Source organism: Rhinatrema bivittatum, chromosome 1 (genome assembly GCF_901001135.1).
Source record: "Rhinatrema bivittatum chromosome 1, aRhiBiv1.1, whole genome shotgun sequence".
Taxonomy (NCBI): domain Eukaryota; kingdom Metazoa; phylum Chordata; class Amphibia; order Gymnophiona; family Rhinatrematidae; genus Rhinatrema; species Rhinatrema bivittatum.
Window position 1 is genome coordinate 181,810,186 of NC_042615.1, and position 116,588 is coordinate 181,926,773.

The 116,588-nt window shown below is 44.7% G+C and overlaps 1 protein-coding gene across 1 annotated transcript; it reads right to left on the bottom strand.

Moving 5' to 3' along the window:
* Positions 1 to 309: 309 nt before the first annotated feature.
* On the bottom strand, positions 310 to 93,226 carry LOC115084673 (sodium-dependent phosphate transport protein 2B-like). Its single transcript, XM_029589856.1, is given in 13 exon segments — positions 310 to 1,169; positions 1,171 to 1,641; positions 11,304 to 11,428; positions 11,847 to 11,963; positions 15,490 to 15,657; positions 25,357 to 25,438; positions 48,294 to 48,386; positions 55,410 to 55,544; positions 62,535 to 62,730; positions 63,716 to 63,827; positions 70,678 to 70,821; positions 83,621 to 83,749; positions 92,674 to 93,226. Coding segments are annotated over 13 exon segments (1,902 nt in total). The 5' UTR covers positions 92,684 to 93,226; the 3' UTR covers positions 310 to 1,049.
* Positions 93,227 to 116,588: the final 23,362 nt, after the last annotated feature.

Here is a 116,588-nt window from a genome sequence, read left to right on the forward strand (position 1 = left end):
ACCCTACTACACAAATCAATACACAATAAAAACACAGAATGGCTGAAAGATGCCCTCCACCACCATCACACCCAAAGAAACCTCAGATCAAAGAACACCGGCCTGCTAAACATCCCCTCCGCAAAACAAGCACACCTCACCGCAACCAGAGAACGCGCCATATCAATAGCGGGCCCCTCCCTGTGGAACACAATCCCTGAACAACTCAGATTGGAGACTTCCACCCAGTCTTTCAAAAAAACCCCTAAAAACCTGGCTATTCCAAAAAGTCTTTCCCCCCTCAAGCCTAACCCACCCCCCCCATCCTCACCTCAACCTCACAATAAAAATGGTAACTTCACAATTCTACCTTACCTTAGATATGTCCGCACACTCCAATAAGCCCCAGTAAGTCCCCCATGTACAAACTTCCCCATGTAAACAACTATAGATATTGCCATGTTGAGATGATCGAATCAAATCATCCCGTTGAACTGACTGAATAAATTCTCCTTGATGCTCAACACTGCGAAAATGTATCTGTATTAACTATTGATATGCCTCCATTCCATGTAAAAATAGTAGGACATGTTTGTCCTACTATTTCTCCACGCCAACATGTAAACCGATGTGATGTACCCCAATGAATGTCGGTATACAAAAGCAAATAAATAAATCTGAAATATTTCTGATATAATAAATGATGTTTCAGCTTGTAAGTTCTTGCACTGAATAGAATGCCGGTGCATTATGAGTCACACTGGTTTCTGCTGGGCATCAAGGAACATTCATGAGTTTCTTTATGTCATGTCCTTTGCAGTAGCAATAAACTTTTAATCTCCTGCATCATGGATCATTCAGAGCGTCACTAAGTCCTCTGACAAAGTCAATTTTCAAGACAATAGTATATTATAGTATACTAATCCATCTCTTAAGTAGTTTTCTTATTACTTTGGAATTTCTGGATAGCATGGGACGTAATAAATAAGCTACATGGGAACACCCACAACAAAATTAACAGTCAGTATATTTTTTATGAGGCTAAGAGATTTTTCTTGGTTACAGAGTCCTTATAAAGCGGTCAGATTTTGTGCATTCCCAGCTGTGGACTGACTTTCCTTTCCATGTTGTGTTTCGTCATCAATAAAAACAGTATTCTTATAAGGCTCCAGAGTCCTGGGCTTCTTCTTGCCGGAGATCGGAGAATGCTTCATCTTGACTCTCTCTACAACATTTAAAGCACTTGCGCCACTTACAGCAGCAGCAGAAGAACCTCCCGCAGAACGTAGTCATGGATGATACAGCTTTGTCCCAGGGCTGCAGAGAATGCATCCATTTGGGGAGGAAGTTCCAGGTTTTCAGAAATCCTGGTAGCACTCTAGGATACTTGGACTGCAGCACATTGATAACAACGATGGCAATTATAAGGCATACAATGGGAACACCAACACCCACAAGAACTTGCCAGCCTGCCAGTGACAGAGCAAAGATGATTACGGGAAGCAGGAGGAAGCAGGTGATCAGATAAAAAACAGCAAACCACCTGTACTTGGCTGTTGTGTTTCCCAGGCCCTTTGCTAGGAAGATTGGTACACGAGTGAGAGGAATGGGGTACAAAAGAAGAATCCCAGATACGTTGAAAAAAAAATGGCAGAGTGCAATCTGAAATGAAAACAAACAAAAAAAGTTACAAAACATTTCTAAAGTGGTTTGCAAAATGTCTAAAATGAAATGTCACAAGAGGTGAGACTAATTAATGAAACAGAGAACAATTGAGTGCTTTTACAGGGAAGCATCTACTGTAGGAAATAATTATATTTATGCAATCCAAGGAGCATTCACAATTAACATGGTTACAATGAAATGGAAGTTTGAGCAGTAGGGGGTTAAGGTGACACAGTGACACTAAGGTCTCCAGCTTTATTTATTTATTTTATTTAAGGCTTTTTTATACCAAATTTCTTGATACAGATCAAATCAACTCGGTTTACATAGAACAAAGCTTTAACAATAACATCGCCAACAAACAAAATTAAAATGAGACAGATATTGGCGGAAGCATAACGTTACATTGTAACAAGGGCAAACAACTGGGAAGAGGGGGGAAATACAATTGGATACTATATACAGAGAGAGTGAGGGTGGCTTGGGTAGCCTATCTCTAAGATTACTTCTTTATGCTAGAATCCATTAAACTACCACTTGCATGCACTTTGCAGTACTTATTTAGTAGGGATGTGAATCGTCGATATTTTTTAAATCATCAAAAATAGTTAGAGTGCGCGATACAATACAAATTCCCCCGATTTATCGTCAAAAATCGTTAAATCGGGCACGGGAATTATTTGGGGGAGGGCGGGGAAAACTGGCACACCAAAACAACCCCTAAACCCACCCCGACCCTTTAAAACCAATCCCTTACCCTCCCCCACCCTCCTGAACCCCCCCAAAATGTTAAATTACCTGGTGGCCCAGTGGGGGGGGGGGGGGGGGGTCCCGGCATGATCTCCCGCTCTCGGGCCATCGGCGCCATTTTAGCTGCCACTAATATAAATGGTGCCGATGGCCCGATAAAAAAAAAAACCCACCCGACCCTTTAAACCAACCCCCTTAGCCTCCCCCACCCTCCCGATCCCCCCCCAAAAACCTTTTAAAATTATCTGGTGGTCCGGGGGGGGGGGGGCACGGGGAGTGATCTCCCGCTCTCGGGCCATCGGCTGCCACTCATAAAGATGGCGCCGATGGCCCTTTGCCCTTACCATGTGACAGGGTATCCGTGCCATTGGCCGGCCCCTGTCACATGGTAGGAGCACTGGAAGGCCGGCGCCATCTTTAAAGATGTCACATTTTTCTTTAGCGCAGCTGATGGCCTGGGAACGAGAGATCACTCCCCGCGGCCCCCCTGTTTTGTTTTATTATGGATCGATCCAAATACTTTTTGAACTCAAATATGTTACTTGTTATCAGTTTTTTGTGTTATGTGTGTGTCAAGACACCTGAAGACTGCAATGAATGAATTTGTTTGTCAGTTTAGTGAACATAAGAACATAAGAAAATGCCATACTGGGTCAGACCAAGGGTCCATCAAGCCCAGCATCCTGTTTCCAACAGTGGCCAATCCAGGCCACAAGAACCTGGCAAGTACCCAAAAACCAAGTCCATTCCATGCTACCATTGCTAATGGCAGTGGCTATTCTCTAAGTGAACTTAATAGCAGGTAATGGACTTCACCTCCAAGAACTTATCCAATCCTTTTTTAAACACAGCTATACTAACTGCACTAACCACATCCTCTGGCAACAAATTTCAGAGTTTAATTGTGCATTAAGTAAAAAAGAACTTTCTCCGATTAGTTTTAAATGTGCCCCATGCTAACTTCATGGAGTGCCCCCTAGTCTTTCTAATATCCGAAAGAGTAAATAACCGATTCACATCTACCCGTTCTAGACCTCTCATGATTTTAAACACTTCTATCATATCCCCCCTCAGTCGTCTCTTCTCCAAGCTGAAAAGTCCTAACCTCTTTAGTCTTTTCCTCATAGGGGAGCTGTTCCATTCCCCTTATCATTTTGGTAGCCCTTCTCTGTACCTTCTCCATCGCAATTATATCTTTTTTGAGATGCGGCGACCAGAATTGTACACAGTATTCAAGGTGCAGTCTCACCATGGAGTGATACAGAGGCATTATGACATTTTCCGTTTTATTCACCATTCCCTTTTTAATAATTCCCAACATTCTGTTTGCTTTTTTGACTGCCGCAGCACACTGTACCAACGATTTCAATGTGTTATCCACTATGACACCTAGATCTCTTTCTTGGGTTGTAGCACCTAATATGGAACCCAACATTGTGTAATTATAGCATGGGTTATTTTTCTCTATATGCATCACCTTGCACTTATCCACATTAAATTTCATCTGCCATTTGTATTCCCAATTTTCCAGTCTCACAAGGTCTTCCTGCAATTTATCACAATCTGCTTGTGATTTAACTACTCTGAACAATTTTGTGTCATCTGCAAATTTGATTATCTCACTCGTCGTATTTATTTCCAGATAATTTATAAATATATTGAAAAGTAAGGGTCCCAATACAGATCCCTGAGGCACTCCACTGTCCACTCCCTTCCACTGAGAAAATTGCCCATTTAATCCTACTCTCTGTTTCCTGTCTTTTAGCCAGTTTGCAATCCACAAAAGGACATCACCACCTATCCCATGACGTTTTACTTTTCCTAGAAGCCTCTCATGAGGAACTTTGTCAAACGCCTTCTGAAAATCCAATTATACTGTATCTACCGGTTCACCTTTATCCACATGTTTATTAACTCCTTCAAAAACGTGAAGCAGATTTGTGAGGCAAGACTTGCCCTGGGTAAAGCCATGCTGACTTTGTTCCATTAAACCACGTCTTCCTATATGTTCTGTGATTTTGATGTTTAGAACACTTTCCACTATTTTTCCTGGAACTGAAGTCAGGCTAACCCATCTGTAGTTTCCCGGATCACCCCTGGAGCCCTTTTTAAATATTGGGGTTACATTTGCTATCCTCCAGTCTTCAGGTACAATGGATGATTTTAATGATAAGTTACAAATTTTTACTAATAGGTCTGAAATTTCATTTTTTATTTCCTTCAGAACTCTGGGGTGTATACCATCCAGTCCAGGTGATTTACTACTCTTCAGTTTGTCAATCAGGCCTACCACATCTTTTAGGTTCACCATGATTTGATTCAGTCCATCTGAATCATTACCCATGAAAACCTTCTCCATTACGGGTACCTCCCCAACATCCTCTTCAGTAAACACCGAAGCAAAGAAATCATTTAATCTTTCCGCGATGGCCTTATCTTCTCTAAGTGCCCCTTTAACCCATCGATCATCTAACAGTCCAACTGACTCCCTCACAGGCTTTCTGCTTCGGATATATGTGTCTGTGTAATGTCTGAGCACTTAAGTTGTTTGTGGTCCTGACTATTACATATTACCTAATTATAAAAAAAGGATTATTATGCAGATATAGGGATTACCAGATGTAGGGAGCTAAGGCCATGACGGATTTTGTCTCATTGATTAATTTGAATTTGTTTTGCTCTTGTACTAGGCTTTAATAACATATACATCTAATACTGATTTAAGAGGCTATGCTCTGATGTCTGAAATTCACCCAGCTGAGGGAACTGCATACATCAAATGTCATTGATTTCAGAAATTATCCCATCCTATGCACAGAAGTCATCGTGCACTTTTCATCATATTGACCTTTATTTCATATGTGATAACTGATTGTCAGTAACAAAATATGAAATGATACACCTAGTCAATATTTTAGTTATGTAGCCATTTAAAAATGCCACTATTTAGATTTCAAGTTAATGATAAAGTCTGAATTGAGGCAGTCTTTAGTAGCCTTACAGTTCCAGCATTTTGTAGCATTATCCAGTCCTATACCTTATAATGAGTATATTCATTTACTTGATGAGTCAGTGAGATGATTATTTGATATGTTCTCTTTTACTATTATTTATGAAAGCTAATCTGATCACACTAACCAATCACCCTGTGCCATTGCTGGCCACTTGACAGTGTGATATGTCTTGGAATAAATTAAATATTCCTTTGAGGTAAATTCTGCTCTATTGCTGCTTCTGCACAAGTATTTTTCTGTACCCAATATACTGAATTTAGTGAGCCTCTTCTATTTTTTCCCTATGTACCTTTTTGAGCATTTCTTCCTGTAACACTACCTATTGGTTTCTTTACCTAGCGTTTAGTCACAAGCGCTCACAGATGTGCGCTGGAAGTGTGACACTTCTGTTCACCTAGGCCCATTTCTGTCTATGACCAGAACATGTCTTATTTTTTTTGCAACACTTTTATAACTTGTCCCACAGGATGTATGCACAACACAGTATGAGTCCTTATGCTGTCCTTCACTATTCTGGTAACGTGCATTGATTATATCCCTGCTTGCCATTGTAATGAATATTATCCTGGGTAGTTGTTTACAATAACAGTATTCCTTACATAGACTTGCCCAGTATACCTAGTATTATATGAGAAACATAACATTTTCATATTAGTCTCTCTTTGTTCTCCTTGTCTTTATCTGTTACACCACTATTGTGTAATTACTTGACTCTAAAAAATAACTTATGTAGTCTTCTTATCATAAGGTTTCTTTTCTTTATAATGAAGTCATTCTTGCAGCTCCACTATAGAGCTAATGGCTACCTAGTGAAACTTAGTTATGCTGTTATTATTTGTCAATTAGAGAGTACGTGTCTGCCTATGAGTCTCATTTACTTTAGGGGGGATCTAGAGGGATAACATTACACACACAAGGTTAGTTGTTAGCTTACACATTTAGCCCATTTGCCATAGTCACTTTTCACCGTTCTGTCTTCACCTCTGGTACTTGGGTGTGCCACTTTGCCATTTGTAAGTGGCACAAGAGGGAAATGAGAAGTATGCCTGAACAGAAAACCAACATGGAGAAGGAAATCCCCAGAAGCCTCTGCTTTTCTTTAGCCTGCCTGGGCTGAATAGACTCTAAGTGACTTTCTGAGCATGACTTACAGAATGTCCCTGGATATCTGTAGAGGCAGGCAAGCTGGCACCAGACAGGTGATGTCTATTCATAGAGTCACAAAGAGGAAACCACAGGGGAGCTTCAGGCAATATTCTCAGGAGTTTGTAATCAACACAGCTACAGACATGTTGATTATCTTGACCAGTAAAGACTTTAACAGAATAAAGAACTATCTCCAAAGCCATGGGAAATGGGCTACACTTTCCTAGTAAACCAATCAAGAATAGTTAGGGATGATTTAATCATGCATTTGACATCACAACTTATGTGAATGATTCTTTGACAGTCACGCAAGTCTAGAAGCTTCCACAATATTGTATGTTATCTATAAAAGAAGGGTAATTTCCTGTATATGATGAGATGCTGGTCAGTTTGTAAGACTAAGGGCACCCAGTACCCAGCATCTCCCGAGAACACTTATATTGACTAATAAAAATACATTATACTTTTTACTGAGTCTAAGTGTTTATGTGTCCCTGGCCATAAGCATAGAGTGAGCTTTACATAACATAGCCTCTCTTCTCCATTTCCTTCAAAAGTGGGTCCCACTTGGGGATAAATGTGATCCAGATGGTCTGCTGAAAATCAGTTTTTCCCCGTACAACCCTATTAACTTGTTTCACTTGCCTAAAGGATTTGCAGGGAAAGTACACTATAGGGTTTTCAGGCAAATAGCTTTGAAAAAAAAACTTGGCTGTGGTGGCAAAGGATATTGGGAAGGGACCCATTTATTTCTCCTTTTTTGACTCTAATAATCAGGAGTTTCCAGTGGGTCTTAGCTCTTCTATCTTCAAGGACTGGAAAATTCAGGGCTTATACAGTATAGGACAATTATGTGACTCTGACAATAAGACTTTATTGTCCTTTCTTGAGCTTCAGGAGAATTGATCTATCCATACTAATTATTTCTTGGCATATATTTAGGCAAGGTATTATTGCCTAAGCAAAGGCAGAAACCAGACTGAACATATTACATTTTCCTAAGACAAGGATATGTTTTTTTGACACCATTCCTAAATTTATTAAATTTACTGTGTGGGTGATGACCTTACAAAGACAGTTGAAGATGCCCAACTTGAACTCTTTGGCTATTATATGGAGTAATGATTTAGGGATTCTGATGGAGGAGACGGACATTTCTGAAGTATTTGTGCTAATGTATAAACATTTGTTAATGGCTAATATGAAAGAAATTAAATTCAAAATAATTCATAGACGAATTCATAGAGAAGTGGGAGTAAAAATGAAGCTTTGGGTTAATGATGTATGATTGAAGTGCAAAGTGGAACATTTTATCTCATGTTTACCGGGTGTCCTTATTTCAACCTTTTTGTAGACAAATGCAGATTCTGTTGGAAACAATCTTGAAATGTGTAATTTAATGGTTAGGTAAACTTTTATATTGAAATCTATATGATAGGCCCAGGACAATGCAAAGTGGGGAGGCAAAATGTTTATCTGTAGCCCTGTTATTAGCAAAAAAGACTGTCCTGCTGTCCTGGAAGGGGGAGGAGGTGCCTATATATAAAACATGGACTGGGTTAATGCGACAAAATGCGCTCTTCGAAATTCAGAGAGGAAAAATATATTTCCAATCCATCAGAAGGGGAAATTGAAAGGATATTTTCAATTAAGGGATAAAACTTGTATACTGGTGTAATGAAGTTTATTTTGTGGGACACAGTTTCTTACTGTTATTGTATTTCTAATGGAATTGTTTACCACTGGTTGTTAAACTATACAGATGAGAGTTGTGAATGAATGGATGAATGAAAGGGAATGCTTGTATGTGAGATTGAGGTAGGAATAATACATAAAAAATTCCATGTTTGAGCACATACAATATGCATGGTTTGTTCATGTATATCTTCTTTTAAGAATTGTTGTCTGACAGTTGGTGAATTGTATATGTCTCAAATAAATTTATAAAAAAAAAATTCTGCTCTAAAATATTAATGGCTATACAAAAAAATAAACAATTAGCAACTGACAGAAATTCAATAACATCTAACTAGGTACAGAAAAACAAACACCCTGGGAGCTGTCCAAAATTTAATTATATTTTTTAAAATGTTGATGTTCCTTCATGCTGGCTAATGTCATTGTTTTACTGTTGGCCACCTTCTGAAGTCACTGTATAGACTTAACAATATGGATTCCACTTGGAAATAAGAAATATTTCTACAGCTTAGTAGCTATGATCCTTGTATGACATTCAACATTGTTTTGAAATACTTCAGTGAGGTATAATTTTTTTTAACAGCAGAATTTTGCATTGTATTTCTACCAACCTCATTTGCTTGTATAGAAAAATTGCATGTGACATTCCTGATAGCGCATGCAAAAATGTACAGATTAGTAATTAAGTCTACAGGTATGCAAAATGTGTCTTTTATAATGTGCCTTTTAACAACTCTGAACATTGTAATAGATATAACAGAGAATATAATTCATATTCCTACAGATATATATAGTCAGGGCATCTTTAAATACATTATCCACTATTAAAGCTAGAATGGTATTATTTATTTCTTTATTTAATTCTGTAGAGAAATACAAATAAAACTGAGCTGATTATTTTATCCAGGTCTATGAAAGATGATTTCCCTCCTGTTTTACATCTAGAAGATTGGTCCATTCCTGTGTCTAGGCAAGCTCATAATTTAGGCATGCTATTTCATAGCTCACTTTCATTTCAACCACAGATAAAAACCATTGTAAAAAGTTCACTTTTTAAATGAGTTTAGACTACTGCATTACTATTTATAATGGGTTGCTGACTGTTATCTTGACCACTGTACAGACTATTTAAAATACTACTGCATGAGTTTTCCCTCGTGCTTGAAGCAATGACCATATAACATTTGTTTTGACTTCGCCTGTTGCTTGACGCATCAAATTCAAAGTTCTTTCTTTAGTCCACAAAGCATTACATGACAATGGCCCTTCTAGTATTGCTTCCACTCTGAAATTTAATACTACAAATACCTGTTGCGTTCTGCTAGTCAGAATCTTTAAGTTGTTCCTTCACTCTAGTCAATACATCTGACTGAGACGTGTGACCACATTTTTATGGTTGCAGGCCCTACCCTATGGAATTCTTTATCATCTAACCTCCAGGCTGAACTGGCTGTAAAGTACTTTTGGAAAAACTTCAAGTTCTTCTTTTTTACTCAGGCTTTTGCAAGTGTTCTCTTACCATCTAGCTAAGTTGCTTTTGCCCTATAATTAGATTTTGTTTATTGCAGGTATTGTTATTCAGTTTTATTTTTGTTTTCATGTATATGTTTTATGGTAATTTAGATTTGTGCTTTGTTTAAGATAATTATGTATGTGCTTTTGTAACTCAGCAGAATGGTAGAGAGGCATACAACAAATACTTTTAAATAAATAAATAGACAAATAATTATGGCCAGGAAAGATTAAAACTGGATCCTCTGCTGCACAAAGCTCCCCATCTATGAGATGTATCAAATTATTGTTATTATTATTTTAAGAATCTGTTTATTGTATTTCCAAGTAAACAACAATAGAAACAAGATAACATTATAAACAATAAGCAGAAGTATGCAAAGTCAAGAGAATACATATCCACATCTCAAACCTGATACCATCAATAGACCCAAACCTATCAAATTATTTAACATCACACATCATAAATATTCTAGACAATAAAATATGAGTGTAACATATATCTAGGACATTGATTTGTGCAAGCAATACTAACAAAATATAATATTAGAGCTATAAGGCATAATGCAGGGAAATAAGGGAAAAAGAAAAATTGGATTCAGACGACAGCCAACATTGTGCCCCAACGTTTATGGTCCGAGGTACTGCTGCATAGCCATTAGGAAAAAAGCACAGGAAGGCTTCTAGGCGCAACCAGCCCAGGGTGGCAGTTACTATCCTTAACAGAATCATGAGGGTAACCTGCATGGAGCTGCAGTTACTACCATAAGAAACTTGTTGGGCAGGCTGGATGGACCATTTGGTCTTTTTCTGCCATCATTACTATGTGACCATATAATTGCATGTACATAGCAAAATTAGTTACAGCATATATTATATTTTGGTACTGCACAATATATGAAATCAATATTGTGTATCAATAAAATCCAGACATACACAATAGTTACTTAGCCATCCTACTCTAATATTATCTAATTGTATAATAATATTATTCTAATAATATAATTCTAAGATCAAAGAATACTGAGTTGGGAATCCAGCATAGTAAATAATTAAGTGCTTTAAAAAAGATTAATTTAAATAACAAAAAAGTGTCCTTTGCTCTGGTAATTTTGCCGAAAAAATAAAAATGACTAGCAACTCCCTTTGCTATTTTTAACAGAATCAAAGACCTCTGGATCAGGCATTTCCTTTTCTTAAGTGCCTTGTCAGCTGCACCTCAAACCCTAAGCAGTTCTCACAGGATTTAAAGTACCAACAAATACCTTGTCCCATCTGTTATTACATTGTAAAAAATGGCAGATAAAGACCCAAATAGTCCATCCAGTCTTCCAAGCAAAATGTTTAGGGTTGTAACTGCCTCTTCGTACAGGTTACCCCCCTAATTAGAAATGTTACAGCTAAAGTTACCAAAGTTTACCCTGTTATTATTTACAGTATATTGTGCTGCAACATGCAAAATGCTAGATGGAGATACATCAAGTTTACAGGAGTCAGATTTTTGTAATGATAATAATGAAAGTGGTAGACCACACTCACCTGCAGTGAGTTCGCTAATGTGTCACTGTCACTAGCTAGAGCAGCAAGTAAAGCTGTAGTAGTTGTACCAATGTTAGAACCCAGTGTAAGAGGATAACATAGCTCAATGCTTATAACACCAATACCTAGGAGAAAGAGATCAGAAAGGAATTTTTTAAAATAGATATTTCCTAGTAAATTTAATGCTTTTGAAGTTGCAAGAATGATAGCATTAGAAACCATTTATCTACAAAACTAGTACAGCATGGGCAGTGGCAGCACAAGCTTCCCCTCACTGCTCTGCTATTGTGCCTGAGCCCTGATCTGGAGGGATCACCTCTCAAAGAGGGAGAGTAACTCATGCCTCTACAATCTGGTCTTTCTAATGAAACAGTCAATTAAAGTAACATTAGTGGCAAATTGTAATGGTGGAATTTTTTTGTGAGGTGAACACCCATTCACTGGGCATGGGGACACATCCACCAATTGCAGTAAAATCTAGTACCCTTTTGGTTCTAAAAAATGTAAACGATCATCAGGGAATTGTAAAGGAACGTAACGTACCGACAAGGGGTGTAATGGTAGATGTGAAAACAGAACTGCTTTGGACAATAAAGGTCATCCCAGCGCCAACTAAAATGGCCAGGTATCCTGTTACCCAAGTGAAAGGAAATGGGAAATCTAAAAGAAAAACAAACAAACAAACAATTTCTTAGGCAGGCAAAATAAACTATGGCATTAGAAAGAAATAGGCAAAACTATATTAAATGTATTTATTTAAAATTATTTCTAGACTGCGCACTCCATCAATCATCAACTTAACATGACAACAAAAATATACAAACTTTCACCACAGATGTTATCAAGGGGAGTTTGTCATCATAAATTCCTTTACTATTTAGCCACTTCTATAACTTAACAGCAGTAAAAGAAAATGAATGAGGGTAGCTTGAGATGAAATGGTAGCAGTTCATATCTTGTGGTAAACCACTCATCAATTTTCTTACTTTATCTTATAGCAATGCAAATCAGAACATTACATTGCAGATGTATTTATTTATTTACAATTATTAATATACCTCCCCTCCAAACAAAGGAGATCGGGGTGGTTTACAATTAAAACATCCATAATACATTACTGACGAAAAAAAAACAACCATAAAACAGTACACCATGAATGCTCTAGATCATAAAAATGAAAACAAGATCTTGTGATATCAAAGACTGCCCTGAAGAGCCAACTCTTCAGGATTTTTGTGAACATCTTGTAATGGAGTGACCACATTTCCCCCCTTGCAGTATGTGCAGGACCAGGCTAGAGACCTGGTCCACTTTAAATCCCACAGAAGGAGAGAGCACTTTGGGTGGGACCCTGCAGGGCAGGACCAGTTGGGGAGCATGAGAGTCTAAGCCCAGCTGGGTTCAGGAGGCCCTCCCGTGTCTCAAGGAGGGACAGCTCCTGTAAATCTATGCTGACCCAAAGCCCAGGGAGTGGGAAGTGTCCTGCAAAGGTAGGGAGTCATTCTATTATGTTGAAGTGATGTTATTTGAATAAAGTTTTATCTGCATTAGAAAAGGCTGGAATCCATGTGGCTTTGCGCCTCTAGCCTGGGAAACACCACTCGGTTTCCCACATATGTTGTCAGATTGAGGATTTGTTTCTCTCTACGCTGGACACAGAGATCCCCCCACCAAGTCTCCAAGTGAAGTTTGTTGTGTGGCCTGCCAAGGAAGTAGGAGGCAAAGCAGTGCTGCAGAGATTCGGGGATGGCTCTGGGAGCACACTGAAGTAACGCAAGCTGCATGAAAAAAGTTTATCCAGCCTTGTCTAAGGAAGGGGCTGGGTCAGAAGAAAAGCAGTGCTGCTTGGGTTTCAGAGCATAGAGGAGCACAGAAGAAAAAAAAAAAAAACAACCTAAAAACTGCCTTTAAACCAGAGAGGGGTCTGTGTTGCCTGCAGGCAGGGTAGATTTTTCTTTGCAAACTATGGGGGACAAGCCCCATCTAAAGATGTTTAATAATCAGTACAGTCAGTGCTGGTGAGGCAGGGTTTTTCATACATTGTGCATTTTGGCTGGAGCAGGGCGTGGCCCAAACTGAAAGTGAAGTGGCTAGCAAGTGCAGAAACCAGAGACCTTAAAGGCCTTGGCAGTACCACTCAAAAACCTGGTCTGGATCCAGTGGGTGTACTTCAGTACAGATAAAAGAAGAAAGAGATGCCAGGGTGCTTAAAAGAAGAGTTGCCATGTACTTCTGTATAGCTGAAGTTCCCCAGTCCCAAGTGCCGGCTGAGAGGGAGAACCTGAGACTGGAGCTCTGGCAGGTAGAAGGGCCAGCCAGGCTAATGAGGCCAGTATAGCCACTCCCACATTCCACAGATGCCCAGAGAGAGGAAGGCAGAATTAAATGGATACAGCTGATTGCTGAACTACAGGTGGTTGTAACTGAAGTGACCCAAAAGGACAGGGAGCTATGGCAACTCATCAGAGAGATGTCCGGCAAGCTGGCTGAGTTCTAGCAATGGCCGGAGGAGACTCCGGAGAGAGGCCTCACAGAGAGCTAGGAATGCAGCAGGCAGAAGCCTAAGAGGGGCGCTACAGGAGGTCCTGAGAGAGGCTCGGTAGGGTGCCTAAACACTGAAGAGGACTGGAGAGGGCAGTACCGAGTACCAATTAAAGAGGCCGCAGAAGTCATGGAGTCCCCAACGAGAGGGAATACAGAGAAGCCAGACAGAACCACTGCCGTGAAAAGCCCAATGGAAGAGCCACAGACAATCATGTGAAAGGAAGCATGGAAACCCCAGCAAGAAGGGCTGCAAAGGAGTCAATGTATGGCTGGTCGTGATGGTTCAGAGGAGGCACAAGCCACCATAGAGATGAGTGAAGAGTACTCATCACATGTCTCACAGCCAATCCAAGGACTCCCGCTAGGGTGGAATAGGAATCCAAAGCTACAAATGGACTCAGATAATGGACTGTGGGTGTACACTGGGCGATGGCTGCAGTGGGTGGTACTATCAATTTTGTCTGGGGTAACCCTAATGTGTGTGGATGACTATGACCCTAGAGCCTCAACCCCAAGCCTAGCTGGTGGGAGGCCAGATGAAAGGGAGATGGGTGTGTGATACTTCCCTGGATGGAATCCAGTGGGAAGTAGTGATGCTTAGACAAATGTGTCCAAGCTGAGGGGGGTATGTAATGGAGTGACCCCATTTTCCCCCTTGCTGTATGTGAAGGTCCAGCTTAAATCCCACAGAGGGAAAGAGCTCTGTGGGCAGGACCCTGGGGGGCAGAAGAAATTCCTGAGGGTGGGACCAGCTGGGAAGCATAAGAGTGTAAGCTCAGGTGAGTTCAGGAGGCCCCTGTGTCTCCAGAGAGGCAGCTCCTGTAAATCTATGCTGACCCAAACCCTAGGGAGTAGGAAGTGCACTGCAAAGGTAGATAGCCATTCTATTATGTTGAAGTGCTGTAACTTGAATAAAGTTGTTTCTGCATTAGAAAAGGCTGGAGTCCATGTGGCTTTGTGCCTCCAGCCTGGGAAACACTGCTCAGTTTCACACATCTTAAAGTATGTCGATAATCTTAAAGACTCTGGCATAGAATTCCAGCATCTTGGGCTGACGATGAATATAGCTCTGTCTCTTACCTCTCCTAGATGGGCACAGTGTATAGAGGGAACTTCTAGTAGCCTTTTGTCTGCAGATTTCAAGTTCCTTTGAGGAACATACATATGAAGGGCAGTACCTATCCAGATTTATCAGGATTTTGTGAATTAAAGTCAAAATTTTAATTGAATTTGATATTGAATAGGGAGCCAATGTAAATGGGAAAGAATGGGTGTGATTGTATTTTCTTTGGCTGGTTAATACCTGTGCTGAGGTGTACTGTAACAACTGTAGTGATTTTAGGGTACTGGCCGGCAGGCCCAGGAAAAGTGAATTACAATAGTCTATATTAGAGATTATCAATGTATATGTTGCCCTTCTCTATAACAGCACCTAGGGTAGCGCACACAGAACATATTATTCCTCCTTGGGCTGATTGGCTCTCATCGTGCTCTCCCCCAGCAGTGGGCTTTAAATTATAGGTCTTGCATGATGACATCACAAGAGGTGGGGCTCCCAACAGGAGCTAGACTCAATTGGTATACCTGTCTTTACAATTACCTTATAAACTTAATATTAAAAAGAAGCATATAACTAATGTACCAGTGTTGATGACCTTCTTAACAGCAGAAGCAACTTGTCCCTTCATCACTGAGTTCAGGACTTTGACAATCAGTATGAGACATGTGCACAGAACAAGCAAAGACAGTGTCAGAAGGATGAGACCAACGGCCAGGTCCGGAAGGCTAGTATTGGCAAATATGTGTTGACCTAAGGAAAAACAAAAGATTTGATTGATTTATTTATTTATTTATTTATAGATTCTTTTATACCGTGGTACGTATAGACATACATCACCTCGGTTTACAGTGAAACAATAAATTAGCAACAGGCTTTACATGTAACAGTTTAAAAAACAGTAAAACATTTAACAGCAACAGGCTTTACAGAAACAAGGGTTTTAAAGATAATATGCATACATCATTAAATATTAAACAATAAAATATAAATAACCATGTATTCGCAGGAGCAAATTAACTGTCAGCAGCGAGACCAATGTCACATTGAATACAATAGCCTAAATTGAGTAACAGTGGGGGGGTATGGAATAGCAGAATGTAAATACAAAATGCGAGGAAAAGAACTTGGAGCCAGTGAGGAATAATAAGGGATAGCTGAATTTTTAGGTTAGATGAGATTCATAGAGTGAATGCTTGTTCAAACAACCATGTTTTAAGGTTTTGTTTGAAGGTTTTGTGACAGGATTCAAGACGCAGGTCCAACGGCATGTTGTTCCAGATTTTGATACCCGCTATGGAGAATGATCGGTCTATGGTGGAAACGTGTTTGATGTGTTTTAGTGGATGGACAGCTAATTTCGCTTGGTGAATATTTCTAATTGGTCTGTTGGAGGTGCGAAAAATGAGCTGATCAGAGAACCATTGCATCTCTTGGTTGTGAATTGATTTGTGGATGAGTGAGAGAACTTTAAAAGTAATTCTGAAGGATACGGGTAGCCAATGTAGGAACATGAGTGCTGGAGTAATATGTTCATGCCGTCGAGTATTAGTAATTAAACGAGCAGCGGCATTCTGCAACATCTGAAGAGGTTGAATTGTGCTTTTAGGGAGACCCAGTAGTAGTGCATTACAATAGTCAATCTTTGGTAGAATTGTGGCTTGTAACACAGTCCGGAAGTCCTGAGGATGTAATAACGGTTTAATTCTTTTCAATGTATGTAACTTGAAGAAGCCACTCTTGATTGTGGTTGAGATGAAATTGTTCAAAGTAAGGTGATTATCAATAATGACCCCAAGGCTGCGGACCTGCTTTAGCTTGGTATGGTCTGTTGTTGAGGAAGGATCATGTTGCATGTTGGTTGAGGTGTTCTTGTGTGGTGTTATAATGAGTAGTTCAGTCTTGTTGGTGTTGATTGCAAGAAAGTTTTCCATGAGTAGATTTTTTATTTCAGTAAGTGCTGATTCCCAGGTTTCCATGGCCTTAGCAAGTGAATCCTTGATTGGAATAATGATCTGGACGTCGTCGGCGTATATGAAATGCCGGAGATCCAATTTCTTCAGTAGTTTACAGAGTGGAGATAGATATACATTGAAAAGAGTTGAGGAAAGTGAGGATCCTTGAGGGACACCTTGTGACAGATTTCTAGGTTTTGACGTATGGTGTCCCACTTTGACACTGTAAGTCCTATCTTTCAGGAATGATTGTATCCAGGATAAGGCAGTGCTGGTGATGCCAATTTGTGAAAGGAGAGAGAGGAGTGTATTGTGGTTCACCGTGTCAAATGCTGAGGAGATATCCAGAAGGGCCAGAAAATAAGAGTTACCAGTATCAAGGGATTTTAGTATGGAGTCTGAAAGGGACACTAGTAGTGTTTCGGTGCTATGGTTCTTCCTAAATCCATATTGCGACGGGAAGAGTAAATGATTTTCCTCTAGATAGTCAGTTAGTTGTTTGTTTATGACCTTTTCTAGTATTTTTGATAATAACGGGAGGTTCGATACTGGTCGATAATTAGCCGGTTCAGATGGATCCAGGTCTGCTTTTTTATGGGTAGGCTTTATTATAGCATGTTTGAGTTGTGTGGGAAAGACTCCCTCTGTTACAGAGGTGTTAATGATGTTGGAGATTGCCGGGGCTATTCTAGTAGGAATGGCTAGGAGTGTTTTTGTTGGCATAATGTCAACGGGGTGTAATGCTGGCTTGATTCTTTTTAGAATTGCTTCAGTCTCCAATACAGTAGATAATTCAAAATTTGAGAGTGTGGGTGAATCATTTTGGGAGCTTGTTAGTGCTGGAATTGTTGGCCGATATGGAGATGTAAAACGAGCCATGATATTTGATATCTTGTCCTGGAAATAGGCGGCTAATTTCTCACATTTATTTTTGGTCTCATCTTCGGGGTAGATGTTAGTTGTGGGGGAGATTATATTAGAAACGTATCGGAAAAGGGCACGTGGATTAAACTGGTATTGATGAATTTTTGTTGAGTAATAGTTTTTTTTAGCTTCATCGGTTGATTTACGGTACTTGTGGAGTAGTGATTTGAATTTTTGTTGCTGAATCGAGTCATGGTTTTTGATCCATTTTTTTTCCAATTTAGAGCCTTATTTGAAACAGAATTTTTGAAAGTGCAGTTATAGAAACTACATATACATGCTTGTTCAGGATGAATGTAGGGCATATTGTAGGGGTGTGCATCCATTTTCGACGTATTGGCGATCCGCAACGTATTTTGTCCTATCCGTTAAATACGTGGGGAGGCGAAACACATCGCGACTCCCCACGTATTTAACGTATTTTCTGTTTAATTCGGTGCGCCCAGCGGCGCGCGCTTTTCTTCGCCCCCATTAGCTACTTACTATCTACGATTTGCACAAAATGGCAGCGCCCCTGTGGTAACCATGCCGACCTGTCTGACCCTTTCCTGTGAGTCACAGTGACTCACAGGAAAGGGTCGGACAGGTCGGCATGGATACCGGAATGCAGCGTATCCACGCTGACATTTTCTGAACTGCACTGAATGCAGCCAATAGCGCTGTCATTCAGTGCTCTCTGTCGATTTTACTGATGAGCCAGCACTATATAAACATCAGCACGAGGAGCCACGTGCTGTGGGGAGGTGGGCTGGGTGGAAGAGAGAGGAGGCTGAACTAAGAGAGATAGGCTACTAGTAAAGGATAGAAAATTATTCTTTGTTTTGCTGCAGTGCCAGGATCAGCTACAGCTAGTCCTGTTTCTTTCAAGCTGTTTATTTTGGTCATCTCTGACTGAGAAGAGAAGCTGTGCTAGGTCAGCTAGCACTGACCACCATTTAGGGTGTTGGGCTGGCTTGGAGAGATATATTATTTTCAATTTCATCCATTTTTCTGGAGTGACAAAAATTCCTGCTTTTTTAAACAGATTTTTTTTTAATTCCAATTACTTAGTCTCTCGGTGCACTGGGCTTCACTGGACAGTTTAACAGGCTGGGTCTGTGCAGTCAAGTGCCCAGGGAGTCTGCCTCTTTTGTGCTTACAAGCAAGCAGCTTCTGTGGGCACGCCACACACATTAGTGCACAGCCAGGCACCGTGACAGTGGGCAGTGGGTAGTTTAAACAGACTGATCCAAAGTATTTGGTTGGGTCTGTGCAGTCAAGTGCCCAGGAAGTCTGCCTCTTTTGTGCTTACAAGCAAGCAGCTTCTGTGGGCACACCACACACATTAGTGCACAGCCAGGCACTGTGACAGTGGGCAGTGGGTAGCTTTAACAGACTGATCCTGACTATTGGGTGGGTCTGTTCAGTCAAGTGCCCAGGCAGTCTGCCTCTTTTGTGCTTACAAGCAAGCAGCTTCTGTGTGCACGCCACACACATTAGTGCACAGCCAGGCACCGTGACAGTGAGCAGTGGGTAGTTTAAACAGACTGATCCAAAGTATTTGGTTGGGTCTGTGCAGTCAAGTGCCCAGGGAATCTGCCTCTTTTGTGCTTACAAGCAAGCAGCTTCTGTGTGCACGCCACACACATTAGTGCACAGCCAGGCACCGTGACAGTGGGCAGTTTAAACAGACTGATCCTAAGTATTTGGTTGGGTCTGTGCAGTCAAGTGCCCAGGGAGTCTGCCTCTTTTGTGCTTACAAGCAAGCAACTTCTGTGTGCACGCCACACACACACATTAGTGCACAGCCAGGCACCGTGACAGTGGGCAGTGTTACTACTCAGTCACATTAAATCCATAATGTCAGGGAAAGAGAGATGTAATCGAGTGATTGGGACTGGCAGAGGAGGCACCTCAAAAGACACTAGTGCAACACCACCAGTACAGCTAAAAAGGCAACTGTCGCAATCTAAACTCTTTGTAGGAGATGGCAGTTCCATGCCAAAAAAAAAGAAATCTGACCATGATACATCGCCATCGCCACCACTTGTTTCTGGCCCTGTAGTTTTGGAGGTGAGGGAAGGGGAGGCAGAGTCATGCCAGACAAAATGTAGACACCCAAAAGCAGCAGAGGGACAGAAGTCTCGACTAACACTTAGCATTGATAAGGTAGCGCAGTCACTGTTTGCTTCTGATTCAGATGAAGAATCTTCTTGTGTGGGATTCTCATCAGAAACGGAAGAAGTAATAGCTGACGAATCTTCGGTAGAATCACTTAGTCCTGTCTTAGCCTCCACAAATGTGCAGCAGGGGAGAGATGACAGTGATAACGAGGAGGAGGAAGAGCAGTCAGTACAGGCACAGAGGGTGACTGATGCCCCCTCTGGCATTGCTTCTCAGGGTGCACCCACTACCTCAACTCCAGTGCCAGCATCCACCCCCAAGGTGTTAGAGAGGGGAGGATCACAAAAGACTTCTCCGATCTGGAAACACTTTAAAGTGACGGAAGACCCGCGTTATGCTCGGTGTAATTACTGTGCCAGGGATATTAGCAGAGGCAAGCAAATGGGACATCTATCTATCTTTGGCATGAACCATCATATGAAGAGGCAACACCCAACAAGATTACTGCCATCTGGGGATGGTGGCAGTTCCAGTCAGGGGACCCCTTCCAACCAGTGTGCAGTGGTAGGAAAGCAGCAGAGTCAGCCCACGCCCTCATCCCCTTCTAGCAGTCAGGCGGCAGGCCAGCAACCCCCTGACATGTGGCGGAAGCGACAATCCACCATGGAGGAAATGGGGTGGAGTGCGGTAACGCTATCCCGGGGTAGGAGGCAGGCAGCCTCAAAAGTTGTAACCAGGACCATTGGGGAAATGATTGCCCTTGATGACCAGCCCTTGCAGCTAGTGCAGAATGTGGGTTTCAAGCGTTTTTTGAAGGTCGTACTTCCAAATTACAAAATCCTGTGCAGAACCACATTTAGTAGAAAGGTCATCCCCAGCCTGTACAAGCTGTGTCGCAGTCGCATGCAAGCACTGCTAGCTAAGGCAGACGGAAGAGTGCATTTCACCTGCGATATCTGGACCGCCATGAATGCTGCACACTCTTACCTCTCTCTGACAGCACACTGGTGGGACATGGCTGAGGCAGGGGCAGCCAGCAGCTCTATTACTGAAGAAGTATCAGGGTAGAGGTGGACTTTACTGCACATCCACCTGATGGACCAGGCCCATACCGCAGCCAATATTTTAGCATGCATCAGACAGATGCTGGAGGGCTGGCAACTACACCAGCAAGACAGGAAAACGTAGGCAGGGTTCTTTGTCACAGACAATGGTGCAAACATGGTTAAGGCAATAACCGATGGGCGGTTTAGGAACATCCGATGTTTTGCACACACTCTGCACCTGGTAGTGAAGTCAGCTCTGGGCTTGGAGTCCAATGACAAAGAGAATGAATTCCTGCATAGGTTAATACAGAAGTGCAGGAACATAGAAGCACTCTTCCACAGAAGTGTCAAGGCGGGGCAGGTTCTCCGACAAAAGCAGACTGATTTGGATATGCCTCACAAGCGTCTCATTCAAGACATTGCCACCCGGTGGAATTCCACCTTTATGATGCTGGAGAGGTTACTGGAGATGCAGACACCCCTTCATGAACTTTCTGGTACAATGGACATAGGTGTGCAGAATCCCCTAGGGCATCATGATTGGTTAGTCATGAGTCAGCTGGTAAAAATCCTGCAGCCCTTCAAGGATGTCACGGACGAGCTGAGTTCCAGAAGTGCCACCTTGGCTGACATCATCCCTATAGTTAATTTCCTGCATGAACATTTGGAGGCCTTTAAACAGGAAGAGGGAATTACTGCTGAGGTGCTGCAGTGTCTGGACGTTTTGCAGCAGCAGGTGAAAGACAGATTAAGGCCTTTAACAGACGACTGCACATACATGCTCGCCTCTGTCTGTGATCCCCGTGTGAAAGGTAAACTCACCCTACAGTCCAATTGTCTGTCATTTGTGAAGGAGCTGCTGTTAGCAAAGGTCCGTGAACAGGAGCGCCATAGGCGGAGACAGATTAGGCTTGAAGCAGAGGTGGAAACAGCAGGCACGTCACAGAGTTGTGCTGCTAGCCCAAGCAGGAGCAGCACTGTGTCAGCGACAAATAGTACCTCCTCCTCCACATCAGAACGCCCAAGGCATGTTGCCCATAAAGATTCATCAGTAGTGCAACGGGCGAGAGAGAAAGCAGCTGGATTGAGTGACTCTGAGCCCGCCCAAGCACAGGAGACAGCAGCACAGCTGTCAGTGACACGGTATCTCTCAGAGCCGATAGAGAAAATGCAGACAGATCCGCTGGCATATTGGGCACACAAGTCCACTGTCTGGCCACACCTAGCCAAAGTGGCTCAGCGATATCTGTCATGTCCACCAACCAGTGTGCCCAGTGAACGTGTCTTTTCAATGACAGGGGATATCATGAGCCCTCACCGCTCAAGGCTGGCACCAGAGTTGATGGAAATGCTAGTGTTTTTGAAAGAAACCTGCCTTTGCTTGGGTTTCCAAATTTTCCCTGTGAATGGCAAGATGAATAAAAGCAATTCAAAGCCTTGCAGCAGCTCCAATTGCCTCCTATGCTCCAGATAACATAAGCACTGCAGCACATGTACCTGACATGAAACACTGTGCCTCACCGTCAACTGTCCAGGCCTTGTGTTCCTTCAAGTGTTTGACCTCGATTGCTGTGCCTGTTCATCCAGGCCTTGTGTCCCTAGGTGGGATTGACCTCTGTCCTCAACTGCTTTGCCTGTCAGTCCGGGCCTTGTGTTCCTACAAGTGTTTGACCTCGATTGCTGTGCCTGTTCATCCAGGCCCTGTGTTCCTTCAAGTGTTTGACCTCAATTGCTGTGCCTGTTCATCCAGGCCTTGTGTCCCTAGGTGGGATTGACCTCTGTCCTCAACTGCTTTGCCTGTCTGTCCGGGTCTTGTTTTCCTTCAAGTGTTTGACCTCGATTGCTGTGCCTGTTCATCCAGGTCTTGTGTCCCTAGGTGAGATTGACCTCTGTCCTCAACTGCATTGCCTGTCAGTTCGGGTCTTGTGTTCCTACAAGTGTTTGACCTCCATTGCTGTGCCTGTTCATCCAGACCTTGTGTTCCTTCAAGTGTTTGACTACGATTGCTGTGTCTGTTCATCCAGGCCTTATGTCCCTAGGTGGGATTGACCTCTGTCCTCGACTGCTTTGCCTGTCAGTCCGGGCCTTGTGTTCCTTCAAGTGTTTGACCTCGATTGCTGTGCCTGTTCATCCAGGCCTTGTGTTCCTTCAAGTGTTTGACCTCGATTGCTGTGCCTGTTCATCCAGGCCTTATGTCCCTAGGTGGGATTGACCTCTCTCCTCGACTGCTTTGCCTGTCAGTCCGGGCCTTGTGTTCTTTCAAGTGTTTGACCTCCATTGCTGTGCCTGTTCATCCAGGCCTTATGTCCCTACCAGGGCTCGACCTCTAACGCTGTGCCTGTCTGTCCAGCTTGGAGCTAGGATATAGTTTTCATGACCTTCATAATACGGGCCATTTTCCCAAGCTGTTTCTTTGTTGCTACATTAATGTTTCTAGTGCTATAGAAAACTGGTGGTAGTTGTACTCTAGTTCATCCTCTGTGTTCCCATTGTTTACAGAGGCATTGTATGGTACAAAGTCAATATAGGTTGATATTGCAGATTTGGACTTGAGTAGCAGTATTCTTATTTCTGAGAGCACTTCAAGTTCCTTTGTCATCAGCTGAAGTGCGTAAGTACAGTTGGTAGCTTCTGGGTATTCACTAGACGCCAACGGAAACATCCCACTCTAGGGGTGAACCCGTTCTAGGGAGTCCTTTCCTGCACAAAGGAAAGGGAACTCTCTCCTGGGCCGGCCTGTCTTTCCCCTATCAAAACCACAGGGACCAGACTACCTCCACTCTGCCAGCCTGTCTTGCCCCTATCAGCTTTCTGCCACTCTGCTTTGCTGCCATACATCAGATGACTCACTTAACTCCTTGTGGTGTTCTTGCCACTCTCATAGTTCCTCAGTGTGTTGGTGCTAGTCTATCTGCTTGCTATGTTCCCCCTTCATTGTGCTGTTGGATGTCAATGCCACTTGTATTGCCGCTTTGCCTGTCGTGCTGCCTTCGATGGTTCATGCATCTGCTATCGGTGCTCTCTTTTGAAGCTGTGGTGTGTTTTTGACATTCTCACTGCTGCTTTGTGCCTCTGTTAAAGCACTCTTGTCACTTCTGGTACCCCTTTTCACCTTTACAGTGCCTTAGGCTATTCATGCCACTTTTGTGCCACTTTCCCACACTCTAAGTACCTTGGAGCTCTTTTGTTGTTGTGATGTTTGCTCCCCAGAAGTTTCATGAAAATTGATAATAAAACCCCAATTCTGCAGCCAAAAATAGGCTGGAAATCCTTCCCCCATTGACTTTAATGGGAACCGGAAAACGAATTCACAAATCGACGTATCGGATTCTCCATACGTCCGAATGCAATGGAAATGACTCCCGAAGAATACGTATCACGAATGCAACGAAATTTTTTTGGCTGCACATCCCTAGCATATTGGTTCTCTTCAGGAAAATTCAAATCACTTTCTTAACTAGTTGGCCAATTAGCCTTAAGCCTTAAAGGTGTAATTCATGCCCAAAATCCCAAAAGAGTTTTACTTGCAAGTAAATTGTAAATCATGTTTATATTGAAGAGGATTCTTTCCTGCTGCCAGAAGTAGCACAGTGGCCAATAATATTAGAAAGCCCACCTTGTGAAATAATAAGCAGTGCTTTCTGACATCACTGTTCTGCTGCAACTCATACATACAGATACTTCCAAATGGAACAGAGACTGCTGTTTGAGGAGAACTAGCCCACAGTCAACAAGGACCATACAACTGGCTGAGTGGACAATCACTTGCCCTGAATTTTTAACATTATGCTCCCTTGAATACCTTACTATATAAATCATATACGGAAATCACAAAATTACATTTTAGTGACCCTAATCAATCTATTCAGGGTAAATACAATGCATACGTATGTTATTCTATAGAAAATATAGACAGTTTTCAGCAATAAAACAGCAGCTGTCTTAAAGTGACTTTTTTTCTTTTGGCCAGACAGCTGTCTTCTACTCTTTGGGCTTGGAAGCTCATTCAGTACTTGTATCAACCATACTCATGGTCATTTATGGGGGGTGGGATCTATGGCAGAGGCATCCAATAATATTGGCTATTTAGATTTTTTTAATCCCAATTTTAATCCTATTCCTCCATTCCTTCCTTCACTGTAAAAATTCTTCTACTGATGGGTGTGGAATGAATGTTCCCCAGAAATCCTGGTCCAAGCGTCTCCCTTACGCCAACAGCTAGGTTTCACTTGCAAGTCATGTTTGAGGCTCTTCGCCATGAGGGCTATAAATGCTGCTTTTACAGTATCTCCAGGAGTGGGGTCTGGAACCCAAACCTGGCTCTCCTACACGGCAGTGCTCTGCTCTCAAACACATATTACAGAAATAATTCAGACTGGATTGTCAGAGGTAAAACAGCTGATTTTATTGGCTGGGCCACTTACACCTCACTTTATCTGTCACATTTACTTCGGTCCAGCATATATCAGGAGGAGCACAGCTTGCATTGGTAACATTTGTCAGTGTCTGTAAGACAGGAACAAATCATAGAGTTCATTGGACAACGTTCTCAATCCAACTAAAAGGTCCAAAAGATTTTTCTAGAGATGGGGAAACAGAGTACCTGCCCCTGTTCACAGATTTTTCTTAAACTGGTTTTCTGTGGGTCATAACCCAATAAACCTTGCCAAGCAGTAAGTCCCTGGGTGAAAGGTAAGGTATGCGCTCATGATCTAATACCGCAATCTTTTTGCCCATCTCTAGTTTTTACCCAGTCATTTAGCAGAAACCTGGACAACTTTAAAATATGATGTTTGTGCTTTTGGAGAAAACTATTTCTCTAAATACAATTCTTGAAGCTGTAGAAATCCCCTTTTTATTTTACTTTTTCTGTAAATAAGTCATTTTTTGGCAACTATTCTGCCAAATATGTCAGTGTGTGAAAAGTTATTGAATAAGATTAAATCTCTATATAGACAGAGCCAAACATTCCCCCAGTATACTGAGCCGATGATTTCAATGTATTATCTATCCACTATGATGCCTAGATCTTTTTCCTGGGTGGTAGCTCCTAATATGGAACCTAACATTGTGTAACTACAGCAAGGGTTATTTTTCCCTATATGCATTCACCTTGCATTTGTCCTTACTAAATTTCATCTGCCATTTGGATGCCCAATCTTTCAGTCTTGTAAGGTCTTCCTGCAATGTATCACAATCCACTTGTGATTTAACTACTCTGAATAATTTTGTATCATCTGCAAATTTGATTACTCCACTCATCATATTCCTTTCCAGATCATTTATAAATATATTGAAAAGCACCGGTCCAAGTACAGATCCCTGAGGCACTCCACTGTTTACCCTTTTCCACTGAGAAATGTGACCATTTAATCCTATTCTCTGTTTCCTGTCTTTTATTTTATTTTTATTTTTTTTCAATTATCTCTTTATTATATTTTTAATGCAAATTCACAAACATAAATCTCATTCTCCAATTCAGAGGCAATCTTAAAGAGAAATTATACATAACTTTCACTTATAATTACTATACATAAGGAATTTCTTCTCAAATTTTCTATTTAAGAACAAAATAATGTCGAGGGCTTAATTTAATCCAATACAAATAATAATAATATCATCTTAAGAAGGGATATTAGTCTCATCTTCCTGTGGCGCTATATCTGATGATCCCTCCTGGTCTTCTATTGGGCTCAATTTATCTTTTAGAAAACAATCCAAATGATGTGGCTCAGTAAATACAAATTTTTTACTCTGGTAATTTATAAAACACTTCGAAGGGTATTTTAAATAAAAAGTAGCACCAATTTCCAGAGTTTTACTTTTAAGCTCCAGAAACTTTCTCCTTCGAACCTGAGTGGTTCTAGAGACGTCTGGAAAAATAAACACTTTTTGGCCACAAAAGTTTAGATCTTTATTTCTAAAATTTTTTTCCAATAACACATCTTTCTCTCTCTCTAAAGCAAATGACACAAAAAGTGTTGATCTTTTGTTTATAATGTCTGTACTTTCTTCTAAAAAAGTAGAAATTCCTACAGAATTTTCTTCAACTATATTTACCTCCTTATTAGATCTTGAAATAAAATAATATATCTTGGATATAGATGGTATATCCTTTTCATCGTATGACAAAATCTCTTTCAAATATTTCACTAACATTTCTTTAGGTGACAACAACCTAGTAATCGGAAAATTAACCAGTCTCAAATTTTTTATTCTAATTAAATTTTCCACATTTTCTAGTTCAGAGTGTAGCAATTTAGTATCTCCAATGATCATATTTTCTAAATTCTGAGTCTTATTAACTTTTACAGACAGATCTTTCAATACTGACTCTACTTCATTCACTCTTTTACCTTGATTTACAATAGATAATCTATTCACATTTACTAAAGCTGAGAGGGAAGAGTTAACCTGTATTAAATTAGAGTCCAATTTTACCAGCACTTTCCACAAATCCCCAAGATTCACATTGGCTGGATCTACAGAACTTATCTGAGAGTCACCAATGTTCACAATGATATTCTCCTCCCCTACTTCAGCGTAGGTGGCTGATTCGGGCTCGACCAAAACATGTTGCGATTCCAAATCACTTACGTTTGACGATTCCGTCCCAGCATGGGGTTCCTCTTTCATTGCTCCTGGTGGTTGTGGAGGTGTTAGCGCTGTGCCTGGACTTAACGTAGCATCCGAAGTGCTACATATACTGTCCATTCTTGGCATTTCTAGCCGATTTACATGAGCGTCCATGGGTCCGATTTTGGAGACAGTTGGCGATGAGGTGGTATATCTCGCTTTCCTTTTCCTTCCCATTCCAAGTTGTTTCCCACACTTTTCTGGAAGGGATTCTCTCTCGCAAACACAGCCAAACACGGTCAAAGCCGGTCTAAGCCCCGCGCGCCGGCGTGCCTCGGGATTTAAAGATCCCGGGCCCTGGTGATGACGTCGATGACTCTGGTCAGCTGGTCTCTCGCTCTCTCGCTTCTCACCTCCTCCTCTAGCGATTATGATGGTAATCAGCTGCGTTTCTTTCCTCAGAATCTCTAACCAGGACGGCTCAATATCCCTTCCAGCCAAAGCCAGCCCCCTGTTTCCTGTCTTTTAACCAGTTTCTAATCCATGAAAGGACATTGCCTCCTATCCCATGACTTTTTAGTTTTATTAGAAGCCTCTCATGAGGGACTTTGTCAAACGCCTTCTGAAAATCCAAATACAGTGTGGGGCAGATTTTAAAAGCCCTGCTTGCGTAAATCCGCCCGGATTTACGTGAGCAGGGCCTTGCGTGCCGGCGCGCCTATTTTCCATAGGCCTGCCGGCACGCGCAGAGCCCCGGGACTCGCATAAGTCTCGAGGTTTTTTGAGGGGGGCGTGTCGGGGGCGGGGCCAATCAGCGCGGCGTTTTGGGGGTGGGCCCGGGGGCGTGGTTTCGGCCCGGGACGGTCCGGGGGTGTGGCCGCGCCCTCCGGAACCGCCCCCGGGTTGCGTCTCGTCGCGCTAGCGGCCCGCTGGCACATGGGGATTTACTTCTCCCTCCGGGAGGCATAAATCCCCCGACAAAGGTAGGGGGGGTTTTAGATAGGGCCGGGGGGGTGGGTTAGATAGAGGAAGGGAGGGGAAGGTGCGGGGAGGGCGAAAGCGAGTTCCCTCCGAGGCCGCTCCGATTTCGGAGCGGCCTCGGAGGGAACGGAGGCAGGCTGCGCGGCTTGGCGCGCGCCGGCTGCACAAAATCGGCAGCCTTGCGCGCGCCGATCCTGGATTTTAGCAGATACGCGCGGCTACGCGCGTATCTACTAAAATCCAGCGTACTTTTGTTTGCGACTGGTGCGCCAACAAAAGTACGCGAACGCGCATTTTTTGTAAATCTACCCCTATATCTACTGGTTCACCTTTATCTACATGTTTATTAACTCCTTCAAAAAAAATGAAGCAGATGTGTAAGGCAAGACTTCCCTTAGGTAAATCCATGCTGACTGTGTTCCATTAAACCATGTCTTTCTATATGCTCTGTGATTCTTATCTTTAGAATATTTTCCACTATTTTTCCCAGTACTGAAGTCAGGCTCACTGGTCTATAGTTTGCTGGATCGCCCTGGAGCCCTTTTTAAATATTGGGGTTACATTGGCCACCCTCCAGTTTTCAGGTACAATGAATGATTTTAATGACAAGTTAAACATTTTAATTAATAGATCTGAAATTTCATTTTTTAGTTCCTTCAGAACCCTGGAATGCATACCATCAGGTCCAGGTGATTTGCTACTCTTTAGTTTGTCAATATGGCCTACTACGTTTTCCAGGTTCACAGCATTTTGCTTCAGTTCATCTGACTCATCACCCTTGAAAACCATCTCCAGAAATGGTATCTCCCCAACATCCTCATTAGTAAACACAGAAGCAAAGAATTCATTTAGTCTTTTTGCAATGGCCTTATCTTCCTAAAAGCCCCTTTAACCCTTCCATCATCTAATGGTCCAACCAACTGCCTCACAGGTTTCTTGCTTCGGATATATTTTTAAAAGTTTTTATTATGAGCTTTTGCCTCTAGGGTCAACTTCATTTCAAATTCTCTCTTTGCCTGTCTTATCAATGTTTTACACTTAACTTGACAATGCTTATGTTTTTTTATCCTATTTTCTTCAGATGGATCCTTCTTCCAATTTTTGAAGGATTTTTTTTGGCTAAAAAAGCCTCTTTCACCTCACCTTTTAACCATACCGTTAATTGTTTTGCCTTCCTTCCACCTTCCTTAATGCGTGGAATACATCTAGACTGCGCATTTAGGATTGTATTTTTAAACAATGTCCATGTCTGTTGAATACCTTTAACCTTTGCAGCTGTACCTTTCAGTTTTTTTCTAACTATTTTCTTCATTTTATCAAAGTTTCCCTTTTGAAAATTTAGTGTTAGAGCTGTACATCTACTTATTGTCCCCCTTCCAGTTGTTAGTTTAAATTTGATCATGTTATGATCACTATTGCCAAGTGGCCCCACCACCATTACCTCTCTCACCAAATCCTGCATTCCATTAAAAATTAAATCTAAAATATCTTCCCCTCTTGTTGGTTCCTAAACCAATTACTCCATGAAACAGTTGTTTATTCCATCCAGGAACTTTATGTCTCTAGCATGTCTTGATGTTACATTTTCCCAGTCAGTATTTGGGTAGCTGAAATCTACAATGAAAAGAAAGTGCAAAAACAATCCCAAATGCGGAGCTAACCAAGAAAAGGGGGATCAAAGAAACAAAAAAGCTTTTTTCATAAACTCTGAGATAAAAAATGGTTCTAAAATCTTAACAAAGGTGTCAGCATGCCTGACAGCATATCAGTCCCAAGTGTTAATAAATCCTGAATCCAACACGACCTGTTGAGACGTGATGTCCTTCTGCAGATGTTGACAGTCAAAGTGGATTCGTTAATTTAATTTACCCCTGTGGAAGCCTTCGGCAAAACACCGGCCATGTCGGGTTCAGGATATATTAAAAAAGATTAAAAATTTAATTCACTTACAATAAAAAAGGTGGATGATTGATAGGTCCAGGCGGTTTTAGCACTGTCTGCATGATATGCTGTCAGGCTCGCTGACACCTTTGTTTGATTTCTTTATAACCATTTTTGGTCTCGGAGTTTGTGAATAAGATTTTTTTGTTTATTTGATCTCCCTTTTTTTGGTAATTGAAATCTCCCATTATTACTGCACTGCCAAATTGGTTAGCTTCCCTGATTTCTCTTAGCATTTCATCATCTGTCTGACCATTTTGGCCAGGTAGACAGTAGAATACTTCTATCACTATACTCTTACCCAACACATGGGATTTCTACCCATATAGATTCTACTGAGCGTTTAGTCTCTTGTATGATCTTTATCCTGTTGGACTCTATACCCTCCTGGACAAAAAGTGCCATACTCCCACCAAGTTGATCCTCCCTATCATTGAGATATAATTTGTACCCTTATATAGTACTGAGCCATTGGTTATCTTCCTTCCACCAGGTCTCCGAGATGCCAATTATGTCTATCTCATCATTCACTGCTATACACTCTAACTCTCCCAAATTACTTCTTAGAATTCTGGCATTAGCATTCAGACATTTCAAAGTGCCACACCTATACTGAAGAATTTTTATTGATTAATGAATTTGAATAACAACCTGCTTTTCAATTGATAGGGATCATTTGGAATTCTTTAGCTCAGCTTCAACTATCCAAGAAAACTATCACCAAAATTATTCAAATTCATTAATCAATAAAAATTCTTCAATATAGGAGTGGGACAGAATCCCAATATAAAACCTGCACTTCAAGTTCTACAATACCTGGAATTCATAGAAACTCCCCCAACAAAGGGTGCAGAGAAGAACAAGGGCCTTACCATTCACCATAAAAAAAATAATAAAATTCTGGTGTCACGTTATTAACAGCAACCTAAACTCCCTCCACTACCAGGATCAATATATAATACAAAATCCTGCAAAAAATGTACTTGGGACTTATAGGAAGCTTGCCATACCATAACCCCCTAATTGCCAGACATAAGACCATAAGAACATAAGAAAATGCCACACTGGGTCAGACCAAGGGTCCACCAAGCCCAGCATCCTGTTTCCAACAGTGGCCAATCCAGGTCATAAGAACCTGGCAAGACCTCAAAAAAGAAACAATCCTACCTATGAAAAGGCAATTCAACAAATATTACAACAAGCCCTAAAAAACCAATACACCTCCTGATAGGAAACAGAACAAATCTAGCTGTTGTTAAGTCTCTATTATAGAAACTTCATGCTAGCAGAATACCTCATCTAAGTCACACATGTGAAACACAGACAGACCCTTGCCAAATACAAAATAAAGAGACCATAAAGTATACATACAAATGCACAGTCAAAAACTGAACTAGAAACTGCAGTGCAACAATGGAAAACCAAAAATATTGCATTCCTCATAAAACATCAAGCAAAATACAATCAAGAAATATAAAATATCAATAATAGTAAAACCATACTAATAAACATATTTCAAAAACGGTATATAAAACAACCAATAATTTAAAACTCATAAATTATTTTTAAATTTCCCAAATGAGAATTAAATATTTCAAAACATTAAATAATAGCTAACAATTAAAACTAATAAGAATTAAAAAATTCCTCACGCTCCATACGTGGGAACTTTTGATTTCCAATCATCCTGAGATTGCTGTGGATTAGGAGGAGAACACACAATCTTTCTCCTTTCTCACATACACACGCATGCTCCCTCTCATACATACATGCTATTGTAGACACACATGCTCTATCTCATACACACAAACTCTCACATACACGTGCTATCTATCACACACAGATATACATGCTTTCCTTCTGATGCACACATGCTCTCACAGACACACGTGCTTTCACAGACACACATGCTCTCACAGACACACACTATTTCTCTCTCATTCACACAGACTCTCACACCCTTACTCTTACCCGGGCCTTGTCCTCTTTCTTTCCTGTTGTCTGTGGAGGGGAGGTACCCCTTGGCCTTCTACTCTCTCATGCTGCCAGCTAATTGGGATGCGGTGGTGGTGGTCTGGCAACATTTATCAATCTTTAGTCACCAGCAGGATGGGTGCGCCAGCAGCCTATTGAGCCTCCTATCATCTTCAGCCACAGGTGGAATGGGTGCACCAGTGGCCTGTCGGGTCTCTTCTTTCACGGCGCAGTCTTTCTTCTATCTCTGTTCACTTCCTGGCAGAACCCATGTTATGGTCTGGCAACCCTTAGGTGTCCATGGACCATTGGAGATCATAACTCATAGGCAGCCTCTGGAGGAGGGCCTTCGCAGAAATGCTGTCTTCACCTAAGTTGATGGTAATCCTAAGGGCTAGGGCCATATTGTGACTAACTAGGGGGTCTGCAACATAGATACAAATTCCCATGTGCAACCTGAGACCAGTTCCCCCTTTCCCCATTGCTTTTTGCCTGACTTCTCAATCCATTTTCTACCACTGTGCTCTATATTTGTCCCAAGCATGCTTAAAATCTGTTACGGTAATAGCCTCCACTACCTTCAGTAGTAGACCATTCCTTATCTTCCTGCTAGACCAGTCATTACATTTGGGATTTCCCTCCTCCACAGCTGACAGAGACATAGAACACACTTCTTAATGACCTGGTGGGTGGAAGAATATCACCTTCCAGCAGCCCATATTGGAGGGAAGAAGAACCTGCAAGCTGATTTGTCTCAGCAGGAGCAGGCTGTACTCAGGTGAATATGCAGCAAGTCCAAGAGAATTTCAGATGATAACAAGTTATTTATTTATTTATTTATTTAAATTTCTTATATACCGGCATTCGCGATGGGAGTCGCATCATGCCGGTTTACAAATAACAAGGTGTGACAACAGAATAAATACTTAATAACTTAAAAACATTAACATGTGATAGAAGAATAAGGTAGCAGTTACAATAAAACAGGGATAAAATGCAACTTGGAATGAAGAGAAGGCAAAAGAGAGATTAACACTGAGATAACAAAAGAATGACCAAGGTAAATAAAACCAAGGTAAATAAACCTGCCTCATTAAAAAAGTTGATGGGGTCCCTCATATATAGAAAGAATGGTGGCATGCACAAGCACCAAAGCAGATAGGTTCTGCAGTCACAGGGCAGAGCCAAGGACCAGAGGCATAGAGGAGTTCATGTGTTTGTTGTCAAGGCTCAACGCTGTATATTCCTACCATAGCCACCAATAGGCTGGACAATAAAGAAGGTGGAGAATAGTCCATGCCTAGTAATCCTAGTAGCCACAATTAGCTGAGAAGGCAGGTATATGGATCTAGTCAGACTCCTGGATGGAGTCTCACTATAGTGACATAGTAGCATGGCAGTGATGGCAGATAATGATCAAATTGTCCATCCAGTCTGCTCAGGAAGCTCCTTATGGTGGTAATTGCTGCTCCATGCAGGTTTCTCAAAAGGGTGCACCTGTGAAAGAAGGCTTATTCTATCTCAGTAATCTCAACCAGGTTAGAGGCACAGAAGTCATTTCCACTTCCCTAGCCCCGCACAGGAGGCTTGTGAATAAAATGAGAAGCTTAGTAGTGAGTGCCAAGGTGGTGGCCTGGATTGCAAACTGGTTGACGGACAGAAGACAATGTGTGATGGTAAATGGAACTTACTCTGAAGAGAGAGCGGTGTTAAGCGGAGTGCCTCAAGGATCGTGTTGGGACCGGTCCTGTACAATATCTTTGTGAGCGACATTGCGGATGGGCTAGAAGGTAAGGTCTGTCTTTATGCGGATGATACTAAGATCTGCAACAGAGTGGAGACGCCGGAAGGAGTGGAGAGAATGAGATGGGATTTAAGGAAGCTGGAAGAGTGGTCGAAGATATGGCAGCTGAGATTCAATGCCAAGAAGTGCAGAGTCATGTATATGGGATATGGAAATCCGAAAGAACTGTATTTGATGGGGAGGTGAAGGCTGATGTGCACGGAGCAGGAGAGATAGTGTCTAATGATCTGAAGTCGGCAAAACAATGTGACAAGGCGATAGCTACAACTAGAAGAATGCTGGGCTGCATAGAGAGAGGAATATCTGATAAGAGAAAGGAAGTGATGATCCCCTTGTACAGGGCCTTGGTGAGGCCTCACTTTGCGTACTGTGTTCAGTTCTGGAGACCGTATCTCCAAAGGGACAGAGACAGGATGGAGGCAGTCCAGAGAAGGGCGACCAAAAAGGTGGATGGTCTTCATAAAATGACTTATGAGGAGAGATTGAAGAACCTAAATATGTACACTCTGGAGGAGAGAAGGAGCAGGGGTGATATGATACAGACTTTCAGATACTTGAAAGGTTTTAATGATCCATGGTCAACAACAAACCTTTTCCATTGGAAAAAGTCAGTAGAACAAGGGGAGATAATTTGAAGCTCCAAGGAGGAAGACTCAGAACCAATATCAGGAAGTATTTTTTCATGCAGAGGGTGGTGGATGCCTGGAATGCCCTTCCGGAGGAAGTGGTGAAGACTAAAACTGTGAAGGATTTCAAAGGGGCATGGGATAAACACTGTGGATCCATAAAGGCTAGAGGATGGGAATGAAGAGAAGAGCCATGGGGGTGGAGTACTGGAATGGAGGCTACTACCTGATGATTATTACCCTTACTCAATAAGCCTTCGCAACTCCAATATTGTTCTCTGCTTCAATGGCAAGGGGAAATGTGGAAAAGGGGATTTGCATTCAGATAACAACCAACAAGGACTGAATTTCACAATCTGGATAAACAAAGAAGCATGGGGGTAGCTTGCTTATTATGGCGGTTACTATCCTAAACCAATTAAGCCTGATATCACTTTGAATGCATATACAGAGTCGCTCTCTGCTTCTACGGCAGGGGGAAATGTGGAAACAGGATTTGCATTCAGACAACCACCAACAAGGACTGAATTTCACAATCTGGGTAAACAAATAAGAGTGGGGGGTAGCTTGCTTATTACGGCAGTTACTACCCTAAACCAATTAAGCCTGATACATCACTTTGAATACATATACAGCACTGCTCTTTGCTTCAACGGTAGGGGGAAATGTGGAAAACAGGTTTTACATTCAGACAACATCCAACAAGGCATTGATCTGTGCAGTCTGGGTAACCAAGCATCGGGGTAACTTGCTTGATGTAGCGGTTACTACCCTTAACCATTAAGCCTTATGCTCACCTTTAATGCAACTCTAACATTACTGTCTGCATCAATGACAGGGGATGGCAGGAAATTTGAATCAAACAGTTACCAACAAGGGCCCTGAACTTGCTGGTAGATGAAACAGATAAGTATGGGAAAATAATGAAACAGATAAGTATGGGAAAATAAGTGTGGGAGCTTGCTGGGCAGACTGGATGGGCTGATTGGTCTTTTTCTGCCGTCATTTCTAATTTTCTATGTTTCTAAGCAGGATACCTCTCTGGAAAACAGTCATTCCATGAATTAGACTCCCTGGAAGCTAACCTGGACAAACAGCTGGAATTTGGCTTTTTGAAGATCCAGGTAGCAGACATAGCGGGCTATAGGGGTTGAGTTGGAGGTCTCCAGTAGCTGTGCAACCAGACATACAGGCCGATACAGTAAGGACACGGTAGAAAAAGTGCGGCAGTGCTGGGCGCCCGCTCATTTGCCGCATGCACAGTTCGGATCACATACCGCTCGATACAGTATTTAAATGGAATGCAAATGCAAGCCGCGTCCAAGAAGCGTCCATGAAGCGCAATCCATTTTACTGTATAGAGCGCTATACAGCGCCTATACAGTATTCTGGGTGCGCTGGTACCTGTCATTTCAAATGTCATTTCAAATGACATTTGAAATGACAGGTACCAGGAAGTGGATCCCAACTTTAAGCAAAAGAAAAGGATCAGAGAAGAATCAGCCGGCCATTAACAGCAAGGGTCATGATTTAGCAAGACAATTTCCCTAGGGGAAAAAAAAAATACAATCAAATCAGACCAAAAGAAAAATGTATTATTTATTATATTTATTTATTTATTAACTTTTATTTACCAACATTCGTGAAACACATCATGCCGGTTTACAAAAAAAAACTCAAAGGAGGGGAGGAGAGGAGAGAGGGTCTTTTCGCTGGGGACCTTGACCGCGCTACCTGCTGTAGTACTGAGACGAAACACCTGAGTCCCGGTCGAGAGAGGGGGAGGCCCGGTTTCGAGGGGCGGATCCCCTGCTGGTGACGTCATCAGTGAGTGCCCCGGGACAGCATAAAAGTAAGGGCACGCCGGCGAACAGACTGAGGAGAGGAGAGAGGGTCTTTTCGCTGGGGACCTTGACCGCGCTACCTGCTGTAGTACTAAGACGAAACACCTGAGTCCCGGTCGAGAGAGGGGAGGCCCGGTTTCGAGGGGCAGATCCCCTGCTGGTGACGTCATCAGTGAGTGCCCCGGGACAGCATAAAAGTAAGGGCACGCCGGCGAACAGACTGAGGAGAGGAGAAAGGGTCTTTTCGCTGGGGACCTTGACCGCGCTACCTGCTGTAGTACTGAGACGAAACACCTGAGTCCCGGTCGAGAGAGGGGAGGCCCGGTTTCGAGGGGCGGATCCCCTGCTGGTGACGTCATCAGTGAGTGCCCCGGGACAGCATAAAAGTAAGGGCATGCCGGCGAACAGACTGAGGAGAGGAGAGAGGGTCTTTTCGCTGGGGACCTTGACCGCGCTACCTGCTGTAGTACTGAGACGAAACACCTGAGTCCCGGTCGAGAGAGGAGAGGCCCGGTTTCGAGGGGCGGATCCCTTGCTGGTGACGTCATCAGTGAGTGCCCCGGGACAGCATAAAAGTAAGGGCACGCCGGTGCGCAGCCGCCGGCGCGCAGCCGAAGCCGCGCGCCAAAGGGGCGCGCCCCTGGGAAAAAATTTATGGGTAGAAAAAGAAAAAGTAAGACCTATGCCTCCTCTCCTTCTACCCCCGTGACAAAAAGAAGTGGCCCGATGGACTCCCACATTGTTTATATGCGGGAGTCTGCTGTTGGTGGAATCATGGAGGGTCATACCTCTGTATGCCCCTCTCAGAACCCCTTGGCCACAAAATCTCCCTTACACCTGGAAGTGGAAACTAGATTGGCAGCAAGTGAAGAGAGAAGCTTGGCAGTTGGTGAGATGCAGACCGGGAGCGGACTTGTATCCCCAACAGTACGGCTACCTCAAGTGGATGTTCTGGATCTGGGTAGCGAGGCAACTGAAAAGGAAAGTAAAAAGGTTAAATGTCCATCAGTAATTTCTGATATAAGAGATGAAGAGTGTGAAATTGCTGAACCAGAAAATGTGACTTTGCTGGATGTGTGGAAACTTTCAGTAAAAATTGATAAGAAAATGTCTGGGTTCATATCCAAAGTGCACACGTTTTCTGTGGAAACCAAAGATAAATTTGAAAATCTAGAAATAAGAACAGAGAAATTCGAAACGAAAGTTGCAAATTTGAACCCAGTAGTAGATAAATTGCAAGCTGTCAACATATCCTCTATTAAAGATAATATGATGATATATAATAGGATTGAAATACTGGAGAATGAGATAAGATCAAGTAATCTTAGATTACTTAATTTCCCGATTTCAAGACTATTATCTCCAGATGAATTATATAGAAAATATGCAATGGAGGCATTGTCGTATGATGAAGGGAAAATACCAACAGTTTCAAAAATATATTATTTGTCAAAAAAGAAAATTTTGCAAAAAGAGGAGGGTGAAATAGATGTTTTGGATAGTCCAGGAGTCTCCACTTTTTTGGAAGACTCCTTAGACTTGATAAACTCAAGGTCTACTTTATTAATTTCTTTTGGATTGAAACGGGAGAAAGATTTGTTTTTCCTTAAATATTTACAGAATAAAGACCACATTTTCTGTGGTCAAAAAATACAAATCTTTCCAGATGTTTCCCGTGCGACACAAGCACGGAGGAAACAATTCTTGTTATTGAAACAATCTGTGCTAGATATGGGAGCAAGTTTTTTCTTAAAATTCCCTTGTAAATGTCAAGTACTGTTTCAGAATAACAAGTTTATTTATCTTGACCCGTCCCATTTGCAACGTTTCATTTCTGATAAATCCCAAGGAAAATAGAGTCAGGGTAAAAGGGAATTGTGATTGTAAGAGATTGTCGTAGCGAAATAGATTAAATCTCTCCCCTTTCCTCCTAGATGTGGGCTAGAATTGTATTTGATTTCCTTAAAATTTGTGAAAATGTAATTATTATGATAATGCTTGATTATATCATTTCTATGTAAATGTTATAATTTCAAAAAATATAAATTAAAAAAAAAAACAAAAAAAAACTCAAAGGAGGAAAATAACAATAAAACAGTAAAACAAATAAGGAAGGACCTGTTGTTTCCAAGCATAATCAAAACTCTTGCCTGCCCAATCTAAAATCCAACGCACCGGGAAAGCCACTCTTCAGATCGCGACTAATCCCATCACTGGAAGGACGAAAGATTTTTTTGAGCGTTCCAGTTCCTCTCTCCGCTATATCAATGCATTTTCCTTTCCACTGCAATGTGAACAGTATTCTGAAAAATAACTTTCAAACCCAGGGTGGTGGAGCATTGTTGTGCTTGATAAAACCTGCACTCAACAGGATCGGGCAAACTTTCCCCCAGCCCCCGCTCACCTGCCCTGGCCGTGTCCATAGGTGCCGGTCTCCGGAGCAGCCCCAGTCCTCTCTCCCCTCCTCCCGGGAGCAGCCGGCAGCGAGAGCGAGAGTGGCTTCAGCAGCTCGGGGCGGATCGGGCGCTCCCCATGCGAGGCGGCTTCCAGCAGCCCTTGCCGGCGATGGTGAATGAGCGCACGCCGTGACCTCGGACGTCCAGCTGGGCGCTCAGGTCACGGCGTGCGTTCATGCACCTTCGCTGCCATGAGCGCATGCCGTGACTTCGGACGTCAAGCCGGGTGCTCAGGTCACGGCGTGCGCTCATGCACCCTCGCCGGCCGGGGCTGCTGGAAGCCGCCTTGCATGGGGAGCGCCCGATCCGCCCTGGGCTGCTGAAGCCGTTCTCGCTCTCGCTGCCGGCTGCCCCCAGGAGGAGGGGAGAGAGGACTGGGGCTGCTCCGGAGACCGGCACCTATGGACACGGCCAGGGCAGGTGAGCGGGGGCTGGGGGAAAGTTTGCCCGATCCTGTTGAGTGCAGGATTTATCAAGCACAACAATGCTCCACCACCCTGGGTTTGAAAGTTATTTTTCAGAATACTGTTCGCATTGTAGTGGAAAGGAGAATGCATTGATATAGCGGAGAGAGGAACTGGGACGCTTAAAAAAATCTTTCATCCTTCCAGTGATGGGATTAGTCGCGATCTGAAGAGTGGCTTTCCTGGTGCGCTGGATTTTAGGTTGGGCAGGCAAGAGTTTAGGTTATGCTTGGAAACAACAGGTCCTTCGTTCCTGCTCCGGAGCTGTCAGCGCGCCCGCACGGGAGACCGGCACCCATGGACGCGACCAGGGCAGGTGAGCGGGGGCTGGGGGAAAGTTTGCCCAATCCCGGCTCCTCTAAAGGTCTTGTCCCGGGGGGGTGAGGGGGTCGTTTGCCCGTGAAATTTCGTCTCTCTGACCTGACGCACATACTATCGCAGGGGTAAGGGTAGGCGGTAAATTAGAAGGTTAAACACGCGGCAAAACTGCAGGTTAAAAAGGCGATAATCGGGGCGCACGTTACTGTATGGGCGGGAATAGCTAATCCGACCGTTTACATATACATGCCGCGGGCGGAAAGGGTTACCCGTTGATTTAAAGAAGCGGTAAGGATGGGTTAAAAGGGATAGTGAATCGTGGGTTGGACTTACGCGGCCAAATTGTGGGTACAAAGCGGGTTAGAAGCAGGGTAACCGCGGCCGCGCTTTACTGTATCAGCCTGATAGTTTGTTTACTGGTAAGATGCATTAGGCCATCGTTCTGCCCAGTGGGGACCCCAGGGGGATTTCATTTAGATACTAAAGACCTTGGGCAGACAGCCCCTCGAGCCATTCAATCAGGGACTCATGATCCACTTGGCTAACATGGATTTACAAGTGGTATATAAAGCCTTAATAAATAATAATGCCTTATCTCATAAATCTTGCTTCCTAGAAGGAATTTGCTTGATTAAGTTGCATCTCGGAGATCCCTATCTAAGAATTTCAAAAGGTTCAGTTCCATCATTTCTACCCAAGTTAGTACCGGCATTCCTTGGGAATTTATCAGAGTCCTTTCCAGCACTCAGCAGCAGTGACTGCCAGGAAAAAATAAAAATCTGCAACTATTAGATATGCATTGGATTCTCTTGACATACCAGAAGGTAATTAATTTTGTAGGAAGACAGACAAGCTATTCATGGCATTTGGTAATGCCCGAAAAAGGTAGGTAGCCTCTTAATGCCACCATAGCCAGATAGATCAAAGAAGTGCTATCAGGTCAGCAGCCCTGATAGCACTTAGAGCTCACTATATAAGAGCGCAAGCCTCATTCTGGGCAGCAGCAGCTCAGCCTCACTGGTCACACAGATCAAGGCAGTAGCCTGTTGCCAAAGTGCTGTGACCACTAAAAATTCCCCTAATACCACTATTGCCTTGAAGGCGGCGGTCGGTGGCCATCTTTAAAGATGGCGCCGGCCAGCCAGTGCTCCTACCATGTGACAGGGGCCAGCCAATGGCACGGATACCCTGTCACATGGTAAGGGCAAAGGGCCATCGGCGCCATCTTTATGATTGGCAGTCGACGGCCCGAGAATGGGAGATCGCTCCCGGGACCACCACTAGAGCACCAGGTAATTTAAAAATGTTTTGGGGGGATCGGGAGGGTGGGAGAAGCTAAGGGGTCATCTTTAAAGGGTCGGGTGGGTTTTTTTTAATCGGGCCATTGGCGCCATTTTTGAGTGGCAGCCAAAATGGCGCTGATGGCCCGAGAGCGGGAGATCGGTCCCCGCGCCCCCACTGGACCACCAGGTACTCGTAAAAAGTTTTGGAGGGGGTCGGGGGTGGGGGGGGTGGGGAAAGGTAAGGGATTAGTTTTATAGGGTCGTGGTGGGTTTAGGGGTTGTTTTGGTGTGCCGGTTTTCCCGCCCTCCCCCCAAATAACTCCCGTTAGTGGACACTAATGGGAGTAACGATTTTTCACAATAAATCGTAAAAATTTCTATTGTATCACGCACTGTACCGATTTTTGACGATTTAAAAAATATCGGACGATTTTTTTAAATCGTCAAAAAATGATTCACATCCCTAGCAATAACCGAGGGGCGCTTTAAGAACATCCGATGTTTTGCACACACTCTGCACCTGGTAGTGAAGTCAGCTCTGGGCTTGGAGTCCAATGACAAAGAGAATGAATACCTGCATAGGTTAATACAGAAGTGCAGGAACATAGCAGCACACTTCCACAGAAGTGTCAAGGCGGGGCAGGTTCTCCAACAAAAGCAGACTGATTTGGATATGCCTCACAAGCGTCTCATTCAAGACATTGCCACCCGGTGGAATTCCACCTTTATGATGCTGGAGAGGTTACTGGAGCTGCAGACACCCCTTCATGAACTTTCTAGTACAATGGACATAGGTGTGCAGAATCCCCTAGGGCATCATGATTGGTTAGTCATGAGTCAGCTGGTAAAACTCCTGCAGCCCTTCAAGGATGTCACGGAGGAGCTGAGTTCCAGCCACCTTGGCTGACATCATCCCTATAGTTAATTTCCTGGATGAACATTTGGAGGCCTTTAAACAGGAAGAGGGAATGATTGCTGAGGTGCTGCAGTGTCTGGACGTTTTGCAGCAGCAGGTGAAAGACAGATTAAGGCCTTTAACAGACGACCGCACATACATGCTCCCCTCAGTCTGTGATCCCGTGTGAAAGGTAAACTCGCCCTACAGTCCAATTGTCTGTCATTTGTGAAGGAGCTGCTGTTAGCAAAAGTCCGTGAACAGGAGCGCCATAGGCGGAGACAGATTAGGCTTGAAGCAGAGGTGGAAACAGCAGGCACGTCAAAGAGTTGTGCTGCTAGCCCAAGCAGGAGCTGCACTGTGTCAGCGACAGATAGTACCTCCTCCTCCACGTCAGAACGCCCAAGGCATGTTGCCCATAAAGATTCATCAGTTGTGCAATGGGCGAGAGAGAAAGCAGCTGGCATAAGTGACTCTGAGCCCGCCCAAGCAAAGGAGACACCAGCACAGCTGTCAGTGACACGGTATCTCTCAGAGCCGATAGAGAAAATGCAGACAGATCTGCTGGCATATTGGGCACACAAGTCCACTGTCTGGCCACACCTAGCCAAAGTGGCTCAGCGATATCTGTCATGTCCACCAACCAGTGTGCCCAGTGAACGTGTCTTTTCAATGACAGGGGATATCATGAGCCCTCACCGATCAAGGCTGGCACCAGAGTTGATGGAAATGCTAGTGTTTTGAAAGAAACCTGCCTTTGCTTGGGTTTCCAAATTTTCCCTGTGAATGGCAAGATGAATAGAAGCAATTCAAAGCCTTGCAGCAGCTCCAATTACCTCCTATGCTCCAGATAATATAAGCACTGCAGCACATGTACCTGACATGAAACGCTGTGCCTGACAATCAACTGTCCAGGCCTTATGTTCCTACAAGTGTTTGACCTCGATTGCTGTGCCTGTTAGTCCAGGCCTTATGTCCCTAGGTGGGATTGACCTCTGTCCTCGACTGCTTTGCCTGTCAGTCCAGGCCTTGTGTTCCTACAAGTGTTTGACCTCGATTGCTTTGCCTGTCAGTCCAGGCCTTGTGTTCCTACAAGTGTTTGACCTCAATTGCTATGCCTGTCAGTCCGGGCCTTATGTCCCTAGGTGCGATTGACCTCTGTCCTCGACTGCTTTGCCTGTCAGTCCAGGCCTTGTGTCCCTAGGTGGGATTGACCTCTGTCTTGACTGCTTTGCCTGTCAGTCCAGGCCTTGTGTTCCTACAAGTGTTTGACCTCGATTGCTTTGCCTGTCAGTCCAGGCCTTGTGTCCCTAGGTGGGATTGACCTCTGTCCTCGACTGCTTTGCCTGTCAGTCCAGGCCTTGTGTCCCTAGGTGGGATTGAATTCTGTCCTCGACTGCTTTGCCTGTCAGTCCAGGCCTTGTGTCCCTAGGTGGGATTGACCTCTGTCCTCGACTGCTTTGCCTGTCAGTCCAGGCCTTGTGTTCCTACAAGTGTTTGACCTCGATTGCTGTGCCTGTTCATCCAGGCCTTATGTCCCTGGGTGGGATTGACCTCTGTCCTTGACTGCTTTGCCTGTCAGTCCAGGCCTTGTGTTCCTACAAGTGTTTGACCTCGATTGCTTTGCCTGTTCATCCAGGCCTTATGTCCCTAGGTGGGATTGACCTCTGTCCTCGACTGCTTTGCCTGTCAGTCCAGGCCTTGTGTCCCTAGGTGGGATTGACCTCTGTCCTTGACTGCTTTGCCTGTCAGTCCAGGCCTTTTGTCCCTAGGTGGGATTGACCTCTGTCCTCGACTGCTTTGCCTGTCAGTCCAGGCCTTGTGTTCCTACAAGTGTTTGACCTCGATTGCTGTGCCTGTTCATCCAGGCCTTGTGTCCCTAGTTGGGATTGATCTCTGTCCTCAACTGCTTTGCCTGTCAGTCCAGGCTTTGTGTCCCTAGGTGGGATTGACCTCTGTCCTCGACTGCTTTGCCTGTCTGTCCAGGCCTTGTGTCCCTAGGTGGGATTGACCTCTGTCCTCGACTGCTTTGCCTGTCAGTCCAGGCCTTGTGTCCCTAGGTGGGATTGACCTCTGTCCTCGACTGCTTTGCCTGTCAGTCCAGGCCTTGTGTCCCTAGGTGGGATTGACCTCTGTCCTCGACTGCTTTGCCTGTCTGTCCAGGCCTTACATCCCTATAAGCGCTTTACCTCTAACGCTGTGCCTATCCGTCCACTGTCAAGGCCTTTCGTCCCTACAAGGGCCTGAATTCTAATGCTGTGCCTGTCCATGCAGGCCTTACTTCCCTACAAGGGCTTGACCTCTAACACTGTGCCTGTCCATCCAGGCCTTACATCCCTGCCAGGGCTTGACCTCTAACGCTGTGCCTGTCTGTCCAGCTTGGAGCTAGGATATAGTTTTCATGACCTTCATAATATGGGCCATTTTCCCAAGATGTTTCTTAGTTGCTACATTAATGTTTCTAGTGCTATAGAAAACTGGTGGTAGTTGTACTCTAGTTCATCCTCTGTGTTCCCATTGTTTACAGAGGCACTGTACGGTACAAAGTCAACATAGGTTGATATTGTAGATTTGGACTTGAGTAGCAGTTTTCTTATTTCTGAGAGCTCTTCACGTTCCTTTGTCATCAGCTGAAGTGCGTAAGTACAGTCAGTAACTTCTGGGTATTCACTAGACGCCAACGGAAACATCCCACTCTAGGGGTGAACCCGTTCTAGGGAGTCCTTTCCTGCACAAAGGAAAGGGAACTCTTTCCTGGGCCAGCCTGCCTTTCCCCTATCAATACCACAGGGACCAGACTACCTCCACTCTGCTAACCAGTCTTGCCCCTATCAGCTTTCTGCCACTCTGCTTTGCTGCCATACACCAGATGACTCACTTAACTCCTTGTGGTGTTCTTGCCACTCTCATGGTTCCTCAGTGTGTTGGTGCTAGTCTTTCTACTTGCTATGTTCCCCCTTCATTGTGCTGTAGGATGTCAATGCCACTTGTTTTGCCGCTTTGCCTGTCATGCTGCCTTAGATGGTTCATGCACCTGTTATCGGTGCTCTCTTTTGAAGCTGTGGTGTGTTTTTGACACTCTCACTGCTGTTTGTGCCTCTGTTAAAGCACTTCTGGTACCCCTTTGCACCTTTACAGTGCCTTAGGCTATTAATGCCACTTTGCCACAGTCTAAGTACTTTGGAGCTCTTTTGTTGTTGTGATGATTGCTCCCCAGAAGTTTCATCAAAATTGATAATAAAACCCCAATTCTGCAGCCAAAAATAGACTGGAAATCCTTCCCCCATTGACTTTAATGGGAACCGGAAAACGAATTCACATATCGACGTATCGGATGTGCCATACGTCCGAATGCAACGGAAATGACCCCCGACGAATACGTATCCCAAATGCAACGAAAATTTTTTGGCTGCACATCCCTATTATCAAGTAAGTATAATTTAACTTTTCAAGCCCTGCCATCTTCCACTTTTCTTCTTACAAGACCAATATTTAAGCCAACACCCAAATCCCATTCTCTACTGTATTACCAAATTTTGTAATTATTCCTGCAGTCACCATGTTTAGTGAAGCTGTTTTCTAAAAAACAAATCAGGCCTCCCCATGCTCATTGAAGTTTGGGTTTTAACCATGGTCCATTCATGCAGGTCCCCCAGCCATCTTTGAAGCCCAGTTCTGTATCACTGCTGTTTAGGGTGGTAGCTGCTGCACCCTGTAGTTAACTCCAATGCCTTCTTGGAAGGACAATGCAATCATAACAATTAGTTTAATTTTAAAAAGATTGCTACAGCAGAGGATAATCTATATAAATAAAAATGTTAAATAGTTTGTATGTCGTCGCTAATCTCGCCAACCGCTTAACCGAATGCGTTCAAATTTGCACACAACATTCACTTCCCATACGGGAAGGATCTTATATACTTACACTAGCCGTTAAGCCTGAAACAACGGGCTACATTTAAAAAAAAAATTTCGGTCCATTTCCTTCCCACTTCCTCCCCCCTTTAGTCTCTCTCCCCCCTCCCCTCACTCTCTCCTCCCTCCCCCCCCTCACTCTCTCCTCCCTCCTCTCACTCTCTCCTCCCTCCCCCCACTCTCTCCTCCTTCCCCCACCTCACTCTCTCCTCCCTCCCCCCACTCTCTCCTCCTCCCCCCACCTCACTCTCACCTCCCCCACCTCACTCTCACCTCCCTCCCCCCACCTCCCTCTCACCTCCCTCTCCCCTCCCTCTCCCCTCCCTCCCCCACTCTCTCCTCCCTCCTCTCAGCTCACTCTCTCCTTCCTCCCCTCACTCACTCCCCCTCTCTCAATCCCCTCCCCTTTCAGCTCATCCACACCCGGCAGACAGGGGGGTGTCCCTCCCTCGCGCGCGCGCCGCCACCGCTACTGCTCCTCCCTCCCTTGCGCGCATCGCCGCCGCTGCTCCTCCCGCTCCTGCTTGTTGTCATCGTCGTCGCCGCCGCGGCTACTGCTCCTCCCACTCCTGCTCGTCGCCGCTCCTGCTTGTTGCTGCTGCCGCCGCCGCTCCCGCTCCTAAGGAGCAGGCGCCATTTTTTTTGGGGGGCATGCTCCGCTCTGGCCGACGTGCTGCCCACGCATGCGCGGTAGAGTTGCTCTCTACTGCGCATTTGTGGCACGTCGGTCAGGGCTCCCTTATCTAGTAGATTACATATATATACTTATATTACATATAGGTCACACCTGTGACAGGTAATACAAGTTTAAAAATTGCTTACACAAAACAGCGACATCTGGTGGCCGTCAGCGCAAGCGCACCCTCTTACACCTTTCGCACACACTCACACACCACACACCACCCCCACACAGGGCTATTGTCTTTCATTCACACTCCCTTATAACACACAGAAATCCACACTCATCACACCACACACCCCCACCCACACGCCTGCCAATGTCACTTACTTCACCCACCCTCCCAAAACACACCAAAACACGAATTCCTGGCTGCTACATTGGGAAGCCACGCATTTCACACACCCTCTGAATTTAAATTAAAGTACCCTCTTCCACCCACCCACGCACTGCACTCCGATCACACACACTACACCTGATACAAGTCCATGCTTCTCCGCTGGCACCACAGGAATGGTCCGGGATACATCGCATTCAGTAGGGCCGTCGGATGCCAGCAACCAAAATGGTGCCGGCGGACCTTGCCCTTACTATGCTATACAGATACAACAACGACGTCGGTACACCATGTGACATAGTAAGGGCAAGAGCCCGTCGGCGCCATATCCTCAGCGGACATTTGCCCTTACTAGGTCAGGAATCCTGACGCACCACTTTCACCGGTGAAGTTTTGCGACATGGCAGCCGGCGGAACAAACCCTAGCACAGCCTCGCCACCGGCTGGCAGTTTACACGGGTAGCTGGGGAGGAACACGGTGGAGGACCGTTCTTATTTTCCGCAGCGCGTTTTTCACAGGGGGGGGGCCACTAATTCTCCACATCTCCCGAGAGGGGGGCTGTAGCATGGGTTGCTCTATTTTGCCGGGTTGGGGGGGGGGGGGGCAGGAAGGTGTGCTTGCATATTTAAACTATTCTTTGCTGGTGCTGTTCATTTGCGGTAAAAAAAAAAAAACCCACACTAACTGTAACATTTACTGCTCTGTTCTGTTTTTTCAACTTAACCAGGCTCAGCCACAGCAACGCGTGGCAGGGTTCAGCTAGTACAAAATAAAAAGTGTTATGTCAGAGGAAGAGGCATTAATGATTACTGCATATCAGCACATGCCATTCTTCTCTTCAAGCTGGGATGTATAGGATCCTCACTGGAGCAGTAAATAACTTCTAAACACGGCACTTTTTAGGGGGTCTGGTCTGGAGATTGCTTTGAATAAAGGAAACTGAAAGCAGAATCCTCATTTAAGTTTCTGGTTGGTTTTAAAAAATTCACTGATTTTTCTTCAGTATCATTCACACATTCATTTACCTATTCGTTATCTATTTATTTTATATTCCACTTTTTCAGGCACTTCAGAAGTCATTTCAAATACATAGCAATACTGCTAAAGTAGGACTATCCTGTATTGGGGGATTCTTCATAACGTAGATAAATGAATCCCTCTGAATATATAACACATGCATATTACATAATGCGATTGCTTATTTGGGATTGGATACATTTTAGTCATGTAAGAACAGGTAAGGTATGCAGATTTACACCATGCTAACCTTTGTACTGCCGGAGCACCAAGACTTTATAAGGCTTTTGTTTTCCGCTGATGGTTTTCCCAAAGCAATATCAGATATTACTCTTTTATCCAACTAAGAAAAACAAAGAAGCAAAACATTAAGGAAGGTATTACACAAGTTGTAATGTATGGCTAGTTTTCAGGATAAATTTGTTACTGTCATTTAGTGTAGACATCCACATGCATGACAGCAAAATGTTAAGAACTCTATTTGCATAAAATCACAGTGAATCATTTTAGTAAAAATACTGGGGAGGTACAGATTCTGGAATGCATTCTGCTGGTTGTTTTCAAAGTATGTTTGTCATTGATTGTGCTCAGTGGAAGGGAAACTACACTGAATCTTAAATATTCTGCCTCCTTACCTCAAGGATCGCAGTGCACCATCCCAGCAGGACTCCTGGGTTATGTTATAGCAATAAGGATTACAATCTATGAGTTCCAAAGCTGACTAAGTTCCATTTATTTACTGATAACATTTATATTCCTCCTTCCTTCAAAACTATTGCCCATGACATCACGCCTTTGTAAGTGGGAAGTTCTGAGTACCCCACTAGTCCTTTACAATGTTACTGTTGCGCCCGGTCGCAGGCGACTGCGACCTCTAATGCTCACCTCTTTTTTCCCTGCACCTTCAATCATTGAGAGAATGGCGGCCTCTGCCAACCAACGCCAACCTCCCCTGCGTCCCCGGGACGGCGTGGGTGCTGCCGACCGCCATCTTACTTCCAGAATCACCTAGGCGCGCGCACGCATGCAGGGCCTCCATTTGTTTACGTCATGGCGGGTACCTCAGGGTCGTCCCCTCCCGATGACGACAGCCCGTGGCATACTTAAGCTGACCAGCCCATTGCTTAGACGAGTTAGCAAGGAGTTCTCTCGTTGTTAAATGCGCTCCACTTCGGACCTCCTGTTCTAGTATCTCCTCGTGGCACTCAGATGTTCTGGGTACCCACTCCTCGTGGGCCCTTCCGCATCTCGGCTATCCGCTCCTGGGATGGCCTCTCTGCCTTGGATTTCTATGAACCCGTTCCTCGGGTACCTGGTCTGGAACTTCCTGATGTGAGTACCTTCTTCACTATCTCTGATATCTACTCTGCTGAAGCCTTCACGGTGTACCCCGTGCCGCGGGCCATTACCGTTCTTCAGTACAGAGATTCTACCTATCCTGAGCTACAGGGTATTGCTGCAGCTACGTTGATCCTTGCCTTGATTCCTGTATCTAAGACCTCAGCCACTTTGCCACCTTCAGGACAGCTATCCTCGGCGTACTCCGCGCTGCGGGCCACTTCCGGATCTGCAGTCTGTAGTATCTCCATCAGCCTTCAGGAATCTCCTGGAGTATCCTGCGCAGCGGGCCACTACTGGACCTCTCATCTACAGCAGCGGTTCTCAAGTGGTGTGTCGTGACACACTAGTGTGTCGCCAAGCACCGGCTGGTGTGTCACGTGCTCCCGGTCTCTCCTGCTGCTCTTTCTTCCCTGCTGCTGTTGCCGCCGGGCTATCAGCACGTTCAAGCCAGTGGGAACGGCAGCAGTGCTAAAAGAAGCTGTGGCACCTGTGGCTGGCCTTTTCTTCTTCCCGCGCCCCCCCGTGACCCGGAACAGGAAGTGATACGCGGTGCGCGGGAAGAAGAAAGAGCTGTGCCGCGTGATAAAGTAGCATCGGCGGCGGCAGCATTGGCCCCCAAGCAATTGAAGCAGCTGGTAATCGAGAATGGAGACAGCAGCATGAGCCTCCCGCGGTCGATGGAATTCTTCCTTCTTGGCCTGCGGGCGCTGGAGGAGGAGGCTGCTGCAGCTACCATTTGTGCTGGGGGGGGGGGGGGGGGGGGAGAGAGAGGAAGTGAGTAAGAGAAAGAGAGAGAAGCAGCCAGTGTGTAAGTGAGAGAATGTATATGATTGAGAGCATGTGTGTGATTGAGAGAAACTGGTCAGAGAGCTGATGTATGTATATGTGAGAGACAATGAAAGTGACTGCTCAAGGAGATGACTGATGTGTATGTGAGAGTGTGAGACAGTCAGGGATGTGACTGATGTGTGTGTGTGAGAAAGAGAGAAAAAGCATGGAAGTGAGAAATCTGGGTATGTGAGAAAGCATGGGAGTAAGAAGCCTGGTGTTGTGGGGGTGTATGTGAAAGAAAGCATGGGAGTGAGAAGCCTGATTATGTGAGAGAGAGCATGGGAGTGGGAAGCCTGTGTGTGTGTGCAAGTATGAGAGAGAGACTGGTTGGTAAGGTGACGGTGTGACTGGTGTATGTGAATATGAGAGAGAGAGAATGTGATTCAGGGAATGAGAAGCCTGTGCATGTGGAGAGCGAGCATGGAAATGAGAGAGAGACTGGTGTGGGGGGGTGTGGGTGTGTGTGTGTGTGTAACAGAGAGAAAGTGATTATGGGAATGAGAAGCCTGTGCATGTGAAGAGAGTGAGCATGGGAGTGAGAACCTGGGTGTGTGTGAGACACAGCATGGGAGGGAGAAGCCTGTATAAGTAAGACAGAACATGGAAGTGGGAAGCCTGTGTGTGTGTGTGTATGCATGAGAGAGATCAGGTGACTGGTGTGTGTGTGAGAGAGAGAGAGAGAAAGTGATTATGGGAATGAGAAGCCTGTGCATGTGAAGAGTGAGCATGGGAGTGAGAAACCTGGGTGTGTGCGAGACAGCATGGGAGTGAAAAGCCTGTATATCTGAAAGAGAACATGGGAGTGGGAAGCCTGTGTGTGTGTGTGTGTGTGTGTGTGTGTGCATGAGAGAGATCAGATGACTGGTGTGTGTTTGTGTGTATGTGAGAGAGAGAAAGAAAGTGATTATGGGAATGAGAAGCCTGTGCACGTGAAGAGTGAGCATGGGAGTGAGAAACCTGTGTGTGTGTGAGACACAGCATGGGAGTGAGAAGTCTGTATATCAGAAAGAGAACATGGGAGTGGGAAGCCTGTGTGTGTGTGTGTGTATATGCATGAGAGAGATCAGGTGACTAGTGTGTGTGTGTATGTGTGTGTGTGTGAGAGAAAGAGAAAGAAAGTATTATGGGAATGAGAAGCCTGTGCACGTGAACAGTGAGCATGGGAGTGAGAAACCTGTGTGTGTGTGAGACACAGCATGGGAGTGAGAAGTCTGTATATCAGAAAGAGAACATGGGAGTGGGAAGCCTGTGTGTGTGTGTGTGTGTGTGTATGCATGAGAGAGATCAGATGACTGGTGTGTGTTTGTGTGTATGTGAGAGAGAGAAAGAAAGTGATTATGGGAATGAGAAGCCTGTGCATGTGAAGAGTGAGCATGGGAGTGAGAAAGCTGGGAGTGTGTGAGATACAGCATGGGAGTGAGAAGCCTGTATATCTGAAAGAGAACATGGGAGTGGGAAGCCTGTGTGTGTATGCATGAGAGAGATCAGGTGACTAGTGTGTGTGTATGTGTGTGTGTGTGTGTGTGTGTGTGTGTGTGAGAGAGAGAAAGAGAAAGAAAGTATTATGGGAATGAGAAGCCTGTGCATATGAAGAGTGAGCATGGGAGTGAGAAACCTGGATGTGTGTGAGACACAGCATGGGAGTGAGAAGCCTGTATATCTGAAAGAGAACATGGGAGTGGGAAGTCTGTGTGTGTGTATGCATGAGAGAGATCAGGTGACTGGTGTGTGTGTTTGTATATGTATGTGAGAGAAAGAAAGTGATTATGGGAATGAGAAGCCTATGCATGTGGAGAGAACAAGCATGGGAGTGAGAGACTGGTGAGTGTGTGTGTGAGAAAGAGAAAGTGATTATGAGAGTGAGAAGCCCATATATGTAAGTGGAACATGGGAGTGGGAAGCCTGTGTATGTGTATGGCATGAGAGAAACTGTTCAGGAAGGTGACTGGTGTGTTTGTCAAAGACTGTTTGGGAGATGATTGGTGTGTGAGAGACAGAAACTGGTCATGGGGGCATGACTGATATGGTGTGTGTGTGAGAGACATGGGCCCTAAGGAAGAGGACCATGAGTATAGAGCTTAGCCACTACTGCTGCTTCTGGTGTGTGCTACAGCCTGCATGGAAGAGGAGTAGGAGAGCTGCTGGAGGGGGTAAGTAAAGGTGGCTTTTTAAGTTTATTTTTCTTGATTGACTGCCATTTTAATTATTTAATATTATGTGATGTGTCTGCTTTTTTTGAAATATTTTATTGGTGTTTGGAGAATGTTTAATAGTTTTAATGAGTTTTTAATTGTTGGATGTTATTCTGTTCATAGCTGTTTTGAAACATTTATTCTGCTTATTAGTATAGTTTTACAATTATTTCTGTGTGGGGATCTATAGCTGCTTGCTAGTTCTATTTTCCTAATAAGAGGTGTATTGGTTTTTAGGACCTGATTTAATATTTGTAGTGTTGCCTTTTCATAGATAGGGTTGCTCCTGTTTGAGTGTATTCCATAATAGTGGTGTAACTGTGTGCAGATTAGTTTAGATGCATTACTACAGATCCTGGGAGTATGTTAGGTCGGTTCTGTGACTGTTATTGAGATATTTTACTAGCATGTAAGCGTTTGTATCAGTCTTATTTGTTGCGTTTTCTCAAGAGGACATGCATTGGTGGTAAACTGCTGTCTTTTCATAAGTAGGGCTATTGAGCCTGGAAGTAGAAGGAGTTTGAGTTGCTGTTACTGAGATGACACCAGAACCAGAATATCTTTTTTGTAGGGTGAGTTGTATGGGGAATGTCATAATTCTGCTTTACATCCATTATTGTGGGTCAGGGGGGTTCCCGTGGATGCAAACTGTACTTTTACATCTAGCCCTGTGACGATCATGGGTCAGTGTGTCACGCATGTGAGAACCATCTGTCAGGTGTGTCCCAACAGAAAAAAGGTTGAGAACCACTGATCTACAGTATCACCCTGAGTAGCTTGCTCAAGAACTGTGTTTTTGCATTCCCAGCTCCTTGGGTTATACATTATCTTTTCTCCTTAATAAAAGTCTTGCTCATAGCTGTGTCCAACGTCGCTGAGACCACACCCACCAATGGTGAGGCTCCCGGGGCTCCTCCCTGTGGGCAGAGACATCTCATCTTGGTCCAGGGTTCACAAATTCCTACTAATTATAACAGATTGCTAACTCCATGGACCCGGCTCAGCTCTCAGCCCTTCAGGCCATTCCTGGCCTGGCCCAACGTCTTACCGAACAACAAAGGACACTAGAGACTTTGACTAATGCCTTCAATCAGCTAAGATCTCAGCTGAATTCCACAGGAACGCCTGACAAGGCCACTCCTTCTCCATTGATGATGCCTGTACATCTCTCTGTGCCCTTGCCAGCGCCTACATGCTTTACAGGGGATCCCCTGTTAAGAAGGGGTTTTCTAAATCAGTGCTGTATGCACTTTTCACTTCAACCTACTTACTTCCCGGACGTAGTCTCCAAAACTACATACATTCTATCGCTACTAGATGGGAAAGCCCTTGCCTGGGCTTCACCTCTCTGGGAACGTAATGATCCTATATTCCAGGACTTGACGGGATTTCTCACACTCTTTCATTTTGTATTTGATTATCCCACCCGCACGACTATCACTGGATCCGCTCTCCTGCACTTACAACAAGGTACCAAGCCAGTGACTGATTATGTTATTGAGTTTAAAACCTTGTCCTCTGAACTGCATTGGGTCCTGGGTTGCCTATGGACTGTGTTCCTGGAGGGTCTTAACTCTTGCATCAAAGATGAGTTAGCGGCACGCGAACTCCCTGAAACCCTGGATGCTCTCTTTGATCTTGCTGGTGGAACTGATCGTCGACTACGCGAGCGCTCACAAGAGGTAAAGAGATCCAAGAAGATGCCACCAGGAGTTCCTCGCTTTCATCCCTCGACAGTTACCCAGACCACTCCTACACCCAATGCCGAGGAGGAAGAACCAGTTCAGCTAGGGCAAAGCTGCCTTACGTTGAACGAAAGACGTTATCGAAAGAGACATGGCCTCTGCATGTACTGCGGGGAACCTGGCCACGTGGTATCCTCCTGTCCTAACTGTCCGGGAAACTTGCAGACCTAGGATCCGCCGGAGGACTCTTCCTAAGTCTAACTCCTCCTTCTCCTCCACTGACACTTCAAGTCTCTATTATCTCGAATGCCCTTGAGTTTCATACACTAGCCCTCGTAGATTCTGGGGCCGGTGGGAACTTCATACTTTGCCAACTCATAGCGCAGCTACAAATTCCTACAGTTCGGATGCCCACTCCACTACTACTGTCATATACACGGTGAGCCTTTACTTGGTGAGGTCGCTTATACCACCCCACCGCTTCATCTCCACACTGGATCTCTGTACTCCGAGACCATTACATTTTTAGTCCTGGAAAAAGGTATACATCCGGTGGTACTCTGAATACCATGGCTTCAACTTCATTCACCCCAATTCGATTGGAGTACCCTTGAATTATCTCAATGGGGAGAAGCCTGCCACAGAAGATGCCTGGAGGCAGTGACTCCTATGCCTTGCCTGACTACTACCACCTCCCTTCCGGGTCTACCTCCACAGTATCAGTCTTACCAGGACGTGTTTTCTAAACAAGCGGCAGATACATTGCCACCTCACCGATCCTTTGACTGCACCATCAACCTAGTACCAGGCTCTGAACCTCCTAAAGGAAGGGTGTACCCACTGTCATTATCTGAGACAAAGGCTTGTCTGCTTATATTCAGGAGAACTTGGAAAAAGGGGTTCATTCGGCCTTCAAAGTCCCTGGCTGGAGCCGGATTCTTTTTCGTGGGCAAAAAGGACAGATCCCTCCGCCTTTGTATAAACTACCGTGGCTTGAATGAAATCACCATGAAGGACCGGTATCTGCTACCATTAATCTCCAAACTTTTTGATCGGCTCCAAGGAGCCAAAATATTCACAAAGCTGGACCTCAGAGGGGCATATAATCTTGTCCACATACGCCAGGGCGATGAATGGAAAACAGCATTCAATACCCGTGATGGCCATTTTGAATACTTGGTTATGCCTTTTGACCTTTTCAACACTCTGGCCATGTTCCAAAACATGATGAAAGAAATCTTCAGAGACATGTTGTATGACTGCGTAATAGGGTATTTGGACGATATATTGGTCTTTTCTCAGGATCTACAAACTCACCATTTGGATGTCTCCAAGGTTCTTCAGAGACTCAGAATAACCACATATACACCAAAAGTAGAGAAGTGTGCTTTCCACCAGGAGTCCATCCCTTTTTTGGGTTATGTAGTATCCAGCTGGGGGTTCCAGATGTATCTGCAAAAAAACCTAGAGCATTCAGGACTGGCCCCAACCTACTGGTCTAAAAGCTCTTCGCTGATTCCTCAGATTCACCAACTACTATAGATCATTCATTCATCACAACTCCACCTAGATCGCACCTCTTACTGTCATGACATGCAAGGAAGCCAATCCCTCTCATTGGTCCCCTGAAGCCATAACTGCCTTTCAGGAACTCAAAAGGGCATTTCTTCAGGAGCCATGTTTAAACCACCCAGATCCTCAATGACCTTTCATTGTTGAGGTAGACGCCTCAGACGTCGGAGTCGGCGCTGTCCTCAGCTAGCATAGTACACCCATATGCTACATCCATGCTTTTTTTTCTCTCAGCCCTTTTCACCTGCTGAGTGAAACTACAGTATACGAGACAAAGAGCTATTCGCAATCAATTTAGCGTTTGAGAAGTGGCGCCCATGGCTCAAGGATGCTCAACCACCAGATAACGGTTTTTACTGACCATAAAAACCTCGAATATTTACATCATGTACAACACTTGAACCACAGACAAGCCTGCTGGTCATTGTTTTTCAACAGATTCAACTTCCTCTTGAGGTATCATCCAGCAGACAAAAACACCCGTGCGGATGCTCTTTCCCGCTCATTTATTCCAGAAGACACTCTGGACACTCCGCATCATATCATTGATCCTGCTAGAGTGCTCCTTTCTGCCAGACACACACTTCCAGCCCGTAAAACCATGGTTCCTAGGGTACTCAGGAAGAAAATCTTCAGATGGGCTCATGATTCACTCCTTGCAGGTCACCCTGGACAATCCAAAACCCTGTCCACCTTGCAAAGATACTACTGGTGGCCCTCAATGAAAGAAGACATATGGACCTATGTGTAATTATGTTCTACGTGTGCTAGACAGAAACCACCTGCTGGTCATCCCTGGGGACTTCTTCAACCTTTGCCCGCTCCTAGCAAACCGTGGACATCCATCTCCACGGACTTTATCGTTGACCTACCTATATCCAGTGGAAACAACACCATTTGGGTCACTGTTGACCAGTTTTCCAAAATGGCTCATTTTGTGGCGTTACCCAGTCTACCATTTCCTCCCGAACTAGCAAAAGGTTTCATCCATCAAATCTTCATAAGAACATAAGAACATTCCATACTCGGTCAAACCAAGGGTCCATCAAGCCCAGCATCCTGTTTCCAACAGTGGCTAATCCAGGTCATAAGAATCTGGCAAGTACCCAAAAACTAAGTCTATTTCATGTTACCGTTGCTAGTAATAGCAGTGGCTATTTTCTAAGTCAACTTAATTAATAGCAGGTTATGGACTTCTCCTCCAAGAACTTATCTAATCCTTTTTTAAACACAGCTACACTAACTGAACTAACCACGTCCTCTGGCAACAAATTCCAGAGTTTAATTGTGCATTGAGTGAAGATGAACTTTCTCCGATTAGTTTTAAATGTGCCACATGCTAACTTCCTGGAGTGCACCCTAGTCTTTCTATTATCTGAAAGACTAAATAACCGATTCACATCTACCCGTTCTAGACCTCTCATGATTTTAAACACCTCTATCATATCCCCCCTCAACCGTCTCTTCTCCAAGCTGAAAAGTCCTAACCTCTTTAGTCTTTCCTCATAGGGGAGCTGTTCCATTCCCCTTATCATTTTGGTCGCCCTTCTCTGTACCTTCTCCATCGCAATTATATCTTTTTTGAGATGCGGCGACCAGAATTGTACACAGTATTCAAGGTGGGGTTTCACCATGGAGCGATACAGAGGCATTATGACATTTTCTGTTTTATTCACCATCCCTTCCTAATAATTACCAACACTGTTTGCTTTTTTGACTGCCACAGCACACTGAACTGGCGATTTCAATGTGTTATCCACTATGACGCCTAGATCTCTTTCTTGGGTGGTAGCTCCTAATATGGAACCTAACATTGTGTAACTATAGCATGGGTTATTTTTCCCTATATGCATCACCTTGCACTTATCCACATTAAAACTTTAGATCTACACATATTGGAGTGTGATCTCTGATCACACTCCAATATGTGTAGACCTAAAGTTTTCTCCCTCCACCTCCTCAATTTGCATAAGGCGTTTTCCTTATTACCTGGCTGATGACACATAATTTCATGACTATCTGTTGGCTAAATGGATGGAATTTGCTAAACTAAACAGTGAATATTCTGTGAATCCAATCCTCTTTTGGTACTGCTAAGTCGGTAATGAGGGGTGATATTATTTCATATGTAGCCTATAGGCTCAAAGTATTGGACAAGCGCATCCTGGCTCTAAGCTCCCAACTGAGGCGCTTGAAAGGAATATTGGCCTGTTCTAATGCTGGCTCAGACAGAGAAAAATATCTCACCCTTCAAGGGGCCTTAAATTCTAGCTTTACTAGTGTGCAAAAAAGAGCCTCCTATGTTACCAATACCGATTATATCAGTTTAGCAACAAGTCGGGGAAACTAATGGCTAATTTAATTAGAGCTGCCCGTAGTCCTCAACATGTTGCAGCTATCCGTTCCCCTGCCAGACATATAGTCACTGACACCTCGGCCATTTTAACTCATTTCAGGAAATTTTACTCTGACTTGTATTCTTTTGAGGGCTGGGACACAGAGACATGTGATTGGTTTTGTGCTCGGCTCGGCCTTCCCTGCCTTACCGCAGCACAGAGGGAATGGTTGAACAGACTGCTCAGGACTGAGGAGGTGCAGTTGGCTGTTCGACAGGCGAAGTGATTTAAAGCCCCAGGCCCCGATGGCTTTACTGCTAAATTTTATAAATGTTTGGCAGATAATTTGGGGCCCCCCTGGTGCTTACTTTTTCAGAGCTGATAAAAACCGGAGCATTTCCAGCGCATGTTAACACTGCCCATATTACTCTTATCGCAAGTCCTGGGAAAGACTCTCTTTCTTTAACCTCATACCACCCCATTTCCTTACTTAATTTTGATCAGAAATTGTTGGCTAAGATCCTGGCAGATCGTTTGGCAGAGCTGTTGCCCTCCCTAGTCAGGTGGGGTTTGTTCGGAACCGTTATGCCCTGACTAACATTCGGAAGGTGCTGGCTGCTATGGCTAAGTGCCAACAAATGGAGACCCCCTATCTAGTGATCAATTTTGATGCGGTGAAGGTGTTTGATAGAGTGGAGTGGCAATACCTTTTTCACATTTTGCGGTCTATGTGGTTTGATTGCCTTTTTTATGATGCCATCCAATTGTTGTACCATGACCCAGCCACCCTTATTGTTGCTAATCGTTCCCAGTCCGAGATTTTTTCGGTATCATGGGATACATGACAGGGCTGCCCATTATCCCCTCTTATTCCTACTCAGCTTGAGCCCCTTCTCTAATCTATCCAGGCTGCTTGTGAGGTGGATCAAGTTGCAGATGGAGGTGTTCAACTGTGCGGCCTTCGCATATGACATATTGATATTTCTGACAGACCCCACCCTTTCTCTCCAACCCCTTTTGCACTTAATCTGGGCATTTGGGATTTTTTCAGGCCTATGCCTTAACACTGATAAGTCAGAATCCCTGGCCTTCCCTGAAGCCCTCCGGGAACATTGGGATGAGACATTTCCATTACAGTGGGCCGGAGCATCACTCAGATATCTGGGAATTCTCCTTCCACACTCTCCAGCTCACTTATATAGATTCAATATCCCGCCCCTGGTTCAATATTCGTAGAAGTTACGTAGTTGGTGGGTTCTACCGCTTTCCCTGGGAGGTAGGGGGAACTTGTTCAAGATGGTTCTCCTGCCTAAGTGGCTGTATGTCCTTCAAAATATGCCACTCCTTCTCAAACGTAAAGATCTTGTTAATTTGGACAAAGAGTTACACTCTTTTTTGTGGAGGGGAGGGAAACCCAGAATACCCTTAGCTGGGTTGCAGGAGAATTGGGGGGAGGGGGGCTGGGGGTTGCTGACTTGGGCATATACAATTTGGCATGTAATCTGCACATTGTTAGAGAATGGCTCCTGGGACAGTCCTTCTACGTCAATGTGTCAGCTGAAAAGGCCCTGGTAGCCCCTTTGGATCTGAAATATGTGCTGCAGGTTTCTTCAGATAAACTTCTAACCTTTCTAATCCAATCCGAAGGGATAGTGCCTCTCCGGAAAACCTGGCTTGCGGTAACTAAATTGTTAACGATTCCACAGTTATGTTATTTCTTGCCTATTCAGGGAAACTTGGATTTCTGCCCAGGCTCTCAAACAGTAGGTTTTCGCCACTGGGGGTCTAAAGGTATCTCTCAGTTGGGTCATTTGCTAACCAAAGAGGGGCAGCTGCTGTCATTTTCAGATTTGAGGGACTTGTATAATTTGCTTAGGGACCAGGTATTTTCCTACCTCCAGATCCAACACTATATTAAGTCCCTGTCGTCAGAGTCCTTGAGCCCCACAGTCTTTCAATCCCTGGCTGCTTTATTTTTGTTTGATAAATCGCAGCTTCCTTCCCTTTCCATATATTATAAAAGCCTAAAAAAATGTGGGCGGACGGATACGTATTCAATCCTTGTAGATCAATGTAATGGGGATGGAGTGTTTGTTCTTACTATTTCTATCCTTCAGGCATGTTTCAAACGAGTGTCCCAACTATCCTCTGGCATGTACTATAGGGAAATGCAGTACACATTTCTGTGGCCCATAAAGCATGCCGCTCCCAAATTTCTCCCTCTGCAATATGTGAAAAGTGTCAGAAGGCAACAGGTACTTTATCTCACTTTTTTTTGGGCCTGCCCCCCCCCCCCGTACAATGTCTTTGGGGTTGTATTGCCAGTTAAATCATGAATCTGCTAGGGGTTTCCCTCCCCATATTTCCTTTACTTTTCCTCTTTGGGTGTTTTCCTCCTTTACAGGTTAGAGGTGTTGGGCCTCGTTTGTTTAAACAGAAAGCATACTACAATTTCCGAGATATTTTCTTGTGCTACTCCTGAGTTTTGTTCCTTCCAGTTTCATATCATAACTTCTTATGATAAGTCACTGCTCCTTGTGACATTGGGCAAGTCACTTAACCCTCCATTGCCTCAGACACAAATTTAGGGGGTGATTTATCAAGCCGCATTAGGCATTTACCATGCAGTGAACAGCTGTAAGCACCTTGCAGGAATATGTATTATTTTACCTCTAATAATGCAAGTATGGTAATCAGTTGCTTTGCATGCAAATGCATATAAGGCAGCTCATTACTAGGCAATTTCATATAAATAACGAGGATTGACTACAAAAATTGAAAGCCGCATTATTTTAATGAAAATTAGCTACAACTTAGGAACATTCTGGGCATTTGAGTGTCCTTTAGTCACGTGTGTGGTTTTAAGAAAAGGCTGGGGCTGTGGGGCAGCGTCCATCCTGCCGTCATTAACATGGTGGCGGGTAGGCATTCTGTTCCCTAGCTCAATCCTTGGGGGGGGACGACACTGAGCAGCGTGAGTGGCGATGCGTTATTTAATTTTAAATTTTGATATGGGAGCCCTGATTGGTCCTGCCGTGTCTGTGGGGCTCAGTGGAAGTCGGTAGAGGAGGGATTTTTCCCTCCAGGATTGAGGAGCCGTTTTTGCTTACCTCAGACCCTCGGTGGCAGCAGTGGTGTCAGCCTGGGTTTTTTCTTTCCCTCTGAGCATTATTTTTCTTGGGCTCGTCTGTCGGGGGTGTTTCTTGTTGGTTAGCTGTGGGCTGATGGAACGATGGGGAGATCGCATCACAATGGAGCTGCGAAGTTAGCCGGCTAGGGCCTTAGCCAATTATCATGGACTTGTGTAAGAGGCACCGATGTCCAGCAGTAGTTGCGGTGCCCTTGGGGGGAAAAATGACTTGAGCACATGGCTCTGTCGGGAATTAGTCACATCGACCTGGAAGGATTTTGCCTTTTTGATTAATTTTATGCCGGGCACTTGTTTTGGGTGGTCGGATATAAGGTTCATGTGGAAGTTTAGGGATCAGCCTATTTGGAAGTGCGGGATTAAGAAAGTCGATAAGCAAGTGGGGTCGTGGTTAGAGGGGCAAAGTGGGCTTTCGTATTGAGCACGATTGGGGGATGCATGTGTGGGTTTTTATAGTTCAGCCGGCATTCATCTGTTGCATGTGGGTATTCAATACTGCAGCTTAGTAAACCTTGCAGTACTGTCCTCCTCCAGGGGAAAATACTACAGCTTAATAAAATGATCCTCTTAGTTTTTAAGCTTTCTGGGAACACGGAAATACCTACAGTACTTGAATGTAACTCGCCTTGAGCTACCAATAAAAAGGCATAAGAACTAAACCAAAATAAATAAAATTATCTTGAATGTACTGTCCATCAAGAAATATTTGGTTCTTATGAATTAGTTTTACCTTTGAGGTTTTTAAACATCCCTCTCTTCTCTCCTCCAGGGTATGATCTCGTTCTTAAGTGTCACCTTTCTGGTGCAGACCAGATCCTTTGGATACCCTATCTCTGGCCTGCCCCTACTCTGTCTATATCTTTCTGGTGATATAACCTACAAAGCTGAACATAATGCTATAGCTGAAGTCTCACCAGTGATTTGTACAGAGGGGATGTGATTGGGTGGAACTTGTGAGGGTACTAACCTGCAATATTTTTCACCTCCTTTTTTATATACCAGGCATTCCTCTCCTTCTGCACCTCCAGCTCTCCAATTTAACTTATCTCCCTTTTTGGCAACTTTGAGTTCACCCATATCATTCTTTTATTTGTTGGTTTTCAGTATTTCACCACTCATCATATACTGCTCCCCTCCAAACTGAGATGGAGGAAGATTGCCCATTCCTTCTTCAGAAGCATGCATTAAGTCAGCTAGAGGGCTTAAATCCACACATTGGCTTGCATATTGCAGGAGAGATTACAAAGGGGAAAAGGAGAAGAAATGGTATTATTGATTTTATTGCTATCTAATGATAGTAAGTGGATAAACGGAAACACAGGAAGTTACCTAATAACTAAAACTTGAAAAGGCTGCACATGGTCTGGAAATACTTAAAAACCATACCTGAACAATTAGTTTGGTTAAGGGATTTGTGATGACTTTCAATAGGTCAGGGGTATCTTTGCCACCGTGGATGTTAAATGTTTTAATTATAGCATCTGTGAGGTAGAAGAGATAACCAGTAGCTGCCTCAATGGGCAAAAGTATCACCACTGAGATCCAGTTAAAGAAATCATGGACTGTGGCTCCAGAAAAAGCCCTGCAAAACAGAGGGTGATATCTTCAATGGCAGGCAAATACCATCTTCCCCTCATAGTAGCTCACCATAGCCATCTTTATACACATTAAAATTATTTCACTATAGTTACTGTTACTGACATCTACATTAGGCCAGATAAACATTTTGTGCCAATGGAAAAAATACTAAGTACAGTTGGTATAAAATTATTTATTGGTTCATTAATCTATAATAATGTAATCAGTGAATCAGAAGGTTGCCATATTTGTACTGTTATTTGAGAAAGTGAGGAATCGAAATAAATTAAGAAGAGAAGGAACATTCTTGATTGGACTTTGAATATATTTTTAAAAGAAATATATAGCAGAGTATATATATAGAGAGAGAGAGAGAGAGCAGAAAGAAATCAACACTGGCACTCTCGAAATTACAGGGTTCAACAGCTTGTGCAATGTTTATATAAGAAATCAATAAAATAATTGTTTTACAAGAAAATTTTTTTTTTTTAGAAATATTATGTTTTTGATCCAGAATTATATATTTTTGTATTTTATATATATATATATATATATTCCACTAGCAACATCTACCACTTAATGACTAAATTTTGTTACTGAGACCTTAAAAGTTTGACTGTCTGTCTTGCAGTAAGATGTCATACCTGTGTAGCTACAGTACTTAATCAACCAAAAAAGAGACAGGAGATTACAAAATTATATAGAAAGGGCACTAAATTGAAAAATGTGGAATTTTTCTTATGATCATAAAAGTATCAGTAAGCCAGATGGGGTGAGGAAGGAAATCTCCACCACCCAGTTTAATCTATCATCCACCTTCTTCCAACAAATGACTTCATAGCCATATAAAAAATAAGAATAAAATAAGAATAATATCACTATAGTATATAAATCAACTGTCTAGAATTAAACATCAGCCAATCAGGCCATTCAGTTCTAACATTTTATTTTCTGATGGAGGTTAAAACTAAAACTGGTATCAACAGTACCTTCTAAACACATTCCGATCTATAGATTGCATCAGGGCTACAATTGTGTTGGTGACCGAGGTTCCAATATTTGCCCCCATTATAATGGGAATAGCGGTTCTGACAGTCAACACTGTAAACGGGAAGAAGAAAGAAGATAAGAACATAGAATCAGAAAACTGAGGAGTCATGAAATGCGAATACATATACATAGTACATAATAATAATCATTGCCATCAGACAAATAGATTCTAAGCAGATGCTGAGAACACTTGTACTTACTGACATATTTCTGATTCATAATGGTCCTGCTCCATACAGCTTTATTTTCTGTTAGGAATCCAAGCTCAGTTCTGGTTTCAGTGTTAAGCTAATTCTGACAAATCCTTCAGATTTCTGCCAGAATTTTATATTTAATCCAGTTTCACTGTCAATGAGACAGAGACCTTACTCAGCAATGATATATATTGAATGGGAGGACTCGCCTTTTCACTAAGTCTTCCAATCCTCAATAGTGGAAAGATTGATCTCATTTTTTAACTTATAACTACAATTTACTTTTCCCTATACATAATTCTATCTCCAAATTAAAAGAACATTTCCTAGCATGTAGCAGATGGACTCAAAACAAGTGGGTATAGTGTGCTCGTGATAGCAGTTGGAGACGGATCTGACGTCAGCATGGGTACATATACCCCCACAGGAAGTGCAGCAATTCAGTAATTTCCGTCTCCAAAGCAGTTCGGAGCTACCTCACGCTCGCTGAGCGTGTTTCCAAATTCTACTCGACTAAATTCTTAGAAGAAACCTACCTGAAGACGAGCCCCACACTCCTGCGGTGATACCACTCGGTCCCTCCCCCAGCTGAGTTTCCCGAGGTGATTTCCGTGGTCCCTCGGAGGTAAGTGCCTCGGTCCAGTGGCCGAATCGCAGCAGGGACTTAGCCCCCGAGTGAGAAGGGCTCGGGCGCGGCTTGGCCCCCGAGCGAGAAGGGCTCGGGCGTGGCCTAGAGGCAGCCTCGGTCCCGGCATGGACGGCCCCCGAGCGGATGAGTTCGGGTGCGGCCCAGAGGCAGTGGGTGCACTTCCTCGAGCGCGGCGGTGAAGGTACTCACCCTCTCCCCCCGCAGCCTGAGACCGCCCGGGTCGCAACCGGGAAGCGCCGAAGACAAGGTAAGGCGTACATCTTTTCTTGTTGTCTCCGAGGAAGTGAGGATTCGCAGAGCCGCCACAGAGGTTGCCATTTTCCTGCCTGGTTCGTTAGCGCGCATTAGGCGCACGTTGTTAGTTAGGCGCAAGCTGTTAGGCGCACATTGTTAGGCGCACGCTGTTAGGCGCACATTGTTCAGCGCACATTGTTGGGCGCATATTGTTGGGCGCATATTGTTAAGCGCACATTGTTGGGCGCATATTGTTGGGCGCATATTGTTAAGTGCATATTGTTAAGCACACATTGTTAAGCGCACATTGTTAGGCGCGCTTTGTCAGGCGCACATTGTTAGGCGCACGTAGTTCAGTGCACAACTGTTTAAGCGCCCGCTGATAAGCGTCCGTTCTTAGGCGCACATGGAGCGTAAGAGAGCCCATGCGTTGGCGGAGCCGGCACCTCCAGCATCGGGCGTAAGCCTCTGCTCGGCATGCAACCTCACAGCCACTCAGGGCGAGGAAGCAGACTCCCTATGTGCCCAATGTGAAGAGGCCCTGGGAGTTCCAGGCCAGGACCGGTTGCAGACCAGCATACTTGCCAGTTCCTCAGGGAACACCCCGGACCTAGCAGGCAGCGGTGAGCAGCCGGGGAACCCGAGAGACCTGGTACCCCTCAGACCAGATCCTGCTTCGCTCTCATGGGTGGAATTATTCAAGGGGATTCATGCCTTTGTCACAATGCAGGCTGCTCTCCGAGCGGGTCCATACGTACCAGATGACCCGGCCCCAGGGCCCTCAAGGCCTAGACAAGGCCACTCGCCACCCGGAACCCCACTTATGGGGATTTAGATTACCCTGAGGAAGACGACGAGTCCCCCGAGGAGGGAGAACTTCCCTCGGGGATTGAACCATATCGGACCATGAGGCGCTTCTTTCTGAAAGGGGATGTCCCGGGCCTGATCTCTCAATGCCTGTCGGAGCTGGCTATCCCGGGCCATGATGCCCCAGGGGAACCTAGAATGAACCCCCTGTTAGAGGGCCTGCGCCAAACGTCTCACCATTTTCCCCTCCTACAAGCAGCTCAGCAGCTCATCGATCTGGAATGGAATACGCCGGAGGCCTCATTCAAAGGGGGTCGGGCCTTGGCTGGCATGTACCCCTTAGACCCGGCAACCAAGGAGAAGCTGGCGTGCCCCCAGGTAGACGCCATAGTTAGCGCAATTGTGAAGCGCACCACCATTCCGGTGGAGGGGGTGACGGCCCTCAGGGATACACATGACCGGCCCATGGACACCATTCTGAAACAAGCCTTTGAGGTGGCAGCCATGTCCCTACGAATTGTGACCTGCTGCACCGTGGTGACACGTTCCTGTTTATCACAGGCTAGGAACAACACCCCGGGAGAAGAAATGGAATCAGCTCTTTCGTTCCTCACTGATGCAGCCTCCGATTTAGTCGTACGGCAGCCAAGGGAGTGACATCCTCAGTGGCAGCCAGGAGACAGCTCTGGCTACGTAATTGGTCGGCTGACTCCTCCTCCAAGTCACGCCTCACGAGAATGCCCTTTGATGGATCCCTCCTGTTCGGCAGTGACCTTGAGAAACTGGCCAATAAGTGGGGCGCCTCCACATTACCCCGTCTACCAGAAGACCGGTCAAGGAGGAACCAGCGCCCCTTTCCCAGCCCATCCAGAGGTAGAACCTCTCAGCGCTTCAACCCTTACAGAACTCGCTACCAAGCACCTTGATCGCAGGCCAGGAACCAGTCCTTTCGGGCTAAGCACAACAAGAGGGGAACCGGCTCGGGTTCAGGTCCCGGCCGTACCCCACAATGACAATCAGCCGACCCATCTGGGGGTCGTGGCCATAGGGGGCAGGCTATCCCTCTTCTACCGCAGGTGGGTCGAGATTACCTTGGATCAGTGGGTCCTCGCCATCATCCGAGAGGGGTATTACCTGGATTTTCTTTGGCTTCCACCGGACAGGTTTGTGGAATCTCCTTGTTCGCCCCTCAAGAGGATGGCCCTAGAAGTTACTTTGCGGCGGCTCCTGTCCCTAAAGGCCATAATACCAGTACCTGCAAGGGAGATGAATTCTGGGCATTATTCCATTTATTTCATTGTGCCCAAGAAGGAGGGCCCTTTCCGGCCCGTCCTGGACCTCAAGTCAGTCAACCGATACCTACGGGTCCCCAGCTTTCGCATGGAAACTCTGCGGTCTGTCAAAAATTCAGTACAGCCAGGGGAGTTTCTCACATCCCTAGATCTGTCGGAAGCCTACCTGCATATCCCAATCCATCGGGACCATCAGCGCTATTTACGCTTCAAGGTCCTGGTCCAACACTTACAGTTCTGAGCCTTACCCTTCGGGTTAGTCACAGCGTCGCGGACCTTTACCAAGGTCATAATAGTAGTGGCAGCGTCCCTCAGGAAGGAGGGAATCCTCGTCCATCCCTACCTGGACGATTGGCTGATCTGGGCGAAGTCACCAGAGGAGAGCCGCCAGGCAACCAACAGAGTTATAGCTCATCTGGAAAGCCTAGGATGGGTTGCAAACTTGAACAAGAGTTCCCTACAGCCTTCTCAGTCGCTGGAATACCTAGGAGTCCGATTCGACACCCAGGAAGACAAGGTCAGCCTGACCTCCAAGAGAAGATCAAAACTCCGGAATCGTCTGCAAGCCCTGCTGAGCGCCACCCAGCCCACAGCTTGGGATTACTTACAGGTCCTCGGCCTTATGGCATCCACTCTGGAGGTGATACCATGGGCACGGGCTCATATGAGACCATTACAACGCGCCCTCCTATCTCGATGGAGCCCACAATCACAGAACTACACCATACACCTACCTCTACCAGCCAGAGTACGGAATCAGATACGGTGGTGGTTGCAGCCCGGCCACATGAGCCGGGGGTCAAGAATGTCCTCCCCAACCTGGACCCTGCTCACTACAGATGCCAGCCTGAACAGATGGGGAGCACATTGTGAAGAACTCACTGCCCAAGGGCGGTGAAACAGAGAAGAGTTGGGGTGGAACATCAACCGACTAGAGGCATGAGCAGTCAGGCTAGCGTGCCTGCGATTTGCCCACAGACTTCGCAACAGAGCAGTCAGAGTGATGTCAGACAACGCCACCATGGTGGCATACATCAACCGACAGGGCGGAACCAGAAGCCAACAGGTATCCCTAGAAATAGCCCCCCTGATGACTTGGGCGGAAGCGAATCTCCAAGACATCTCCGCCGTCCACATCGCCAGGAAGGACAACACCACGGCAGACTTCCTCAGCAGAGAAAGCCTAAATCCAGGGGAATGGCAGCTGTCGCCCACAGCTTTCCAGATGATTGTGGATTGGTGGGGGACGCCGGGCATGGACCTACTAGCGGACAGGTCCAACGCTCAAGTACCCAGATATTTCAGCCGCAGGCGGGATCCTCTATCTCAGGGGATCGATGCCCTGGTACAGCCATGGCCTCGGGGGATCCTGCTATATGCCTTTCCTCTGTGCCCCCTGCTGGGCGCCATTATACACAAGATTCAGCGACACAGAGGCCTAGTTCTTCTAGTGGCACCGGACTGGCCAAGAAGACCCTGGTACGCAGACATGAGAAGACTACTGGCAGGGAATCCACTTCCCCTGCCTCCACACAGAGACCTGCTGCGGCAAGGTCCCATCTTCCACAAGGATCCAGCTCAATTCTCTCTTATGGTCTGGCCCTTGAGAGGGCTAGACTGAAGAAAAGAGGATACTCGGGGCCGGTAATAGATACACTCCTCCGAGCACGCAAGTTCTCCACATCACTAACATATATAAGGATCTGGAGAGTATTTGAAGCCTGGGGCGAAACTCACGGCACCAATCCACATGCCGCTAAGATCCCTATCATTTTGGATTTCCTGCAAGATGGACTTCAGAAGGGTCTGTCTCTCAGTTCCATCAAAGTTCAAGTGGCAGCGCTATCCTGCTACGGTCCCCGGAGTGACGGTAACAGCATCGCCACACACCCAGACGTTTCATGTTTCCTGAAAGGAGTCAAACACATTCGCCCGCCACTGAAGTGGCCGGTGCCCCTGTGGAACCTCAACCTACTGTTGGAATTTCTAGCGGGATCCGCCTTCAGACCCCTTCGAGGCCTGTCTCTCCGTTTCTTGACCTTGAAGATGGTGTTCTTGCTGGCTGTATGTTCAGCACGCCGCATCTCAGAGCTACAAGCACTGTCCTGCCGGGATCCGTTCCTCAGAATCACTCCAGAGGCTATCCATCTTTGCACGGTTTCTTCCTTATTACCCAAAGTAGTCTCACAATTTCACCTCAACCAAACCATATCCTTGCCAACCACGGAAGGTTTGACGAAGTCAGAAGAAGGTTGAATACTGCGTCATCTCGACATCGGCAGAATGCTGGCCAGATACTTGGAAATGTCAGAAGCAGTACGAAAGACGGACCATCTGTTCGTCCTTCACAGCGGGAAGAAGCAAGGAGAAGCGGCCTCCCGGCCAACCATCGCCCGCTGGATCAAAGAAGTTATCAAGGCGGCCTACGTAGAGGCGGGAAAACCACCAACTCTACAGGTCAAGGCTCATTCTACCAGAACGCAAGCAGCCTCTTGGACAGAAACTAGGATGCTGTCGCCTGCAGAGATATGTAAAGCAGTGACCTGGTCCTCCCTCCATACCTTCTCCAGATTCTACCGTCTGGACGTTCAGGCCAGGGAGGACACAGCATTTGTGAGGGCAATCCTAAACGGACCTCGGGCAGCCTCCCGCCCAGTCCGGGAGTAGCTTTTGTACATCCCACTTGTTTTGAGTCCATCTGCTACACGCTAGGAAATGTTGAGATTACTTACCTGATAATCTCCTTTTCCTTAGTGTATGCAGATGGACTCAGCATCCCACCTGGCTGCCGGTATACATGGGGATTCGCCGACTCACGGTAAGCCATGTTTTTCTTATATAGGGCGTCCACCCTACCCGGTGTCGACGCCTTCCGGTTGAGAACACTGGCGGTCTCCAGCTACTATCAATTGGTATGGGTAATCCTGTTCATTTAATCGATCAGTCAGTCACACATATATCCATAAAGCTTTGCAAGGAAGATTACTGAATTGCTGCACTTCCTGTGGGGGTATATGTACCCGTGCTGACGTCAGATCCGTCTCCAACTGCTAGCACGAGCACACTATACCCACTTGTTTTGAGTCCATCTGCATACACTAAGGAAAAGGAGATTATCAGGTAAGTAATCTCAACATTGGAAGTGAATGAATGGAAAATTGAGGACCTTACATTTTAAATTTGAATCATTTTCCTCTATCATAAATTTATCTCAACATCAGCCCTCCCTAAGTCCTGCTACATCTCTCTTTCAATGCCCTGCAGTCATCTACCCTTCTCTCAGTGGCGTAACAAAGACAGTGGGCCAAGGACCCCGGGCACCAGGCTGTGAGGTGTGCCAGCCACTCAACAAGTGCCAGAGGATAAGGAGTTCTGCCAGGTGCCCCTCTCCTTCCCACCAACACCTTCATCCAGGCACTGCCCTTGATTGGCTGCAATCAGCAGCAAAAGACTTTCACGTACACTACTTCTGTGGCTTCTGCAGTATGTCAAGGCAATCTTTCCACTTCTGGTGATGAGGATGCCCTTTTAAGGGAGGCATTCTCTAATCTTCACAAACTCTACCAACTCCTCAGTGATCAAACAATAATCTGTTCCTACTGTTGTCTCCCCTCACTTACTGTATTTTCATAACTTGCCTTCTTTGTACCTATTGATATACCTATGTTTACCTTGTTTAACTCTGTAAACATTCAGCATTATATAAAAATAAAATGGTTTCTTACATCTAGAAGATACCATACTGACAACAATGGATGTTGACGTGCTGGAGCTTTGCACCAAGACTGTCACCAGTATTCCAATCACCAAACCGGCCACAGGGTTAGACAACACAGCATTGTGTTTGAAAATCTCACCCGCCACTTTACCTAAGGAAACACATTGATTCGGTTAAAGTAGCAGATATTCAATTACAGTGTAGCATTTTTGCATTTAAAGGCTCATTCAGAAGATAATCAGAAGCTATACATGTGTAAGTTTGAGTCTGAACTTTACTGAGAATAAGATATCTACTTAGTGGCCAAATCATTTTCCTTTATTATTGTTCAATGTTTGCAGAATCAACTGTTTTCACATGCATTATTGACCACTCCATTCAATATATACTGAGTGCAATGGATCAATGCTAAATTGAATGATTACAGCTGATTTCAAAATCAATGCAACACATCTGAATTATATAAATAGAGGAGTAATGAGCTAATTAACTCTTTCCTCCTATTCATAAATAGTTAAATACTGTTCAGTCAAGTTGCTGAACAAACATTTTTGCTATCTAGTAAGGTGGTGAAGAGGTTTGCACACCCTCCTGCCACATCAGCTCCTTAGTTACCATTACCAAGCACCAGAATCCATACAAAAAAAATTACTCCAGTTCCCCTTCATCCCCAATCAGTTTTCCTCTCTCTCCCCAAATTTCTTACATAAACCTCCTTCCCCTCACCTGGATCACTCCCTAATGGTGACAGAAACTCCTCCTCTTTCCCTGACATCCTCATATACCCTCCTTCTCCTTCTATCAATCCCCTCCTTCTATCAATCCTTCTCCTTCTATCAATCCCCTCCCCCTGAAGATGACAGAAATAATCCCTCTTCCCTGATTGCCTCCTCCAATCCCTTCACAGAAACTGGTCCCCTCTCCAGAAGCATCAGCCATTTCTAACATCTTCCCTGACCCTTCTGATTCCACCCCCACCCTCACTTCCCATGAGGCACTAGAACACCCCCTACAGGTTACCCAGAACCCCCCACTGCCAGCAGGAGCATAAAGGCTCACCTTCTGCTGGCTCCAATAACAACTTCCAAATGGTGCTAGTTGGCAGTATTAGACACCCTGACTCAAATGTTGGTCAGACTGCGGCATCGCCAACTGATACCATTTTGAAGTCGCCTATCATCTTGTCAGCAGGGATGCTCCGCTGCACCAGGGGATAGCAGATGGAATCTGCCAGCTCAAGGGAGATGTTGGAAATGGCAAGGGAGGATTCTGGAAGGGCTCTGGTTTCTGTGAAGAAATTGGGGTTTCAGGAGCCTTTGAGGATAACTAATAGTCCTTTCACCATAGGGAGGGCAATCAGGGGAGAGGGGAAGGGAAAATCATCACTTTTTGTGTCTCCTCCCTAACTGGCCTAGTAAAATAGGGCCAATTAGCACAGGGGATCAAAGATTTCTGTGGTGATTGGGACCTTACTCATGTCAAAGCAGAATACATAAGACAGTGCTAATTTCTAACCTGAAACATTAGTGAATGCTGTGGTATGCAATAGTTTACTATGCAGATTAAGGGCCCTATTTATTAAGCATTTTTCCTTTAACACAAAATGGGAGAAACCTTTAGTAACAGTAAAGAATCCCCTAATTTTGAAAGATGACCCACAGTAACCTCCACATTTAGTGCCTGGTTTGCTAAGCTTCATTTCCACAGACAGAGAATGAGAATAAAGCCTTTAGGGGTACATTTTTAAAGTCCGGTGCATGCAAATACCGGGAGATACGCGTGTGGCCGCGTCGAGCGCATTTTCAAAACGACCCAGCCACGCGCGGAAGTCCTAGGTTGTTGAAAAGGGGCAGGCCGGGGGTGAGGTGGGGGGAGGCTGGCCAGGACAGCGCACACAACTTAATTTTGCTCAAAGGAGCAGGTAAGTTTTCAAACAAAAAAAATAGGGGAGGTAGGGTGGGTTTAGGGGTCGGGGTGGAGAGGGGAAAAGGTAGGAAGGTGAGGTTAGGAGGATAGGGAAGTTCTCTCCCAGTCCACTCAATTGGAGCGGACTGGGAGGGAACTGGGCAAAGGCCTGATGGCGTCGCTGCGCGTGAGTCAAAAAAATCCCCCCCACCCCTCGCGAGTCAATACAAAATCGGGCACGCATGCGCGTGCAGGTATCGGATTTTATAACAGGCGCACGATGACGCGCGCCTGTTAAAAAATTAGCGCGTCCAGGTGCGCTCACCGGGAGCTGCGCGCACATGGATGCCCACCCGGGCTTTTAAAAATTTACCCTAGTTGGTAAATTTCAACCTGGCATGCACGCACACATTTGCGGGCATACGTCGGGCCCTGCCCAGGGGTGTGGCCATTTTATAACATACTTGCGCCCTTGCGTGCATATGTTATATCCCGGCCGCGTGCCCATGTGTGACAAGTTTTAAGTGGGCATGTGCAGGTGTGCGCAAACCCTTACACTACTGCGTAAATCGGAGGATTTTAAAAGGATCGCTCACCAACGCCATTCTCAGTTTTACCAGTTTGTCCCCAGTTTTTCACAGTTAAGCGAGAAGTCTTCCAAACCCCCCTGGTTTGATAGCCTTCCCTCCCCCCCCCAGTTAGCCCCCAATTCTTAAAACCCTGCAGATCTGCCTAGTTTTCTTTCTTTTTAAACTTACATGGCATCCATAGCAGAAGTAAAGTTATACGGCAGGGGGGCCGGGGCGCATGCCAGGGCATATCAGTATTTACATGCACATCTTATGTTCACGCCCCCAAATACCCAGACCACGCCCACTCCCTGCCCTTTTTTGAAAACTTACGAGATGTGTGCACTGTGGGAGATTCACGCATATCTCGGTGGCTTTTAAAATCCGCTTGGTATGCATGAGCTGGACTGCTTCACGCATCCCCCAAAGCATGGGGATGCGTGAAGCACACTGGGGTAGATTTTATAAATTTCCGCGCGCGCGTACTTTTGTTCGTGCACCAGGAGCGAACAAAAGTATGCTGGGTTTTATAAGATACGCGCGTAGCCGCGCGTATCTTATAAAGTCCAGGGTCGGCGTGCGCAAGGGGGTGCACATTTGTGCAACCTGCGCGCACCGAGCCCGGCGCGCACTGCCTGTTCCATCCGAGGCCGCTCCGAAATCGGAGCGGCCTCGGAGGGAACTTTCTTTCCACCACCCCCCCGCACCTTCCCCTCCCTTCCCCTCCCTAACCCACCCCCCCGGCCCTATCTAAACCCCTCCTAAATTTGTTGGCAGATTTACGCCTGCTTTCAGCAGGCGTAAATCTGTGCACGCCAGCGGGCTGCTGGCACGCCATCACCCAACCCGGGGGCTGGTCCGGAGTCCTTGACCACGCCCCCGAGCCGGCACCACACCCCTGGTCCCGCCCCGAACCACCCCCTGACCCCAGACACGCCCCCGGGCATGCCCTGGACACGCCCCCTCCCCACCCCTTTTGCGAAGCCCCGGAACTTACGCCCGTCCCGGGGCTGTGCGCGCGCCGGCGGCCTATGCAAAATAGGCACGCCGGCGCGCGAGTGCCCTGCGTGCGTAAATCCAGCCGGATTTACGCGCGCAGGGCTTTTAAAATCCGGCCCTTAGAGAATAACTTTCGTGAAGCACTTAGAGAATAACTTTCAAACAACTATGTGCAGCAGCATATACACACATATATGGTTACACGTGAATAGTATTTGATAATTCTTACAAAACATATATGCGCGTATCATAAAATATGCTTATCTTTACACCCGAACATACACGCTTAATTATGCTTGGACATGAATACAAGCAATGCATTGAAAGCCTGAATTTAAATGCATTGAACGTGCATACTTTTCCTACCTATTTTATAAACATAGTTGTGTATATTTGATGTAAGAAAATAAAGTATTCATGTAAAACTGAATTACATGCATAAGTTATCATTTTAAAACATGTGCATGCAATTGAAATTAACCATTTTACCACTTATTCTACCACTTTGCCCAATTCTTCTCCAGGTCATTGACACCCTCCTGGTTCTACAACCTGAACTCCTGCCAGTTCAGCCTGACCTCTCAAACAGCCATTACTATGATATAAACAAGTCTGATATCAAATATGTTAGATTTTGACAGGTGCAAAATCATGCAAGTTGTCAAATATACGTGTGCGTCTGTGATAAAAAAAAGTGTTATTGTGAATGGTGATCCGGGCTGCTAGCTAGAGAGAGAGTGAGTGAGTGAGCCTCTGTAGAGGCTCACAGGAAAGTTATTTATTTATTTATACTACTGTAAGAGGGGGAATTAGTAACTCAGGGTGAGGTTTGTGGGGTGGGTTTTGGGAGGCAGTTTAACATGCAAAGTCATATACATGAACAGCACAGTTGCCATCAGTGACGATTTAATGTGTTTTGGAGGGATGAAAGGTAAAAGAAGAGCAAATTTTTACCCTTTACTCTCTACCTACCTTGATTACAGCTAGGTAGAGAGAGCATCATAAGAACATAAGAAATTGCCATGCTAGGCTATCAAGCCCAGCATCCTGTTTCCAACAGAGGCCAAATGAGGCTACAAGAACCTGGCAAGTACCCAAACACCAAGAAGATCCTATGCTACTGATGCAATTAAAAGCAGTGGCTATTCCCTAAGCCAACTTGATTAATAGCAGTTAATGGACTTCTCCTCCAAGAACTAAAAGAACTAAAAGACTTCTCCTCCAAGAACTAAAAGACTTCTCCTCCAAGAACTAAAAGACAGGAAACAGAGAGTAGGATTAAATGGGCAATTTTCTCAGTGGAAGGGAGTGGACAGTGGAGTGCCTCAGGGATCTGTATTGGGACCCTTACTGTTCAATATATTTATAAATGATCTGGAAAGAAATACGACGAGTGAGATAATCAAATTTGCAGATGACACAAAATTGTTCAGAGTAGTTAAATCACAAGCAGATTGTGATAAATTGCAGGAAGACCTTGTGAGACTGGAAAATTGGGCATCCAAATGGCAGATGAAATTTAATGTGGATAAGTGCAAGGTGATGCATATAGGGAAAAATAACCCATGCTATAATTACACGATGTTGGGTTCCATATTAGGTGCTACAACCCAAGAAAGAGATCTAGGTGTCATAGTGGATAACACATTGAAATCGTCGGTTCAGTGTGCTGCGGCAGTCAAAAAAGCAAACAGAATGTTGGGAATTATTAGAAAAGGAATGATGAATAAAACGGAAAATGTCATAATGCCTCTGTATCGCTCCATGGTGAGACCGCACCTTGAATACTGTGTACAATTCTGGTCGCCGCATCTCAAAAAAGATATAATTGCGATGGAGAAGGTACAGAGAAGGGCTACCAAAATGATAAGGGGAATGGAACAACTCCCCTATGAGGAAAGACTAAAGAGGTTAGGACTTTTCAGCTTGGAGAAGAGACGACTGAGGGGGGATATGATGGAGGTGTTTAAAATCATGAGAGGTCTAGAACGGGTAGATGTGAATCGGTTATTTACTCTTTCGGATAGTAGAAAGACTAGGGGACACTCCATGAAGTTAGCATGGGGCACATTTAAAACTAATCGGAGAAAGTTCTTTTTTACTCAACGCACAATTAAACTCTGGAATTTGTTGCCAGAGAATGTGGTTCGTGCAGTTAGTATAGCTGTGTTTAAAAGAGGATTGGATGAGTTCTTGGAGGAGAAGTCCATTGCCTGCTATTGAGTTCACTTAGAGAATAGCCACTGCCATTAGCAATGGTTACATGGAATAGACTTAGTTTTTGGGTACTTGCCAGGTTCTTATGGCCTGGATTAGCCACTGTTGGAAACAGGATGCTGGGCTTGATGGACCCTTGGTCTGACCCAGTATGGCATTTTCTTATGTTCTTATGTTCTTATGTAACTTATCCAAACCTTTTTTGAACCCAGCTACACTAACTGCACTAACCACATCCTCTGGCAACAAATTCCAGAGCTTAATTGTATGCTGAGTGAAAAAGTATTTTCTCCGATTAGTCTTAAATGTGCTACTTGCTAACTTCATGCAGTGCCCACTAGTCCTTTTATTATCTGAAAGTGAAAATAACTGATTCACATCTACTCACTCAATACCTCTCATGATTTTAAAGACCTCTATCATATCCCTCTTCAGCCGTCTCTTCTCCAAGCTGAACAGCCCTAACCTCTTCAGCCTTTCCTCATAGAGGAGCTGTTCCATCCCCTTTATCATTTTGGTTGCTCTTCTCTACCTTCTCCATCACAACTATATATTTCTTGAGATGCAGCAACCAGAATTCTACACAGTATTCAAAGTGCGTTCTCACCATGGAGCGATACAGAGACATTATGACATTTTCTGTTTTATTAACCATTCCCTTCCTAATAATTCCTAACATTCTGTTTGCTTTTTTGACTGCTGCAGCACACTGAGCCGACGATTTCAAAGTATTATCCATTATGATGCCTAGATCTTTTTCCAGGGTGGAAGCTCCTAATATGGAACCTAACATCATGTAACTACAGCAAAGGTTATTTTTCCCTATATGCAACACCTTGCATTTGCCCACATTAAATTTAATCTGCCATTTGGATGCCCAATCTTCTAGTCTCACAAGGTCCTCCTATAATGTATCACAATCCGCTTGTGACTTAACTACTCTGAATAATTTTGTATCATTCGCAAATTTGATAACCTCACTTGTCCAATTCTTTTCCAGATGATTTATAAATATATTGAAAAACACCGGTCCAAGTACAGATCCCTGAGGCACTCCACTGTTTACCCTTTTCTACTGAGAAAATTGACCATTTAATCCTATTCTCTGTTTCCATTATTTTAACCAGTTTGTAATCCACAAAAGGACATCTCCTTCTATCCCATGACTTTTTAGTTTTCTTAGAAGCCTCTCATGAGGGACTTTGTCAAACGCCTTCTAAAAATCCAAATTCACTACATCTACCGGTTCACCTTTAGCTGTTACGGTCGTGGACCCTTGGGCCGGTTGGAACAGAGGATGGTGCGCTGTGGAGGACCACAGCAAGTGTCCCAACCGGGAGGCGGCTCGGAGGACTCAGGGAAGGCTTCGGCACTGGGACGAGGTGGAGTCCTATACGACCAAGGACTCGGCAAGGTTGAGAGGACGGACGGCGTTGGGCCCCGGTGACTGAAGAGTCTTCACCCTGGAAGACGGTACTCCCCCAGGAGAAGCCCGTAGGAGTCCAGCCACTGGGACTTTTGGAGATTCACCCTGGAAGCCGGAGCCCCCCAGGAGGCGCCCGTAGGGGCCCGGCCGCTGGGACTTAGGCGAATCTTCTGGGCCAGCGAAGACCAGGAAGGAAGCCGAGTCGAAAGCCGAGAGCCGGTGGAGGAACCAAGCCAAGGATGAGACAGAAGACGGAGTCGTGGACGGAGCCGGATCAGAGCCAGAGGTCAGAGCAGCCAAGCCAGGGACAGAGGCTGAAGGAGAAGTCATGGACGAAGCCGGGTCAGAACCAGGGGTCAGAAGCAGATACCAGAGCCAAGGGATGAAGACAGAAAACGAGTCAGGAGTCAAGCCGGGTCAGGAATGGAGAGCAATCCAGAAGAATGCAGCAACAAGCAATCAGGAAACCCGAGGAACCTCGTTGCAAGGCACTGGAGTGGTCTAGCTGCAGGGTACTTATACCCTGAGGGCGTCTGACGTCATCTACAGCCGGACTGAGGTTTTCCCGCACTGGCCCCTTTAAATGGAGCTCCTCCCCGCGCGCGCGTCAGGGGGCGGGGCCAGCTACACCAGTGAGACGCGCTGGAGGGCCTGAGGCCCAAGAAAGGCTGGAAATGGCCCGGGCCGCCCCCGAGGTAGGTGGAGGGACAGGGGCACGGCCTGGGACCGCAACATTATCCATATGTTTATTAACCCCTTCAAAAAAATGAAGCAGATTTGTTAGGCAAGACTTGCCTTGGGTACATCCATGTTGACTGTGTTCCATTAGACCATGCCTTTCTATATGCTCTACGATTTTGATCGTTAGAATAGTTTCCACTATTTTTCCCGGCACTGAAGTCAGGCTCACTGGTCTATAATTTCCCAGGCTTCAGGTACAATGGATGATTTTAATGATAGGTTACAAATTAACTAATAGATCAGATATTTCATTTTTTAGTTCCTTTAGTACCCTAGAATGCATACCATCTGGTCCAGGTGATTTGCTACTCTTTAGTTTGTCAATCTGGCCTACTACATCTTTCAGGTTCACAGTGATTTGATTCAGTTCGTCTGACTCATCACCTTGAAAACCATCTCCGGAACTGGTATCTCCCCAACATCCTCATTAGTAAACATAGAAGCAAAGAATTCATTTAGTCTTTCTGCAATGGTCTTATCTTCCTTAAGAGCCCCTTTAACCCCTTGGTCATGTAACGGACCAACCGACTCCCTCACAGGTTTCTTGCTACGGATATATTTTAAAAAGTTTTTATTATGAGTTTTTGCCTCTACGGCCAACTTTATTTCAAATTCCCTCTTCACCTGTCTTATCAATGTTTTACACTTAACAATGCTTATACTTTATCCTATTTTCTTCAGATGGATCCTTCTTCCAATTTTTGAAGGATTTTTTTTTGGCTAAAATAGCCTCTTTCACCTCACCTTTTAACCATGCCGGTAATTGTTTTGCCTTCCTTCCACCTTTCTTAATGTGTGGAATACAACGTGACTGCACATCTAGAATTGTATTTTTAAACAATCTCCATGCCTATTGTACACTTTTAACCTTTGCAGCTGCACCTTTCAGTTTTTTTCCATTTTCCACCTTTTAATAAACTTTCCCTTTTGAAAATTTAGTGTTAGAGCTGAAACATAGAAACATAGAAACATATAGAAACATAGAAATGACGGCAGAAGAAGACCAAATGGCCCATCCAGTCTGCCCAGCAAGCTTCACACATTTTTTCTCTCATACTTATCTGTTTCTCTTAGCTCTTGGTTCTATTTCCCTTCCACCCCCACCTTTAATGTAGAGAGCAGTGATGGAGCTGCATCCAAGTGAAATATCTAGCTTGATTAGTTAGGGGTAGTAGCCGCCATAATAAGCAAGCTACACCCATGCTTATATGTTTTACCCAGACTATGTTATACAGCCCTTATCGGTTGTTTTTCTTCTCCCCTGCCAATAAGCAAGCTTCTCCCCTGCCAATAAGCAAGCTACACCCATGCTTATTTGTTTTACCCAGACTATGTTATACAGCCCTTATTGGTTGTTTTTCTTCTCCCCTGCCGTTGAAGCAGGGAGCTATGCTGGATATGCGTGAAGTATCAGTCTTCTCCCATGCTGTTGAAGCAGAGAGCCATGCTGGATATGCATCGAAAGTGAAGTATCAGGCACATTTGGTTTGGGGTAGTAACAAGCCAGCTACTCCCCGCTTTGTGAGTGCGAACCCTCTTTTCTTCTCCCCTGCCGTTGAAGCAGAGAGCTCTGCTGTATATGCATTGAAAGTGAAGTATCAGGCTTATTTGATTTGGGGTAGTAACCGCCGTAACAAGCCAGCTACTCCCCTCTTTGTGAGTGTGAATCCTTTTTTCCACATTTCCCCTTGCTGTTGAAGCTTAGAGTGATGTTGGAGTCACAGTAAGCATGTGTATGTTTATTTAATAAGGGTATTGTCTCCAGGCAGTAGCCATCATTCTGGCGAGTCACCCACTCTTCATTGGCGGCCTCTTGACTTTATGGATCCACAGTGTTTATCCCACGCCCCTTTGAAGTCCTTCACAGTTCTGGTCTTCACCACATCCTCCGGAAGGGCATTCCAGGCATCTACCACCCTCTCCGTGAAGAAATACTTTCTGACATTGGTTCTGAATCTTCCTCCCTGGAGCTTCAAATCGTGACCCCTGGTTCTGCTGATTTTTTTCCTACGGAAAAGGTTTGTTGTTGTCTTTGGATCATTAACACCTTTCAAGTATCTGAAAGTCTGTATCATATCACCTCTGCTCCTCCTTTCCTCCAGGGTGTACATATTTAAATTCTTCAATCTCTCCTCGTACGTCATCCGATGAAGATACTCCACCTTCCTGGTCGCCCTTCTCTGTACCGCCTCCATCTTGTCTTTGTCCTTTTGAAGATACGGTCTCCAGAACTGAACACAGTACTCCAGGTGAGGCCTCACCAAGGACCTGTACAAGGGAATAATCACTTCCCTTTTCTTACTCGATATTCCTCTCTCTATGCAGCCCAGCATTCTTCTGGCTTTAGCTATCGCCTTGTCACATTGTTTCGCCAACTTCAGATCATTAGACACTATCACCCCAAGGTCCCTCTCCTGCTCCGTGCACATCAGCCTTCCCCACCCCCCCCCCTCCCATCGTTATTGTCCCCCTTCCAGTTATTAGTTAAATTTGATCATGTTATGATCACTTTTGCCAAGTGGCCCCACCACAGTTACCTCTCTCACCAAATCCTACGTTCTACTAAGAATTAAATCTAAAATAGCTCCCTCTCTCATTGGTTCCTGAACCAATTGCTCCATGAAGCAGTCATTTATTACATCCAGGAACTTTATGTCTCTAGGAAGTCCTGATGTTACATTTACCCAGTCAATACTGAGGTAATTGAAATCTCCCATTATTATTGCACTACTAGGTATAAAGAACATGATACAAAACTACTTTTATTTTACCTTTCATCACTCCAAATCACATTAAATATTCACTGATGGTAACTGTGCTGTTCATACATATGACCGTGCAAGTAAAACTGCCCCCCCAAAACCCACCCCACCCCACAAACCTCACCCTGAGTTTATATTGCCCCCGCTTAAAGTGGTATAAAAAGTTCAGTTATAAATGACCCCCCACAGAGGCGCCCTCTCTCTGTCTCTCTCTCTCAACTGTGATGAATACTGTTTCGGCTGCACAGCTATCGCATGCCTAATACACAGAAAAAAGGCGTAATGTGTTACTTTATCACATGCATCATTAACTGGCCCTCATTTCCATTTACTCTGCCCAAACTCCTCCCACTTGAATACAAATTTTAAATTTGCATATGCATTTCACGAAGCAGTATTTATCATGTGTGTTATGGTGTTATCGCCCTAATGCATGCAATAATGTCCTAATGTGATTTGATGAATGACCCTGTGAGGGTGTAACTGTTGGCCCCACCACAGAACTCTTCTAGACCACCCCTTTTATATGCACATATATGTGATATGTGTGCGTGAAACGTAATGTACGTGCTTGCTTTCTACTTTTAGAAAATAGTGATTACACGAGTACAGGCTACTTGCGTGCACATGCACATGTCAGGAGGCCCCCCCAAGCTGGCCAAAAGTTCCTTTAGGGTCGAACGAGGGTCCCGGAGCAAACCCACGGGGAATCACGTGACGCCACGTCACTCCGACGTGGCGCCGACGTCACGTGATTCCCCGCGGGTTCGCTCCGGGACCCTCGTTCGACCCTAAAGGAACTTTTGGCCAGCTTGGGGGGGCCTCCTGACACCCCCAAGCTGGCCAAAAGTTCCTTTTGGGTCGAACGAGGGTCCCGGAGCGAACCCGCGGGGAATCACGTGACGCCGCGTCACTCCGACGTGGCGCCAACGTCGCGTGCTCCTCGCAAAGGAGTTCAGAAATGGCGTCCTGACTCCTCGCTAGACCACCAGGGAGTTGTGGTAAGTCTTTGGGGGGGGGATTAAGGAAGGTGAGGGGTTTAAATTTTTATTTTGGATCAACAATCGCGATTTCCAACTTATTCAACATAGCTATGTTGAATAAGTTGGAAATCCGATCGTTTTCGCCTCATCACTTTTTTAAGTTTAAAAAAAAAAAAGTAGCGTTTTACATTTAAGTTCAAAACGAATGCACACTCCTACTAATTTCTATGCCTGTAATTCTTTGAAAATGACCTCCTTAGCATATCAGTTCCTAAGGCTCTTCTGTGAATCAGCCCCACTGAAAACGTTTTCCTTTTTGTTTTGTTTTGTTTAATTTTGTTTGCTGTTAGATTTGTTTTAATTTATTTGAAATGAAATAAAAAGAAATGAAACCCAAAAAGAAATGAATAAATTATGTTGGGTCAAGGCCTCACCCCCCTTTGCTCCCTCTCCTAGCACAGAAGTTTTAAAATGAAGCCCCCCCTAGACATGCCCATGCCCCCATACCCCACCCTTCTTTCCCCTTCCCAGGACCCCCTCCTACCCATGAGTCAAAATAGAACAGGAGCAATCCCCAGTCACTTCTGCCCTGCCAGGGCCATCCTAAAGATTGGTGCTGGCCTTGGGTCAGCCAGCACCATTTTGGATTAGCACAATGGTGGAGAAGGAGCAATTGGATATTACTTCTGTACCATTTTGACCCCACAGATGGAGTCAGATAGTAGGAACATCTGGGGAAGATGTGGACAAGCCCAGGAGAGGTTTTTGGGTTTTTTTTAATCTTTGGCATCAGGAAAAGGGAGGGTAGAAATGAAAAGAAAAATCAACAAAATTCAATTCATTTTCCTCTTTTTTCCAAAATTAAAAGAAACGAAATAGGAAATTTTGAGATTTCCTATGATATTTCAAACAAAAGTGTATCCAACACCATAGTAGTGAATCAGATGTCAGTAGAAAGCATGAAAAAGTTGAAGAGGATTTAGAAGGCCAAACATATTTCAAATATTCTCTTGGTTCAGAGTTAAAAAATTCCTTGTCAAATGAAAAATCTGAAAAATGATTATGTTGCCTGAGAGAACTTAAACAGAGGGAAAAATACTTATTTTTATGCCATGTAGATTGTGAGAATTTCCCTTTAAATAAATGCAGGTACTTCTGAGGAGAAAAAAGTATTGTAAGGTAATCTCATGTCTGACATGTCTCTGGTATTCTACTGAGAGTTAAGAAAATCTGTGCAATTACAGAGTATATCAAGGTTACTGCCTTGTGCTTGTTTGCTTCATTTTGACTGAATAAGATTAAAGAAGTCATCCATAGTTCACATTAGCACTCAAAAGTCTTAACATACCTCCTACTAACTGGAAGGCGGCACTTAGTACATCCAAGGAGCATATGAAAAAATACAGAAGTCCAAGCAAGGCAATAAACTTTGCTATCCCTTTCAACACAACAAGTATCCTTGATTTTGTGTCCATTTCTGCAAATAGAAAAAAAATAGCCTCCTGTTTGAACCCTTTAGTAAGACAGCGTTTACAAACATTCTGCTTGCAACATTCAAATGGATAATGTCTAAATGGCTTACCCAGCTATATTCTTATCAATATACGTTCTCTTTGTAGGGTCTCACAAATTTTACAATATAATTTTACAATATAATTCCGCATCCCTTATAATAATTTATCCTTCTTCATTACTATGTTGTAATCCGCTTGGAACAGGTATACTGGCTATAGGTGGAATATAAATTACTGCAAATAATTACATAAATATTCAGCTTGTATCCAGCTAAATTGTAGCTAGATAACTATCCAGATAAGTTGGGGATAATCTGGCTAACTCTGGTAGGGCCATAACTTTAAGATAGCCATACTGCTGAATATACCAGGGTAACTAGCAGATTTGCACAATGGCTGAATATTGACCCTTGAGTTTTTAAGAGGAATTTAACCTACTTTAGTAGATTTTCAAAAGATAGCTGGCTATCATAGGGCTGGAATTTCTTTCTCTGCACCGGTTTGTGAATCCTGGCGCTAACGGGGAGTGGGGAGGCAAAGCGGGCCTGCGAAAGCCCGCAGCGATCGCACCACCGCGGTGTTATCACTGCCAGCTTTCGCACCCAATAGCGCCATCGTAAAAGGTGGTGCTATTGGGCGTGCTACTGGCGGCGATAACGTGTCTTACCTTTTCACCGTCAGCAAAGTTTCCACGGCATCCATGTCCTCCTCTTCCAGTGCTGACTCCACCCCGATCTAGGTATCGCACACGAAAAGGGACTTTTCACGTGCGATAGGATTAGAAAATAACCCCCTTAGGATATTCAGCTGCACAGTTATGCAGCCGAATATCCCTGGATAAATCACTATTTAGCTGGATAAGTCTTATCCGTCTATGTTTAGCTCTGCTATGGAGCAGGTCTAACTTAGGCCTAGAATCTTCATTCTGCTATAAATATAAATATAGCGGAATGATGAGCCGCAGCCAGAAAAGGGATGGGGGGGGGGGAAATAGTGTGCACCTTGTTGCATCACAGCATTGCATTTTTGCCCACTGAGGTTGTGGCCATGGTGCACACTATCACTCCCGTACTGCCAATGGGAAAAGTGGTGTTATTTCTGGTGCTAGTGTTGGCAATAATGTCTAAAACATTAACGCCCTCAGCGGTACCGAAATCAAAATATTTCTAACCCCGCCCAAACCCCTCCCTTTTTCGACATTTAAATTATATCGCTACGATAATGGCCCAATGTGTTTTAATGAATGACGCTGTCTGAATATCACTTCTTAGCCGGTTAAGCTGTCTGACTAAGTGGCACTGCCCCATTATACCCATTGCCTGCCCACAATTTATTATGGTTACAAGCTTAGCTGGATAAGTGATTTATCCATCTAAGTAGCAACCGCTCAACATAGCTGGATATTTAGCATCTTCTACTTAGACTGATAAATCCTAATCATCCGGCTAAGTAGTTTTTGAATATCGATCTGTCGGAGCCTAATTTTACAACATAGTACTTAAGACTGAACTTTGGAGGACCTAGCTGTTAACTGGCAAACTGGTGAACAAACTGGAGAAATAGGCAATGGCCTGAATGCGCACTCCCCTTTTAAAAATTCCCCGACCTACATGGAGGAAGCAGGATTTATGTGCATAGGCGCACGCCCCTTTTAAAGATTCCCCGACCTACATGGTAGAAGCAGGATTTTATTTATTTAAAAATTTTTCTATACCGTCATTAAGTTAGGTACCATCATAACGGTTTACACTAAGGCACAAATATCAATATTGGAAACAGATAATAAATTCTATCACTAAACATGTGCCAATATATTACGGTAACATAGATCGTTATAATTATTCCTAAATGGTTGTGTTATATCATGTCCATTAGATAGCTTAATCTTTGGTGATCAAAAATATTTAAGAATAAAAAATAGAATATATACCCGTGTAGATTGGGGTAGTGTGCTAGGGTGTTCTGCAGATCGCTTTTTCTTTTTCCCTGTGTTCTACTCTCCTTTCTCTTTGTTGTATGTTTTTAACTGTTTTCTGAAGGTTTTGATGTCTGTTTGTAAGCGGATCTCGATAGGCATGGAGTTCCATAGCATAGGACCTGCTAAGGAAAGTGCTCTATCCCTTACTTGGGTTAGTTTAGCTGTTTTAATTGAGGGGATGGTCAGTAAAGCCTTATTAGCTGATCTCAGGTTTCTGTTAGGGACGTGTACGCGTGTATGTGCATAGGCGCAGGCCCCTTTTAAAAATTCCCCGACCTACATGGTAGAAGCAGGATTTATGTGCATAGGCGCAGGCCCCTTTTAAAACTTTCCCGAGCTACATGGTGGAAGCAGGATTTATGTGCATAGGCGCAGGCCCCTTTTAAAACTTTCCCGAGCTACATGGTGGAAGCAGGATTTATGTGCATAGGCGCACGCCCCTTTTAAAACTTCCCCGACCTACATGGTAGAAGCAGGATTTATGTGCATAGACACACGCCCCTTTTAAAAATTCCCCGACCTACATGGTGGAAGCAGGATTTATGTGCATAGGCGTACGCCCCTTTTAAAAATTACCCGACCTACATGGTAGAAGCAGGATTTATGTGCATAGGCGCACGCCCCTTTTAAAAATTACCCGACCTACATGGTAGAAGCAAGATTTATGTGCATAGGCGCATGCCCCTTTTAAAACTTCTCCGACCTACATGGTAGAAGCAGGATTTATGTGCATAGGCCCACGCCCCTTTTAAAACTTCCCCGACCTACATGGTAGAAGCAGGATTTATGTGCATAGGCGCACACCCCTTTTAAAACTTCCCCGACCTACATGGTAGAAGCAGGATTTATGTGCATAGGCGCACGCCCCTTTTAAAACTTCCGATCTACATGGTAGAAGCAGGATTTATGTGCATAGGCGCACGCCCCTTTTAAAAATTCCCTGACCTACATGGTAGAAGCAGGATTTAGGTGTGCACCCATATAATATTGGGTACACACGTGCGGACGGTCAAGCTATAACATGCGTGCTATACGCGTGCAAGTTATGAAATGGCCGCATATCTGGACACACGCCGATGCATTCATGCCAAATTGTGCCAGCGTGCCAGTTTGAAAGTTTCCGTCCTACTGTACCTACATTATTCCAGACAAATATTTGCCTAACCTACTCTTAAAAAGCTCCAATAATGGAGATTTTACCATGTCCTTATGTAACAAGTTCACAGAATTACCTAAGGAGTAACCAGTAATCTTCCTAGCATTTTTATTGTATTTATTTACTATTTACAAAAGGTATCTAATCTCATTCTCAGTGGGATGTTGGTAGTGTAACTGGAAATAAAAAAGATATGAATAGCTGCTTGCTTCTCCAAGTCTTCCTACATTTCCCTCATTCAAATTGAGCTGTTGGGCAAAGATATTCCTAATCTCTATAGACATCATCTTTTAACTTCCTGGTAGTTCATTATCTGAGGCATTATGTTAAATTAAAATAAAGTGTGCTACCCTTTGAGATGAATAAGGTAGAGGAGGAGATGGTGAATTCTAGAGAGCTTATTTTGTAGCCTGGTCATGATGTCAATGCTTCTACCCAGACAGATTTAGGCCTATTTAGTTATATGGGGCCTCTCACACTTCATTCACTGAAGGTAATTTATTGTCTCAAACTAACAATGTCAATTTATTCAGCCTGTGACAATTATAACCTTCCAGTTACAATTACAGACCCCTATTGACATTGCTAAACTCATTTCACTTTCAGCTGTATTATTAATCACCTCTCACTGTTAGTTAAACATGATCTCATTAAGCTACTTTTAATTCCATATAATCATGTATGGTAAAAACAAGTTAGAAAAGTATACACTTCCAGTGTAACATGAAATAAGCATGCTTCATAGTCTTCTTGTGTTTCAGTATTTTATTGCTCCTTCAGCAAACACACAGCACAGTATTTTGCTGGAGGTGGGAGTCTGTGGCTGAGTGGGAGGAGCTAGCATTGTGATATCAACAGTGTGTAAGCAGCCTTGAGGAGCACTGAGATTTACAAGGCCCAATATATACAATATTCCCCATATGCAAAAAATAAACAGGTAAATAATAATTTAAATACATAAAAAAAACCAGCTGATGGAAGAAGCTTTTTAAAATATCTATGAATTCACCAGTATATACCTGCTGCTCAGAACCCAAGCTGACCTGTATCCTATTGCTGAAGCTAATAATTAAACTACAAAAACTTCTCATCTGCTTTTAACACATTACATTTAATTTAATTTATATGTTAAAGACAATCCTTCTCCTTAAACAAGAAAGATAACATTAAGCTTGCCTGATAATTTCCTTTCCTTCATTTCTGCTAGACCTGTCCAGGACTAATGGGATTAGTGCCCTTACCAGCTGATGGAGGCAGGTTATTTTCATATCTATGACATCATCAGTGTACACCAGCTGCTCAGAACCTAAGCTGGGCAGTATCCTACTGCCAAAGCTAATAATTAAACAAACGAACTACAAAAACAATAAAAAGTTCTCATCTGCACTTAACGCATTCAATTTAATTTTAATTTATGAAATGTTAAAGACGATCCTTCTCCTTAAGCAAGAAAGAAAAAATTAAACTTGCCTGATCATTTTTTCTCTTATTTTTGCTTTATCAGTCCAGAATACTTGGGTTTGTCCCTGTGCCAGCCGATGGAGGCACAGTTTTTTTTGTTTTTTTAAAATTATTTTTGGACATCACTACAATTGCTTGTGCTGTATGAGAAACCAAGAAATCCAGTATCCTTCTGTCAAAGCTTATTCTTAAAACCTTCGTGCAGGTCATATACTTATAATTTTAACATTTGAAAACTATAAAACTTGTTGGTAAGAAAAAAAAACCTGTTTGGAAAAGGAGTAGTTTTCTCTTGAACTTTTCTTTGAGCAACGTCTCTCAAGTTTTATTTTTAATTTATTTCTTTTGAAGGCAGGAGAAATAAAGGAAAGAAAGTAATCAGGTAAGTTTAATTTTTTCACTCTTGCCTTTGCACTATACCAGTTCATAATGCTTGGAAAGTACCAAAGCCCATTTAGACTGAGTGGGAGGAGGTTAATCCCACTTTCAGAACATTTGCTCCAAACACAGCATCTGCTTTCTGAACGCATCCAACCTATAATGCTTTGAAAACGCATGCAATGATGTCCAAGTATCAGTTTTACGTATAACTGCAAGAAAACAGCATTTAATTCTGCCCAGGCACACGTGCCCCCAAACTGGAAAATACGCGCACGAGTCAGGCCAGCGCATGCTTAGCAGATTTTAAAAGCCAAGTACGCGCGTATTTACCGCTACGAGCTCAAATGAAAAGTTCCAAACAAGGGATGGGGCATGGTCTGGGTGGGGCACGGGCGATCCTGGATTTCACATTAAAATTAGCACGTAAATACTTACGTACATAGGCACGAGCCAGATTCCCCTGACATGTAACTTTACTTCTGTTATGGATGACGTGGAAGTTGTAAAACAAAAACTTCCAGGTAGTCCAGTGGGATTTTAAAGGTCGGGGCTAACGGGAGAATCTAGGGGGGTATGGAAGTCCTTTTTTTTACCTGGGTGAACTGGAAACGAACTGTGAAAAGTGGTAAAGGCGTCAGCATGCGTATCTATTTAAATCCCCCCAGTTACACAGTAAAAGTGGCATTTGCGCACATACTCACGTATACACTTAAAATTGTGTGCAGATGTGTGCGTGGTCAGGCTATTTTATAACATCCATGCATGTTATAAAATGGCTGCATCCGTGGGTGCAGGCTGATGAATGTGCACACATGTGTGCCCACGCACCTGTTTAAAAGTTATTGTCTTATTGAATGTTCTTTTATTATTTCTAGAACCTGTTTTCCTTTCAACGTGTATAATGAAGAATTATCTCTTTAAGCCATTGTTAGGGTTAGTCAGTATGTGGGCCCTGGGCCGAGGTGAGAGATGGTATTGCCCACAGGGAGAAGCCCCGTGAGCCTCACCGTCGGGAGGTGAGGTCTCAGCTGACGTCAGACACAGTATCAGCCTAGAGTCTTTATTAAAGAGATAGAATGACACTATCCATGGAGCGGGGATGCCAGAGAGGAGGTCTCACAGACCCAGAGACACAGGATCGGTGGAACGGGGGATACCCAGAGAGGATACCTCTGTAGAGTTGGTGATGGTCCGCAGAGTGGGGTACACCGATGAGGTCTTCAATAGAGATGGTAGTGGTCCATGGAGCGGAGTATACAGAAGAGGTCTTCGGTAAAGATGGTAGTGGCCCGCGGAGCAGGGTACACCGAAGAAGGTCCTCAGCAGAGACGGTAGTGGTCCGCGAAGCGGGGTACACCAGAGAGGTCCTCGGTAGAACAGGAAGTAGTCCACAGAGCGAGGTACTCACGAAAAGAGTAGCGATGGTTCCAGGGAAGCCCCGGGGAATGGGGCAGGCAGAAATCCCAAGTGTCAGGCCCTCCAAGGAGCGGATAGCCAAGGCGAGCAGAGGACCCCTGAGGAGCGGGTACCTGAGACGTCTTACACCAGGAAGCAGGAACTGGAACGCAGGGTCTTCTGAGAGCAAGGCAGATTTAGCAAGGCTGGATCTCTTTGCCAAGTCATCGGTAGGCAGGGCCAGCTGGTTTAAATGTCCTGGAGGGATGACATCATCTGGAGGGGACGCCCCTGAGGTTCCCGCCATGACATGCTTAAGACTGGCCCATGCGTGCACGAACCTAAGGGATTCTGGCGACAAGATGGTGGTCGGCGGCGTCCATGCCGCCCCTGGAGGCCTGGGAGTGGTAGGCAGGCCATCGGCAGCTGGCGGAGGCTGCCAGTCTTCCCCATGGAGTCAGGGAAGTGAAGAAAGAGGTGAGCAAGAGTGGTCGCAGCCGTCTGCGACTGACGGGCATAACAGCCATCTTGCTATTGTTGTTTTGGAAGTTGCTTCCCCTTTGTGTTGACTCCCAAACAAGATAAATAATCTTTCAAATTTTTCAAAAAGAAATTGTGGCTGTTAAGTATTTAAATAAAAACTTATTTTACATCTAGAATTTTTTTTCTTCCCTTACTTTCCTCTCTTGAAAATGCTGGTAAGGCAATAGATTGATTTAAATGAAAAGATGAAATTACTTTCAGCAAAAAGGAAGGTACGGGGATTTTAGCTGTTGAGTCCTTGTGGAATTGTAAGGATGGATCTCTACTTGACAGGGCCTGAATTTCAGAAGTTCATCTGGCCTATGTAATGGAAACTAAAAATAATGAGGCCAATATTCAGTAGGCCGTTTAGTGGACAAGTTATCCAGCTAGTGTTAGCCGGATAACTTGTCCTGAATATTCAGTGGGATAAACATCCCATTTGTTTTAAATGTGCTACTTCCTTCCTCCTTCTCCTTCAGTTGTAGCATTGATGACACTTCGCACTGGTATAGGAGGAAAGAAATAGATGCCTAAACTACTCCATGCCACCCCTAGGACTAAGGCTGCCACCTAGTACTTCTACTGGCCCTCCCCAGCAGTCTCATTCTCTCCCACTGGAGAAGTTATAGAGAAAGGCGACCAAAATGATAAAGGGGATGGAACAACTCCCCTATGAGGAAAGGCTAAAGAGGTTGAGACTGTTCAGCTTGGGGAAGAGACAGCTAAGGATATGATGGAAGCCTACAAAATCATGAGAGGTCTACAACGTGTAAATATGAATCGGTAGTTTAATCCATTAAAATTAAAGAGGGATATGGTAAACTTTTAATGCTTGGACATCTAAAGCCATTATTAAATCCAAACTATTTCAGAACAGAACAGTTTTGCAATCCTTAATATTTACTGGCACAGACTATTGCAGCATTCACTGCTGGCTGAATACCTGCCGGCTCCTCCTTATAATTGGCCACAGCAAAAAAATAATGATCCTTCCCCCTAAGTTTGGGCCCTTTCAGCCCTCCTCTTCCCACATCACGGGACACCTCCAGGATTATCAGCAAGCAGCTCCGACTACATTCCTCCAAAACCAGTGTAAGTAAAAGAGCTTGTGCAAAAAAAAAAAAAAAAAAGATATCCAGATGGCTAAGGGGGTGAAAGCAAGAGAGAATTCTAGTGAGTTAGGGAATGACTGTGCATGTGTGCAGGGCCGGTGCTGGTATTTTTGCTGCCCTGTGCCCCCGATTCATTCAGTGCCTGTCCCAGGCCCATCACATAAACTCCAGCTTCTTCCTCCAATCTATATTTTTAAAAACTGGGGCCTGCTCTCCTCAGCACCCTTCCCCCTGAATCCCCGCCTCTATTGCTTCCTGTGCCAGCGGGATGCAACTAGCAGATCTCCCACGCTATTGCTTCACTAGGTCCTTTAGTAATGAATCCCAAGGGGTCATTGCACTTACTTTCTGACAGCCTAAATGCTTTAACTTGGGAAATCAGCATAGAGATTTCCTCCTTATAAAATAGGTGTATTTCTGGTTCATCTTCTGCTTCAGAAAATACCTTCCCTTCCTCCAGGGAGTCATAGTCACTACCCTTTAAGCATTCCAGCAACTCCTCACTGGAAGGGTCTAAGGCATAATTTCCCTAGCCTGTCCTAGAGGACCCCCAGCCAGTCTAGTTTTCAGGATAATCATAAGCAACACAAACACCGGGGATTAAATGTACTAGAATTAAAACTCTGGTGTCCGGTATCCCTTCGCAGGGTCTTAACCATTAATTGGTTAAAACTCCAATAGAGACAGATACTGTTTTACTGTATATGCAACTTCTAAATATGTGCCTGTGCTATTGTGCTCAGTTTTTGATGTCTTACACCAATCTAACCTAATAGCACTGTCCCACATTAACTCTCCTTGATGAACCAATACAGCTTGTTTAACAAATAACACCCCATCTAACTTATCTTGTTGCTTGTAATCAGTAGTTCTCAATACCTGAAGTCATCAGTTCCTCCTTATAGTATGAAGCGGTGAGCCCACCTGACACTGCCAGTGTTTCGACACGCTGCGTCTGCTTCAGGGGCAGGAGAGCTGTGAATATAAAAGCTGTGAATATAATGTGAATATTAAATATTTTAATAGTTAAATGCTTTACCCACCAGAGTTACAGCAAAATTTAAATTAGAACTTACTTGTGCTACATGACTCGCTTCTTCTAACTGCTGCCTTGCTTGTCGAACAGCGTTCATACTATCTTTCTCTAATTTTAAAGGGCCGTGGACCAAGCAGTTCCTTCTTCAGATGCAGCCCCACCCACTCAATTGCCACAATATATTATTCCTCTACTTGTGGAAAAACCACTAAACCTCCATGCTGGAGTCAACTATTGTAATTTGGGAATACAATTGTGATGATGGTGTATTTCTCTAACATCCGCTATTTATTTCTTTTATGGCTGCAAAAAATAGTACATGCGTAAATCCAATTTCTGATCAACTGATTCTCCACATCAGTCTCTTTCTCTCTCTCACCAGTCCCTATCACCCCTCCCCAAACCAGTCTCTCTCACCAGTCACTGTCATCCCCTTCCCAGACCAATCTCTCTCTCTGTCATCCCCCCCCCAGATCAGTCTCTCTCACCAGTCAATGTCACCCCCTTCCCAGACCAATCTCTCTCCTTCATTCCTCCCCCCCCGATCAGTCTCTCTCTTTCTTTCTCTCTCTAACTCACCAGTCATTGTCACCCCTCCCCATACCAGTCTCTCTCTCACTAGTCCCTGTCATCCCTTTCCCAGACCAACCTCTCTCTAATTTACCAATCACTGTCACCTCTCCCCCATAGCAATCTCTCTCTCTCTCTCTCACCTGTCACAGTTACCTCCTCCTAGATCGGTCTCTCTTTCTCATCAGTCACGCCCTTCCCCAGACCTCTCTCTTCAGTCATTCAGTAATTGTCACTGCCTCCCTCAGACCAGTCTCTCTCTTTCTGTCTCTTGAGTCACCTTCACCCCTTCCCCAGACCAATATCTCTCTCTGTCTCTATCTCTTCAGTCTCTGTCACCCTCTCCTCCAGACCAGTCTCTCTTTCTGTCTCTTTAGCATGATACCATTTAAGTGAACTGCAGCAGAACAAAAGAGCAATGCAGCTTTCTAACGTGAACCGCCAGCCCAGGAAAACCAGAGTGAGATTGAAAAGGTTGCCAGAGCCCTTACTGTGAAGGTTTGTAAATGACCATTGACTAGATGAGTCAGTAGGGGATTACATGCCACAGCCCCCATGACTACTGCTGTAATCTTGCAGTGAAACATCACTTTAAAAACAAAGGATAGCAAAATCCTAAGTTACAGAACTTTGACTGAAAAAGTCCTACATTGCAGAATTCTGAGTGAGAGAGGGATTTGTGGGTGAAATGTACTGAAAAGCAGTACTAGGAAGGAAACAGATTCTCACACCCACTAACAAAGGGAATCAGCAACTTTGGGTACCACCTCCTAGTTCTCAGACAACAGCAAAAACAAGGGCCAGGCAGAATGAAGGGCTTGCACATATTCTCTTTCCATAGTCCTGCTTGGGTCCTGACCTTTTGGCTGAGAAGAGGTGATTCCTCCAGGCTGGATAACAGCAAATCACTAGCCATGGTCTTAGCTGAGCTGGAATCACTGAAAGCTGAGTCTTCTGAGAGCCTGCATTACTGAGCAATAAGCAAGCGAAGCCATGAGCTTAGTGGAGCTGGGAACTCAAGCAAGGGAAAAACCTCCTACCGAGAAAGAAGAGCCTAAAGATAGCGGTAGCTCTGGAGGTGGAGTTTGATCTCCCCTCAACCAGGAGGATGAGGACTCCAGCGGCAGATCGGACATGGCATTGGATCCATCCAAGAGAGTGTGGACCCCAGTGGCAGACCAGGACATGGAGTCAAGTTCCTCAGAAGGGCGTGGACCAGGAAGCAGAGTTGGATGCCCCAGGAGAGCATAGACCCCAGCAGTGGAGCAGGAGATGGAGTCAGGTCCCCATGAAGAATGCCAGCAGCAGACCAGGAGGTGGTCAGGTTCTCTCCAGGAGGGTATGGAACCCAGTGGCAGAGAGGAAACAGAGTTGCCGTCTCCAGGAGGGCATGAACCAGGAGGCAAAGCTGAGTCCCCCCAGGAGAGTGCAGAACTCAGTGGCGGACTGGGAGGTGGAGTCAAGTCCCCTAAAGAGGAAACAGACTTGTCAATGGAACAGAAGTGGCACAAAGGAGATGGCAGCTGTTTAGACACAACGGATCTTTCCCCCGACCAACACTGCCCACCGGCCCAGTTGAATCTTTTCACATGGATGAGACTTGGGAAAAAAGGGGGAGGATAATGATAATTGATTAAGCGGGAATGCAAGAGGTCCCTCCTATATGGTGGTATACACTGGGGACCAACAACCCCAAATAGCCAAATATTAAATATTTTGCTATCTTGTAGAAATGTATATAGTTGCATGACCTGAGACTATTAATCACGAGTAGATAAGTGTGCTGTTTGATATCCTATTAGCAATGTACATAGTCATTTAGAAATTTATTTACTCATATAGTCTAATAAACAGTATATATTTATACATATTGCCAGCTTTGTTCATAGTTCCATTTGTTTTCCTAGGGCGAAGAGAGGGAAGTGACACCCACTAACAGCTTCTTTCCAAGGTGGAGGTACCAGGCGCCAAGAACATGAGGGCCAATGGAATCTGCCCTAGGGGGGCTCCCACCAGGTCAGTCCCAGACCCAGGATTGCCCTGTAAGGTACACCAGTCACTGTCACCCCTCCCGCCAAACTAGATTTTCTCTTTGTCTTCAGTCACTGTCACCCTCTCCAACCCAGACCTCTCACTCTCTCTCTCTCTCTCTCTCTCTCACTCTCTCTCTCTCTCTCTCTCTCTCTCTCTCTCTCTCTCCAGGAGAGGCAGGAGCCACTGCATTTGGCCAGCAGGAGTTTGTCAATGCAATGCTGTTGCTAAAGAACAAGCCTTCCTGCCCACTCTAAGACCAGTGTCTCTTCTCTCTCTCTCTCTCTCTCTCCCTCCAGGTACAGGGAGGAGACTTACTGGTGTGGCAGTTACTACCCTTAACAAATAAGCCTTGATATACTCCAACATTGCTCTCTGCTTCAATAGCAGCAGAAAAGGGGAATTGGATTTAGACGGCAACCAATGAGATCCCTAACTTTTATGGACTGCGGAACTGATGACCATGGGAGTAACCAGCACAGAACAGCATTTACTACCCTTAACAGAAGGCATGAGATTACTACCCTTAACCAATAAGTCTTGATGCTCTTGATGCAACTGCAACATTGCTCTCTGCTTCGAAGGAGGGGGTGGTAGCTGAAAAGAAAGAGAAATTTGGATTCAGAGACAACCAATATGAGCCATGACTTTTTTACAGTCTGGGGTTCTGATGCTCAGACATTAATGAAAAAACACAGGACTGTTTCTATGGCCAAGTCCATAAGCAAAGCACGTCAAGCAAAACTGACTGATACATGGGGGGAACCTGCACGGTATGGCAGATACTATCATGGGAAGCTTGCTGAGCAGACTGGATGGACCATTGGCTCTTTTCTGCTTTCATTTCTAAGTTTCTGTATCCAGGAAGTTTCAGCAGGAGTATCAATGCAAGCAGCTCTGCTACTGAAGAGCAGGGCCTGAAGAATGCCTACTCAACACTTTCCACAGGTCTCCTGCTCTGCTCCCTGCCCCAGCCATCGCCCTGCCCTGCCCCAGACTCCATAGTGTGTCTCTGTGCATGCTGCCGGCCTGCCACTGCCTCGAAATTGGCTCTGCTATAGGCAGCTGTCCTGTTCCAATCCGGTCCCCGCTTGAGGCCTCCCTGCCTCACTCCTATACCCTCGGCACACTCTGCTTCTTTTATTCCTAGAGCAAGTTCCTGTTTGACAGCCTCCACTCCTGCTGGCTGCCGAATGGATAGGGAACCCAACTGAAACTCAGCTTTACTTGCCAGCAGCCACTTTTTTTATTTTACTTTTATTTCTGATCACTCCGATGCGCCGAGGCAGGCAGTCATCAGCATCATGATGGGAGTCAAACAGGCCAGAAAACAAAAAAACAGCTCTGCACAGGCCATGCTGCAAACGGTGGGGACCTTGCTCATCCAGACACCAAAGCTCGAGGGATGGAGGCGGCAGAAAAGAGTGAGCCTGTACGGTGCTGTGGGCACATAGGATGCTGTATCTTTTTTTTTGTTTTTTTTCTGGTATTTTGCAGTTTGCAGACTTGAGGGCAGTATGTGAGGTAGTGAGGCAGATGCCACAGGGGAGTATTGAGAGGGGGATTTTTTGCTGCCCCCACATTTCTGCCGCCTGAGGCAGCTGCCCCACTCTGCCTCATTATAGAACCACCCGTTTTAACGACTGCTTAAGAACCGGCTGCGTTTGAGGCTAGCTCACTCTTTCCTTTTCACCCTTGGAGACAGGATGAACAGATCAAGCTATTGTCTGCTGCAGAGCATTTGCTGCAGACACCACAGCGGTGAGACTTGTCTGCCATCGCAGCTTTATAAAAAGTCGCTTGTCACCAAAATTCAAAACTTCTTTTTAAAGGTAAGGAAAAATCTCTAAATGTGAAAGCAGAGAGGTTTTCAGAAACTTGAACTATCTTACCTTACCGGCTTAGACTTGGATTCTCTTTTTTTTTTTTTTTAATTGACTTAAGCTTTCGTTAAAATGACTCTTACATATGCTTAAACTACTTGCAAGGAAAGCTCAGAGCCATTTCTTTTCATAAGGTGCTGGAAATTCATTTCATTAGAAGACTCTGCTGTGAGGAAGGGAGCACAAAACAAGATGGGCTCGCTTCACTGTCTCTGAAGCAGGAGCATGGCCCCCAAGTTCTAGCCAAAGTAAATCTGTGAAAGTGCCTCAAACTATCAATAATTGTCAGCTTCAAGAAAAAGAAATTCTAGTACACCATCAGAAGGTATTCTGATGGCTAGAGGCAGAGAACACTGGCTTTACTAGTTTCTCACATAGTAGTGATGTCATAATATAAAAAAAAAACCTGCCTCCATCAGTTGGAACAGGGACAAACCCAAGCATTCTAGACTAATGTAGTAGAAAGTCAAGATATATATATATATATATATAATATTCTGTAAATGTTTTTCTTTTTTCACCCTTCCTTCATTATCTTTTTTTTTTTTTCTTTTATGAATTTCTGGGAAGGCTTCTGTACAAGTGTAGCAGAAATAAAGGAAAGGAAATTATCAGGTAATTCTAAATTTCTCCTGCTTTTGCTTTTTGCTACACCAGTCTAGCTCTAGCGCTGAAGCCCAATAAGTAGTCTTTGTGGGAAGATGTGAAGCCCAGCTTAAGAACATCTGCTCAGACGCCCCGATTTTAAAAAGGCGGCGTGCGTAAATTTCGGGGGTTACGCACGAGGCCGGGCCTTGTGCGCACCGCACGCATTTTATAATGGGCCTGGCCACATGCATATCCCTGATACGCACTGAAGTGCCAGCATGTCTGAAAGGGGCAGGCTGGGGGGGGGGGGGGGGCATGGACTGGGTTGGGAAGGCCGGGACAGCACTATTAGCTGCTATCCCGAGGAAGCATGCGCCGGCCAGCTGGTTGGCACGCAGCGTCTACTGCTGCTCCAAAGGAGCAGCAAGGTAAATACAAAATAATTATAATAGTTAGGAAGGGGTTAGGGGTCAGAGAGGAGAGGAGAGGGGAAACGGTAGGAAGGTTAGGTAGTGGAAGTTCCCTCTCAGTCTGCTCCTTAATTGGAGTGGACTGGGAGGGAACTGGGGAAGCCCTACTCATGTCGTCGCATGTAGCTTTTTTAATTCCCCCCCCCCCCCCCCCGTGCACGCGCGAGTCCCAACCCGTCCACACATGCACACACGGATTTTAAAATCCAGCGCGCATGTGTACACAGGAACCGTATTTTATGACATGCACACACCGACGTGCGCATGTTATAAAGTACCCGCGTCCATATGCGTGCGTGCCCATTTTAAAATGCAATACCTTTCTTTGTAGGACATTCATTCTATAATGCTTTGTAAATGAATAAAAAGTTGACCAAATAGATGTTTTACAAATATATAGTAGATTTACAGTACGTACCTCTGCCCAAAAGGCTGATTGTGCTCTTGTTGAATGAGTTCTGAGTAGCATTCAAGGCTTTTTATCTTTTACGATATAAGCTGATGTTATTGTCTTCTTTAGCCACCTCGCTATTATAGCTTTTGAAGCTGCTTCTCCTTTATGTGGTCCTCCGAACAATATAAGCAACTTATCTCTCTGTCAGATAGAGTTTGTGGCTTCCAAATATTTTAAGAGTCCTTCGAACATTTGAGTATTTTAACCTCTTATTTTTACCCTCACATTCTGATTTTGCAAAAATGAAGGGACTGGTCTAATTAATACTGAATCATCTGTAAATTTAAAAAATGGATCTCTACATGATAAAGCTTGAATCGCCAAGATATGTCTTGCTGAAAATATGGCAAGTAGAAATACTGTTTTTAGAGTTAGATCCTTAATTGACACCTGTTTAATTGGTTTGATAGGAACCTAAAACCTTCAGTTCTAATTTTAGATTCCACTGAGGAATAATTTCTTTGAATGAAGGATGTAATCTCATTACTCCCATTAAGAATCTCGCAACAATTGGATGGGAAGCCACATAAATCCCTTTCACTCTACCTATATAACACACCAATGCAGTTACCTGACCCTTCCACCTTTCTGTGGAAATGCTAACCTCATAGAAATATTTTTTTTGCCAGGGTAATTCATGTGCTTCTTTATAATAAGAGTCAACAGTATGCCATACATGCATATATGCAATAGATGCTGAATTCTTTCTTTGTTTAATAAAGTCGATATTACTGCCAGAGAGTACCCTTTCTTTTCTAGTCTAGACCTCTCAAGAGCCATGCTTTAAGAGAGAATGGAAAAGGGTTCTCGATTACTACTGGGCTTTGAATTAGAAATCCTTTTTCTTCTGGAAACCTCAGGGCTTGATCAACTGTTTACCTAAGAAGATCCACATACCAAGGCCTTCTTTTCCAATCGGGAGCTACTAGAATGTCATGAAACTTCTCCTTCTCGATTTTTCATATGGTGTGACCTATGAAAGACAGATAGACAGATTGGCTAAATGTCCCAAGTGTGTACAATGAATTTAAACACCGTGTATTACGGAATTTTTTTCTCATTTAATGGGCCTCATATGTGGGCATAGGTATCAATGCATATTAGCAGAGACTCTTAATGTCAATAATATAATCATAGGACCAAAATGATTTTTTTGCTGCTTGTGAATTCACCATCCATTTGTGATCAACAGTTCAAATGAGCCATTTCTCCATTTATAATCAATAATTCAAACGAGCAATTTCTCATATTTGACAGAAGATTAGTAACATATTATGGTAAATGTTACTTATCTGAATTGTGCAAATCAACGCTTGTTATCCAGAGTCAGGAGGCTAAAGATGTACAAGCCCGACACGGACTGTGTTTTGGCGTCTGCCTTCTTCAAAGGGCCAAATTCATCTACAAATAGTAAAGTAAACATAATGATCAAGATGTTTAATGCAGTAAAAAATAAGTCAAACAATGTGATACTGATGTGTTGAGGTATCAGCGGCATTTCTTCCAGCTAGTAATGCGTTTCCTCTACACTCTGGACCATGGAACCAAATCTATGGTTGAAGCCATTGCTCCCAGAAATTGAAGATAGTCCCAAACTCTTGAGGCTTTCATTGCAGAAACTTTTCTTACATGCTTTATAATCTTCACCACGTGTTTGGTTGTTAGGGATTCACATCCTGTCTTGGTATTGAACTGAGCTCCAGGGTATTCTATTTCCTGGGTTGTATAAATATTGTTCTTTGCCAAATTTACCACCCAAGCTAGCCATTCTAAACATGCTACTACCGATCTTGAGTGAATGACTCCCTCCTGAAGAGATTTAGTCCTGATCAACCTATAATTTAGATACAGGTGTACCATAATTCCTTTCTTTCTTAAATGTGCTACCACCACTACCATATTCTAGGAGCTGTTGCCTATCCAAAAGGAAGAGATCAAAACTGAAAATGCTTCTTGACTATACAGATATGAAAGTATTTTTGATGTCTTTCTTGAACTGGAATGTGTTGTGTTCCGCACCTGCAGCCGTCCGCGGGCGTGGCCCCCTACCTCCGATGATGACCAGGGCAGCGTCGGGGCCGACTGCCCTGCCCCAAGCTTTGCACCCCTGCGCGGCAGCGCAGTCCTTCGGGCTGGCCGCCGGGATCGGAGCCGTCCCTGCTCCTCCTGCGCAACCGCTGCTGCTCTCTTCCGCGACCCGGATCCAAGATGGCCGCCGCCATCCTTGGACACAAGGCCACGCCCCTTCACCAGAGTTAAAGGGACCTCATCCCTTTAATTGCCTGCAGCTGATTCTTACCTCCAGGGCCAGAGGAAGTATATAAAGAGACTTCCTCTGACCATTCCTCGACTTGACAACTTCCTCCAACGCTGTCTAGTCTGCTTGCTTTGGTGAGTTCCTTAAGCTTGGCTTCTAGTTTCTGCTTTGTCTTCGTGTTCCTGGTTCCTGACTCCAGATTGGCTTACGGTGATTCTCTGGTTCCTGACTTCGGATTGGCTTACGGTGATTCTCTGGTTCCTGACTTCGGATTGGCAAGCGGTGATTCTCCGGTGTACGACTTCGGACTGGTAAGCGACGACCCTCTGGCACTCGACCTAGGATTTCTTCAAGACTACCGTCTCCAAGGGCCCACCTAAGTCCCAGCGGCCCGGGTCCCTATGGGCTCCTCCCGGGGGGACCACGGGCTTCCAGGGTGAAGCGCCAGTTGGCCCTTGCACCGTCACCTGACCTCTCAAAGGTCCACCTAAGTCCCAGCGGTCTGGGTTCCTACGGGCTCCTCTTGGGGGAACCGCAGTCTTCCAGGGGTGAAGACACAGCTCCTCTTCTCGACTCTTCCTCCGCTTCCACTGCCGCCATAGCCTCCAGTGCCCAGGGTCCACCAGTCACATCTTCGGTTCCTGCCTTTGCCACCCGACGGGAGAACCTTCAGGTCTTCCCCAAGGTATTCCATCCTCCCGTCGGCCCAAGGGTCCACAAACCCAAGCTTAACAGAATGTTAAAGTAGACTGGAGGAGAACTAATTTGATTACCTGAAGTAAGATGCTACTAGCTGGCTGTTCCTATTTTCTGTTACTCTTTTCAAATATTCTGCCAAAACATAAGGGAAAAGTGAGAACTTTCCCCACCGAGACCTCTCACCCTGATGACTAGCTGCTGATTTTGTCCTTTTTGTCCCCGGCTCAGTTTTCGATAGGTAGAAATGTCCCATCGTGAGTTCTACTGGAGAAGCGATGGTTTTGCTCGGGGATGAGGTTTCCCTCGGCCCCCGTCATCAGGACGAGCTGCTGTATCTGAGACAGGGTCCCTCTCAGACATCAACAGAGGTGCAAACCCATTGGTGGGGGCTCAAGAAGGTTTGGTTCCTGCCAGCCGCGCGCCTGTTATAAAATCCGGGTTCAGCGCACGCAACGGGGTGCACACTTGTGCATCTTGCATGCACTGAGCCCTAGGGAAGCCCCGATGGCTTGCCCCAGGACATACGCGCTTCCCGGGGCTTGCGCGCGTCACAGAGCCTATGCAAAATAGGCTCGGCGCGCGCAGGAGCAGGTTTTCGGGGTTACGCGCGTAACCTTTTGAAAATCTGCCCCACAGGGTATTGTTGTTACCAACTGTAGTGAATAACCTTTTTCTATGATATTTAAGATTCACTGATCTGATTAATGTGTATCCACTCTTGGTAAGATAATTGAAGGCGTCCACCTATTGGCTTTATCATAGAGTGGATCTGCAGAATCTCACTGCACTTTCAGGCCGATACAGTACCTGCCCTTGGACGTGTGTTTTCCCTTACCCCTTATTCAGTAAGGGGCGGAAAACGCACGTCCAACCCGCGGCACCTAATAGCGCCCTCAACTTGCAAATGCATGTTGATAGTCCTATTAGGTATGCCCGCGCGATACAGAAAGTAAAATGTGCAGCCAAGCCACACATTTTGCTTTCAGAAATTAGCGCCTACCCAAAGGTAAGCGCTAGTTTCTGCTGGCACCGGGAAAGTGCACAGAAAAGCAGTAAAAACTGCTTTTTTGTGTACCCTCCAACTTAATATCATGGCGATATTAAGTTGGAGGTCCCAAAGAGTAAAAAAAGTAAAAAAAAAAAAAATTAAAATGGGACGGCGGCTGTCGGGGCGAAAACAGGACGCTCAATTTTGCCAGCATCCAGTTTCCAAGCCCGTGGCTGTCAGCAGGTTTGAGAACCGACGCCGGCAAAATTGAGCATCGGCTGTCAAACCCGCTGACAGCCACGGGCTCGGAAACTGGATGCCGGCAAAATTGAGCGTCCTGTTTTCGGCCCGACAGCCGCCGGCCCATTTTACATTTTTTTTTCTTTTTTCTTTTTTACTTTTTTTACTCTTTGGGACCTCTGACTTAATATCGCCATGATATTAAGTCGGAGGGTGCACAGAAAAGCAGTTTTTACTGCTTTTCTGTGCACTTTCCTGGTGCCGGCAGAAACTAGCGCCTACCTTTGGGTAGGCGCTAATTTCTGAAAGTAAAATGTGTGGCTTGGCTGCACATTTTACTTTCCGTATCATGCAGGCATACCTAATAGGGCCATCAACATGCATTTGCATGTTTGAGAACCGACGCCAGCAAAATTGAGCATTGGCTGTCAAACCCGCTGACAACCGCCGCTCCAGGTCAAAAGGAGGTGCTAGGGACGCGCTAGTGCCCCTAGTGCCTCCTTTTGCCCGTTTCTACCACACCACCTAATTTAAATACAGAATTGTGTGCACAGGCGAGTGGCCTGTGCACGCACCGGGAGAGCGGGCGTTCGTCCGCTCTCCCGCGGACTTTACTGAATCAGCCCGTTTGTGCTGTACTGCAATTGCTCTGGTTGAATCAGTTCTTGTCTTTCTGGCTCCTCAAAAGAACTGAAAAAGTCCTCTGGCTTTTGAAGACTGACTGGAGAATTTACTTCCTGTTCTAAACTTCTTGACTCACAATATTGTCCATGATTTCTAAGAAATCTTTTGTAAGATCTTGCTCTATCCTCTGATAATTTTTATAATCTTGATTCTCCTAGAGTTTTAATTACCTTTCCAGATCATCTCTGAATAATAGCCTTCCTTAGAAAGGCAATCTTGAAAGACACAGCTTGGACCAGGGATCTGTGACCCAATGTCAGAGATATAATAACCTTCTTGCACCCACTGAGAGTACGAAAGACCCTTGAGGAAACTCTTATGAGATCATAAAGACCATCACATAGATATGCCACTGAAAAGTTATGTTTGGTGGCTTTCAAGATGCTCCTGCTGCACTCATCCTTTCACCGCTGGTCTAGTGGGCCTTTCTCCAGCAATGGATGCCATTAAGCCCACTAGCCTTTAAGTTTGCTTGCATTGCTTTACCCAGTATATGTGAAAACGAATGGGCAATATGTACAACAGGCTGTCTTTACTGAAGGAAGCACTAGAGGTAAATGACTAAGCACCGCATGCACTTCCACTTGTATTATTAATACCTTACCATCCATGACAGCTAAGTGAAAGGGCAAGTCGTGCTGGACTTTGGTTTGGGAGAAATCAGCATTATGGGGACACCATTAACAGGTAAAAGTAATGGATCAATATTAAATCACCTCTAGCCCCACCCCATAAAAAAAAGAAATATCAAATGAATTTCATTTGATGTACCCTTTTCCTCTCAGAAATGTCAACCAACTTTCAAAGCATCTAAATCAATAAACTACATGTCCACATGAAAATGAGCTAATACAAATTCATGATTCCTGTAAAAGGAGGTCCATAAGGTCACAAAATAATCTGCTGCAGAGAATCTAAATACCATAAAACAAAATGACCTTAAGAGAAGAGCGCTGCAAAGAATTGAGGAAAAAACTGCAATAATTATGAGAGAACTGTCCCAGCTCATCTCTGTTCTTGAAAACAATTGCACACACAGACATCAACACCAGTGTACTGTTGTAGCTAAAGAAGCGTAAAATCTGGTCAAATACCTGCAAAAATCTATATCTGGGACACTTGCATCAACTATGCTTTGTAAACATTGAGTTACTAATGCTTTATAAAAATATTAAAATGCTATCTCCCAAAATCCCTTTTACCATAAATATGATTTGCTTCCCTTGAAAAGAGAGAGCTATGCCTGTAGCTAAATATTTAATGCTGTGTAAACCAGCTTGCAAAGCAGGAATCCTGCAGGTAATCTTAGCAAGTTTATGGATTTTACATCTTAGCTTAGTGTCTTTCAACCAGTGGTGGCTCAAGGGAACCTGCTGCTTGAGACAAAGAATAAGATGGCACCCCCTTCAGCAAATTCTGCACACCCCATCCCCCCCACAGATTGACATGGATTAGTAATGGTGGGCATACTTTCTCTTTCCCCCTGACCTCAGTACTCTCGCCATTCCTATTCCCTCCACTTCAGTGCTGGCCTTATAAATACAGACATGCACATTCTCTAGATATAGAAATGCTGTACCTACAGAGTAAACACTTTTTTTTTCAATTTCTATCAATCATGTATCCCTGGATCACACATCACTAGTAGAAGTGATCCAAAACACCTCCAACACAAATTTCAAATTTTGCCGAACCAAAAAATAGAGCACACCCCTAGACTATGCATACTTTGGCCTGACATTAACTGTCTGGCAACCTGGTTATAAGACATTACAAGAAAAACTTTGAAGGGTCCCTATAATGCAATAAAGCCTTGGTCAAGTCTAGCCACCCAGAAAAACAGCGGAAACATCAAACACTCAATAATTAAAATTAATAAGGATTAAAAACTCTTTCCATAACTGGGATGTTTTTATTTCAAATTGTTGTGGAATGGAGGAGGAGTAACCACAAACCTTATCCTCTCTCTGACATACACTTACATGTGTTCATTCTCTCACGTACTCCTTCTCATACACATGCGCAAACTCACACACAAGCCCTCTCTCTCACATACACAGGCTCTGCCTGACTCCATCATACACATATTCATATATGTGACATATCATGTGTGTGCCTGTGTGTGACACAGGCTCTCAATACACACACGCACTTATACATGTTCATTCTTACACACAGATTCTCGCTCTCTTCCACAAATACACATACACACACAGGCTCTCACTCTCAGGGCCTCCACCTGTCTTCAGGCAGCACTGGAATAAAGTCTGCTGCAGCCCTGTCGGATCTCTCTTCAGGCCACGGCAGGACAGGTGATGCTGGTGGTACCCAGGTCGACTGCTCAGCATGTCCTGCCCAGTCACTGTCGCTCACTCTCCCCAAACCAGTCTCTCTCTCACCAGTCACTACCAACCTCCCAGCCTCCCCACCTCCCGCAAATAAAATCAGACTCTTTTGTTGTCTGCTGTTTTTAGGTGGGAGGTCTGAGTGAACTAGGAGGAGTTCAGTCCAGGATGAAGTATTAAAGGGTCTAGGTGAACTGGAGATGGAATGGGTGAACTGTTAGAGGAATCAGCAAACTAATGATTTCAAATATGTATGCATATTTTAAAATATTCCTGCCTAAGCGTATAAATCAGGGTTTTTACATGTACATATTACATTTTTTATCTGTTAAATTTGCACACATATATTTATAAAATATGCAAATATTTGTGTGTACTGAATCATACGTACATACTCTCAGAGCAGAACTACGTGGTATTGTTTAAAACTGTGCAGTTCCCACTATACAGTATATAAAATACTTATGTAAATCTCCATGCATCCACTTATGGATATAAATTCAGTAACAAAAATGGGTTTGAAAGTTATTCTCTTAGTCTATATCTTTGTATAATGCCATATATTCAAACTCTCCAATCTTAAGGACAGTTATTCATTATTTCAAATAATACTAAAACAAGAGGACACTCCATGAAACTAACAACCAGTGTTGTACTTGGGTGAACTGAGTCCTTTGTAAGTATATTTGGAGATTGCATCTGAAGACGATATGCAGTCAAGAGTACCTTTGCTATTACCACTCAGCTTCTGTGAGACAGAGAAGTAGATAGTGTCAATGAAAGGTCACTTCAACACCAGGCAACTTTTTATTACATAATTAATGGATCTAGATGTGCTATGTTTCATACTTTGGGGTTATTTTCCAAGCTGTTTTATGGGCTTTTTGCATGCGTAAAGGTGTTTTTGCATGCGAAAAGCACCATAATGCATGGTACAATGCTAATTTGGAAAAGGGGGAGGAGTTTGGAGTGGGATTTCTGTCTAAGTAGGCTGGCTTCACAAGAGAGCGAGAGAGCCTAGCTATAAGGTTCTTATAGTAGTTAGGTATTTATACCTCTATATGAGGCCCACCTAGTAACTCGAGGTGAGGTTTAAGTAGTAGAGTAGGGGTTAGGGGCCACTTTGACATGCAGAGTGAGATGTACGAACAGAACAGTATACTCTTGTGAAGATTTGATGTCCTTCGGAGTGAGGAAACTCACACAACAATGAGATTTGTACAATGTTCTCTCAACCTAGCTTGATGATACCCAGGTAGCGAGAACCTCACCTCGAGTTACTAGTGGGCCTCATAAAAGGTATAATACCTAACTACTATAAGGGCCTTATAGCTAGTCTCTCTCTCTCTCTCTCTCACAACAATTGTGGTACTTACCACCTATGTGAAGCACTAAGATAGCACACTTTGCAATAAAGAGGCTATTACCATAAAACATGCCCCTCTTCCTATTGCATGCAATAGTTTGATGAATCCTGGCCTTTATTTGTAAGGGGGTGGAGGGTGTTTATACAGATACCTGAGAGCTCTACTGAGGATTGTGATCAAACTTTTAAATACAATGGGAACTGGAGATTACTGGCCTCATAATAGAATTTAAATGCTTACCTCAAAAAGTACAGTTTCTTAGTTCTTGGAAGCCAATTTATTTGCTAAATTTAGGGATCACAAAATTATGGATTGATTTTGATGAAAAATTAAAGTTTTGCATTAGAATATCGGAACAGAGCAGATAAGGGAAGGGATATTGTTTCCATTAATCAAATCCATTAGTTTTACTCTGCAATGAGGGCAGTTTTTACAGCTATTTATCAAAGTCCATAGCAGTTTACTCAGGTAAATTGACTGTTGTAAAATTTGCCGTCACTCGGTCTGGGAAAAAGTATGAGCCGGATTCCACAGCATGCATCGAGAGGAGGTGTTCTTGGTGTGTGTGGTGGGTATGGGGACATGTTTAGAGTGGGGTTATGAACTGCTGCACACTAGAAACACCATCATTAAGGTTGGCTTATCTCATGGAAACTTGGAACCAAGTGCCAATAGTCCCTTCCTAAGGAATTCCCTTCTGGAGGAGATCAGACTATTTTCTTTAAGGATACTTTTAATTTAAGTGTTTGAGTTATTGCTTGGGGTTTTTCCAGCCTTTCAGCTATGCTAAGTGGCCTGCTGAGATTCATGCATTTGTTATTGTCTGTATTTTTAATATTATCTTTGTTTTACTGAAACCCGCTTTGAACTTTGCAAAGTGCAAGCTATAAATCTTTTAAAATAAATAAAATGGATTGAATTTTCAAATCTATGCACGCTGTTTCTTCAGAAAAAATCTCCCCTCAGAGAAAGCAGGTGAAAAGTCTGCAGGTCCCTTGTACCAGTGAGCAGTTTTCAAAGCAAAGGAAGGAGAGAATAAAGGGCCAAGATGCATATATAATGTAGGCAAGGTGGGATATAACGCATTCTCATCCCTCCCTCTGCCTACAAAAACACACAGGACTCAAATTGGGGATTCATTATGGCCACATTTTATTAACAAATTCATAACCCAAGCCTCAAAAGCTATCACAACCAGGAACCCTCTCCCTCAGCATCGTAGCCATATGCCACCAAGTCCCAGTGACATACTGCTCACCCGTCTCCATCTCCCAAACTGCCGAAGCAACCAATGACTCCCACCACTGCTTATGAGTCCTCCCCACCACATCCCAGCAGGAAGAGCCTGCAGCCCAATAAGTGACCACACTGCACAAAACTGCCTCATGTAACAGCCCCCCCAACTCCACATGCTCCACCATGTTTCCCCCAGATGTGAATCTTATTCTTCTAACAATCAGAAAACTTAGACTTGGGTTTACTGCCACAAACAAGGACAACCTAACCTATGTTGTCCTGTTGCCCCCAACTGCAGCCTGGCTACCTCTACATAAAAAACCTTTCAAATGCCTCTTGGAGTATGTTGTTAAACAAGTCCATGTGCCTATATGTAAAAAATCACCTGAGTTAAAGATTTCCAAAGTATCCCTATCAACTGAAAAGCAGGTTGTTAATACAAACAAAAAACACACTTTGAAATGTCTGTATGCCAATGCCAGAAGTCTAAGACGTAAGATAGGAGAGTTAGAGTGTATAGCAGTAAATGATGATATTGGCATAATTGGCATCACAGAGACCTGGTGGAAGGAGAATAACCAATGGGACAGTGCTATATCAGGGTATAAATTATATCGCAATGATAGGGAGGATCAACTTTGTGGGGGTGTAGCACTTTATGTTCAGGAGGGTATAGAGTCCAACAGGATAAATATCATACAACTAAATGCTCAGTAGAATCTATATGGGAGGAAATCTCATATGTGTTGGGTAAGAGTATAGTGATAGGAGTATACTACCGTCCACCTGGACAAAATGGTCAGACAGATGATGAAATGCTAAGAGAAATCAGGAAAGCTAATCAATTTGGCAGTGCAGTAATAATGGGAGACTTCAATTACCTAATGGCAAAAAATGTGGAAACCAAAATATTTTAAATGATAGCCTAAGAAGGTGTCAGCAAGCCTGATGTTATATGTCCTTATTATAGACACTAACCGGTCTACTCAATCATCCACCTTCATCATCCTTTAATACTTCAAAAAAATTTTTTATATAAAGATTTTTTAGCTTTTAATTAAAATAGTCCTCCATCCATGGATATCAAGATGACTCAGACTCTTAGCGAGCAAACATTCTTATCGCCCTACACAGGCCGGTGTTTCGCTAACTCAGCTTCATCAGGGGCACATCAAAGATGTTTTAGCAAGAGTCGATTTCCATTCAAGCGGGACCAGACGTCTCAACCATCTTGTCAACAAGATGGTTGAGACGTCTGTTGACAAGATGGTTGAGACGTCTGGTCCCGCTTGAATGGAAATCAACTCTTGCTAAAACATCTTTGGTGCTCATTGGATAAATTGATTATATCTTGATCATTCACTGCTATACATTCTAATTCTCCCATCTTACTTCTTAGACTTCTGGCATTAGCATACAAACATTTCAAAGTTTGTTTTTTGTTTGTATTTTCATTCTGCTTTTTAATTGATAGGGATAAGTTCGAATTTTTTAGCTCAGGTGACTTTTTAGTTACAGGCACTTGGACTACTTTTCTTATTATTGGAACCCCGGGATGCCCTAATTCTAATGCATCATTAGTATCCTTTGAAGATACCTCTCTCTGAACCATGCGCTGCTGAATGACTGTCAGCTTTCCCCTTTGTTCTAGTTTAAAAGCTGCTCTATCTTCTTTTTAAAGGTTAGAGCCAGCAGTTTGGTTCCACCCTGGTTAAGATGGAGCCCATCCCTTCGTAAGAGACTCCCCCTTCCCCAAAAGGTTCCCCAGTTCTTAACAAAACTGAATCCCTCTTCCTTGCACCATCATCTCATCCACGCATTGAGACTCCGGAGCTCTGCCTGTCTCTGGTGACCTGCGCGTGGAACAGGGAGCATTTCAGAGAATGCTACCCTGGAGGTTCTGGATTTAATCTTTCTACCTAAGAGCCTAAATTTGGCTTCCAGAACCTCCCTCCCACATTTTCTTATGTTGTTGGTGCATACATGTACCACGTTAGCCGGCTCCTCTCCTGCACTCTCTAAAATCCTATCTAGGTGACGCGTGAGGTCCGCCACCTACGCACCAGGTAGGCATGTTACCAGGCGATCCTCACGCTCACCAGCCACCCAGCTATCTACATTCCTAATAATTGAATCAACAACTATGACGGCCGAACTAACCCTTCCCTCCCGGGCAGTAGGCCTTGGGGAGATGTCCTTGGTGTGAAAGGACAGTGCATCACCTGGAGAGCAGGTCCTTTCTGTTGTGAATACGGGGCTAGTGGACCCTTGGGCCGGCCTACAGGAGACTTGGGAAGGACTGCACTGGTCTCAACTGAACAGGCCGGGAGGCAGACTCCTGGCGGGAAGGTAGAAACGGCTTCACCCTGGAAGCTGGTACTCCCCCGGGAGGAGCCCTTGGGAGTCCAGCCACTGGGACTTAGGAGATTCACCCTGGAAGTCGGAACCCCCCTGGGAGGAGCCCGTAGGGGCCCGACCGCTGGGACTTAGGCAAGGCGGTCAATAGAGAGGAAGCAGACGAGTATCAGACTTGGCTGAGGAAGGCAGGAATCCGGCAAGGGTTGTAGACAGGCTGGAGCCCGGCTTGGGCTGAAGACTGGCAGAGGCCCGGTTTGGGTGGTAGGCAAGCAGGAACCTGGCTTGGGCTGTAGGCAGGCAGGAACCCAGCTTAGACTGTAGGCAGGCAGGATCCCGGCTAGGACTGTAGATGGGCTGGAACCCGGCTTGGGCGGAAGACAAGCAGAGGCCCGGTTTGGGCTATAGACAGGCAGGAACACGATTTGGGCTGTAGGCAGGCAAGAACCCGGCTTGGGCTGGCTGGCAGGAACCTGGCTTGGGCTGACAGGCAGGGACCCGGCTTGGGCTGTAGACAGGCAGGAACCGGCATAGACTGTAGGCAGGCAGGAACCGGCAGGCAGGCAGGCAGGAACCCGACTTGGGCGTGCTCCTAGAGGCAGGCCAGCAATGGCGTCTCCCCCGCGGGGACACCCAGATCCCGACTCTGCTTCGTTCTCAGCCGGCAGGAACCCTCGAGGTAAGGACCGGGACGTGAGCTTCACGGACCGGACCGCAACAGTACCTCCTCCTTTATGCCCCCTCTTAGCAGGCCCGGGTTTACCTGGATGTTCTTAAAACGATTTAAGAAAGACCTGAAAACATGGTGCTTTCAACAAGCTTATGGATCTGAGATTTAAAAGACCACTGAAAGCTGTAATCCACATGCTATTTCTTATCTATTTATTTCTTAACTATTTTAATCTTATCTTAGATTTTAGTCTTTTAGTTTACTATGTTTAATTTTAATTAATTATTCTTAGTGTTTTATTCATTTTATTGTATCTTCTGCTTCTTACTTGTTTTTAGTTATATTGTAAACCGTAAAGATAGAATCATGTGTTCTGACCCACGGTGTATAAGAAGCGCATAAATAAATAAATAAATAAATGTTCTTGAAGAAAGGTTTTGAGCAGATCCTTATCTAGGATGTTGCGGGATGGCTCCCAGGTATTCTCCTCGGTGCCGCAGTTCTCCCAGGAGATCAGATATTCCCATCGACGCTGATTAAACCGGACATCGAGGATCTCTCGGACTTGGTAAGTTATCTCTCCTGGCACCGAGGGATCAGATGAGTCGGGCGCATTTGAGTGGTACCTGGAGAGGACAAGAGGCTTTAGGAGGGAAACGTGAAAAATGTTATGGATACGCATGGAGGGGATCAGGCGTAGCCGGTAGGAGACGGCTCCAATGCGCTCGGCCACTCGGAAGGGACCACAGAACAGCGGGGCAAGTCTGCGAGACGGGGCCCAGAACTGCATGTTCCTGGTACTCAACCATACCCAATCCCCGGGTAAGAAGACAGGAGCTGGCTGGCGATGTTTATTGACCCACCATCGGGTAGCAAGAGCGGATTTCTTCAAATTCCTTTGGGTTAAAGTCTATAAGGAACACAACTGGCGAGCAGAGAGTTGTATGGCAGGCAAGGAGCTAGGATCCGGCGAGGGCAGAGGAGGCCGGGGTTGCTTCCCATAAACTATCAGGAAGGGGGAGCTTCCCATGGCAGAGTGGACGTGGTTGGTATGGGAGCAGCTCAGCCCAGTTATCCTGTTTCTCATTCACGAAAGAACGTAAGAAGGTCTTGAGCGTGCAATTCGTGCGTTCCGTCTGCCCGTTGCTTTGAGGGTGAAACGCGGTGGCCTGGCTAAGCTGAACATGGAAGTGTTTACATAGGGCTCTCCAATAGCGACCGCTGTAAACAGGCAGGAACCCGATTTGGGCTGTAGGCAGGCAGGAACCCAGCTTAGACTGTAGGCAGGCAGGATCCCGGCTAGGACTGTAGACGGGCTGGAACCCGGCTTGGGGGGAATACAAGCAGAGGCCCGGTTTGGGCTGTAGACAGGCAGGAACCCGATTTGGGCTGTAGGCAGGCAGGAACCCGGCTTGGGCTGTAGGCAGGCAGGAACCTGATTTGGGCTGGGTGGCAGGAACCCGACTTGGGCTGGCTGGCAGGGGCCTGACTTGGGCCGGCTGGCAGGAACCCGACTTGGGCCGGCTGGCAGGAACCTGGCTTGGGCTGTAGACAGGCAGGAACCAGCACAGACTGTAGGCAGGAACCGGCAGGCAGGAACCCGACTTGGGCTGGCTGGCAGGATCCCGGCTTGGGCTGTAGACAGGCAGGAACAGGCACAGACTGTAGGCCTGCAGGAAATGGAACAGACTGTAGGCAGGCAGGAACCGGCAGGCAGGAACGGAGTAGCCAGGACACTAGCAGACTCCAGAGCTCGAGGCAACGGGGGACCGAAGGAACCCTGTTGCAAGGCACTGATCGGGTGTCTGCGGTGGCCCTAAGTAGGCCGCGGCGTCTGACGTCAGACTGGGGGCGGAGCCACCCTCAGGCGGGAAACTGTCTAGATAAGTGCGGGGCCTCATTTTCCAATATCGCATGTGATACCAAAAAGGGGTGTTACCTTATGCTAATAAGCATGTGTATAGCAAATTGTGATAACAGCTATGCAACACACTCTTAGCGCAAATCGCACTATTAACCCAATTTGAGCTACATTGCCAGCATATATCATGGTGTTTCCAGACAGCCTGTTTCAGTATGCTGGGGGGGGGAGAGAGAGAGAGAGTAACTCGAGGTGGGGATTAGGTATGAGTGTAGGGGGTTGGGGGCCACTTTCACATTCAACATGAGGCGTACGAACAGAACAGTGGTCTCTTGTGAAGATTTGATGGCCTTCGGAGTGAGGAAACTCACTCCAAGATGAGATTTGGGCAATGTTCTCTCCACCTAGCTTGCTGAGCAACAACAAGCTAGGTGGAGAGAACATTGCCCAAATCTCATCTTGGAGTGAGTTTCCTCACTCCAAAGGCCATCAAATCTTCACAAGAGACCACTGTTCTGTTCGTACGTCTCATGTTGAATGTGAAAGTGGCCCCCAACCCCCTACACTAATACCTAATCCCCACCTCGAGTTACTAGGTGGACCACCCATAGGGATACAAATACCTGTCTAGGGAGGAGGCATCATAGCAAGTCTCTCTCTCTCTCTCTCTCTTTCTCTCTCTCTCTCCCACCCCCCCCCCCCCCCCCCCTGCAGCAGCATACTGAAACAGCCTGTTCATGAACCATGATAAACCTTAGGAGCTGTGCTAACACTGCAGCACACGATACATCCTCCCTACTTTACATTTGCTCCACCCCCTGAATACGCAAATCGCGTTAACGGCTGTTAGCGCGATTTGCGGAAACTCCTTGGAAAATGACCCCCTAAGTCAACCAGCTAACGCTGAATATCAGAGTCAGCAGGTTAACTTAGCCAGCTAACTCAATTCTTCCCAGTTAAGCCTCAGCACCGCTTGGACTAATTTATCCAGCTAAGGTTTGTTTTTGGGGGTTTTTTTTGTCAAAATCATTTTTTTTGGTGGAAACATGCATTACAACGGCACTAAACTCACAGTACGATCTTGGCCAATTTAACAAAGTACAAACAGATTTAACTCCAGGTGACGAGATCCCATGTGAAAACATCAGTTTAACAATTGTATCATTCATGCATGATCCTTTTTACAGCAATGTTGTTGCTCAACATTCATCCAGACATACCATCATTCCATCATGCATACCACACTCACTGTATAACAAACTCAGCTTCACACAAACTCACCCCTCCACCCATCCCTAGGAGTCAGTACACCAAGGAGAGCCATTATCCAGTCCCTACCCTTTAGTACATTTGGAAGGAGAACTGTATCCAGTAGTTGTCTCAGTCACAGATGTCAATTCAAAAAACATAGCAATAGTCCAGGCTCAGCCTCCATAATGCTACAGGTTAGTCATGGACCTCTTTTGGCCAGCCATGCAGCTCTGAATGTTCATCTGACATGCCATGCTCCAATCCCTCTTAACCGTGGGCAGATATTAGCTTATGGGCTCACCTCCTGTGCGAGAGTCACCAGAAAGTGGGACGCTTCCTCCTTTTTGGCAAAGAATGTGGTCTTATTGTCATGGTGTATGCGTAGCTTAGCAGGATAGAGCAACGCAAAAGAGATGCCATGTTTGTGCAGTTCAGTACACGTGGGGGCCATATCCTTTCGCTGAGCAGCCACCGCAGCTGAGAAATCATTAAAGAGTAATATTCAGCTTCCCAAATATTCATTTGCTGGCTGTTTCCTGTACTCTCTCATTAGTTGAACTTTATGTAACTAGTTTAGTATTCGAGCCATTATGGGCCTCGGTTTGCTTCCCGCTTCTCGGGTCTGACCCACACGGTGAGCCATTTTGCAACGCAGCTGCCCCACTATTTGAGCCAGGCCTAGCTTGTTTGGGCGCCATTCTTCTATAAACAGGTACAGCTCGCTCTCCGATACAGACTCTGGCAGGCCTATAATCTTAATGTTATTTCAGTGATTTCTATTCTCTTGGTCCTCAATCCGTTCTAATAGTACTGCCTGCTGATCATTTAGGAGTTGTACTTGCCTTTCTGCTGCCACGAGGCTGTCATCCTGCTCTCCCACATGCTCTTCAACGCCGTCCAGCCTTTTAGCCTGGCCTTCCACTGCACTTTTTATGTCGTCCATGGCTGATTGTAGCTTGATTAGCCGCTCCTCCAGGGCAGCCGAGACTCTAGATGAGATTTGGAGTAGCACGTCTTTGGAGACAGGCGCCAGGTGTTTCACGCTGTCGGCCCCAGTCGCCATCTTGGCCGTGTGACTCCTTCACTCTGTGATGGATTTTGAGCTGCAGTGGTGCATACCGCGCTCCCAGGCCTCAAATTACCCCGGAAACGCGGCGATTTAGGTCCCTGGGTATTCCCCTCGCTATCGGCAGCAAGCGGGGGCGCAATGGCCCGGATCCCCAGATGATGGTAGGAGATTTGGGGAGAGGCGTTCACGGAGCTAGTTGTTCAAGCTTCCGCCTTGGGTGATGTCATCCCCGGAAGTCATCCAGCTAAATTTTAGCCATCTAGCTTATTAGCCAGCCAGAATTTAGTTGGATAAGGCTGAATATATCTGGGTAAACCATTTAGATGGAGAACTATTACGTTATCTGTCTCAATGATTTTTTGAATATGGACCTCAATGTGTTTTCTGTAACTATTGTTTGCAATGTGTTCTTTTTTGGGCCGTTAGGAACATGGCTATAGAGTAAATGTTGACAATGCAAGACTACAAATTAATATTCTCTGACACGCCAAGAATATTTTTTTTATCACAGTATTAGAATAGATATGACTGGGGCCTACTAGTCTGAACATGTCCAGGGTGAGTATGGGGCAAGGCGGGGGCACACCCATACAGCATGCATAGAAAAAGATGACAGACAGCATCCACCATATAAGCTGGACCCCCAGCAAGTTTAAAAAAAAAAGATTTATCATAGCTTTGTTGAAAAAATGGATCCCTACAAGACCCCTGAAAAACAGGTTAGAGGAAGAGGGGACCAG